Source organism: Cheilinus undulatus, linkage group 4, assembly GCF_018320785.1.
Source record: "Cheilinus undulatus linkage group 4, ASM1832078v1, whole genome shotgun sequence".
Lineage (NCBI taxonomy): Eukaryota > Metazoa > Chordata > Actinopteri > Labriformes > Labridae > Cheilinus > Cheilinus undulatus.
Window position 1 is genome coordinate 41,306,759 of NC_054868.1, and position 144,179 is coordinate 41,450,937.

Consider the following 144,179-nt stretch of genomic DNA (forward strand, 5'->3'; position numbering starts at 1 on the left):
CCATCAGTCAGCTTTTTGTCATTTAATTAAGGATATTTATTTATTCATAATATATATCTCAACTATCTCTATAACTGTTTCTGTCTTTATTAATAGCTCAGTGGGTTGAATGATGAACAATCAACATACACAGAGAAAATTTTACTGTTTGTTTGCAGCCACAGCCCTATTTCTTAAAGCATTGCTGAGCAGGGAAGAGGTCTAAATAAGTGTTATACATATGCTCCTCCCCACCCACATCCTTTTCACAAACAGGCTTGCATGCACATATACATGTATTACTTTTATTGCCCTTGAAATGTGGAAGTCAGATTTTCTTTTTTTGTCTGTGCATTTAAATAAGTTGTTGCTATCAAAGTCACACTGTGGACTTGCAATGCGTCACTTCTTCTTAATGTGGATTTCATGCAGCTCTCTGTGCTTTTTAGTGTATATGCAGTGATGGTAAGTTAGGAAAGGAGGTTTCAAGTGGTAAAATGAATTTTTTCCACTGAAAGAGAGCCATAACCACAGCACAACATTGCTAGTGAAGAAAATCCTCTTCAGCTGTTGTGTCAGTTTCAGTTTCTGCTTCATTATAATGAAATCTCTACCAACCATTAAAAGTAAGAAAGAGAACACTGAGAGGACAGTGTGCAGGTTAACACACGGGCGTTTGGCCCATTAATTATTAGGGTTAATATGATCTCACTTGAACTTGAGAGGGGATGTGTTAGTTAGCTCTTCACAGGTCTTGCAAGTGTGACATAGAGGAAGACAAGCAGAGAAAACCAGAGAGAGAGAGAGACTACATGTGTGTAAATGAAGCTGTTCATCAACATGGAAACGTACCTCTAACAAACTCTGAGTAAGTGTTCAATCCTAATTTTGTATAATCGTATGATGGGGGTAGGGACCTCACCTTTGTAGTTGAACTGTTGATTTAACTGATGAGACGTTTACAGCTGTGGCAGCATCTGTAAATGGCAACTTCACTCGCAGAGATGGAGGTGTTGACCATCATGTTCTCTCTTCTGGTTTTTGCCCTCTTCACACTCACTGGGATGCTTCAGGAGGACCTTGAACATTCAAATGGTAAAACTATAAAACACACCAAACTGGACATTTTTTGAGAACAATATGTTATTCATTGCACATAGATATTTAAACTATCAGAAGTCCACACATTTTCTTATTTTTTCTCGAATAGAGCTAAAGTTTATATCAAGAGAAAAACACAGAAACATCTCAGACATTACCCACTTTTTAATTTATTACGTAAAAAGCAGCTTCATACAACAGTGCTAGAATAAATTCAACCTACAAGCATGCATTTGCAAGTTGAAGGCTTTTATTAAGCAATACGAACAATTTAACGGAAGTAATAGCTATACTATTTGAGCCCTTCAATCAAAGTAATAGCTATACTATTTGAGCCCTTCAATCAATCAGTATCAAAATTTTTAAGCTCTGTAGTAAGTCATACCTTTATAAATACTAAATATTCAGTTCTGTTTAAGACTGTTTTTAGGAAGGCATTTATTTATCACCAGTTTGCTTATTTTGACAAACAAAGTATTACTCCAGAACTTTCCTATAAGGTAGCAGTAATGCCTTATCTGTTTCAGCAAAACTATCACTTTTTTTTGTGATTGGTTAAGAAAAATAACATCTTCTTATAGTAATTCTTGCATTAGGAATAGGGTCAGTGAAAGCCTACAGTGGAATACATTCTAAATGTATTTGAAGAACTTGCTTGTGTCTAAAATCAAGCAAAGGCTTTCACATAAATTTTCTGATATATTACAATTAGGGTTGTCATAAGATAACATTTTTAAATTGCGATTAATCTCCAAATTTCTGTATCTAACTGCAATTAATCACACTCTTTTTAGCACTTTATAAAATTCCACTATTTTTAAAATTTAAACTGTTTTTGTGTTATTTTTAATTTTTTGACTGTCTTTCACAGTGTAATTAACACTGAACTGTCTGTACATTTCTAAGTAAAATTAGACATAAAGGACTAGTGGTGGACTTATTTTACATCACTGTGGCTGCAGGAAAAGGCTGACATGCCTTTACCAACTTGAGCGATTAAAAAAATAGTGGATCAATTGTGGATCTTGATTAATCATTGTCAACTTGATTAATTTTGACAGCCCTTATTTCAATACACGATGTGGTTATAGTACATTAGGCAGACTGCAGATTTAATAATGATCACATAGGTCGAATTAGCAAAAGCAAAAAACACTTCATAAGCACTTCATGATGCTGGATGGTCTTTGAGACAAATATGATAGGTGGTCTAATAAATTTGTTAAGCACTGTATATAACAGGCTTTCTTTGCTCTTATTCTAGTAGCTGCCCTCTCCCATCGTCTGTTTGGGACCTTTTAACAGTTGAAAATGTATTAACAGGCTTTAAGCCTTTCTAGATAGGACATTTGTCAGAGTATGAAATCAGGGAAAGCACCCCTCCCAGAGGACAACAGCCTCAGCACATGGGGCGTGACCATGCTATTAGTGTCCCATCAGTTTCTGTTCCATGAAACCCAATAAATTTCTCCAGTAATCCAGTCATCAAAAACATTAACTTGGAATTAAATAATAAATTTGGATTAAATCTTAATTTGTAGCCACAAAAATATGATTATAACTCAGTTTCCTGTGCCATCATCATTTCTTTTTCATAGAAACCCTTGGAGGGCGTTTTGGCAACTCTAGAAAGACAGAGAGAGAAAAATTTTTGCTATGATTTCACTTTACTTTCTGCAAGAACACCACTAGCTCACCAGAACAGTCCTAATATTAATCCTTGTGAAAACTGTTGCATAGAAGTAATATGAATTTTGAGCATTTCCTTTCAGTTTGTTAACTGATTTGATGATAGTAAACATGTCTTATGTTTTCACTTATGCATTTTCCCCTAATATGATCCTTTTTCTATTGAAGATTGTCTATGTTAGTGGATCAACACCTAAATGAGAAATTGTGAACCAAATTTCCCCAAACCACTTGAATTTATTTAGTGAAAAATGTTGTAGTTTGGATCTTAGAAGGAACAAAAAAGAACTGAACAATAAGACATGTAGAAAAACAAATATGTTTAACACAGGTTATATACAGAAAATTTGACATTGAATTTAATACTATTTAAGACCTTTATCAAGACCCTCTTCGTATATTTTAAGACCCAACTGCATCTTATTTTCTAACCAGTTACATGAACATGTTTTGTGCAAATTATAAGAAAATACGTGACAACACATTGAAGAAAATGTACATAGTAATTGTTATTGTTGAATGCAAATATAAAGGGGCGCACAGATAGCCAAGTGGACCCATGTACGCCGGCAGCCTAGGTTCTAATCGGCTCATGGCCCTTTGCTGCATATCTCTCCCCACTCTCTCCAGTTTCCAGCTCTATACACCATTCTCCTCTGTCGAATAAAGGCACGAAAAGCCCAAAATAAATCTTGAAAAAAGAAAAAAAGAATGCAAATAAAGCTTCCTTTGAGATGCTAGCAGTGATAACATTAGCACTAGGCACAAGCTGCTTTTTGTTATCAGCAAAATCCTGTAAAATCTTAACAAGCATCAGCCACAGCCTTATCTCCAACACCGAGCCCTCCAACCACTTCTCAGAAAACTTGTGTTTATCAGTCAGGTACACACATCACCCCATCACATAGTCAATGTGTTGGCTAGGAGCATAGTGGAGCTTTCAGGCTGCACTCAAAGCTCGGCAGGCTAGAACGTAAAAAAGAGTGAAGACTAGCATTGGATCTCATGGATCAAAATCTTACTAAACATAAAAACTAAAGTGGAAAAACTGGCTTATATACTCTTGTCGAATATAAAATTGAAAACAGCTATAAAATTGCATGTAAGATTTTTTAAAATACTTTTTAACACCCTACAGACAGCCTGTAAAAAGAGCACTATAATGGAAGCCCAACATTCATTGTATTTTACTCATTCTCCCCTGTAAACACTGAAATGTTGATTGTTTTCTAGAGATCAAGAAATTAACCCAAAAACATTGGAAATCATCACAGTTATTATACAAGAGGAAAAGATGAATTAGTCAAAGTAAGAAAACTTAAATGTAAATGTTATCATGGAAAAAGGGCTTCTAAACATAAATATACCACAAACCACATTGTTTTTCCAGGCATGTTTGCAACTCATTGCAAACAGCTCTATGACCCATTTTTGGGCCGCTGACCCACCAGGTGGAAACCACGTGTGACCTTGAACGTTTTGTCTCTTGTTTCTTTTGTATGGGCCTCCAACTGACAGTGGTTTTTATGTAAATAAACGACAAACCTTCTATAAATGTAATAAGATATACCATTCAGATAAATGATCAATTGATATGATATATCAAATCTGTATAAAATTGAGTTAGAGTCCAATTGAAATCTTTTACTGGACTTTTAGTTTAATTAGCATTCTTCTGTGAATTAAACTGTCATTTTGCATTCTAATTAATTCATAAATTACCCAAAACACATCTAATATTTAGTTTAAAGAGACACAACCAGTTAATCAGTTATGCTATTGCTCTGTCTATGTGAGAAAGTCTTGAACATACAGGTGAAAAACCAAAGCAAGTGACCACGTTTTTTTATTCCATTGTCCCACCACAGAGACGAAGACAGCAGCTCAGAGTTTGGAGCAGATCGTCTGATACAGATGAAGTTTATGACTAAGAGTGAAAAACTTCAGAGAACGACGGCTGCCTTGTTCTTCCTGTTCTGTGGCTGATGAGGACGTGGCAGCAGGAGCCTCGTATTAAAGTGTGATTGGTTTCCAGTGCAAAGTCTAAACAGTGACCTCTGAACAGGTGTGTGTGTACTTAGTTATAGGATCCAGTGTTATTTGCTTCCTGGATGAAGCAGGAGTGGCTCAGATGGCACACTGTGAAAAAATCAATAAACAAACGCCTGCATGTACAAACTCTGAGTGCGCCTTGCTCCTGCTTTCTTTCTCTTCTTCAATGTTTTTATATGCTAAGACGCACAGATATCCTTTTTATGCTCCAGGTCTGAAAAAGCTGCTCAACTTTTCATCTGGTAAGTGTCAAAATCAACTTCTCGTGCTGTTTTTGCTGATAATCTGCTCAACAATGACTATTTGGTTTGGCATGGATACCTACAGCTCTGTAAAGCCTTTTTTAAAATCTAGGTCAGAAACAAAAGCTGTGCTGGCAGGATTAGAGTGTGACCTTTATTTATTTTTCAATCAGGAATCGGCATTTGAATAATTTTTCTCAGGTCATGTCACAAGGAGCTCTAGTGAATGAGTGGATCTACAGCAGCAAGATAAAGTGTGAATCAGGCCATCTGAGTCATTCAGTGCAAAGTGACAACGTGGAAACTTGGTGTGGGGCTACATACTCTTTTTTATTGTAATGGTTAACTTTAACTATTAAAGTTAGTTAGAGGGTTAAAGTTTGGTTTAGAGCAGAGATTTGGGGTATTCAGGTAAGGCTAAAAATGGGTTTGACCATGCGACAACTGGATGTAGGAGCACTTTACTTTTTTCACATTTATTGGAGTTTTTTATCATATCCTGATCACTCTCTATGACTGCCATCATACAGTCATGTTTTCACTGTACTCAATGTACACAAATATGTACTGAAAACATCCCCTACTATAACCATGCTCTACATATGCATGGCACAGTTTGCTACAAATTTTGTGCATTTTTTAAATTTTAAATGAAATGTGTAGCTCGTAGCACCAACTCAGTTTTTACTTATTTGCTTTTATGTGAGGTGTATGGAAAGGGGGTAGAGTCGGGGAGAAGGTGGTAGGTACACGAACCTAAATTCCAAAAATGTTGAGACGTTGTGTAAAATGTGAATATAAACAACACCGTTTTCAAATCCTTGTCAACCTATATTCATTTGAATACAACAAAAAAGGTGAGATATTTAGAGTTACCAACAATAATCTCTTATATTCTTTTTAAATATACACTTATTTTCAGTATGGTGCCTGCAAAATGTTACAATAAAAGTTGGGACAGGAGTAAATTTACCACTATGTTATGTCCCCATTTCTTGTCATAACACTCTGTAAGCACCCATCCTTGCTTAATCTTTAGTTTTGTTAAGTTAAGTGAGCTTACGTTTCATCTTGCTCAACAATGCAGGGGTTTCTCCATATTTATGCTTCATAATATTCCATTTATTTGCAATGGAAGGCAGGTCTGAACTGCATGTAGGTCAGTCTAGTACCTCCACTCTTTTACTGTGAAGCCATGCTGCAGTAACTCGTACAGAATGTGGCTTTGTATTGCCTTGCTTAAAAAGCAGGGACATCCCTGAACAAAAACAATGACTGGATGGAAGCATACATTGCTCCAAACCAATTTGTACTTCTTAGTATTAATGATGCCTTCACAGATGTGCCAGTTACCCATGTCATGGGCACAAATACACCCCCACACTATCTATTTAACCCATGTGGACTCTTCAGACCACAGCGCACTTTTCTATGTTGTCAGTCCATCTCATAAGAGCTCAGACCCAGAGAAGACAGCAGCGCTTCTGGATGTTGTTGATATATGGCTTTTGCATTGCACAGTAGAGTCTTCACTTTCAAGATGCAGAAATGTACTGCGTCAACTTACAAGGGTTATAGTGTTCACAAGCCCATGTTGAACTATCCATCACAAATTGACATTGGTTTTTAATGCAGGAACGCCTGTGGGATTGAAGGGTTCGGCGACTGGTTTTTGGCCTTGTCTTTTATGAGCAGAGAATTTCTCCAGATTTTTTTGATGATATTATGAACTGGGGATTGAGAAATCTCTAAATTCTTACAACTGCACATTGAGTAAGGGTCATAAACTGTTGGGCCATTTGCTCACACAATCTTTCACATAGTGGAGAACCTCACCTCATCATTGATTGTGAACTACTGAGCCTGTCAATAGTGCTCTTTTCATTTCGATTGTAACACTGTTACCTGTAACCAGTTAACTCATTTACTTGTGGAATGTTGTGAGTGTTTTGAGAGAATTACACAACTTTCCTATTCTTTTCTTGCTCCTGTTTCATACATTTTTGGAGCAGGTTGCAGGAATCAAATCCAGACAGTGTGAATATAACGAATTCAGTTTATCGGTTTTAAAATGAACAATTTGGCTTTGTGCTGTATTTAACTGAATATAGGTTGAAAAGTGTTTGCAAATCATTGTGTTCTGTTTTATACAATGCCCCAGCTTTATGCATCTGAGATTTGTATAGTGTGTACTAAACATTTCATGCATCCTTGCTTTACTTTTGACAGGAGTATCATCTATTCATCTTGCAAGATTGACAAAACCTACCAAAACTTTCTCTACAATTTTTTACTATTTTATTCCAACTTACAACACTAAAACAAGACATCAGTTACTGCTCAGATGAAGATACCCAGACTTTTTTTTTTTTAATAAAAAATTCTACAACATGTCATTAAACTTAGCAAAGACAATAAGGATGCTCATGAGCATGAGGCATTATAAACTAATAACAGAGGTAATGCCTACCTGTATCAAGGATACAGGGCCCTCTGGTGGAGGAAGTGGACTACTGCACCTCTTGTCATGTGTCTATTACTTGTCTATGTGTCTTTGCACGGTCAAATCCAGTATTTGGATTTGTGTATTTAAGATAGCAGTATAATGGGGTTAAACCCTGACAAAAAGACTTGTCAAGCCTTAAATATTGTCACATTTGATACATGAATACTGCCCTTCTTCTGGGCAACTAATTAGGAGCCTACATCTCTAATCAATTAGGTGTAGCCAAAAAATCCAAATATTTCTCTGAGAAAAATCTGTGGCTTCTAGTTCAGCTCATTAAGCAGCTATTCTCTACATTCATTTCAAGTTCTACATCCCAAAGCCCTGCTGCTCTGGTTGAGTATTCATATACAGTGCCATGAAAAAGTATTTGCCCCGTTTCTGATTCATGATGTTTGTGCATATTAATCACACTTAAATGTTTCAGATCATCAAACCAATTTTCATATTTCACGAAGACAACCCAAGTAAATACAAAATGCAGTGTTTGAATGATTATTTGATTTTTTTAAGGAGGTCAAAAAAAAAACTTCCAAACCTATCTAGGCCCTGTGTGAAAAAGTAATTGCCCCCCTGAACCTTATAACTGGTTTTGCCACCCTTGGCAGCAATAACTTAAATCGAGCATTTGTGAAAACTGTTGATGAGTCTTTCACACTGCTGTGGAGGAATTTTGGCCCACTCTTTTCACAGTACTGTTTTAACTCACCCATATTGGAGGGTTTTCCAGCATGAACTGCCCATTTAAGGTCACACCACAGCATCTCAAGTGGATTTAGGGCCAGACTTTGACTTAGCCACTCCAAAACCTTAATTTTGTTTATTTTGAGCCATTCAGAGGTGGACTTTCTGGTATGTTTCGGGTTGTTGTCCTGCTGCCTAGCCCAAGAGCGCACACCTTCCAAAAAGTTCACTTTTGTCTCATCAGTCCACAGAATATTTCTCCAAAAGTCTTTGGGATCATCAAGATGTTTCCTGGAAAATGTGAGACGAGCCTTTGTGCTCTTTTTTGTCAGCAGTGGTTTTGGCCTTGGAACTCTCCCATGATGCCATTTTTGCCCAGTGTCTTTCTTATGCTTGAGGGATGAACTCTGACCTTACCTGAGGGCAGTGAGGCCTGCAGGTCTTTGGATGTTGTTCTGGGTTCTTTTGTGACCTCCTGGATGAGTCGTCGTTGCACTTTTGGAGTCATTTTGGTTGGCTGACCACTCCTGGGAAGGTTCACCACTGTTCCCAGTTTTTTCCATTTGTGGATAATGGCTCTGACCGTGGTTTGCTGGAGTCCCAAAGCCTTGGAAATGGCTTTGTAACCTTTTCCAGACTGATGGATTTCAATCACTTTGCTTCTCTCTTTTTTTAAATTTCTTTGGATCGTGGTATGACACGTTTCTTTCTGAGATGCTGTAGCCTACTTCACTTTGTCTGACAGATGTAGATACACACAATTCACATAACATATACTGTATAAGATGACCTAATACATTTTGATGACATCAAAGTATACAATATGAACTTCAAAAACTTACCTTTCGGTTGTCTTAATGTATTGCTTGTGTAACACCAAAATATGGTTTTCTAATATTCCTAATATGTGGGATTCTGTGTCAGGTGTTATTTTCTATCTTATTATGATATTGTTACATAATGTAATGGTGTCCTTTGTGTTGGGTAGGTGTGTAGATGGAACTGCCATTCACTGGCTTTGAGCTGACCTTCATCATTGTTGCCTTCGTCATCTTCTCGATCTTCTGCTCGGCTTCAGTTTTTTTCCGACCACAAGAAGAACATCCAGGTACACAATCCTCCTCCACAGTATGACACACAAAGACTTCATAATGTCAGCTTTCCTGATGAGTTTCTGTTCTCTTTCAGAAGAAGCTGTCTGCAAAGTAAAGAAGCCAGTCAAAGTCAAGAAAATTCATCGAAAGCAGAGAGTGATCATTAAGCATGCTGCAGAGAGGCCGAGTTAAACGCCAGCGGAGATTCGTTTAATCTGGTGCCCTGCAGGATCTTTAAATTAACTGTTTAATTCCTACGACTGGCTCCAAAACTACATGAAAGTCACCTATTTCATAGGGTCTTTTCATTGAATAATGTCATTAAGACACACATTAGTCATTTTTCATGATAATAGGACATTAATAAATGTTACCCCCATAAACATGTGGTTTTCCTCTGAGCAGATCAGTACCATCTAACAAAAAACATGGAACTAGTCAACTTATGACTATTAACACAGTTCAGCAGTTGTTAGGTATAAGTGAAGATGTTTAATATATACTAAGTTACACTTCCAAAACACTGCATCCTAAGGTAAATAAGCTGCATTTTAATTGCACAGCATATTTCAGACAGCTCCAGTTACCTTACAGATATTTTCACAATCCATGTGTCCTGTGGAAACATTTTTCTACAGTGGTTTGAAATTTAAATGTATCCTTTAAGCCTATGATAAAGTACCTTAACAGTGCAAGATATCAAAATTCAATTGCTTGATGAGCTGAATATGATTTGAGCTGAATTAGCTCCTGATATCCTAGTATTTCAACAACTTTCTGTACTCTAGCTGAAAGCAAAAACGGTTCATAAAAGGTCCATATACAACTGTAATGCCATTGACAGGTTTGTGAGTGACTCGTTTAAAGTTTTGTGTTCAGAAGTCACTATATTGTTTTGGCAGTAGATCAGTCAGCTCTGTGGTGTTGTTTTAAGCTACATTCCACCTACACACAAGTCCCTTACTACAGCACACCCTGTTTTAGCATCTGTTTGAATTTAAATGGGACCATAACTATAAAATAATCATAGTGCTGTATTTAAGACTGTAAAACAAAGCAATGAGAGCATAGCATAATAAGGAAAGTGTAGGAGATACAAATTAAAGTCAAAAGTAGATCAATCTTTTATTCTTAAAAATTCCCTTACAATCTGACTTGAAATTTGACCCTAGCCAGGAGAAAGAGTTAATGTTTTACGTCAGGAGTGTATAATCCGAAAAATGCAAACGTGCCATAAAGCAACATCTATAAACTGAAGACTACATCAACTTGTTTTATACAATACATGATTCTAAGATATGCAATAAGGCAAGCTCTTACTCTTCAACCCCATCTGCAGTTTTTACAAAGAATCACACCAAAAAAACAAAACATCACATTGAAAAGGTCCCTGGAGAAAGCCTGATTTAAAAAGAAGCCAATGTTTTTTTTCTTTTCTTTGTGTATTTGTTTCCACTGATGTGTGCGACCAGAAAACAACAAACCAAACCTCAGCATGGACGATGGTTTTGTCTGTCCAGAGAAGTCGGTGTGTCTGGGTTAGGGTTTAACAAACCGAGTGACTTTTGGCCCCTGTATCCCCGTTGGGGTGACATCCTGGGGAGGTTAGAGACCGCTCCCTGTTGAGTTTGCCCTTTAACCCCTCAGCCCTCCGTCACTTCACTGCAGTCAGCCGTCTAGTTGCCGACGCGGAGGGGAGGAGCTGCTCCAGAATAAAGACCAAGTTAATCAGCTATCGTGAGATTCTATCTCCATCTTCATCGAGAGCAGCAGAAGAAGGAGAAAAACGCCCGGCTCATTTGTATTGTGTGATCTACACTGATGGTCACTACTGTTTGTGTGTGTATTGGATGTTCACTGCTGTTCATGTGCATATGCATCCATTGGGGTCTCTGTATTCAGCAATTGGAGATAAAGGGTCTTAAGAGTAATTAAGCTCTGGCTGGCTGCGGCCCCCATTAACACAGATGACCTTATGGCATGACAACAGAGCAGCTATCAGAGTAACGATGGGCAACGAACTGACCCATCAGATCACAATCAACACTCGTACACACATACACTGGTCTACACCCAGAAATACAGACTTCACGGCACACAACATCTCACCCAGTCTCTATCACAACACCCTTTTCAATCATTAGGGAATACTACGGTCAAAACAACTCTAATTACATTTTTGTAACACCTTTCAATTGTGCTTTGGTAATAAAAACATTCAGAAGTTAAATTTCTACTCAAAAGTGTCTCACATCACAGAAAACAAAAGCTTTTTAGCCAGAGCACAAAGCAAAGCTTTTAAGTAGAATTAAAAATGACAGAAAAACAAACCAAATCTATTTGCTGCCATGTATGATATTAACAATCAATAAATGGTCTTATATGAATGAAAAGTATGTACAATTATATAATACTACTACATTTAAGGCAGCAACAATGATATTCATCATCAAGTGTTTTGCCATTTACTTAACTCCTAAGTTACTTTATTGTCAGAGAGTGGTAAAAAAGTCAATTTGAATTTTCCAGAGGCAAATGTGACAAATTACTTGTTATCCAACAGGATAAATGCAAAAATACTCTACTAACTATATGGTTCGAAGCATTAGAAGTGTGACTGATGGAAAAGTTAAAGCAAGGCTTGTCATTTTTACAACCTTCTGAGCAAATCCTGCAACTAATAAATCATCACTTATTTTTTCCCTTTAGTTGAACTCTTGATTTCAGTTCTGATACAAAGAAAAGTGATTTAGAATTCACCTTTTAATGAGAAATAAAAACTGATTTGATGAGCAAACACTGCTGAGACAGAAAAAATTATCTAAGACAAGAACAGTCCAGTCAAGAGTAAGAAATCATGTTACCTGTACTACATCACATTGATGCAAAAACATTTCCAAGTTTCTTCAAGGAGTTCTGCGACTCAGAAAGGCCTGAAACATGGTCAAAAAAAATTAGAGGGTTAGAGCCAAAGAAAATTTTTGTCTTTTAAGAATTCTTTTGCCTTTATTACAACAAGATAGCTGAAGAGAGACAGGAAATGGGGAGATAAAGTGGGGAACGACATGCACCAAAAGGCACAGGGATCAGGAATCATTCTTTCAACCAGTGCAGTGAGTACTCTTGCCTTTGAATATGAATGCCTAACTAAGCTAAAACAGCACCTGCTATGGTATTTTTGACAAAGTTTCTGATGGCAAACAAATTAGCCAGTACCTTATTTTAGTTCAAATGAATGCCTACAAGAGACTTTGATTATAAATAACACAAAATCAAAGAAACCTAAGTGCAATGTCTACCGGTTTACAGCCATATTTGCAGGACACTACAGGAATGACATGATCTTGCTTTTTTTTTTTTTTTAAATTTGACTGAATATCTTACACAGGGCCTTTCTGTGTGAAGTTTGCATGTAGTCCCAATACATGCTTGGGTTCTGTGCAGGTAACTGGTGACTCAAAATTGTATGATAATGTGACTGTGACGCCCTCCCCCTGCGGCCCCGAACTGGATAAGCAGGAACCCACTACTCCAAACCACTGTTATAACAATGTGTGAATGACTGCAGAAAACACAAAGGTAGATGTAAGCACAACACCTGACAAAGACAATGTCATTCTTTTCCTCTTAAATTTATGACCTGCCTGTATGTATACCAGTATTTGCCACAGCCGAATATGTGTACAATGAAGTAAGGTTCGGCTGAGTGGAAAAGAAACAGTCATTTTATGGCTCACTGTTCCTCTATCTAACTTTTATCAGAGAGGAAGCTCTTTATCTATGGGTCCTAATCAGGAGATGATGGGGTAGTGGAAGAAGAAAGTGAAAATCCATGAGGGGAGGAGAGGCTGAAGCTTCCTCTTTGGTCATAAAAATCACAGCTACTCAGAGGACCAAAACTATGAAAACAGTTGCAATTATGGCAACAGTTCTGCAGTCCAACTCTGTCCTGAATACCAGACTGCAGGGTTGGTAAGTAAAAAACTGCCTGTTTGCTGTTTGGCAGCAAATTGTCTCCAGTTCTCAATATATGGCCAACACAAATTATTCTAAGGCCAGTTATCCTTTAATTACTCCGCAGTACTTTACGTAAATGCAGCATGGCAGTGACATTTTTGTTCCACTTCCTGGTCCTATTCGTCTACAGGAAAACATGGTAACTGAAACAGGGCATATTATGTTGGAGATAATGATGAGTAATGAATAGCAGTAAATTAGAAAGAGGAAAAGAAAGGTGACTTCAGAGGACATGGACAGTACAGGGTCTGGATCAGTTGAGGCAATGGGTGTTTTCATAACTGTTAAGCCAATGATAAAGAAATTAATAATGAAATGCATGTCTCAAATTTTCAGATGCCAGCATGTATATTTGACTATGGTACTGTTGTCTGCAGTCATTAATCTCACAGCAGAGTACCCACAATATGCCTGTATATGTACTCAGAGACTGGCAGTCACCCTCTGCTACCTAGTGGACGCATCACAGGGTCTACAGTCTGCATTGTTTAGCAAAATGGTTACATTTGTGCACATTAGCTACATGTGTAGGATTCTGTTTACAGCTATATGGACCTATAGCATATGCTACAGCATATCTGAAATCAGGTTTCAGACAGGAAATGAGAGGGAAAGAAAGTGTGGATGACATGAAGCTGAAGGCCAAGGGTGTGACTCAAAGCCAGGGTCAACAGTCAGATTTTAGCCTCTGTGTATATACCACTAGAGCAACTACTGGCAAACACTTTTAAACATTTGATCAATAAGAGCAGAGAAAAATAGAAAAAAATACACAAAATCAAATACATTATTGACCATAAAACCTTTTTAAATTCTTTTTAGACATGATAAGTCATTTAGGATTTTAAAAGATTGTTGAGGAATGTACCAAAAAAACTCAGCCCAGAAAAAAACTGTCAACTCAAACTATGTTAGATATAGTTTGATGATTCTGTCTTGCAGCATGGGATCCTGGGAGTTGTTACCTTCATGGTTAAACGGCTACTTTTGCCAACAAGTACATACCTGATGAAAATCAGTCAAAAATGTGGTCACAGATGAGGTAATTTAAGTTTTCTTTACATGCTCATTTTTAACTGAAGATCAAAAAGTAACCTAAATTACAGTTAATGTGTGCAGAGTTTTTATGCAGATGGGTATTTTACGAAAAGAACTGACACCAATAGAAATCACTGTTTAACGCTTGCATAACGCTTGCATAACACAGCACAGATTGTATGAGCAGAAGCATAAATGGGAAACTTGTGTGGATTTGCTTTTAGCAGTTTTTGTACTAATTGATGCTATGACATCAAGCACACCAACTGAGCCTTACACACATCTTTATTCCCTGACAGAACATTTCATTTTCTCCCCCCCTAAAAAAGTTGGTTATCAGATTAAATGTGCCTTTAGATTGTAAAAACATAAAGGTTAACTTTTGGGATTGAATATTTCAGTGACAATTTCACCAATTTCTGTACACATTTACATCAAATGTATTTTTAGACATTTGAAGTGGAAAGTGGAGCAAGGTTCATGTATGCGGTGCAGCCCTGCCAAAGTGCTGAAGCAAGTTAACCGGAGGTTTCCCTCTGTTTGTGTGTGAGTGTGTATGCCTCTCCTGTAGGGCAGTGTTTGAGCAGGCTGGGTAATCCCTGTAAAGACGTATAATCCCCAGGAAGAGCAAATATTACAACACGCTCTGCTCAGACTCACAAGAAACCTGGTGGGAAGAATTTGGCATGATTCACTTGTTTGTAGTTTGAAAGACAGAAACAGAGATAGAGAAAGAGCAGAGGAGAAACTGGAGCAGCAGTTGGATGCACAAGAAACCAGGTGGCACTGAATGACAATTGAGTAGAAATTAGCATATTCAAATAAGGAAAATAAAAGTTTTTTAAAGACAAAGGCAGCTGATATGCAAAGTGCAGCCTACCACAGAAACAAACTACATACCTCAGCTGTTTGCCGCAGGATAGATGTGTGCGTACTGTTTTGTGTGTTTGTATGTTGCCCAAATCCATGAGGAATCTTTTTCATTTCAAGCAACATTTTTGCAAACATCATAAAGCAATAAAGGCAACATCTCCAAAGACACAGTGACACTGACACACATACCTGCACACAAAACTAAAAAAAAACCCACAGTAACAGACTCCCGTTGCCTTTTTTGTCTAGTTTTCAGGCTGAAAAGTGATGGCAGTCCAGATGCTTGTTCAAAGTCTCTGTGACTATTTTTGAGCCCCCTGGTCCATTAGTATCCTGCTGTTTCTCTAATCCTCATTCACATGTAATGGCTGACATTTCATCTTAATGTGTTAATTCATTAGCTGGGTGCTGAATGGAGAGTCTCAGTCCACAGAGACAGCCATAAGCAGACAAGCTAATGAGTCCCCAACACTTTGCAAAAGCTACCGGCAACTGCGGAGCTAATGCAATGTGAGCTGGGTTACCTGCTGCAAGAAAATCCCCTCTTGTACCACCAGCTGACAGCCTGAAAAGTGGGACTGGCCAGTGCTTGTAATACACTTCTAGAAACTGAGTTCCTTCAAGGACAGTTATTGACATTGCTCTCTGAGATTTCTTTATAAGTCACAAATTGTTAATACCACAAAATCAAGCCACAATTCGTAGATGTTAAAACTTTACAAGGCTGCTGATAAGGGAGAAAAAGGGGAAAAGCTTTCAAGGGCCCAGCTGCTAAAGGGGGGAGGGGTTAATGAGGGCCAGTGATAATCTTGGTAGTCTTAAATGTGAGCAATGCAAAAAATATACACAAGCCTAATGCAGAAAGCCAGAAAATGTGTGTCTGGTAGATTATTTCTTGGTTGTAACAATGCTTCTTGCCAACAAATCATATACTGTTTATTTCTCTTTTTAAATGGTACAACATTTGTAAGGAGCATACATTTGTGGGATGAGCAGCAGAGCTGAGTATGCGGGTTGCACCCATGAAAAATTGGCCAAATCTTCTCTTTCAATGCCAAACAGCTTATTTTGCTGTCGCTTTTGACTCTTGTTTTAGGCTCCCTGTGAACATGGGCCCTGTGAGCATGGGTTCCTCCACATGTTCAGGTTCCATTGCACATGTTGCCAAAACCAGCACAAACAGGTCTGACAGTGAACACAGGCAGTCATGGCAGGCATCCTGGCAGCCCTATAAGACTGGAGATCGGCTGCGTGCAGTCTGTTCCGGACTGTTTGGGAAGAGAGCCATTGACCATATCATCCTGCAAATCTGTAGAAGACACAACGGTTCCTAAGTGCTGACAAGGTGAGGAAACGGTCTTCTTGAGGTGTTGTCTTTTTGGGACGCCAACTTTACAGCCTGTCTTTTTGTTTTAAAACATTCTGGGGTTCCATATTTTTAGAAAATACCTTAAATAGTGATATGATTGAACTAGTCTTGTATGATTCAGAAAAAATGTCCATTATAATGGTTCAACATCAGGGTAATGACACTGTGATGTCAGATGCAATACATTGACAACATTAGGAGAGGAAAAAATGATTTTCTTTCTGTTGTTTTTCATGTTTTGCAAATGTTTTTGTTTACATCATGCCCCTCCTGAATAAGAAATAAGTTTATGAAGCATAAAAATTGAGTTAAAAATAGTCCTCACACCCACATCTCTGTCAAATTGCCTAAAAGTAGCAGAGAAAGTATTCGTTGTTTGTATAAAATAACCTTCTAGAAAAACATACAAGGTTTTGTGACGTGGTTATTCCAATTGTGATAAAGCTAAAAATGTAATTTAGATAGTAACGTTAATTTTTTTCCCAGAAAGACAAGCATTTTGGTCAGCCAGAGATATCTAATTCATGCTATTTGCTTTAAGAAAACTGATGCATCCTTTCAAAGCAAAGCTACATCACATCCACAACCCACAAAAAACACTCCTGCAGACAGACAGTCAGCAGACAGCAACCCAGACAGACGGTCAGACTGCAAAAGTATTGCTGGGTCACTGCATCACTGGATTTCATTCAACTGGGACCCTTGCCCCCAAAATACTTGGTGCAAACACCCCCCCCCAATACTATCCCACCACCCAAAAATCCCAGATGTGTGTCCTCGTCAGTGCGGGGGTAGGTAGGGGACAAATGAGGGAGGAGGGATCTGGCCTCAAGAACCTGCTACTTCAACTGCAGCTTCTTCAATCTCTGCTCTAATCTTTAAAATGATATATCAACTCTGACTGCGTCTTCCGCTCTCTTTGAATATCTCAATCATTTATAGTTACACACATATGCGCGCATATGCATGCATACACATCATGCAGCATGCAGGGCAGTGTGTGTTCAAGGGGCAGTTGGAGGGTAGGGAGGGGGCTTCCTGTCACTTGAATTACCCTCTACATGTGGGGTCAATATGTGCTATGCTTAAGTGTGTGTGTGTGTGAGTGTGTGTCAGGGGTTGAGTTGGGGGGCTGCTGTGGGAGCTGCTTCACCCCCTCTATACCCGCCCCCTCCCTGTAAAAAGCTGTATAAAGCAGATGGGGGGAAAAGCACCTTTGTCACTTTGCTCTCAGACTCAGAGACAATCACACTCTCACTGGACACACAAACACTGTGGACTCACAAATTCCTCTGGGACCTACTGGCTCTCTTGGTAAAAGAGGGACTTCAGTGTACTGGACTCTGCAGTGTTGGTGGGCCTCCTGGACTGAAGCAGAAGAAAAGAAAGAGAGAAATTAACCTCACTGACCATCACTCTCGCCGCAGCTCAGAACCAGTGGGCCTCTCAAGACTTTTGGAAAGTTATCAATAACTGAGCTTTTCAGGAACTAGAAGGTGCTCCAGCCATGAAGCTCTTCAACCTAGTGTACCTGCTGCTGCTCCTCGTAGCAGTTGTTGCACCACTCACCTCCGCCAGACCAGGTAAGAAGAATCAGAAAACTTCACTTTCAACATTTCTAAATAATCTGGCAGGTGTCTGACAACGGCTGTTAAAAAGATAGTCCCGACAACGTTGTGAATCACTGCGCGCATCTGTATGTAAAAGTTACAGTATTTCTAGCTACATTAGCTAGCTAAATATTCGTTTTTTTAAGAGACGTTACCTCGACGTATTTTACGAAAATTTTGCAAAAAGTTAAAATTAGAATCCAAAACGTAAACTCAAAATCCGTTACAGAGTGAGTTAATTAAAATTTTCGTCTTAAATCTGCTGAAAAAATACAGTTAAGCGAAGAAAAAAGAGATGAAACAACGGCCCGTCAATCATCATAAGTTGAGTAGAAAATACCAATCCGCACAGGATATGGTGCTTTCAGAGTTGATGAAAAAGTCTGTGAATCCTAAAATACGGAAAATTTTCGAAAATTCTACCATACTTGTTAAACCGACCCCAAAACCCTGAAGTAAAATAGAGCAATAAAAACGGTACTGTTATATCCTCAATGTGATAATTTTTAAATGTTATTTGGATTTTCGAACTAGTTAACGATAGGAAGGAAAAATTTGCTGTTTTCTTATTTCTCGCAATAGAAAGACTTTTTAAGACTGCCGTACTATCAATAAAGTTTTTATATATTTTTCCTTTTTAAATTTAACAGAGAGATGTAGGTTATTAGCTTGAAATAAGGCGTTTAAGTAGGGTTTTGCTACTGTTCCAATTATGTCCATATGTCCTGAACGCAGCAAAATCCTGAACCGAACTCATATACAGAATTACCCCTTTTCAGGGAACGACAATTATTTTCAAATAATTTAACACTAGTGGTCAAAGACAGCATATTTTTGACACTTTCAAAAATTAAAAAAAGAAAATAAATAATGATTGATTAAATAATAGGAATAAATAAATAACACGGAAAGGCTACCAATGGTGAAAAAGATGAAGAAAATGGAGATACAAGGTTTTGGCCCTTGCGCACCTCTTGAAGTAAACCAGGACACGAACGACAAAACTAAGATAAAATCAAATATTTCGTTTAACTAGCTATAAAAAGTGGACTTTGAGCCTCAACTGCTTCTTGTAGCAGGTGCGCTTTTTGCGCAACTCGGGCTGCTTTTGTAATTCGCTCTTCAGCCTTGTGGTGGAGACAAACAGCAACTGTTAAGCCGAGAGGCTTCAGCTTAGGATGTGACTCAGTTAATGTGATGATGAGGAGGAGAGGATGAGGGCAGGAAAAGTGAGGGAGGGTGCCGACCGCCGCCGGGGATCGCACAGCGGACCCTGGATTGTCCCTTTGTCCCAGGCTGGAAGGCACTCCGGCGCGCTTTTGTTAATCGCGGTGTTAAAACGCCATGCAAATACCCGAGCTTTATTAACATGACATGGAGTTGCAGTGCCAAGTGTAAAAGAAGCCTACCTTCAGGCGTGGGGAGCAGCTTCTTTCAGAGGGAAGGGGAGGAGGGGTGAGGAAGAAGGAGTCATAAAGTCATCTGGCAGTTTATCTCTTCCTGGGCTTGGCTGGTAGTCTGTGAACTGCGGGAGTCAAAGTGGATTTATTAGGGACGTTTTAAAAATAATAATGCGTTAGGCCTGTGTGTCCCACTTTATTAGAAGGGGTCACCCTGCTGTGAGAATATGGGTCCAAACAGTAAAAAGAGACCTTCTATGGCCAGTAGATGATAATTCAGACCTAAATAAGGCCTTTCAAGTTTATACTCACATGTTAAATGGGACTCCTTTGTTTATGTGCTAAAACTCTTCTCCATGTGGGATTGATAATGCCTATGAGGTTACATGCAGAGGTCCACCTGCAGACATAAACTTTGCTTTTACACCTGCAATTACTTTAATAACCAACAGTCATGCATAGACATGCATACAATTCTGCTCATCTGGTGGCTTGTCTTGCATTTTTTTTTACCTTACCCTCCTTTTGTTTTTCAGATTTCCTCAACTTGAGGAGAAAATACCACAGACACCACTGCCCACACAGACGCTGCCTGCCCCTCCACTCCAGAGTACCCTTCCCCTGAGGTGAGACATGCACTCCACATGTTTCGGTGTTACAATGTAAAAGGGGTTATGAGTCAGTTCTGTGCCACATGAGGAGCAAAAGCCAGCAGGTGGCACTTAAGTAGGTGTGCGTGATTAGTGGCAGAGGTGTGTATTCACGCAGAACAGGAGTGTGGACATAAATCTCACTAACGATGAAGAGAAAGGCTTTAGTGCCATGGGGAGAGGGAGAAGGGAGTTTTTCCAGCTTTAATTTTGACTTCTGCACATGGAAACTTTCTTAATTTGTTTTTGTCTCATGCTGAATTCTTTCTAGCGGGATACTAATTGATGATTTTCCATTACAGGTGAGGAAGCAGGAGAATGGGGGTGACCCAAGGAAGGAGAAAACATAAATATGACGCAAATTCAGAGTTTGGCCAACACAAGGGTCCATGGAGTGTGAACTGGAGCAGAACTTTGGGACACCATAAAAATGCCACCAAATGACTTTTTATTTTATGTGGCTTGAAAACAGCTGCAAGAAACTTAATGCATTCCCAACAAAATGGTAAAACAAGAATGTTTTGGCATCCTGGTGTCTACAAGTCTGGGTTTGTTTGCAGTTGTGAGCGCAGACTTCATCTTCCTAACAAAACAAGGAGAGTAAAAAGGGAAAAGGAAAGGAGCTGCAGTATCTTCAGCCATCATCACTTGACTTGAAAGCTACAGACCAAAGAGCTGGATACATCCTCGTGGCTGCAGCTACGATGAACAGCAAAGCATTCCTATAAAGTGTTTATTATGCATGTATGCACTTCAAATGTTTATTGAATTTTAAAACTTTTTAATAAAAGTGTATCATTTCAGTAATTTGTTCCTCTTTTCTATAATAATCAATATACGTACATGCAGCATTAAGGATACATAGATGCTGTTATAATTCAAGGTTTTTAGGCTTAAATTTTGGCTTCTTTTAGTCCAAACAAATACCTTTAAATGTTACGCCTTAAGGCCCCAAATCAAACACAGCTCCCAGTTGAAGCCACATGGGAAAGGAGTCGTAAAAGTGGCGCTCCCCTGTTGAGTTAACGGACGCCAGAACATAAAGAAATCACAATGGGGAGCAAACGCCAAGGGCTCAAATGACCACCTCAATATTTTCTAGATTCCCGTGACTGTTGAAATTTAACACAGCCAGAGAAAGCGAGGCGGGAAAGACATTCACACTGAGCTAGTGTTGACACTAGTAATGTTACTATTGTTTGGGCTTCAGCTATTACATTACACTACACAAAGTTGCACTTTCTTGTGTTTCAGAGCAGTTTTGTCAACCTGAAAGGCATTAACATAAACAAAATTAACAAAAATCTGAAATTATAAAAGATTTATTGCAATCACACCACAAATACACAATCTCAATTATTGAAAAAATAGAAAAAACTACCACTTACACAAAATCAGACACATAAAAAAGCACTTGCAGACATTTTACAGCGTTAATTGATCTCTTTTGTTTACCCTGATAATGCCTCCCTCCTCTTTCACCTCCTCTCTCAGTTCCTCCTTTTAGTGCACATGATCTCCAAAACTATTTTAACCCTTCTGTTTCTCTCACAGTAACACAAACTGCAGCAAACATGGGTCACAGAGGGTCGTAACGCAGTGATAAAAACCCCTCACCTCTGATCTGTGACCCGTGACTCCCTCCTCCTTCTCCTCCTCCTCCTCCCACCTCCCCTCTTTAACTACCCTCCACTTACAGCTCACCTCCTCCTAGGTTATCTCTCCATCCTGTCTTCAAGTTTGAGCACACAGGTGCTAGCCTGTGCAGGGAGTTTCATATGTTTTAGTCTTTTCCTCCAGTGTTTCCTCTAGCTTCAGACCACTCTTCCAAACCCACAGATCGTGTGCATTTCGCCCATGTGGCTGCTGGATCACAGGCTGCAGTAAGAGGAGGAGGGGTTCAGTGCTGAGCGGTGAGGTTAAGCAGCCTTTTGCTCAGTAAAGTGTTGTGCTGTTTCAGGTATTCGATCAAGTCGGCCTGCTTCTCCACAACCTCCTCGAGACTGGTGCACTCCCTGTAACACAAGTATGCAAACACAATGATTCCATCTTTATCTTCAACTGTTCTTTTACAGGATATGGATGGAATATATCTTTCACAAAAATGTCTGTAGTAATTGTATTCCCAAATTGCTATAAGCAGCAACTTTACTCACCACAGTAGAGAGGAATGAAACTTAAAACTACAGGTTTAGTCATAAAATACTAAACACAGAGATGTGTATCATCACTTTTTTTCTGTGATTCTATGCTCAGATATGATTTTATTATGACATCACTGGTTTGTTTTAGGGGGAGAAAAAGGTTGTAATACCCAAATATGCATTTAAACGCATTGTCTCTTACTTTTGTAATACCATGATATAAAACTGCTACCTAAAAGGGCAAAAAATACTGTAATATGATATTCAAGCCATATTGCCAAGGCCTAGTGCATTGTCATCAGGGTACTGTAACTCCTCCTGAGTTGTCCAAGATGTCTTGGTGGCCTGTCTCACTAATCTTCTTCTTGGACGATCACACAGTTTGTGATGATGGTCTGGTCTAGGCAGATTTACACATGTGACATATTCATTCCATTACTTGATGATGAATTTAACTGAACTCCAGGAGAAGTTCAGTGGCTTGGAATGTTTTTTGATCCGTCCAGTGACTTATAACTTTCAATGACCTTTTCTTTAAGTTGCTTGGAGTGTTCTTTTGCCTTCATGGTGTAATGGTAGCCAGGAATACTGATTAACCAGTGACTGATTAACCAGGCACAGGTGTGCTTATACTACAATCGATTGAGATTAGCCACTGCACTCATGTGATCCCCGTTTCACTAATTGTGAGACTACTATCACCGATTGGCTAGACTTCTGTTGAATTAGGTCAGTCACTTTAGAGGGGAAGAATATTTATGCAATCGCTTATTTGACCCTACGTATTTTTATTTAACTGACATTGCTTTGTAGAAATCTGATTCATTTTGACATTAAAGAGTTTGTTTTTTTTTGTTTTTTTTTTTACAAAAAAACAAACTTATATTAGCCATGATTGATTTATAAAATCAATTAAAGGGTAAAACATCCAAGGGGTGAATACTGTTTATAGGCACTGCATGAAAAGGAATGACGGTACAGCTAGTCAAATAAAGGCAGGTTTAAAACCTGTTATTGAACTTGAAAGCACCAAAAGCTATCTGCAAACAATCAGACTTGGACAAATATTTTTTTTGTTGATACACTGAATGTGTAGAGGGTACTGTTACATCTGCATACTTGAGAAGTTGGTATAGATAGAAATGGAATTGAAAGGAGTTAGAGTGACTGTGACATTCCAAGGATTACTTTTTTACAGTTCTCCAATGCTATGACATAAAAATGACTGTGGACAAATCACTCAGATGGTGAAGTATATCTTTTCCTCTTAAAATTTTGAAATATTTAGTTAGTGGTTTGTTATTTCAATTCTATTACCTTTGTGCATAGGAGATAATTACTAAATTGAAATGAATCCCACAAAACAATCAATCATGGACTGAGAGCTAGATTTAATGTCTCCTTAGGTCCTTTTCTACTTTTGTGCTGATGATACCTTTATGTTTTCTTACATTTGTAGAGCTTCCCTTTAAAAGAATGAACATGTAAATAAATATAGCCAGTGCTTTTCTGTGTCTGATTGATACGTGGTACCTGAAGCCGGTCTCAGTCGGCATGCTGGTGACGCTGAAGTTGCGTGAATGCTCTTCTTGGCTCACGTCCGGTGCAGCTCGCTCTCTGTTAAACTGCATCACCTTCACTGCAACCACAGACACAGAAATCAAACCGGCGTTTTATCTCACACATAAAAACACACACGGACATTAGAGCTCAGTGAGAGCTGACCTTCAAACATTAACCACTCAGGTGAGAAACAGCACACATTTGTTTTTTTACTGTTCTCCTGCCCTCTCCCTCTCCTAAACACACACAGGCTGTTATATCCTGCACTTAGCTCTTATGGGCTGCCATATCCTGCACTCAAACCTCTAATTCTCTCACCCTAAACATACACCTTTACAAAGGGGGCGAGGCTAGCGGTAAGGTGTGGCTGTGGAGTGGACAGAAGCCGAGAGAAGAGCAGGAGCTTAATATAAGGGTGATGTTTGGATCAAGATAAGGCCGAGGTGAGTGGGGATAGCTGGGTGAGTGTGTAAGGAAGGGCAGAGGGAGGAGTAGGCCGAGTATTGATAAGACTCGAGTGCCATTAGCCAGAGGAAATTGTCAGGGAGGTTCTAAAGAGTGCTATCTTTACTTTGCTACAGTGCAGCATCTCTGCATCCACACTCACACACAATCTAAAGAAATACTACACATTCCTGCATAATGAGGCCCTAAACCTGTGTGTGTCTGTGGGTTTGTGTGTCTGTGTGTGTTTGTAAATACATCAGGGGTAACCAAGTATGTGAGAAAGAGAGAAAGACATTCCAGAAAGGCAGAGAAATAAAGCTTGTTTGAGAGACAAGGCGGATTAGCTACGTTAGTAAATCTCTGCATGGAGGGAAACATCTTTGCATCAGAAAAATTCCGCTAATTGATTTCCAATAGAATTCTCAAACCCCTGGCATTGTTGATGTTGAAGATAAAAAATATAAAAAGCAATACAAAAGTCACCTAAAATCACAAATAATTTAGACAGACTAACAAGACATTTAAACAGCTGCTTCCTGGCCCTCAGGCTGGGAAGTTTTGTTTGCTTCCAGATTTTAAAAAACATTTTTTGCACATGAAAAAACAAGACACTGGAGAGTTTACTGAAACTATTTTAAGTAAAGGGGACTGCGGACTTTGGTGAAGGGCATGAGCATCGGGTGCCTGAATGTGATGAAGTTTATGTTTAAATCATGCTCCACTTATCCTTACCTTTCTGATGCTCTGTCTTAACACCTTTTTTTTAAATTGGCTGACTTATTCTTCTATTGCTTATTCATCTCCTTTTATTGCTTCTATCTTTGTTTGTTGTCCTTGTATTTATATATATCTATATAGATTTTTCCTACTTTGATTAATCATATCATTTGTCATATCATCATCATCAGCAGCAGCATATTGGTTGTCTTTAATTGCTTTACTAATAAGAAATATATATCATGTACTACTTAAACTGCATTACAAGATCTTGGTGTCATTTCCATTTTTTTAAAGTGTTGGTGGGTTTTTTTGGGCCTATATTTTTGTTGTTGCCTTCTTTTTATTGCCTTTCTATGACCTTCTCTGTTTGGTCAAACTGTTGAAGTGTATTTCATTATTGCATGAGTTACTCTTTTTCTTATTTTTGTTAAAGCACTTTGAAAACATCTGCCTTTAAATGGGCTATATTACAGGTAAGACTTGAAGAACATGCTGGTTTAATAAAGCCTGTTTAAAGTCTGTTTGTAAAGACAAAGTGCCTTTGTTTTGATGATATTTTTCTAGATATCTTTGCAAATGTTACTTAAAGTGATGGCAGCATACTTGCCATCCATCCATCCATCCATCTTCTTTTTCTTAGTTGGGGCTGGGTCACAGTGGCAGCAGGCTTAGCAAGTCACCCCAGACATCACTCTCCCCAGCAACATTTTCCAGCTCTTCCAAAGGGATCCAGGGGCACTCCAAGGCCAGATAAGATAAATAATCCCTCCAGCAAGTCCTGGATTTACGGATACGCCTCCTTGCAGTTGGATGCACCTGGAAGACCTCCAGACGACCAGGAGGCATCCAAATCAGATACCCAAACCAACCCAAGTGGCTCCTTTCTAGATGAAGGAGCAGTGGCTCTATTTCGAGCTCACTCCTGATGTCCGAGCTCCTCACACTATCTCTAAGGCTAAGACCCAGACACCCTTCTAAAGGAATCTCATATTGACCACATTATCCCACGTTCTCATTCTTTTGGTCATTACCCAAAGCTTATGATTGTAGGTGAGGGTTGGAACAACGATCGACTGGAAAATGAAGATTTTCGCCCTCTGGCTTAGCTCCCTGCACAACGTCTGCCGATACGGCACCTTTTTGCCTGTAGCTCTTGCAGTCCATTCTACCCACACTTGTGAACAAGAGCCCGAGACACTTGAACTCCTCTACTTGGGGCAAAGACACCCTCACTACCGGGAGGGAATAATTCACCATTTTCTGGAAGGGAACCGTGGCCTTGGACTTGGAGGTGCTGACCTTCATCCAAACCGCTTTGTACTCAGCTACGAACCACCCCAGTGCATGCTGGAGGTCTCCAGCAACCCGTCTTGGCAAGAAACAAGTGTTTGTAGGCCTATTCTGTTGGGATATTATCAGTGAAAAAAGACTTAAATGCATTTTTGACAGCAATGCATACCCTTTTTCTGTAGAAGTTGGGGACAACTGGTTTAAAACAATGAAAACAACTGACAGTAATTTTGATCATCTTGTTAATTTCAAGGGTTTCAGATATGCTTTGATAAAATTATTTTTGGGGGGGCAATCCATCAGCCTAAGTTTAATGCCATGTAATTTGTGGTTTAGATATTTGTGTTAATGAGCAGTTGAAAAGCTTTATCTAATAAACTGATTAGTAAGTTTGGATAGAACAAGCTCAGCAAAGAGAAATATCATCCTACTTTTTCCACAGGGTGTGCCAACATCAACATGACCTAAAACTTCCTCAAAAGAGCTTTAAAAGCTAATAGGTTAAGTTTTCCCCTTTAAGGTTTTAAGAATTCGTAAAGCCAGACAAGTCAGTGGAGTTGTGTGTATTACAGCAGGGGGTCAAAAATGGACTCCGATACTAGCAAGAGTGGCTGGATGAACTGATGGATGGATGGATGGATGAAGGGAGCAGTGTAAAGGAGGTGATACATTTCACACACTCCAGCCAGAGACTCTCACATGCTCACACGGTCCGACAGACGGTGCTTAGACCTGGCCTGCTCAGATCTGAGAAGCTGAGATCACCCATTAAGAGGTGCACATTTCCAGGTGATAACGGTGAAGCTGCAGAGGTGCTAACAGCTGACAGTAACACACGTGGTGCTCACAAGAGCGCACTGCATGAGGCAAAAAATCAAAGAAGCAGGGGAATGGACCTCAAGAAAGCATACAGACGCAGGATGAAGTTACACAAGATAAGTGACAGAAACAGAGCAAGACCTTTTTGGTTGAAACACAGAAAATAAAGACTTTAAAGTACTGTGCGTGTCTGGGATATACTGGGAAATAAACTCTGGAAGCTGTATATATGGGAAAATGTTCAAAGAAGTGGCGTAAGGAAAAACCTGAACAGTAATGTTCGGTAAAGATGAAAAACCTTCCATAATAAAAGAATAAGGCGGGTTGTCATCCATTATATAAACACATGGTTTGCATTTCCTGAGGAAATATTAAGAGGAAACAAAACTGTTGTGTTGAGCTCTTGCTGGAGAATTTTGGACTTTGTTATCTTAAAAAAGTATTGAACTTTTTCTTGTTCTTAAGTTTTCCTCCAACCCCTAACCACAATGATTAAGGGGACAACAATTCTGTTTCATTTATTTATTTATTTTATAAAAACATACAGATCAGGAAGGGGAGTTCTTTTTCATAATATCTGGCACCTTGATGCGAAATGCTTCATGCCTATGGACTTTGTACAAAGAGTGTGTTATTTTCAAATACAGTTTTGGACGGGTAATCTGATTTAAAAAAAGAAAAGTCTGATACTTTTCTTTGTCTTTATTCAATATATCTACTGGGCTTTAAATGCTTTTATTTATTTTATCTGCATGCCCTTTATGCAATATGAGACCACTTTGCCTTGTATGAGGCAAAATGTTCTAATATAACATCTTATAAATTCCTTGGGTTTTTCATTGATGAGTCTCTGTTTTTAAAGCTTCATACTGAGCAACTTGTAAAGAAGTTAAAGCTGTGGCTGGGTATTTAACTCAGGAGAAGTCTTCATTTTCCTTTACTGCTTAGAAAAAGCTGGTTGCTGCCACTTTTATGCCTCTGAATGATTATGGTGATGTTATATGATATATATATATATATATATATATATATATATATATATATGCATGCATCCTCACAACGCCTTAAATATTTGGATACTGTTTACCACTTGGAACTGAGGCTCATTACCAATCTGGATAACTCATTGAGTTCTGTATGAACGAGCTGGATGGCCTTAATTGATGACAAGCAGACAAAATCTTTTGGCATATCGTTATTTATGAGGCTGTACGTCATCTTTTCCGTCATATTTGTGTGATTTAATTCATGTGAAAAGCACTAGAATCTCTAGTCTTTGCTCTGTGACTCAGTCACAAAATTTACTTTTGCTATCTGTACCCAAATCCATCTTGAAATGGGTAAAAAGAGATATGCTGCATCTGCAACCTGGAAGCTGCAAGAAAAGTTGTTTCTGGATAAGCGAGTCTCTTTAAATCCATTTAAAAGTAAATTAAAGGTGTTGGAGGATGATGCATCAGGCTGTAGCTATTTTGACTTGAAGTGATTTGTGTTTGTAAAAGTTTTTATGTTCTATGTTTTAACTCTGTGATTGTTTCTTGGCCAGGACACTCTTTTAAATAATATTTGTAATATCAATAAAGTTTCCCTGGTTAAATTAATTCAAATAAGTAAAATACAAGTGCTGATCTCTCCTTATTGCTAAAGCAGGGAGGAGTGTTGTTCTTTGGAAGCTTTGGAAACTTCAAAGTTGATGTCAATCAGCTGTCAATATTGGCAAAATCTTTCCTATCTGCCAATACAATTATTGACTTTTTTAAGCTATTATGGTTACCAATATTGTGCCAATAATGCTGTGCATCCCTAAGCTGTTAATGCTGGGTCTTTGTAAATAAAAGAGCCAATACTATGGTCAAGATCTGCTCTTTTTAAAGGAGACGACATTTATTGCCAATTGAGGCTATACAAATAAAGGCTGACTGATTGAATGTGAAGCATATCGTGATTCCCTCATAAAGCTGACTTGACTTGACCTTGTAAGCTGGTTTAACACCATGATTCCACCTTAACTCTTCCCTGTCTTCCGCTACATCAGGTTTGACTCTGACAGGGATGCACTGTAGGTATGTAGGGATGCATGTGTGCCCTGCAGTGCTTACACTAACCTCCGGCCTGGCAGAGCAGAGAGATGTATTCGAAGTTAAGCCTTTGAAGAGCCAATACGTGGCTTTGATGTGTATGTAGCTCTATAGAGGAGAGTGCATTCATGTTAAAATGAGAGAGGCAGAAACATACAGCAACACACACACACTCACAATGAGCATGCACTTCAAAGAGGAACAGAACGAGGCCTTCCTGTATGGCCTTCATAGCTGCAGGCATTATATCTCTCCCTTTCTAAAAAAAGAACTAGTGCTCTCCTCGTGATGCCACCTTGACTCTGCAGCAGTCCCAGTGTGTGAGTGTTTTTAAAAGGTCTGGCGTGGCTCGGTCTGCATCGTGCCTGACTGCACTGATCTGAGCAGGAATGCAGCGAGCGATTACAGATACCCCCCCACACACTCTGGATCACCCTCACTGTAAACACACAGGGACAATGTATGAGTGTGCTTGGGTGGAGTGGGTTGAGGGCTAGCCTTTGGCTAAGCTAAATCCTAATGCCTCTTATCTTCTCTCTTACTTCTCTGGTATCTGCAGCTTCAATCTGTGCCCCTCAGCTGCCAAACACAGCTTTAATATGGATTTCCTTTCATTAATGATTCTCCAAAATCAATATCCTCTGATGGATAATCTTTAACTGCAGTTTTCCTTCACACACAGAGTGCAGACAGTGCTTTTGATTCCACATAATATTCCGGGGAAATTGTTGTTTTTACTGACTATATCATGGCCTTTCAAATTACACCAAACATTACAATTTGTTATTTGTTTCAAAGTAAAATGCTTCTTTTGAGATCAGTCACAGTCTGGTGTCTGTCAAATGCATGCAAGTGGAGCTGGAGAGCCTCTAAATTGCATTAATAGGGGAGGTTTTTATATTCATCTAACATGAATCATTAGGAGTATTTCTGCCATCATTTCATTTCATATCAGAAAACAGCTATTTCGGGAGCTGATGGACTAAAACAGTGGCTTTCAACTAGTCTAGCATTAAGACCTACTTCCACTTTCTTGATAAGAAACTATGACCCAAAAATAGTGCAGTTTGAACCTCAAACGGAGCAAAACTTCCACATAACATAGCAAAACAAATCATCATGTTTAGAAAGTGCCTATAGGCTGTTTGCAATCATATAATCCCAAATGCCAGACGGGGGTCAGGAAGTTAGGGACAGCCAATGAGAATGAATGACAACAGAAGGAAAGTTAGAACTTTACAGCTCTAAATAGATCTCTGCGCTGCAATTATCATCAGAAAAATTCTACATACATTGAACACAATCCCTACACTTAACTAACAGTTCAGCTGATTTACCTGGTGTGGAGGCAATCTAGCTTCATCTATATACATGAAGGGAAACAAGAGTCTTGTGCTGAACCCTTTAAATATATATATATATATATATATATATATATATATAAAACCTCATTTTCTCACAGACATACTTATAATTGAAACACTGATATGGTATCAACCGAAAAAAACCTTGTTGGGTAAGGGACCAATTGATGATGATCCGTTCATGAACGAGCCTGTTCTACTAAACAGATCATTAATGTGAGCCACGGAAGCTAGCTATATGAGTGCCAGTTTCCTTTTCTCCAGCCTTTGTTATTATTTAATCCACATTTAAAAAGCCAAACTGTTACCAAATGAACAGCCATTTGGGGCCAAACAACCAGCTCTGCTGAGTTGAGCCAAATAATCCGGATCTCTTAAATGAGACAGATTTCCTGTCAAAACAAGAGAGGCTGACCAGACATCAGCTTAGGAAAAAACGGCTAAGATCAGAGTTTAATGAATTAAACCGTGGCAAAACTGTACTTAACAAAACTGTAATTAACCAAACTGGACGGCTTTGTGGAAATGGACCATACATAAGCATTGTGTCACACTGTTTGTCCAGGCTTCAGACGGAGTCTCCTTTAATTCACATTGTAAGATACCACCACAGTAACACTGAAACTTTCTGGCCTGAATATTTCACTACTTTTGTGACACAAAAGTAGTTTAAGAAAAAGAATGTTTTTATCTTCACACTTTGAAAAAATAGCATGGTCATAAACAGTTGAGAACCACTGGCTAATGCAGTTAGGTTGCACCTCAAATGGAGGCTATAGTGCTCCTATCATGGATCCCAAGTTAAAGTCAGGTACGTCTTAACCACTGTCTCATCGTGATTTCCTACTTTTTCCACTGTTCTATCTAGTAAAGGCTAAAAGGCAATAAATAACTCTTAAAAACAGTACTTTTATTAACAAATGTATTGATTACATCAATTTAGCCTCTGGTTACAATGGGTTTATGTGTTAAAACTCATTAATAGTCCAAATAAAGAATGCAATGTAACATTTCTTGGTCCTTTTCAAAAACAGATGATAATGACTCATGTGGGTTGGAACTTAATACATTCTAAGGTCTGACAGCCAGCACTTCAGCTGAATTTAATCTTAGGACTGAAGATTTTAACTCTGTTCTCAGCTGTGCAACATGAAATCTGAATTCAAGATGTGAAATAATCCAGCTGTACAACCCTACAACTAAAATGGACAAAATCTTCTTCATAAGTCTAACTGTGTTTGAACTCTTTGCAGTATTTCTACAGTGCAGTAGATACAGTTTGAAACTGGGGAGAAGGATGGGGATTGACATGTGGAGGAAGCTGGATTTGAACCTGAGATGCCCACTTATGTGGGGTTGGCAGACATAACTACAAAGCTACCAGCCCCCCAGTACACCACACTTTTATTTCTTATATTTCTCATGTTCTTCGGGATATATTCTGTAAAACTGCAACTGCAGCACCCACATTTCCTTGAAGGAATAAATAAAGAATTTTACATTGTGATTCTGACCTCCTGGCATCTCAGTGGACACAAATCAGAGAGTTTCACATCAAATACCTTAAACCCTTTTCCAGACAAAAGATCATAACTCAAGATAACAGCTTTATTGTATATCAAACATCCCCTTTAAAAAAATGCCTAAGCATACATGCCAAGATTTAAGAAGTACCCCACTTCTCAAGATCATGATGTTTAGGTGCAGCAAGTGCATTTCTGGAATTCTTAAGTTGTGTTTACTTTCCTGACAAGGATGCCAAACTTTTGGAATAACTGTACTGTGAGGCAGTGCTTTGAGCAAGATGCTTGCAGTTGCATGCTAGAATGGTTGTAAAGACAGTGCCAACATGCTTACATTTAGCTGGTATAATGTAAATGCCATGTTCATTGTCTTAGTTTAGCATTCAGCTTGCTAACCTTTATTATAAGGGGTTATTTAAACTACAAATAGCATAACAGGGATAAGAGTATTTATATGAGTTCCTGGGTGAAGTAAAGTAAAAGACACATCAAGTTTGTATCAGATGGTTGTGCTGGATGAACTGAGGAAAATTCTGAGAGAGCGTAGCAATAGTTTTCCTTGAATATTACATTACAATATTACAAATGTTGACTATAGCCATGTTTACTCAAGCTGGAAATTTCCAGAGAAGCCTCCCTGAAATCCTACTGTGCTCACACACATCTCATCCTGACTGCAGAATTTTGACAGAAGACTGCCTGAAAAAAAGTCCAGATAAAGTTGAAGTTAAATCTGGCTATCTGAATTCACATGTGTAACTGCCACTAAAATTTCAGGACATTTTCTAAAGTTTAGTTGACGTGTGAAAAGGTTCTGTATTGTAGTTTTAGAGGTGAGGTCAGAGGATAACCAAAGTCATTGGGCTTTATTACATAGTTAGATGTCCATATTTGTCCTTCATTAGGGAATATGCATATGCAGAATACTGCACTATAACTGATCCACAGTTGAGGAAATGTTTGACTCTGTACAGACTCAATGAGCACAACTTCGCCATCCAGACGGCAAAGCTGGATCCCTAAAGAGGAAAGATTGTGCATCTACTGCAGCCAACAGGAAGTGGAAACAGAGCTCCACTTTCTAATCACCTGCCCTTTATACAAAGACCTCAGGGACACGTTCTTACTGCTTTACACCATCAAACAAAAGGAATTAACCAGGATGAACAACTAACAGAAGTTTCCATTTCTGCTTTCTGCTTCTGCTGAGCTGTTGTGACCAAAGAAGATCTGCAATCACCCCACCGCCCTCACAAACAGGCAAAATGGTCACAACGTTTTAACCATCTTTTAAAGTTCAACAGATTTTTGATTTCAATCATATGAATACTATTTTCTGTTTTTATTATTATTATTATAAATGTGTAAATTCTTTTGGAAATGAAATTGATGTTTTTCATGCCAATAAAGCCAACTGAAATGAACTGACAGAGAGAGTGAGTGAGTGAGAGAGAGAGAAAGAGAGAGAGAGAGGACAGGGAGCTGAATGGCTGATTGTCATGCTGTTGGGTCTGAAAAGGGCAGGGCAGGTATTGTGATGCGAATGTGCTTAGATAGAGAGTGGGGGTGGTGTGTGTGTGTGTGCGTAATGTAATCTACAGGGTGTGTCTCTTCATACTGATAATACTCGGCCAGGGAAAGGGGTCACTATGGCAGAAGTTTGAGACTATATTAGAAGAAATTAAAATTCCCAACATTAGCCAATTCTTAGAAACATTTATCATTCCTGCTCTCTGCATATAAAATAAGTCATGACCTCTGGAGGCTTACTTGAGTGAGTCAAGTTCAAACTTAGCATCTGGTAAAATACCCTCTTTTTAGAAGAACAAAAGAAAACAGCTTTACCAACATACAAGTGTGAAAGATTCCAGCGCTAACCACCATTTTTGCTGTTTAGTGCCTTGACAGACATTAAATCAGGGAGCCAGAGCTATAGTTATTCAAATTTCAAGTGTCAAAAACTGAAATATCCTATAACAGCTTATGATTCTGAAGAATGTGTAAAAAAAGATAACGGTGGGACAAAACAAATCTGAACAAATATTAGGGATGCACAATATACTTTTGCCGATATCCAATATGCTTATATTTACAAAACTAAATTCAGCTTATTCTGATTTCAATGCTGATGTTTAAATAGAGTTTAGACCTACAACTCTTGTCTTTATACATCATTGAAAGTTAGAGGACAAACAAATTAACACATTTTATTTCTTAAAAACCCACTTTAAAGTGTGAGGAATGATGATGAATAGACTTCAGCTGGTGTGGGTCTGTTGGTCCAGCTTAAAAATCCACAGACTTATTTGTTTATATGGCCAATTTTTACATCTGATACAGTCAGATTTTCACAGCTAAAATATCATTTGCAAATATCAGCAGAATTATATTCAAAGCTGCTGATACCAAATATTCGCTTATTAAGCTAATATGGTGTAAACCTACACCATGCCTATGATATCGTGCATCCCTAATAAATATGGTGATAATTCAGATATATGAAGTGGAAAAGAGATTGAAAAAATCTGAATTTATGTTACTGTTTTTTTTTCACATCCTATATAGTTAACAGTTTTCTAAAGAGTTTTTTCTACAAGCCGGTTAAAACAGCTTTTTTAATTGATATTCTTTTTTTGTCAGATTTTTGTCTTTACTTTAATCTTTTCCTATTATTTTCTTCTCAGTTATTCACATAAAATCTGAACCTTCATATATTTTGATGTTAATTTAAACTAATTGAGTCACACCAAAGAAAGGAAAGTGATGCTTTTATCCCAATTGTAATCACATTTCACGGTTTCAGCCATTCCTGCTGTGGAGGGAGACTTTTTTTAGTTAGATTCTTTGTTTTTTTATGTGAATCTTAATCGGTTCAATGAGCTCATTTTATCTTTAAAGGAATATCATAATCCTTACTTCATCTGTGAGGTTATGTTGTTACTTTTATTCTTATTGCAGTTTATTCTCTATTAAATTTCTCTAGTTGCAACAGACAGAAGGTTGCAGCGGTGCAGTTGGGTTTTGTGGGTTAAGAGAACAGGGTAAGGGTAGGCTTTACTCAGAAAGAAGAAAGCCTATGTGTGAGTGCATGCATTAAAAGTCTGCTGTACAATGCAGAATTAAACCTGAGGTGACTGCATACAAGTCTGCTGCTGTTCAACAAGTTCAGTCTACAATCCTGGAATAAACTGAAACAATTTGATATTTTTATATAAATATTAAATAATCACCTGTGTAATAGATCAGACATGGCACAGCCACCAGGACCTCCAGCCCCAGGATACTGAGCAGCATGTAGGTCTGCACCTCAGAACGTAACCTTGCAGCCAGAACGACCAGCAGCAGAACATTTCCTGCACACACATACAGCATTACTGCCACCTTGTGGACACAATCGACCGCTACATGTGAAAGCAAATGCACTTCCCTGTCATGACAACATGGGTGTGTTTGATTGTACCTGCAGAGTGCACGGTGAGCGGCAGGTGCTTCAGTCCCTGCATCTGTCTGTAGAAGCGCAGGTATCCTCTGCTCCTGGCCCGGCTGTGATGGTGCTGCACGCACGCAGTGAACAACAGCACCAGCGCCCATAATGCCACCTTCCCAAACACGATGACGCTGTCACCTTGGACCTTACCTAAAACACTCGTACACACATCCTCCTCACCGACTTTTAACACACACAGCACCGCCAAACAGACTGACAACACCACATACACAACCTGAAACAAGCAAAGAAAGGGAGACAGGAAGGTTTATGTTAACAGAGACTTTTAACACAGGCTACAGCATGTGTATAAACTACCAAAATTAAAAATACATTTAGAGGGTAGATTGAATATATTATTTCATATTCTTCTTTTATATGTGCCCTATTAAGTATGTTACTCTTGAAGAGAGCTGCCAAACTATGAAAGTGAATACCAGTGAATAAATCTTGCAGTTAGTTGCGCACTGTTACATGAGGTAATTTTAGATCAAAAATATTTCTTTGGAACTTGAACATAAATTAATCACAACCAGTTGCAAAAAAACAGTAAAGATAAACAACAGCGCATATTATTTTTGCCCTACTTGTTCAACTAGTTCCACATCTTAACTGAAACTTACCTACTGTATTGCCAGCCCAAACATACTTCTGCACTCTTGCTACCTTTCTTTGTTAAACTTTCTATTCAGGTTAGTGCTAATTAAAGGAATAATCTCGTTTCTACTGTGTGAGTTAATGCAGTCCATGTACAGTATGTCTGTGTGTGTGCATAACATACGTGAAGGAAAGAAAGCAAGCCGGCATGGTAGGGTGTGGGGACGGTCTGAAACTCTCTCCTGATGGCGGAGTGGAGGGCGTCAGCAGAGATCAGAGGTCCGTCCACCATCGAATCCTCTTCAAGGCTTCGTGTTATATCAGCTGACGGGCCTGCCGGCTACAACAAAGTTATATTTGTTAAATAGACTGTTGATCTTTCAATCAGATCAGGGGTGATTTTAGAATCAAGACATGAAGACATGTTTGCAAGTGTTAAAGAGCGTCTGATATCAGTGAACATGCATGCATAATTATCTAATCAACCAACAATGGGGGTTTTCACTCCAGAAAATATGAACATTTTTCAACATTAAAATTATGACCACACAATTTTGTGGTTCATCATGATTATCACAGCTGCCATCATCGTTTAGCATGTTTACCTTCCTCTAGCAGATCAACTTTACCTGCCAATCCTACACTGATGCAGACAAAAAATATTTATTTCAGTACCTAAGTCCTTGTTTCCTTCTATTTTTTATCACTTAACTACATCTGAAACATCTGAAAATATTTTTAACACAGCTTTGATCTGATAAAACTAGGCCAGTTTCTTTCAAATTCAGGGAGTCACCTCTTTATACATGAGTTTGACATACTACTGATTATTACAATGTTTTATTTGAAAAACTAGCCTGGGAATAAGAAGATATTTATGAAAAAAACGTCATATTTATAAAAAAATCTGCTTGTGTTTTGTCCTTTTTCTATGAGTGCTGAGATACAACTTAAGGGTGCTTTAGCACATCTAAAAGGTTCTTAAATTGCCTATGAATTAGGTAAACATACAATTTGTCTAAAACATAAATATGTTGATAATCTAAAGCTTCATACAAGTACATTAATGTGTATATCAGCAGAAATAATATTTACTAGACATAATTAGGACCATGATATTATCACCTGTTTCTACACAACAACAGCAAGAAAAAAAATCCAAGATACCCAGAACAGAGCAATTTATTATTTGCATATTATATCACAATTGCGAGTACACTCTGACATACTGTCTTCATGGCACCACTGTATTTATCCTATTTACACATGTGTAGGAGTGTAAATGTAATTTATAATGGATAAATTCATCTCTTAATAGCTTATTCAAGCTTGTGCATTAAAGCCACCCTCATCATTAAGATAAGGAAGCATGTATTGTTCAAAAACAAATGTTATCGAAACGTATAAACAAATTTGACGTCCTTATTGTTTGTGGACACGACTAATGACTTACTGTAGCCAATAAACCACTTAGTTGTTGACATTACAATCAAATAAAATCACCTTTTGTCAAATAATGGACTCGAAGGCACTGGTTTAGAGATAAATGCAGCTTTTGTGTGAGGGCTGATATCAGAAAAGGTCACGCTTATCTGATAATCAGTAAAAGATTGTAGCTAAACGAGTGCAGAGCGCTCTCAGTCACTAGCTAACCTAACCGTATTGATAACGGCTTTATTTCAATCCAACGTACAAAGTCGCCGTTGGCATGGCAACCGTAAAACGCTGAATGAGTTGTACGTACTGTGTAAACCGTCCCTTCCTTTGATTCCATGTTATTTGAATGTCCAGTGTTATTCATAAGGAAATGACAGAACAACAACAAACCATCAGCTCACATGATACAAGAGGGGCGGGCAGCAACTGAAATTACTGCTAGTATACTTCCGGGTTCACCGTGTTATTCCTCCGCCGTTCATCGTCAAACATTGGTTCCTAGCAAAACAAATTTGTACGGAAGTACTGAAACTATTATAAAAACATTTTATTTTTTATATTTAATACTACTACTACTACTACTACTACTAAAAATAATAATCTTAAGTAGAAATTATGAAATGAAAAGTCAGAATTATGACTTACTATCTCGTAATTTTCGAATTTTTATCTCATAATTTTGACTTTATCTCAGTTATGATTTACTTTCTTGTAATTTCAATTGAGGGTTTTTTTTCTATTTTAAATTAAGTTGTGGAAATGGGCTTCCATAAATATAGCTGTTACTAGTATCCCATAATTATCAAGGCTATTTGCATGCTGTTCTACAATTTAATAAAATATTTTATACTACTTTGCTATAAGATAGTTTGTGATATTTCATCAGTGACTTTTGTTGCCTCCCCAGCTATAACAGCCTCCAACCTTCTTGGTAGTCTGGAGTGTGTTTGTGGGAATTTGTGTCCATTCATTCTGTTGAGCATTTATGAGGTCAGACACTGATGTTGGCCTCGATAGGACTGAGGTCAGGGCTCTGTGTGGGCCAGTCAGGTTCTTCCATACTGAACTCACTGTCTTTATAGTCCCTGCTTTGTGCACATGGGCACAGTGTACATGCTGGAATAGAAAAGGGCCTTCCCCAAACTGTTGCCATGAATTTGGAAGCATAACTTTGTCCAACATGGCTTGGTGTGCTGAAGCATGTAGCCTGACATTCACCGGAGGTATGGGGCATAGCCCAAACCCTGAAAAACAGCCCCATACCATTATCCCTCCTCCAACAAACTTTGGCACAATACAGTCAGGGAGGCAATGTTCTCCTGGCATTAACTCTGTAAAGTGTCCTTGAATGCTGAGAAAGGTGCTTATAAATAAAAACTATTATTATTCACCAAACTCAGACTCACCCATCTGACTGCATTGGACTAAGCAATGAAAATCCATTCCTTGAAGCTCCTGCCTCACAGTTTTCGTGCTTACATTGATGCCAGTGGAAGTTCAGAACTCTTCAGCTATTGAATAAGCAGAGTTGGTGACTTTTACGCATCATGCACCTTAGCAGTCAATGACTCAGACTCTGTGTTTTTATCTAGCCTTCTACTTAGTGGCTGAGTTGCTGTTGTTCCTAATTGCTTCCACTTTCTAATAGCACTTACACTTGACTGTGGAATAACTGTCAGTGATGAAATTTTATAAACTGTCCTACTACAAAGGTGGCATCTATCAGAGTACCACACTTGAAGTCGCTGAGCTCTTCAGTTTGCAAATAGAGACTGCATGGCTAGATGCTTGATTTTATCCACCTGTGGCAATGGGTCTGATTGAGACATCTGAACTAAATAATTAACAGGTGGGGCCAAACACTTTTGTTCATGTCGTGTAGCTCTACATAGCTGAAAATGGATTTATCACTTCACCTGCCCATGATGTTTTTTAAAGAAAAATATAGTTTAAACTGGACATTGTATGTCTTTGTATGAAGACATACATCTTGGTATAAAGTAAGTAAAGTAGTGAGTCATGAAGAAAGGCTGGATTGGGTTTTGTGGCAGTGTGATTTCTAGAAATCTTCTAGGAAAGGGATTGACATAAAGCTCGATGACCCTGACCTTTGACCTCCAAAACTGAATCAGTTCATTCTTGAATCAGAGGGACAATTGTGCAAAATTTAAAGAAACCCCCCTGGGGTTCTTGAGGTATTGTAATCACAAGACTAGGCCGGACAGATGGACAACCTGAAAACGTAAAACCTCAAGCTTTGGATATCGTTAGCACTGAAGCATAGAAAATAAACAGACCAAACCCCAATTAAAATATTTTATTGATAAACATACACTTGCTATAAAATACAATGAACTGAGCGCCCTATTCCTCTAAGTGATGAAGCCGCTGTCAGGTGTCCAAATAGAGGCAAAGACACACGAAGGAGTGAGACGTTCAGCTCAGACTCTGGGGAGGCAACACTTGTGAAAGAGGCAAACAAGAAGAGATTGGAGGACAACGTGAACCGTCATAATATGGGGACTAATTAACAGGGAAGCAGCAAATCACTTTGTATCATTGGTTTAGCTCGAGGGAAAGGAGTAGAAGACAGAACAGCAGGTGATTAGGAGAGGCTGATCCATTTCAAATGTTTTTTTGCTGGTATGGAACTGTGCTTCAAGTCAAAATCACACGATGCATTCATACCTTAACATGCATGATTTCGTTTACACTCAAACACTCACACAATGTGCTGAGACCCAGAGGTCTGTGTGGGTGTCAAATATTCCTGCACATACTCTAGCCCTCGCATTCATTACATAAGGCACTGATTCGGTCGCAGTCAGTCTATGAGAATAATAAACAATGGCTAAAACATCTTAAAGGGAAAATATTTAAAATCCAAAGAACAAGTAGAGTAATTAAGAACATGCAATCTCATTCCTGTAAAGTATTAAAAAGAAAAAGCTTATGTAAGTTAGCCTGATGCACAAAAAATCCAAAATATCATGATATACAACATACAGGAGGAAAGTTAAAGTTCAGCTGTTACAGAGAACAACCTACATCAAACTCACACTACTCCATCTGAGCAAAACTCACAATAACTTATATGTCTTCTTCTGTCATGCAAAAACTGTAAACACAAAACCCAGAATGAATGATGAGTAAGGCATTTTAATGGTCAAGCTACTTCAGGTTTTCCAACCCAAACCATCACACTCAGAGAGTGGAGTCTCATGATCAGTGCAGAAGCAGGGGTTAATGATCAGGATTTAGAGACTGATGTGTTGATATTTAAGTGTCAAATATTAAGCCGACATTTATTTTAGTGTCTTGACTGTGCTAAGTTTGAATGTGCAAAGGCTTATACAAGCTGATTTCTTGATTACAGCCATGCTACACATATTAAAAGAAGTGTATACATGTGTACAGTTAGTAAGCACACACTGTGCATGTGAAGTTGTGTCAGTTTCAGTCCAGTCGGTCCATTTGCACTCTCAGTCATATCCATAAAGCTGGTTGTGCATTTCAGGAAAAATGTGATGATTCAAAAGCTTCCAAGAAAATCCCAGATTCTTCCAGAGCATTCCAGAATATCCAAAATTTGAGTCAAATTTCCAGGAATCTTCCCCACCAAGTCACCGATGACCAGGACGTGTATTTCCAGTTTAAACGTGGGTCATCATAGTGTGGTGGGCTGACCTCTACCTGCAAAAAGAGACACCAAATATGGAGAAATGTCACTTCTAGGTAAAACAGTGAAGAATAAAATGTTTGTCTCAAAGCATTTATCAAGACTGTAGAAAATAGTGGATGATTTCCTAAGTGACATCAGCTGTTGGCTACTGAAGGCCAGTCTACACCACACTGAAAAAGCTCTCACTCACACTACACTCAACAAAACAAAGAGATGGGTCTGAAAAACAGCTACACCATGACGGTTTGCAGTATGCATAACTCATATCCTTAAAATCCCCGTACAGTGTGTGCCAACAAAGACATGAAATATTCAGACCATTTCTTTTTTCCCTGTTTGTTTCTGTCATAGTATGAAGAAAAAAATCACCATCTTCATGTAATCTGATAAAAATAAAGTTTACTGCAATACAATTGTGTGTTCTTCATTGGTATTTATAACTATCCCTGGAACAAACTGTATGCTAACTTATTACATAATCAGAGTAAATAAATCAAAATTCTTGAAAAAAGTAGAGGGAGGATTAAACAAACGCGACTATTGATAAGGAGGTATGGGAGAATATCTGGATCATGCCAAAAAGACAAAGTCAATCCAGTTTAGATTTATACATAGAGGTCATATATGTATCCATATTGCAGATTTTCTTTCAGTTCATCACTTTCCCTTCTGTATGTCAAATGCAAAAAAAAATAACTTGGTGCTCCACCTCACTGCTTAAGGCCATGTTAAAATCTGCTTAAGTATTGGTCAGAAAAACTTTATGAAATGGATAAAAATATTTCATAAGAACTTAGAAATGGATCCAGTGTCTCTAATTTTGGAGCTTCTGAGTCAGAGGATAAGAACTGAAGCTAATAAAAGATTATATAATCTATAAAATTACATAACGTTCTCACTTTTTCTGCAAGAGAAAATTTAGATTATTTCTTTGGATTAGTGACAAAAAAACCCTCTGTTAAAGGATAAGGTAAAGTCATATTTTAGCTTGTTCCTTTAGAATATATCACAAGTAATATAACTATAATAATAATAATAATTATCAATTTTAATAACAACAAAAATAATCAGAATAAGAATCAGGATAAAAATAAGAATGGGAATAATAATAAGAAAAATGTGACGATCAGTGATCGGTATCTAAACCTGCAACAGTTTAATACTATGCTTAACTATATTCTCTTAAATCTTTTATCTTAGGAATCATAGGTCTACTTTAAGTGTCTGGTTAATCATAAATGCAAACAAAACAAAATTTGTGCTCTTCTCTAAAGGCAGAGATAACAGAAAATAATTTACACGTAACAACTCTGGATGGTCATGAAACAGAGAGGGTCCCTCAATACACACAACTGCATCTGGTTGGATCTAGAATTCACTCTATCAGGTTCTGAGACTAAACATGTGGTTTATGTTGTGCCATCATGGCTGATGTTTGATGGCGTGTGGATGCAGAGGTCTGTGCATGCATTTGGTCATACCCCGAGATGCAATGTAGCACTCGTGACAGCTCAGCAATCCATTTCGAATCCGTACGTCTGTCCCTGCAGTGGCGTCACCCAGCTGCCCTTTACACACTCCACACTGTGACAGACACAAACAACCAACATTAATCACAGAAACAAGACAAGGATAAGAAATCAAACCATGAAGTACGAAGGACAAACACAAACCCATACAACCTTTGGAACTGTATAAATAAGCCAAATATTTTGAGGTAAAATCACACAAAACACAGCTCTTTTATTAGAGGATATTTTGTATATACATTTTGTATTATATTTAGTACTAAAATAACCCAGTACCTTGAAACACTGTATGTGGAAAAACAGCCCCAGCGTATCGATGATCATGGCAGCTCCCTTTCCCAGCGGCTGAGAACAACCAGAGCAGAGTCTCTTCCCACTAACACACCTACACGCAGAGAAAACAAGCAGTGAAGCATCCTGACTCTATTAAACAGTACAGCAGTCTGTACATCCTGTATGTTGGTGCTGGCACCATTACCTGCTGGGTGAGGGAGGCTGGCGTGTTGAAGGCGAGGGCTGCTGTTTGTTTGTTACAGCGTCTTGTGATTCAGATCTGCAAGAAAAAAAAAGTATTCTGTTTGTAACACATTTCGATGAACTGAGACGATTGAATTAGAAATATAGAGTCTGTTAATGTGGAAAAATAACACATGCAGTTTTTAAATGTGAAAAATTAAAGCTGACTGCTTTTGAGGTTAACTAAGATATCAAACACACATTTTCATTGAACAGAGGGATAATTCACAATTCAAATGGTCACCATGTGGACATCAAACACTATTTTAGTGCTCCAGCCATTTGATTTGAATTAAAATCTTGGCATTCAATATGAAAAGGAAATATGGCTAACACATTATTATAAGGAAACAACACATGCTTTAATACTGGTGTAATTACGGTCACTTTTTATGTACACAGGAACATCTTGTTGAAAGAAATTGGTCACAAAATAAAGGCCTAAAGGAAGGTAACCTGTACGACACATGGAGATAAGTCTGATGGGAGAATTGTGAAAGTTTTTTATTATATTGCTGGGGAAAAAAGTATTGGTAGCAGCTGTTGAAGGCTATGTGGGATAAATACCACTAAATATGGCCTTTTTCCCTTGAATTGCCAGGTCACTGTGTATATCTCAGAAAAATATTGTTGACTTATTTGGAGTTAGCATGACATGGATGAATTATACATAATAAGAAATTGGTACAAAGACTTAAAACACCCATCTATTTTCTATAACGCTTACCCCATTGGGGGTCGTGGGGGGGTGGGGCCTATCCCAGCTGTCATTGGGTGAGAGGTGGGGTACACCCTGGACTGGTTGCCAGTCAATTGCAGGGCTGACATATAGAGACAGACAACCAGGCACGCTCACACTCACACCTATGGCCAATTTAGAGTCACCAATTAACCTAATGAGTATGTCTTTAGTGGTGAGAGGAAGCCGGAGTACCTGGAGAAAACCCAGGATGCACAGGGAAAACATGCAAACTCCACACAGAAAGGCCCTGACTGAAACAGTAACTTTCTTGCTGTGAGGCAACAGTGCTAGCTCCTGCACTGCTATGCAGCCCCACAAATACTCAAACAGCAAGAAAAAAAAATATTCCAGAGAAAACTAAATCGGACAAACTCATGCATAGACTTAATGTAAGAAAGGGACAGATTTGACCAACGATAAAGGATCATGTGAAAGTGAAGGAACTTAGGTTGAAAAGAATCCTCTGTAATTAGTGTGCATATTGTGAATCGGGGAATACACCATGAACTGTAAAGGTGCTTCGAGTTGTAAGAAGACTAAAATAAAACTAAGCAAATTTTCCTTGAAAAAGTGGAGAAACTTCACACCTGAAAACTAAAACAACAACAACAACAACAACAACAACATAAACATCTATCGTTACAACAAAAGACGTTTCAGATTATAGCATGGTACTGATCAAACTTTTTTCCTTGGTGTGGCAGCTACATGTTTCCATTAAAGACAACAAAAACTAAGGGTAAAGTAATAATGTCTTGCATATTGTAGCAAAAATACAGCATAAGAGATATCTAAAAGGTGATAGACATTAAATACCTTTTGACAATCTGTGGCTGGTTCAGCTGGGGGTTGCGGTCCAGAGAAGCCGTCTTACACAACTCCTGTTTCTTTGAAGGTTCCTCATCACACGGAGATTCTATAAAAGTACATCACAATAGAAGCTTTTATCACTCTGAGGAACAGAGATGTGGTTATACTGAGATTGGATTAATCTTCTGCGTATCAGAAATAATTTCTATTTTATCTCACCCTGGAAAAAGTGCAGCTTTGAAGCATGCTGATCCTCATTTGCTGTAGGGATTCTTTGGCCGTTAAGCTGGTAGGGAGCTTTACTTTCTTTCTTTTCATTTTCATGAGATGGTAAAGTCGGCCCTGTCTGGTCTGCCTGCTGGTTTAACAAGCCGGTGGGGTTGAGGGGGGTCACCGTCTCCTCAAGGATCTTTCTCTCCTAAACCCAAAATAAAGGTAGAACAAACATGAGTCATCAACAATATATTTGATTTTATGCTTTTCCATGTGTTTGTGTGTGAGGAAGGGTTTTAAGACCTCTTCATTATGCTTTCTCTCCTCTTCCTCCACCTCGATCTGTGCCTTCTCCCACTCCTTCTTCAACTTCTCCTGTTCTTTCTCGTATTGCTCCTGCAGAAGAACACTGCATTTTAAAAACTGCATGTACAACAACACATACATACAAACAAACATAAATATATATATATGGATATACACATCCAGAACATCCTGTTCCCATGTTTTTCTGCCCATCACTAATGGAGTCATGCACATCCACACCATTCCACCAGTGTACCTGTAGGAGGCGCTCCTGCTCCTGCTGCCACCTTTCCAGGCGTTTACGCTCCTCATTGGGGTCCCAGACCCAGTGATTTACACGTTTAGCCAAGTTCAACATGGGGGTCTCAATCTACCCAGACCCCAGCCACAATCGCACACAGACACATGTATACGGACCAAAAGGACAGAAAGAGAGGAAAGGTGAGAGGACAAGTCTGACTACAGCCACTACAGGAGACGAAGGATCAGGACAGGGTCAAATTTAAGGATGAAGGAGAAACAGAGAAACAAGAGCTGTAGCTGCTCAGAGATACTCACAGAGACACTGCTCTCCTCTAGTCCCTCTGTGGTTGAACAAAATCACAAAAACAAATGTAAATCTTCTTAAATAAACAGCAAAATATCTCAACTGTGCTGCTTTCTCTGTCAAGATTGTACCTGTGACAGTGGGAGAATAGTCCTGGATGCTGTTTGGTGATGTTGCTGGCTGAGCCTTTGTTTCCTCCTCTGATCTTGCAGAAAATACTGCTGCACCGTTGACCTGAACATCAACCAAATGAATTAATCATTAGCAATTTTGTCTCTATTTATAAATCATTCTAAAAAATTAACATGCTGCAGTCTACAAATTTTGCTGCCAATTTAGCTTGAATCATGTTAACTTCAATTAAAAAACCAGTTTAAATATTCCCCGCTGTGGTTGATTTTTTTATTTTAGGCAGTTGCTGACTTCAACCCATGCAAATGCAATATTTAAATCAACCTGAGACTAGAAACTCCATTTACATAGGGAGTGAACAGCTGAAACGTATCTTTGTATCATATTTAAAACTGAATAAATAACCATAAAATTATTAGGGGATGTGTTCCTCTTTCTTTCTCTTTCAGATAATAGTTATTACCTTTATTTATACATATACGTACTCAACTAATAGCCTCCTTCCTATCTCTTCTCATCCCTAGCTTCCTCTCCCCCCCTCTGTTACTAAAGGGGATTCTAGAAGCCTATCACTGGTAGTCACCATATTGGAAATGCTATCTCAACCAGAGTTTAAGTTGACCAAACACCAGGCAAAGAGCTGGAGCATATGCAGGTCTTAAGCCTACAGAAAAAATTTGAGACCACATTCCTTTATCATGATAATTACAATCATATTATTCTAACTCTTCTGCTGTGGAAAATCTAAACAAGTTCTTGGAAACATGTTTATTTCTGCTGGTTAGAACTAACCAGAGGTTGCAACTTGGGACTAACCAACCAAACACATAAAGCTGTTACATTACACACCTGTCCGTTGCTTTGAGTGTCTGGGTGAAGAGGCTCCACTACAGTCTGTGTGAGCTCCGTCACAATAGTTGTTGTGATGATGCAGTTACGGCCTCCAATCAGAGAGCTGATGGCAGAGGCTGAAGACGAGGTTGTTTTTTCTGCTTTAGGTGGCGGTGTCTGCTTAGGCGGTGTCTCCTGAGGTGGGGTCTGCATAGGTTGTGTCTGTGGTGGCTCCTTTGGTGGAGCCTGTGGAGTTTGTTTCTGTGGAGGAGTTGTCTGTAGAGGTTGTGTCTGTGATGGCTCCTTCGGTGGAGCCTGTGGAGTTTGTATCTGTGGAGGAGTTGTCTGTAGAGGTTGTGTCTGCGGAGGTGGTGGCTGCTTTGGTGGTGTCTGTGGAGTTTGTGTCTGTGGAGTTTGTGTCTGTGAAGGCGTTTTCTGTGGAGGTGGTGGCTGCTTTGGTGGTGTCTGTGGAGTTTGTGTCTGCTTTGGTGGTGTCTGTGTCTGTAGAGGTGGCGTCTGCTCCACTGCTTCCTGACCGGTCGCAGTCTGCTCGGAGGAAATCTCTCTCTCTGTCTGTTTCTGGGGATCTACTTCCATCTCCTGTGGGGTGGGTGCTGAGGGGGTAGATGGGGTGGTTGCTGATATATCCTCTGTCACCTCTCCGTTCATCCGCACCAGCCCATCCAACTGGGTGAGACACATGCAGAGAAATCAGGGATGCAGGAAAATTTACTGAATTATTTTTCAATTTCACTTAATGTTAAACAATTTTTCCTTCCCTTAAATTTGTAATAACTACAGAACCCACGTATAATTCAAGTTCTCTTTGTTACAACATTGGCTGGAATGACTTTTGTAGGTCCAATGTTTAAGATTTAGAATTTAAGAAACGCAAATTATTAATACTTCAGTAAAGACACACTAGTAACAGAAAAATATGATTAAATAAACCAAAGATTAAAGAAAGAAACATGTAGCTATTCATATATGCAAGTACACATATTTGTATTCATCCAACATAGTAAGATGGTCTAATCTCAAAATCAACATTGAAAATAAATAATAAAATATTTCATTCATTAAATCTTTTGAAGGTTAGCCTTTACGTTTTTTTACTTATAAAAGATATTTGTCTTAAATACCTAATAAATATTTTTATCATTTTAGTTAAAACGGGCAAATCTTATTTGACAACCTCAGGGCAGAAAAGGCCTTGCACCCTCTCAGATCTTCAGTGCACCCCCAAGGGGTCCCAGACCTTAGGTTAGGAACCAATGCTTTAAAGGAACCAAGCATATTAAGGTATACTGACTTTATTAGATTAATTCTACTGTCTGTTATGTGATGTACGAAGAAACCTCTTATCTGACACCTACCCTGCAATGGTTACAGGCAATAAAAGTTGTAACATAGAAATAGTCCGCCTTATTACTGATAGTCTTGTCTGCTTTCTCAGGTCACATGGAGACATTAGTATTCATTCCGCCATGCTTCATAGTCAATCAAAAACTCCTTTAACTGACATAACTATTACTGAGTCCTCACCTTGACAGGTTTGTGTCCAGCCTGTGTGCTCCTGGGCTGACAGTACGGTTTAGCTGCGATCAGGGGGACAGGTCTGGGGGATACAGATGAAGGGGAGGGGAGTGTATGTGCAGGCTGCACTTGTGTATTTTGTGGTGGAGTGTGTATTGTCTGTAGCTTTGCATCCTCAGCAGCTGCTTGTTTCTGATGCGTATTTGGAGATTCTGTGGTTGCCGTTTGAGGTTCATGGAGCTGTAGTGATTTAGGTGGCACAAGTTCTGAGTTTGTGAGTGGGGTGAGGGGGCTGCTAGGTGTCGGGGTGGTGGAGGAAAGAGAATCTGATGTGTCCTGTTGAGCAGTTAAGTCCAGCTTCATCTTGTCAGATTTTGTGTAGCTCTGGTCTGTCATAAGAGCTGGTTCTGATGCTTCTGTCTCAGTAACAGGTAATGTTTTGTGCCCTGGGTCCTGTTTGGGTTTTGATGTGGATCTGGGCAGTTTCAGGCTATCCAGTGTAGCGTCACTGATTGTGAAGCGGAGAGCGTAGCGTTCTAAAACCATGGCGGCCTCCTCTGGGGTTGCTGCATTCCTGTAGGCTTCACACAGCTCTGCCTCTCTCCGCTCTCTAAAAAAGTGAGCAACAAAAACAAAACATTAGTTCCCTTTGTAAATACCTCATGTTACTATACTGTACTATATATTTTTAACCAATACTAAGTCAAAATCTAGATAGTATGAATACATTTTTCCTATGCTAAGGGACATCTGCAACCATGGATTATCATTCTTACTTTTCTTCCACAATCTCTTTGTAGGTCTTGATACTTTTCCTCTTGTTGCTCTCACTCCTTTCATCCTTCAACCTTTTTTCCAACCTCTTCCTCTCCTCTTCTTTCTTGATCAGTTCCTGTGATGCGCTGCGACGGCGATTCTTCCAACGAGCCAAGTCCTGCCACAGGTTCGCATGGGTTAAACAAAGAACCAGTGATTCATGATAGTTTTGCAATAAATAAATTACTGCACATCATATGTTCCTGCTTATTAATAAAGCACCTGTACTTTCAGCTGCCATGTCAGAGGTTTAATCAAGTCTTACATGCATTTACTAAAGACTTAATTTATTTACAATCTATTTGAAGAATAAAGCACAAAATACTGTCAGTGTATAAAATACAATAGGACTCCATTGGTGACAATGACAAGATGACAAGAAGTATAAAATTTAAAATAGAAACATTACAAAAATAAGAGCAAACAAGCACAACATATATAAAAAGGTGTAGTTGAGTATGTTTACTCTGAGATTAGATTAATCCATATATACCTACTTTTATTTTCTTTAAGTGAATCCATATTAATTTATCTTTTATAGATTTTTTATGCCATCCTTTTAATCTATTCAATGGTAATCAATCTGTCTTATACTTTAATGTGTATTGTATTTGAGCTATTCACTAAACAACTTAAAATAAAAGGCTAGATTAAATACTGCAACAGCAGGAGTTAGGAACTTCTGGGTCTGGGACATAAGGTAAATGAGTTCTGGGAATTTAAAAAACTTAGTGATATTATAGCTGAAGAGTGATAAATTTAGTGTAGATGTGCACTTCATCAGCATATATTCTTTAGAGATGTAGCGATTGTAAAAACTGGTCCCGAAACCAGAACCAATGTTAAAATAACGATTAGCCAATAAATATGTTTTTTTCATCACTTCTTTTGGCGTAAAGGCCTTTGCACACGAAAAAGAACGTTGTTCCCTCAAGTTTACACAATGAAACTTTGGTCCGTCAAGTTCAATTTTTTTGCATTTTTTCAAAATAGCCAAAGTCATTTACAAGGGTGACTGATTTATCAGTGCTTCTCAGTGCTTTGTGTCATTACCAGCTAAAAACTTCCCGTAGTATTTTTAAAGTTTCCTATACTTAAATGCCCTGTTTTGCTTAATGATGTTTTTATTGCTCTTCATTAAACCATGTAAAAAACTTTGAATTGCTTCAAGTATGAATGATAATCTTTAAATACACCTGCCACACCTGAACAGACTCTGCATGTATAATGTTATGAATCGCTTACATCTCTCCAGTGGTCCTCCTCTTCCACAAAGTTGTTGTACTGCTCGTGCATGCGCTCATATCGTGATTGGCTCAGAGGTGGTAAATGTCCCCCTTCTTCCTCGTTCAGGATGTCCCCCATGCTAACGCTCCTACGGAGGAAAAAGACAGAAACATCTTTTGGATACTTAGGAATCACTTAATTCAACATGTTGTCCAAGTAAACAGCAATTATTGTTATTAAGTCGCATAAGTTGCGCAAACATTGTCAAAAAAATATTTCAAATACATTCAACGCAAAAGCAAAAAAATCAATGATTTTAACAGGTAAGTCAGAAAATCACCACTATTTTCAAAATGACAGCATGACAAAACCAAAAATGGATTGCTTGTGATATAAACCTTTTTTACAAGATAAAAACACAAAGCAAGGCATACCCATACACAACCAATACATTATCATACTTTTTATTTGATGAAAATGTTCATTTGTATCAGTTGTGTACTGTATGTGTTGCTCCACACAATAACTGAAAGATGTTTCCATAAACTGATCAGAAGGAAAATCTGAGCAAATAAAACCAAATTACTTTGGTCAGGCAAACATTTGACTCAATAACTGCATGTTAGTTAAGTAGTTTTATTTGAGACAACCAGTTCAGACCAAAAGATAAAGAATCACATTTCATGTTAAACAAACAAAAAAAAAAGATAAAAACTGCAAAGCTTGATGTTAGTATGGTGAATGGGCTTCATAATGCACAGCAATGAGCATAATTCAGCAGCGCGATTTATGATCATATTTATGTACTCTAGCCTTCAAATGTAACATTCTCATGCAGAAAGTCATCAGGGTTCATATTGAAACACTTACTCAGTGTCCTCAGACATAAAAGCAACTCGCCGGCTCATCCTAAAACAATAACAGAACAAAGTGAATGAGGAAAAAGCAGGCGAGGAATGAATGGGTTACAGTGTGTTGTGCATTAATGCAAATGTCACACTTTCTTTCTGTGTTTGCTCATCATTCACTTTCACACAGATCTTAAAACATAAGAAAAGTAAATGGATGAAGCTAAGTCTGAGATGGGAAGTCATGCATGCAGAGAGAGTTTGACAGGCATCTCACATCATGGGTGGCAGATCATCATCATCATCCAGCCAGAAAGGTTTTTTTCGCCATTCTTCATTTAAATTGCTCTCTTTCTTCTCCATCTTTTCCTCAACTCTCTCCTCCACTCTCTTCTGCTCCATCTCTGCCTCTGCTTTACAAGCCTGGGGAGCAGCAGCAGCAGGACTGGGTGGAAGAGGGCGCAGGGGAGCACAGAGGGACTCAGAATCCTCTGTGACTGAAGTTTTAAAGTTTGCTCCTTCTTGCTTTCTTTCCTCTTCCAACTGCTTCTCTCTCAGTCCTGCACGCTTTGGGAGAATCTGGGCTTTGGATGATGGAGTCTGAGGTTCTGCTGCCAAGGTAACGATGCTGCTAAAATCCAGTGACAAGGCCAAGATTACCAGCAAATACACATGAAGGGTAAATCAGGACTGAACCACAGAGTACAGGAGACTGCAGCTGAACTGCTCTCTGTTTGGTGTGAAATGATGAACACACCTCAACATTAAATAAGAAAACAATATTCACTATTCAGATCACCTATACTCCAGGAAATATTCTCTAACTTCATGTGTTTTGTTTTATCTTCTTAAGCTGTGGGATCTGAGCATCTCTAAATCCCTTCCTAAATATCATAATGATATAAAGTTCATTCAGAAAGTATTCAGAGCCCTCACTTTTTGCAACTTCTTATGATGCAACCTGATACTAAACTTTGAAAAAAAGAATTCTTCTCATTAATCTACTCAGTACCCCATAACGACAAAGTGAAAACAGAACTGCATATTTTTTTGTAAATATATTGAAAAAAAAAAAAAAAGAAATATCACATTGACAAAAGTATTCTGACCCTTCGCAACAAAACTTAAAATTTAGCTCAGGTGCCTCCCACTTTCCTCTGGATCTTTCCAGAGATGTTTCTACACCTTGACTGGAGTCCACCTGTGGTAAATTAATTGAATGGACATGGTTTGGAAAGGAGCACCACTCTCTATAGAAGACCTCACAGCTGACAAAGCATATCAGAGCAAAAACCAAACCATGATGCCAATGGAACTGCCTGCAGAGCTTAGAGACAGCATTGTTGCAAGGCAAGGATTTTTTTCAGATAAAAAACCCTGTATACTACAATTTATTTCTTCTCCATACATTTTGTAAATATAATAATATTCTGGGAGCAGATGGGAAGCTGTGGAGGGACCAGATGTGGCCTTGTGGTGGTCGTCCTTTAAGCAGCCAGGCTGTAGGCTCCTTTCCCTAATGTTATTCCCCACTCTCTCTTCCCAGCTCCCAACACTATCCACTGCCATATCCTCCAAATAAAGTCATAAAATCCCCCAAATAATTAAAAAAAGAAACAATATTGATATCTTGCACCAGTAGTTCGATAACTGTACAACAAGAGTCAACAATTAAAACTTTTGGGTCAAATTACAGTACAATAACACTATGTGGCATATTTTAGTCTCCACCTCTTCAAAATGATAGTCACAGAAAAACTGTGACATTAATTACAAGTGTACCATTTTGTCACTTTTGAGAATCCTTTTCTTTACGCTGCCACCAATATTGAAGTCTAAGAAATGAGGATGAACAAAAAAAGTGTCATGGTTGAGCTTTGTTTTTGGAGTTGGATTGTTTTTTGTGTTTGAGAAGAGGCTCTTTGTTCAGCTCTCTCACTGCAGGCTGGTTGGGCAGGGCAGTAGCACTGACAGTCTCAGTTGCAGCTCAACAGGCGTCACAGATGCAGTTAATCTTCTGGAAATCAATGGTCTCCTTTTTAACCACCTCAGATGTCAGAATATTGCTTCAGCTTTCTTAGTGGTAACCAGACTCTCCACAACAGTGTGCTTTATTTACTAAGAGATCTCTGTGAATTTTTGATGCCTCTAATACCTTGTCTTGTTTTTTCTTGCAGTGCCTCATACACCGCGTCAATGCTTCTACCTGTCACCAGCCAGCCAACTCCCTTACTTACTTTGTTGCCTTTTGGAAATAAACTACTTTCTCCAACTGCCTTGCCTCGTGCTCTGCTTGTGGGGCCTAGTCAGAAAATCGTCACAAAAAGATCTAAACCGATGTTGGTTTGTTGGTCCAGCATAAAACTACACTGACTTATTACTATATATGGCCAAAATATACAGTCAATATCTGCTGATATTCACAGTCAAAATATCAGTTGTAAATATCAGCAGAAATTTTGATATATGCCACATCATACCGATATCAGGCCAATAATATTGTACATCTCTAAATAGAGATTAAAATCTTATTCACTGCACAGTACATTAAATAAAAATTCAACAGCATGGAATAAATCTCACTTACAATTGAGCAGTTTCCATCAAAAGCATGATATTGATCTAAATAATTAATGTTTTCCCCCTAAAACCACAAAAACATCCCTGGAATTAGGGTAATCAAATAGATTAAATTCAAATCTAAGGACAGAGCAGCAGCTGTTTTATTTCTCTGTGATTCAGCTGTGATTTACTCTTCAGATACAAAGTTAACAGACATCCAATTTCAGTGACAACCAAAAACAAACAAGATCATCCCAAACCAAGCCAGTGTTTAGCCTCAACAGTGAAAAACAAAAGAAGGTTAGGTCAGTCACACCAGGCACAAACTGTTAACCATCATCAAACCGAAGCTTGTACAATTCAACCACAGCAAATCAAAGTTTCACTTCTTTATATACCAAGACACAACTCTAATTACATTAGCCATTAAGCTGCAGGCACTCAAAGATGTCAGCTTTTAACAAAACAACAGTCAAATCCACAGAGACTTAATAATGTTAGCACTGCAGGCTATATATTAAATCATTCATTCACTTTCATCTTTGCCAGTTAAACAGGCCGTGTTAGTTCACCACAACAACATGTCCATGTTTAAACCCAGTTAATACCTTTCTCTAGCCGTCTTCTCTGTGAGTTTAGGTTTGTTTTGAGGAAATGGCTTCATAGCAGACACAGGGGCGACATTATACTTCACTGATCCAGGTACAGGGAGAAACTGATTTGTTCTGGCTGTAGTTGGTTTTTGAGTCAAGCTTGTCCTTCGAGCCATCATGTCATCCTTCTCCAGGTCAGGCACAGGCTCGTTTTCATCATACTCATCATCGTCATTGTCGTATTCACGCTCCCTGAGAGACGTCGCTCTGATTACAGTTGTGTCAGGCTGAGGTTTAGGTGTTTCCATGGGCACTCTGGGTTGCTGTTGCTCAACTCTATGAGAGAAACTCCAATTGTTTAAAGAACCAAACAACAAATCTGAGAAACGTTTCCCACACCGAGCTTGTTAGTGTCTTCTCATGCTGTTTCACACAAATCTGAGCCCACCTAACATTCAATATCTTGCTCCTTGCCGCCAGCACTTCTTTCTTGCTCCGTGGAGCAGCATCAGTGACGGCCTCGCCTTGTTTGCAGCGCTGGGAGGCGGGCAGGGGCAGGAAACGGTTGTAAGTCACTGTGGCAGCGCTTTGTTTATGGAAAACTCCAGTCCTCCTTGCCATCATGTCATCTTTCTGTAGATCAGGGATCCTCTCCTCTTCCTCCTCATCATCATCCTCCTCTGTCCTCTGTTCATACTGAGCCAGTCGTGCATCCAGCTCAGCAGGAGTGTGAAGGGTTTCACATGCATAGGGTTGAAGGTCAACAGAGGAGAGGCTTTGATGTGCATCAGTTCCTTCTACCTGGCTGTGAGAGCATCATATTAAGCATAAACAAGGGGGTCCATTCAACACAAGCTTGTTTAAAAAGCAGGTATGAACATGCAGACAAGCAGGCCACAGATGGCCACTTCAGACGCTCACAAAATATGAGTTCTAGAGAGGGAACTCAGTGACTGATAGAAGGGGTTAGAAAAAACATGCAAAGCAGATGCAAATCTACTGAGAGGAAGAGAAAACTCTGCTATGCCCTCTGCAATGACATTTGAGCTACATTAACCACTTTATCATCTGAATAAAAATGCCACCTACAAGAAAATGTCTAAAAAATGTATTACAGGTAAATAAATAAACTATAGCTTTTGGAAAAGTTGTCATAAAATCAAGTTTTCCATATCACATTTTAAGTTAGATGCCACCTTACTTCAAGCATGTGGTCTAGGGCCCAAAAATGCCAGTTTCCCTTTGTAAGGTCTTATTAATAAAATCCAAAATCAAACAAAAACTATGACTCATCATTCTCTCAGGAGCATATAGCGCTTAGAATCTAATAAATCCTTTTATGATTTTTCATATCCTCCCTCTATATTGCACACAAGCAAGCTATGGGCCAACACTGTATTTCTGCTCAGCAGTTAATGCAAATAAATACATTTGCCAGCTTCCTGCTGTTTTAACAAAACATGTACAGTAAATATGCTGAAAAGGCTGTCTTCTTGTATTGCATGTACACTTTAACAAACGCAGAAAATATGCATTGACTGTGTTTTTACTATAGGTTAAATACAGCTGAACCTGCAGCCTGCTGCACAAGCTCTGTGTAAATTCTATCTTAACTTAAGGTGTAAAGCCCACAATAAACCCTATGTTGAAACTAATGAAGCTATAACATCAGTTATGTCATTATATGGCTCCATGGAGATGTAAAGTTAATTTAAACTAACTAAAATATTGCTGCAGATATGATGTTTTCCCTTCATTTGACCTATCCATGAAAAGCATTTCTAATGCAGTGTTTGTTACATATTTATTTTATTTTATTTAACCTTTATTTAACCAGATAATTCCCATTGAGATCGAGATCTCTTTTACAAGGGTGACCTGGCCAAGAGGTCAGCAGCACACGTCATAATAAATAATACATTTCAGTGTCAGATCGCAACATTAAGTTAAAAACAAACAGTTCTATAGAAAGTGCACAGGTGTTTGCAGATAAAGTGCAATGCTGCCTCTCATATGAGATTGTCTGTGGGGCTGCTACTGTGGACATTTTATTCGCCTTCCTATTTTAAACGATACATGTTAACATCACCTGACAACAGCAGAGAACTGATGGACTAATTCAACTTAGGGGTAGATCAATTATCAGCCTGGCAAATTATTAAGGCAGATATTTGGCATTTAGCCAATTATCGGTATCTCCATTTTATTTTCCTGGTTAACAGCCAAAATCGATTTATTGAAATGTGTGTTACTTTGCATACTGCAAGGTGTGTCTTCCCCTCAGGTTTTGTTTTTATTCTCTACAGTTTAACCTAATGCCCTGCCCACAGCACTATCTGAGTAGCTTACTGTCCCAAAACTACCAGCCAATGAACTCTGAGGCCTGGATGGGTCTGACACTGGTAGTTTATGGTATCACTTCCTACTTCTACAGTGTTGCTCTGTGCTGATTCTCATGTTGACAGAGAATGAGATAGTGCTAAACTATTTGTTTTCCATAATTACATTCTGTTTATCATAACAGATGCATATCTGTTTTCAGTGGCATGCACTACTAATAACCAGTATCAATATCAGCCCTGAAAAAACAATATCAGATTATACTTAATTTAAATTGTAAGTTTTGGTCACTTTGAATCCTTATACAACAGCCAAGACACTATTTAAACTAAAAAAGCCAGAAAAATCCAATTGAGGACTTTGTTTTGATGATGATTATGAGATATGTCTATAGTAGTGAAGAATCTTTCTCAGCTGGTGCAACACCAACCTTTTTTTTAGACAGATCTTGCATTCAAAGTGGGCCAGGCTAAATGTAGGCATAGCTGGTGCAACCCATAAGAAATCAGTATCTGAAAGATTAAATATGTCCTTCAAATACTCCATATGTTTAACGTCTGAAAAGATAGACAGTGTAACAGTTTAGTCCAAAACTGATGCATTTGTGCTAACATGAGCTTAGCTGAATTCTGGACATGCATGAATTTGTACATTTTTTCCTATTAAAACTACAAGCAAACCAGCAAAATGCAAAGTGGTGCACCCAATATATTGTAGTCAGGCCTTAAGTGTGAAATCTTCAAAAATGGCATTCACATGAAATTATTTTGATCATTTATAAAGTAATGGAATGCCTGTTACTTTATAAATGTATTTTCCTTAACTGCAGACCATACTGAAGCCACAGAATCTGATTTCAGAGCTACGTGTATTTGGCTTTGTCCTCATACCTGCCTTCCCGCTCTGAAAGCCGGGAGCCCAGGCCAATGGAAGGCATAGCTACAGTTGCCTTGGAAAGGAGTCGTCTTAGCAACTCCGTCTCCTCCCCTTCACTTGAGGTAGCAGTTTCTATTGGCTGCTCGATCTCAGTCACGCCCCCAAAGGTCACAACTTTGCTGTGACCTCGTGCAGCCTTTGCTGATCCGCTGAAAGGGCTTCCATAATTTTTCTCCAGACAAGCCTGACACACAGGGGCCGGGCTAGCCTCACTGTAGATACAGTTTCACAGATGAAGACATTCACATGTACACGCACATTTAACAGGCAGGAAAAGGTCAGAGGGAAAGAGAGAGGATGGAAAAGAAGTCATGAACAACCAGTGACAAAGGAAGGATGGGGTGGATATGATGAATCAGAGAGGAAGTGTGGACGGACAGAGGAGGACAAAGCGTGGCGTTGTGTGCCTCACTGCCATCAACATTCATACATTCACAACCTACACAACCAAGTTTTTTATCCACTTAAGGTGGCCATACTTTTCTGCTAACGTGTGCTCCTCTGGGATCACAAAAAACTCTTTATCCTATCTATGACATCAGCACAGAGAGAGAAAAACAAAAGCTGAGGCAGCGCTCACAGCCAACAGTCGCCCCTCTTTCACACTCATACACACAACAGCCAGTTCCCTGCTCTGTTTCAATGCCTGTCAAAGAAGACTGAAGAGGCCTAAAGCGCACAATAGTGAGGAGAATAAACAAGCAGATGAGAGCATGGGGAGCAAAAGAGACAAGAAGAGAAACTCAGTCTAAGGAGATGTATAACTGCTAACAAAAGGATACCAGAGGTTAAAAACAGAGATGAAAATGACTGACATGAAGAAGTACATCTCAAAGTTCCTCAAATATGACTGTTTATTTAAAGCATGAACAAGAGTTTGAGGATGGGACTCTAATGCAACCATAAATCTGGCCTAAATAATAATACTTTAAGACTGCAACCTCAACAAATGCCTTTTCTGATCCTGTTTCATTTCTTTCTCAATCAATTAGATTTAATTTTTGTCATCTTGATCAAAAGATTTCCCATTTATGGGTAAACTTAAAAGAAAAAAGTCTCAAACTCTATCACTTAGGAAGCTCACACTAATGTGATGAACATTTTTGCTTCGGTTCAAACGATTATATTAAAAACAGTGCAAACATATTTGTTTTCTATTTATCTAAAACTGGATAAGAATATGGCAACCACTTCCATGTCTTTAAAGTGTAAAAACATCTACAGCCAGGGGCTGGTTAGCTTAGCTTAGCAAAAAGACTGGACACAAGGGAAAGCTGCTTGCTTGACACTAGCTAGAAGCTCCTCCAGACATTTCCCTTTTTAATTTAGCCTGTATAAAGATATATATATATAAAAAAAAATTTGGGAAGATTAAAGTGAAATTTCCTGGATTTTGGTGCCTGGCTGATATAATATTGATATCATACATTTTAAAAACATAAGCGTTAGCAAAGTGATGGATAGTAAATAAAAACAAGACAATACATGAGATGTAGCCCATGACCATAGAGATGCAGAATGTTAGATTTTTTTTTTTTTTACCAATATTCAATACGCTGATATTTCAATATTAATTCAATCTGATACAGATATTGATATCACTACACTTTTTGTCATGAAGAACACCAAGTGTCTCCTGTACCAGAATTGAGCTGTTCCTCTTATTGTCTGTTTTGAAATAGACATAAAAAAAGACAAACAACCGTATGACTCAATGATAAATGGTGTGTTCCTTTCAAATATAGGCCATCATTTCTTTGGGTTGCCTGTGTTTTTACAGTGGGAGTCAAACCAAGATGAGGGCACCTGTAACCTAGGGGTTATGTCTGCACTCCCAACATATGGAGCCCCTGTGCTTGGCATTGGTGGTCTTGGTTCAAATCCTGCCTGGGGCTTTTTTTTCCTGAATGCCATTCCCTACTTCCACTCTTCCCAGTTTTCAGTTCTGTCCACTGTCCTTTACAGTAAAGGCATAAAAGCCATAAAAATGATGATCTAAAAGGTAGAGTGGAGTATGACCATCATTTGCCCCGGTGCGTGGAGTCATGAAGAAGTGGCAAGCATGGGTAGTCAGGAAAATCTGTGGAATATCAATATTGGGAGCCACGCATACGATAATTTTATTGCATAAGTCAGGAGGATGACGTATTGCTAATTACATTCACCCAAAGTACTACAATTTAGTAGTTTTAAGGGGTACTTACATTTTTTAAAGTATATTTTAAAATTTATACTTTTACTTTAAGTTAATAAAGTTTTAACCAGAGTAACTGTACTTTTACTTGAGTACAATGTTCTCGAACTTTTTCTATCTTTGCTGACTGCACAGCAGCACATAGTGAGAGAATGATTCCACATCACATCCATAAACAACAGTTGCCCACAGCAAAAACTGGAGCGTTGATATCTCAGGGTCAAACATTTCAGAGTCGATTTTGGGGAATGTGTAGGCGAAGTTCTCCATCATGCCCTTGGGCAGAGCAATTAGCTGCATTTTAGATGTTTTCAGATGTGTTGTATAAGTTTAGTTGTGTTTAGATCTACTCCTGCTGGAGCACTTTTTCTCATGTTTCTGGTGGGTTGTGGTTTCTTGATGTGAGACACATGCACCATGAGTGAAGTTATCCACTGAGTTAGAGTTTGACTTTAGGGTTTCCTAAAGGAAGTATAGTATTCTTCATCAGTATCCAATACCTTGCTATGAGGCTTTGGTCTTGCAAGAGGAGATCCACCATGCCAGATTTTCAAGAGTTACTGTAACTATATGTAGTGTGGACCAATTGAGACACCTAAGTGTTAGATGTAACCCTTTATCAGTTTAATTAACTCTGTCAATTCTGCTGTGTATGCTACTTTAATATAGTGTGATATTGCCTGAACAACCTGGTTGGAGATCAATTCTCTAGCTGTTCTTGCCTATAAGGAAAGATCATATTATATTGTACAATTCATCAGTAGCTAGTCAGTACTTGAAGTAAACTTTAAATCAAATACTTTTAATGTTTACTTGAAGAGATCCCTCTTCAGGCAACTGCTGTCGATCTGAACATTGTTTACCACAACAAATCATAGTGTTGGGACTTCATCTTTACATGAAACATTTTTACCTATGTTTATTTATGACTATTTCTCAGGGTAACCCTAATATAAAACTTTCCCTAAGAGCAGGCCACTTTTTCAGCAACAGTCTGATTAAAACAATTGTAAGCTGACAAAGAGAAATAATGAAAACTGCAATTAAATCATATATACTTCATCAAGGTTAAAGCCCCTATGAGAAACCTGTATCTCTTTTAGCACCTTTGCTTTGTAAAATGCAAAAAAAAATACCGCTGTGTTTGGTTTATAGCTTTGCCTGACATCTACTTGCAGAAGCAGTTTCAGGCATTATTACTAACTATACTTAAATAGTTAGCTTTTATCTTATTGCCTTGGATGCTTTTATTGGTCAAAAGGCATCATTATCTATTTTAGTCTGTTTTAAAGCCTGCCAACACTTCTCAAAAGGGCTCTTTAACTGCACTATAAAATAAAGTACCAAATGGTAATCCATAAACTTGTACTCTGTTGTTAAGATTTAAAAATATCTGGTAAATCCTGAAGATTAACGACCCTACTCTGCCAGCAGTGACCTGCTTAAGACTGGACCTAAACCTAATAGCACACAAAACAGCTGCACAATCACTGACAAACAAAACACACATTCATTCAGCAGCATTTAAGTGCTTTATAGTGCATGTGTGCTGAGATTGAGTGTGTGTCTGCTGGGCACCTGGGTTCAGTGATCTTGAGCCTCTCCCACTTCTGCATGTCAGACTGGCTCATGGAGGTTGACACAAAGCTCAATGGCCCGTCCTTGTGGGGGAGGGGCCTACTTTGAGCTCGCCTTTGAGCCAGGTCATCTTTCTGCTTATTAGGCATCACATTAACCTTTCCCTCTTCTTCCTCTTCCTCCTCATCCTCCTCTTCCTTTCGGTAAGGGGCAGGGTTAAGGAAGGGGTTGTCTCTGCGTGTAATGATGTCAGGGACTGCTTCCTTCTCACTATCCAATCACATGTCATGACACAGCACACAACACAGTGGGGCAAACACACATCATATCACAAGTGTCACAACACCCAAACATAAAAAGTAGGAAAGTAGAAGGAAAATTTAGATGTGAGTTAGAAAGGATGTGCAAACAGAAAAACACGAACATTCCCCTGGCTAACCTGATCTCCTTCTCCTGCAGGGTTTGCTGTGAGGCTCGCCGTATGCCTTCCCAGCGCTCTCTGTCTTTGCTGCTACACACAGGTGGAGGAACAAACTGATGCACTTTTGGAGCCACGGTGCCACGATTAGCTCTTCTTGTCGCCAGATCATCTTTGTGGACATCAGGAATTTTCCGCACCTGTGCCTCCTCTTCCCCGTCAGAGAAAGAGTCCCACGCAGGTTTCTGTGCACTCAAAAAGTCATTCTCGCACCGAAGGATGATGTTTGGGGATGGTGACCTCACCTCCTGTTCCTCTATTGATGGAGGGCTGGGGTTGGAAGCAGGATAGCAAGGCAAGTTTATTTCACTGATAATAAGAAATCCGTTGTTTGTCATGCGTCCATAAATAGACTTGGCAAGGGCCCATCCGTTAGTGAGAGCGCTCAAACAAACAAACAAAAGCTGTGTGCAGCACTTTCACACAAAATCAAGATGCCATTCCAGGCCAGTGAAACTTCATTCCAAACTTAGGAACCAGCATGTTTGAAATCAAACTCTAAAATCCGTTAGTTAGAGCTGTAAGCAAACAAACACTTATCAACACTGCAAAACTCAACTCTTACAGAGTGTATTTGAGTAATTTCTTGTAGAAGGTATCTTATTACCTTTATCATAAGCCATATTCATCTGAAAAGCCCAGATAAACCTTATTCTTATTTCAGTTTTTTGATGTAAGCTGTCACATCTAATTGGTGTGTTATTCTAAGAAGGTCATTGAGTATTTTTTTTGCACTTGTATCTATTTCAACCTGTTGCAAGCCAGTAAATCTCATTTTTGCCTTTGAAAAAGGTTTTTAGAAATTCACTTGATATCTCTAGTTTTTATTGATTCCAGCCTATGAAATTATACTACTGGTGTCAAAATGCGAGGGGCCTTTAATTATTCTCAAGAAAAAGTCATGCTTAGAAAAGATAAGGAGGACTATAACTTCCTAAATTAAAACCACATGGTTCATACACCTTTTCCAAGGTCAAATTCAAGCATTTTTCATGCACTTTTAAGGTGCATTTTAAAGCTTTTTCAGCACTTTATAGCTGTGTTAAAATACATTACAGGATGTATACCCTAAAAATGATCTTTATGATACTGTGATGGATGTTTATTTCTTGTCAAAATAATAAGAATCAACAGTTACAAGTAATTTAACACTAGGGGGCTGATTTACTAAGAATGAATAACAACGGCTTAAGGTTTCAAGAACTGGCATCATTTGCTCCTAAAATCCATCTGGCTGTCAGGTTAGGTGAAAAGTAAGTCCTGTTCAAAGACAAGCCTGAGGTCCTTGACTTGTGAGGTCCCACTCATCCCAAATAAGTGGGAGGACCTAAAAATGCATTAGTTACACTGGTTTCATTTTTCAATACTTCTCAAGATTGGCTCTCATTGAAGTTTTACAGAATCTTGTCAGGTGCATGTAGCTTGTATTAAGTGTAAAGAGATACTTCTGAAAAGAAACTAGACAAATACACTGGCTGAGATTTGAGTTTTTGCTCTGAATATACCCACTGCTGCGAACAAATCCAAAAGTCAAGCAACAGCACCAGCAAAATTAGACCACCAGGAAGTAGTTCAACAATATAACCCCTTAGTGAACACAACCAAAACCTTCAAACTACAATGGCAGCAGCAGCATTTCTCATGCCTCTCCTTGCTGACCTGCTGTAGCGAACAGAAGCAGGCAGAACTTTGATCCCTGCCTTCTGCAGCTTCTGCAGCCTCCTCTGCTCCAACACTTCTTGTGTCACCTTCTCCTCTTCCTGTTTTTCCTCATTGTTCTCAGGTGCCCAAGTGACAGTCTTGGGGGTTTTATGGTGAGCTCCGGTTCGTTTGCTCTGCTCTGGAGTGGCGTGATTGTGACTAGGAAGTGGTGTGTAACGGCAGGGAAAGATTAGGGATGAGGAAATTTGTGATGTGTGTGATTTACCTTTTCCTTTCTTTCTTGTTGTACCACGTGTATAAAACGTATAATTGCATGTGATATATCGGTCATTACCTCCGCTGTTCTCCCTCCTCGGTATGCTGTTTCCGTCGCGGCGTTGGTATGTAGGAGCAGGCGTTGGCTCGGTTGGGAAGAAACTGGTTGAAGGGAATGGAGCTTCTCGCTTCACTGCTGGCCGTCCGTCTGGCCAACATGTCATCCTTACGCACATCTGGCCTCCTGCTGGGGGCGTCAGCCTCTGAGTCGCTGCCTCGCCCTGGGAGAGAATGGGCAATGGAGCAAAAAAGACAAAAATGAGGAAGCTTAGAAAATATGTCAAGATTGCAATTTAATTAGTTCTAGCATAAGAACCTCTGAAAATGGTATACAATATGCAAAAAAAGAGTAGCTTCATGATGTTTCTCACACCAAGAATTCATGTTTTCTGTGCTATTTAAAATCTTTGTAAGGACAGATTGTGTCCTGCGATTGCATGTTACATATTTTGAAGCATTTAAGACATATGTATACTGTTGTATACTGTAACACCACATGGGGAAACAAGAGTTGAATTTGTGCTGATCTTCCACCACTTTACTAACTGTGAGTGGAAAGAGTTTCATCTTAATCAGAATTTTCTATTTTCAAATCACAATATTGTTCTGTTGGAATTTATACTCCTCATTGACACAAAAATCTGAGTATTAAATATATATTTTTTAAGATTTATTTATTTATTTGTTTTTTGCCTTTATTGTATACATAGGATTGTGGATGAAGCTGGAAACAGAGATGAGAGAATGTGGAATGATATGCGGTGAAAAAAGCCACCGGCCAGAATTGAACCCAGGCCCCCAACATACATGAGGCGTGACCTGACCACTGGGCCATCTGCACCCCAATAGAGGCATTCTTTAAAAGATAGATACAAGCCGACTTACCCTTTTCATTTTGGTTAATATGTGACTGTGATGCAAGTTATAATGACTGGTGACCTTTGCTGTTTGTTGCAATCTGATAGCTTTGTTGGAATTATTGTAAGACTGACTGCAGATAAAAATCAACTCTGTTAAATGAGTCAGATAAAAAAGAAAAATACAAAAATACCATGCAACATAAAATGTTTTTGGAATCTAGTATATCAAATTCCACCTGCAGATAATTGACCACTGTACTCTTGTTATTTCTAAGAAGCAAGGGAAAATGGATCGTGTTGGTTGCAACAATCAGGAATCTTGTCAACAAGCATAGTGCAAATTCTGAGTGTCTGAAAGAGCGACATTACTGCTGGTGAGGAAGAGCTAAGATAAAAGTAAGTAACTTTGTGCTGTGTGCTTTGGGCTGATGATAGCTAAAGCTGCCAGGTGGCTGTTAGCTTATAAGAGTTAATGGAAATCTGTTCAGAGACATTCAGTACAGTTACATACAGTCAAAGGTGGAATAAATACAAGGCTATTGTACTCAAGTAAAGGTACAGTTGTTTTTGTTAAAATTTACTAAAATAAAAGTAAAAGTACTGGTCTATAAATCCACTCAAGTAAAAATGTATTTCAAGTACTCCATACTGAGTAGCTACTGAGGAGAAAATTTGATCTTTCCTTGTTGGCAAGAACAACAAGAGAACAGATCTTCGGCCAGGTTGTTCAAGTAAAGCGGCACCTATGTAATATAGTAAAATACACAGCAATATTGACAATGTTAGTTTAACTCATAGTTAAATTCAAGACTTTAGAAGGGCCAATATTGGTCCACGCATAAAGTTTAACTACACTTTTGAAAGTCTTACATGTTTTACAACATAACAGAGCTGCAGTAACTCTTATAAATTTGTGGTAAGGTGGGTCTCCTCTTGCAAGAACAAAGCAGAGTCAACCTCATCGCAAGGAAATGCGTACTGATGAAGAATACCTACTTTAAGATCTTTAGGAACACCCAAAGACACAGTCGGAAACTCTAACTCAGTGTATAACTTCACTCATCATGCAAATGTGTCGTCCAACAAAAGAACCCCAGCAGGCATCACTGCACAAAAGGCTACATCCAAACACAACTTAACATATAAATACCTCGAAACACCCTGTCCAAAGGAACGAAGGGAAACTCTGCACACACATCCCACCAGATTAGAAAACTCAGTGGGCAGAGCTTAGATTAATTGGCTTTTACAGAGATGAACTAACACTGATGGATCAACACTGTCAAGTAACTTCAATAATAAAGACCATTTCACTCAGAATGGAGTTAAAATTATACTTTGAGAGTTAAAATCAACTCTGAAAAGATTAACACTGAGATACAACACTCCTGTTTTTTCTGTGTACAACAGCTATTTTGGGATGTGATGTGGAATCATTCTCTCTCTCTATGTACAATTGTGTAATAGAGGTGGTGCAAGTACAAGAGTATTGTAATCAATAAAAGTATTGTTACTCTGGTTTAAACTTACTTAAGTAGAAGTAAAAGTACTGATTTTAAAATGTACTCAAAAAATTACAAGTACCAATTACAGCAATTTGATTAAATGTAATTAGTGACTTTCCACCCCTGCAAACAGTAAGAAAGTCAAATTCCTTTAAAACTGGACTTTTAAAATATATATAAACATGGAAGCCCAGCGACCCCTAACGCGATAAGCGGTATGGAAAATGAATGGATGGATGGATGGATGTAAGTTGGAGATCTTTTTTCGAGTGCATGTATACACCTCAGTCTGACTGGACTGGCCAAGGCATTCTGTGTATACTCAGTCTCAATAAGAATCAGGATAAAAATCAGCTTTGCAGGTCATGCAAGGGTAACACAGGAATTTGACTTCCGTTGGCTTTGCTCTCAGTATACAGGAATTAAACATACATATGTACAAGCTCTAATTAGACATCTAAACTGATATACAAGTCTATATGTATTAATGGTATGGTTGCAAGGGATGAAAGGGTGCAGAATAAACATGATCAGAATGATAAGAAACGTAACATATGGCAGTTTTATATGGGATTAGACATTTTACATTTAGACATTGCAAAGGTGAAGATTAGGTGAAGTGTTACTCCATGGTGAGTTTCTTATAGTGCAAGGTCTTTATAAATAAACTACAAGATATTTTTAATTTTAAAAACTGCAAAGGTGCAAATGAGATTAAGGTGGTGTTACCTGATGCTCTGTGACTGTTGAGCATTCATCAGAGTGACTGCCTAAGGGAAAAAACTGACTGCGTCTTCATTGAACAGCAGAAATGCTAAGCATAGCAGGGGTAGTGCTGTTGTCTGCCTTCAGATATCACAATAAGCAGGAGATGAAACATGGTGGTCTCCTCATTTGGACCAAAAGTAGAGCATAGAGTATATATTAAAATCTACAGAATTGTGAAGTTTGTTTATGTTTTCACCATACAGCTAATAAGCTGTGTGCTAACATTTGAGAAAGGTCAACAGAAAGATACACAATGATTTGCTGAAAGAGGGCCTGTTGTCATTTACTGTAGCCATGCTCCTATCAATAAATCTATTATTCTACTGTACTACAGAGACAGTTTGACTTCACTGATCCAGCTATAATTCCAGCTCAGCTTTACAGTGTGTGTAACATACTGATGGTTTCTTTACACCAGTTTTGCTTTTTAAGTTGATTATCAGGCTGTTTAAATGAAATAATGTAAAAACACAATCCAAATTGTTGCTGGCCAGATAATTCTATGAGCAGTCATTGGCGATTATTATCCCCTTTCTTTTTTAAAACTGCCATCAAGATAGCTGTCCATAAGTGTATGATACATTCCGCAAACAGAAGACGGATTGTATCGCCTTTCAATCTTTCCTGGCTGGTGATAAATATCAATGTGCGAGGCGGCACACTTTCTCTGTGACCTCCAGGGAATGCTGTAATGCAATCTATTCCCAGCCTTGGAACAGTGTTTTTCTTGTCACCCCATGGCACACATTTTACTGTCAACATGAAAGACACAAACAGGATGCCTGTGATCCTCCCCTCTAACACACACTCACACGGGAAAAGCAGGATGTTGACCTCAGCCTGTGTTTCCCAGGTCCAGTCTTTAGTGATTGCTACTTAGATGAACAGCTGCTGCATCTGGGACACACAAACACACACACACAGACACACACAGTGGCTGCATGGTTCAACTGTTGTCCACCACCCGTCTGACTGGCCATAACAAACCAAGGTTAAAAGCCCTACATTTGGAGAGCAGCAATCAGACCATTAATAGATGAGTGGTTTTGTATTGCTGTTTTTAAGCCACAGCTCACAATATAGGTTGAACACAAATTTTTCTTGTTGTTGAAGAAAAACATATCAACTTCAGAGCTTCCCACAGGATGAGACTGTATTTGTGTGGTAGGGGCATTGGTGGAGTCATCCTATCAGGCTCATTTCATTTATTTTTTGTGTTTCTGCTTTTTTGAGCGTATCCATCAGATGTATGTTGTATAAAGATGCTTAGATATCATCATACGCCTCTTGAAATATTTCACTTGATATTTCATAATCATCGCTGTTGATCTGTGCGTTACTGTTCATGACATAACATATTGCAACCATTACAGGAGTACAGAATGTCTTAGTTCAAGCAGGCCAGGGAATCAAACACTGCCATATAATTGAGATCAGCTGATCTCACGCAAGCCCTCTTCAGCTGACAGCCAGCTGATTCACTCTAAGCACGCTACAGGCTAATTGCACACATGCTGCCATATTAAAACTCCTGCAGCTTGGCTATACTTTGTTGCTCCATCTGCAGCCTGCTTTTTGCAACCCTCCTCCACCCCAGCGCCTCCTTTAGTCTGCTTCTGACTTAATCAGTGTCATTCTGTTGCCATCGATGCCTGCTCTGCTCTGGGTTTTTAACTGCTTCTCTCCCTGCCTCAGACTTTTCTCGTAGGAACAGGAAAGACCTGCTTGATGCTTTCCATGTAGGCTCATTGAAGGGCAGGGGGATCCAGGACAGCCACACCGCCAAATATAAAATAACAGCAAGAAGTGCAAATTAATAACAGCTATAAAGAAAAATATTCATGACTGCAAATCATGTGTTTCTTGACAAGGTGGTCCTGACTAAAAAAATGTTGAAACAACACTGTAGAAGGCAGATCATTTTCTTAGCTAGTGCATTTATGTACAGATGGCCAACTCTCTTGTGCATTGTCGTATATATTAATTAAAAAACAAGCAAAAAATAAATATATTCAGGTTGCCCTCCTAGGTATCATCTATGTGTGGGAAACACTGCACTTATCTGTTTATACATAAAATATGGGGTAACTTACCCTAATATCAGAAAATATAAGCAAGGCTTGTTTTAGGTCACATTCACATATAAACAATCCACGGAAAGCTGAGTCATTTCTGTTTTCAAGAGTTTTGTTTTCAGACAAATTTTTGTGGCAAACATTATATACAGGGATCCACATAAACCACTAGAAACATGGTTTACATGCCAGGCCAGTTGTTGGCAGTGTAACTTTGTAATGACCACCCATGCATGTGCACATATGCTTCTTTCTACTGAATTGTGAGGTACAAATGTATACAAAACTGCTTAAGCATGAGCATTTGTATGGACAGACAATGAAATTCCAAGTGACCCTATACTACAAAGCAAGTGTATTTTGAAAAAATGTCAACTGGTAGGAAGCTGCTCAAGTAGAACTCAGGAATCCACCAGAGTTGTAATCCACCTACTGACCGTTCACATGGCTATAGACCTTTGCAGACACGTCACTGTTATTATGTCACTCATGACGGTGGACAGCGTTAAGTTCAGGTTTTAACATTAGGTGACTATACATTTTAGTCAACAGTTACATTCTAGGTGTATTTGGGAGGCAGAAAAACTATATAAGAGAAATTAATGAAATGGAACTTGTCGATATCACACAAATGTCAGTGACTCTGTCAAATGAAATGATTCACCTTGAGGGCACACACAACTAGAGAAACTTGTGAAAGGCTGATTGATGAAGGCATTTCTCCATACAGCAGTCTTAAGCAAACAAAGCTCTGATGCCTACCTAGCAAATTTACTTAAATGCCAAAATATGTTTATCAGATGGCACAGAAAAGAATTCCCCAGCCCTTGTGTTTTGAATATATCACTTGGTGGGAAAGTCACCTGTAAACAGGGTCATATTTAAAACCTCAATACTGACATTTGCACGCCCATTCAGTGCTTCTGTTGTATATGAGATGTTGCCATGGAAAATGTTGTCTTATGCTTCTTAAATGATTTTCAGGCATCTGATACCGACATTTCAAGCTCTAACCTCTGTGTACAAAATGTGCACAACACAGATCACTGCAGGGAATTTGACATCAGAAGTAATTTATATGTGCTAGCATCCACTGAGTAGCATGCCCCTTTTGCGAGGACAGGGGCAGATGGAACAGCCTGCGTGAAGTCAGATTTAAAAGGTCTTGAACTGTACTGGGCACGTGCAAAAAGTCTCCAATTTTGGAGGGAAGTATGTCTGCCTACTTACATGGCAAGGAATACAATATTTCTTTCAACAAAGCAAAAAAAATGTAACCATTTTTGGCTGAAATTGTTATCATGTAAACATGGCTAAAAAGTTATTTATTTCACCTCTAGTGTCACTGACTTTTACCCACCATCACTGTTGCCCCGATTCACCACATCAGGAGAGGGGCTGTGCTGTGATCGGGATCCAAAGGAGTCCAAACTGTTGAAAAAGATTGTATATTTTTAAACACATTTGGGAAATTAGCTTCAAAGCAAAGATAGTTCATAATCTGTAGTAGTTTTCTTTGCTGTTAAAAATGTAGGAAACATCCCACAGTAGTATTCAACTTCTCATCAGTGATCTCAGATTTCCTGTGTGAGTGATTTAGGTTTGCATGTGTGCTAACAGATGTCTCTCACCTGTCTAGGGAGTTGTCTCGGGTGTGCCGTGGTGGAGAAAGAGACTCGCTCCTCTCAGAGTCCCAACAGTCGTAGCCGCTGTCTCTAACGCTGCGTTTCTGTGGACTGTCTCCGTCTTCACTCTCCTACAACACAAACAAAACAAAGTCTATAGAGTCCCAATAATGCATGAAGAATCTTGCTCAAAAGACAGTGCACGGATAGAGACATGGGTTGTTAAATAATGGGAAGAATTTGTCTCATTATCTTTCATTTTAGTATAGTTTTCGTGTCTAAAATATGCAGCCCTAATGTCATATCCTGTTTTTCTTTTCCGTCTCTCCCTGAAGTGGGAGTGGCTGGATTGTAACAAAAACAAAACAGTGTTTGTCTCCTGTCTCGCATGTCTCCCCCTGCACCCCAACAAAGACAGGAAACTAACAAATCCATCCCCCGCACCTCCTCCATGCCTCTATCTGTCTTTCTTTCTGTCTCCCTCTCCTCCCCCTCCCTGATCCATCCTCTCCTCTGTGTTTTCACTCACCACCTTCATTTGAGCGAGAAGCCCTTCAAACTCCTTGAGGTTGAGAGTAGGACCGCTGTAGGAGGCGCAGCCGCTGGCAGCTTTCCCGAGCCAGAACACTGTGTTCAGCACCTAAGAGACATGCACATGAAAGGTTAGGTTATTAATGCTAAACACACTGATGTAGAAGATAAAAGCAACAAAACAATGCAATGTCAATGGATACGAACATTTTTGAGTTTGCGGTTGCAGTCTGAGTCCCTGAGATTAGCTCGTATGGAAGTGTCTTGTAAGTCTCCGGGGTCAAACAGCTGTGAGCCCCTCAGGCCCAACTCCTCACAGCCCCGCAGGAAGACTGACAGGTTGTCCTAAAAATGACAGCAGGGGACCACAGACGGTCAGTTTATCACTTTGACAAACAGGCTGCTTTACTCTAGAGAGTGTCTTCTTACCAGCCCAGCGATGGGGGTGGGCAGTCTGTTGATCTTCTTGACCAGCCCTGGTTTGATTGCACTCAGCAGCCTGCAGGGAGGAGGGGGAGAGGCCGAGATTTATTGAGTCTTAAAGGAGTTTATGTACGTTGTTGCCACTTCAGTCATCAAAAAGAGGGTGGGAGGGATGTCAGAAGCTTACTCGCATAACAGAATGCCGTTCTCCAATCCGCTGCGGAAGTCCTTCTCTCCGAAGCTCTTCCCTGTGACAGCCTGGGGGAGGAGGACACAGAGAGACAGATGTTAAGGAGATGGAATGGAAGTATGCCTGAAAATAATTATTACTTTCAGTGATTTACTTGGAGTTTATTTATGATCAGTCGCTTAATCCTTTTTAGGTTCTAATAGCCCAAAACATAACATAATTAGTTTAAGATGGACATAAAACCAAAAAGAATCACATTTTAATACTGAAAAGTGTAAGTAGAAAAGGTTTTCTTATATAAATGATTTAACTTTTTAGAAAAGGTACATATCATTCGTTTTAATTCTTTTGAACAAATTGATCAAATACCCTCCCATTAAGACCTAATACCATTTAATCTGAATGTTGTTGGAAAAGCCCCCAAAAACTTGAGGCTATTTTGACCATTTATCAAAATCTTTGTTTCACAGCCTTGCAAGCAGCTAAAGACGAGTCAAAAAACACTTGCAGGCTTATAGTATAACTGTAAATCAATGGATTTGCCCTAAGTTCATTCATATTTTTTTAAAAACAATTAGCAAACAATGTGAAAAGGATTAACTTTTCCATATGGAGACTTAACAGGCTAAAACCGAGACATTTTTTAAATTCATATGCTTTCCACACATGTATTTTGGAGAATTATGTTGCAGTTAATTGGTTATGTGTCGAAAAACGGCAAGATAATCCAAATCCTATAAGCAAATTGCCTCATCATTTAATCCGGTCTTAAATTAGCATCTGGTCTAAATGGGATAGATGTAGGGATGCACAGATACTGATACCAGTATTGGATATCGGTGCCGATACCAGGCCTAAGTACTTGTACTCGTACTCATAAAACATAGCAGATACTATACTCCGTATAGTCCGTGGGCCAGACCCCAAAAATTTCAAATATCAGGTACCACTCAAGGTGGCAAAGATTTTTCTGAGTGGTAGCTGAGTCACAGTCATTCTAATATGAGTATGTAGTCAAAATTGGAGCCATGTTTGCAGATTGGTGATAATTTAACATAAATGAGGATGAGAAAAGAAGAGGAGACTGAATACTTTGCACTGATAAATTGTCAAGAGGAGGGATGAAGACCATTAGATGCAGATAAAATTAACTTAAAAATAACTTTAAGAACAGTTGTGGTTTTATTGATACTCATATTTGTACTCAATATTGGTGAGTACTCACAAGTAAGTACTCATCCTTGTAGAATGTTCTGGAAAAATGAGGTATCACTGCATCCCTAGTTAGATGGTGTGCTGGTTTTTCTTTGTTGGTAGAACAGGTGCCCATGTACTGACTACAATCCTTGTTGCACTGGTAGCAGGACTGACTCCTGGTTGTGTTGCTATGTGATCATAACTAGGAGTCCTGATCAGTCCTTCATACATTTCCTATCTCTCTAAAGCAGTCAAACACAGGCAAAGCCACATCATAATAATATGAATTTCAAAGGATCACATGAAATTTGATTTAACCTGAAAAAAATAAATATGATCTCTTTATAAGCAGTGAAGGTTTGGGGATGACTTTGACTTCAGTGATCATCATCACTGACACATACTTTATGCTGATGACATTATTCAGCTCTATCACTGTGGCCAACGGTTTTACAACAGTTCAGGTCCTTATTCAGACTTACTATACCAGCACACTTCACTGATATCAGCCCTTAAGTACACAAGATACACAACAAAATGTACAAAGCTGTTTTCAACCATGCACTCCTGGAAATTTCAGACAGCTTGCCCCTGAAATCCTCCTGGGTTGAGTTCAAATATGTCCCTCTCAGCGGGATTTCTTTCCCCTCTCTCAGATTGGCGAAACAGGGGGTGGGGTGAGGGGGAATATCAGGAAGCAAGACGAAACGTATAAAAGGAGCACCAAGATGTTTGGAGGAGCAACAGAGTTCAATGCTTTAGCTGTTTTAAACTAACATTAATGCTACATTTGACTGGATGTATTCACATTATAAAGGAATGAGCAGAGACGATGATACTGCAGAAACTTTATTATGTGCAAAAAAATCAAATCAGATGACTCATGTTCCAGTCGCTGAATATAAACTTAACGACATCCTACTTAATAATATGACACACCACTGACTGTTTCATATATCCATGGCATGAGAAATACATCCATCTGGGCGATACCCCATACATGGTGTTTAGAAGGGGCAGAGTCTTTGAAAAAAAAAAAAACTCAGAGGATGATTTGACTTCAATATGGTCCAATCAGAGCAACAAAACATGAGATGTAGCAGGCTGGAGGATTAAACTACTGCACTTTTTGTGAACTCGACAAGCAGCCATTATTGTTGTTTCTTATCAGTGAAGTCAGTTGGCGATCAAACTCTTGCCAAAGTTGGTAAGAAAAGAGCAAAAACATCTTTTCCACCAAGAAATCCTTTCAGCTGGGTTCTTTGCTCAACTTTTAATGCAGAAATGTTGTCCAGTTCTGATGACAACAACAAAAGAGCTGCATTCATGCTAATCTCTTCATTGGTTTCCATTGTTAAGAGGCTTGCAGTACACCTCTTTTCACTCAAATGACACTGATTGATCTGTTTACTTTCTCTCCTGGAAAAAACATTTCATCTTGAACCTTTGCAAGATGGATCTGCCTGAGGATAGACATGGCATGTGGCTAATCCACTGGCTTTGCAAGGTTACCCACTCATTCCTATTGAATATTTCATTATGTGCTCTGCTCAAACATCAGCTCACTCTGACGTAATGGGTTATTCGATGACTGATAAGAAAATTTTGGAGAAATCTGAAGAGGAAAACTCAGATCACCCTGAAAAATTTCAGGCCACATTGAGGATAACTAATGTTGCTGTGATCTTGTTCTTTGATACTTTGCTTATGGACATCAACAAGTCTGATTTGATTTGAAACTATATTTCTGTATTTAGAAAATTATTCAATCCTGACATACATCTACACAAAATTTTACTCGAAACAGCATCCATTTTTGTCAGTGCTACTGTATTAAATCATTAGTTGCATCCCTAAAAACCTACAGTAACTGCCATTATTGGATTAACATGGTGTTCATCAGTGCTTGATCTAAATTTTGGCTCTCTTGTGTCCCTAACAGAGGAACCTGCTGCCCCAGCACCCCTCCCCCAACATTTTGCTCCAGTAGAAACCAAATTAGATTGATGCCAGGCCAGTGTAACGCTGCTCTGTGTCCTCATTTTCCAAAAAATGCACCCTCGCGCACGTCCCTGATTTAGGAGAACGCAATCATAGTCTGATTAAACAACAAATATAACCTCAATCCTCTAACCTGGACTCCAATGAGCAGTCTATCCTGAGCAGGCAGGAGAGGAGGAGGAGGGAATCAGGAGGCCTGTACCACTACAACAACCCACATACACACACTGCATACTGGAGATGTTGTGTAACCAGCAGCCAAAGAAGAATAGGAAAAGCAGAGAGGTTCCACTGTTCAGACTTCTAATCCAGATTAGCACAGATTACAGTTAGCACCCAAACTGTCAACCGCAGGCACACACTCTCTCTGTCTGGCCTTTTCATGTTTAGTCCTATACATCAATAAAACACACATGCATACACACACTTCCTTTGTGCAAACTTGTCACTTTTGATCTGAAACTGGTATCAAACACTGAAACTACAATTAGTTTTTTTGCTATAAAAAATTAAAACTAACTCAGGGTCATTAGAGTGAAACATTATTAAAAGGAAGTAAGAAATCCCAAAAGGCCTTTGAGAGGTCTCCCCTCTGAAAATAACTAGTTATTCTGAGCAGCAATGTAGGTTACATGAAAAGAAGAATTATAATGTAGAGTTGTATATCTACAAGACACAAAAAGTGGCAGACTGGCCACCTAGAATTTGGACAAATGGCAGAAGAGTCCCCCAGCTATAGTCTGTTTGGGATGTTTGGAATGGCTCAACCTTTTGCTGACAAAAATAATCATAAAACATACATAAAAATGTTTATAATACATATCATCTTATTTTTTAAATTAAATAAGGCTGATGAAACCAAAAACGTACACATATATTCATGCCGTAGTATATTTGTTTCTGATTTTAAAATAAAGACAGTTATTTGGCTTTTGTTTTGAAATACAATAATCAAATTGATACAAGCTGGTGTTCATTTTGATGGTTGAAAACAGATGAGCAAAAGCTTAAAACGATTGTTTTATATCTAAAAAATCAAACTGACTAGAAGATGGACATGATCAAAGTAGAAATGCATGATATAATTTGCAAGATATCAGTAATGGCAGATAATAACTAAATTCAACATGAGTTACAGCTATCAACAGATACAGATATGTCTGCCACTATTTACAGCTGGTAAATAAGCCATATATTGACAGAACATACAAATAGGTTTGCACAGTTTAAAGCCAAATCATCAGCCTACTATTTCTTATTTCCAAAATTTAATTTTTCAATCCAAAAACCATTGATATTTTTTATTTTGAAAATGCATCCAAAAGAAATTTATAAGTTTGCTGCTCCAAACACAGAAAAGCTATTAAGTCTCAAAGTCTATTTTGAGTCTGTTTTGATTTCTTAAACACAGGGTTGGGTTGCAAATCCCAGGGCCCCTTTTCCTTCAATCCAAGTCCATCACTGGACACTAGGCATTTCAATAAGATCCCAAATGTGTCACAAGTATATGATAAATTGTGGAGATGAAAACAGCTTGCTCCAAAGAGATGGTGTATTTTAATTTGTTTTGATTTAGGAAAGACTGAAAAATGGAGGATGAATGTCCTTAGCTAACCTGACAGGCCAGATATATTTCACATTCATCTGGGAAAGCTCCCATACAAAGTGCTTCATGACTGACTTACAATACATCTAAAATCCACTGGCAACTTTCATAAACTCATGCAGAAGCAGGTTAGGAGAAGAGCAGAAACATCTTCCTCATCTCATTCTACTTAGATCATGCTGATTGGTCAGGTCTGTCCTCAGATCAGGCACAAATGTTTCAGATTGGAGCTTTGCAGGATGGATTTGCCTGATGACAGACATGGAATCTGGCCAATCCATCTGCTTTGCAAGGGTAGTCCTTGGTCTTTCTCTGGTAATCTGAGTAATCTGTGATAACATGTTTGAGTCATGCTGCTTTATTACATCTGTCTTTGAACACTCTTTCCTCCTGGTGATAATTATGATTTTTTTTCCTCTTTTTTTATGTACAGTATTCACATGTACCACATGTATGACAGGAATACACACACCATCGCACACGTTCAAACACACAGTGCATCTGCAGCTAAAAAACCAGCCTATTGTTTTTTTGTTATATAAGTGATGGCCAGATGTTTCCCATTGGCATCTTTTGCTTTTTTCTTGTCTTTCATCAATCTGTTCACAGACATGCACATGCAGACACAAATGTGCACAAACAGCACATGCATGCTGGCGTATGTTGTGTTTATTAAGGTTTGTCTTCAGGTCTTTGAAAGATTTACAGCGTGGTCATACATAATTCACTGACTAAGGAGAGAGCAGTCTGAGTGAGAGCAGGACGGCTGTGTGTTTGTGTAGGCTGGGATGTGTGTGTGGGATCCAGGACACAGACACACAGTGGGCAGCTTTTGGGGGTGGTTAACTACTGGTTACGTGTGCAATGTTGAAACCGAAGCAGCAATTAGACATAGTGACAGAAGTGAGAGTGCAGGTTTCGGTTTAACATCCAGACACAGGACAAAAAGTCTGTCATAATTGTGTTAAAAGAGAGACAGAGAGAATGTGCATGTGCTAAGTGAGCATTAATGTCTGCTACAAAAACTAAGCCAGGGGCCTTGGGGGTATTTCAGCGCCAGCAACAGTAATTCGAGCCTCCCTGGCTGCCTCTCAGTCCTCATGGTGGGTTGCCCGCCTCAGTGTGAGTGAATGGCAGCAGCAGATCTCCATTTAAACCCTGAGGTGAGACTGTGTGTAGGGGGGTCGCAGAAGAGAAGCTCAGGAAGTAGGCCAAAGACCACTTCAGTTTTATTTTAACTACTGTGAGAATATGGACAGAATTACAGGATTAAATAGTCTGAAATTCATGGAAGAGGAACATATGCGGTACATAAAGAGTGTGGTCTTATTTCTAATAAGCACCTCATGTGGTGTTGTGCAGTAAAGCCGCAGGATTTTACTGGCCAGGATTAAAATAGGATGATAATAAGAAGCTTTACAGTCATTTTTCCTCTTTGTATGCTGGGACTTATTCCTGAAGGTTCAAACTAGAGTGCTGAAGGTTTATGCGGCTGCAAATAGGCATGGGAAAATTTAAATGTCTGGTCAGTTATTCTGGAAAACAATGTTTTCCTCTTGGTATTCTGATAATCATAATATTCTTGTTGTAAAGATTTATTTGAATGCTTTCATGCTTTTATTGAGTAGACACGTCAGCAGGAAACAGAGGAGAGAAAGTGATGTCTTTTGTGACCTCCTGATGAGTCGTCGATGCTCTTGGAGTAAATTTTGGAGGCTTTCAGGAAGGTTTACCACTGTTCTAGGTTTTCTCCATTTCTGGTTAATGGCTCTCACTGCGCTTTTCTGGAATTTCAAAGCCTTATAAATGGCTTTGTGACACTTTCCAGACTGATAGATGTCAGTGACTTTGTTTCTCATCTGTTCTTGAATTTCTTCAGAGCATGCTGCTAAGATCTTCTAGCCTGCTTTCCTTTGTTTGACAAGTTCTTTTTAAGTAATTTCTTGATTCAAGAGGGTTGGCAGTAATCAGGCCTGAATGTGGCTAGTAAAATTGGGGAGTGGGGGCATATTTTTCACAAAGGGCCAGGTAGGTCTGGATGGCTTTTTTCATTAATAAATGAAATTATAATTTAAAAACTGCATTTTGTATTTACTCAGGTTATCTTGTCTAGTACTAATGATGTGAAGCATTTCAGTGTGACAAATACGCAATAAATAAATAAATGAATGAATAAAGTGTCTCCAGTAAAGCCAGCTGAAGGAGATGTGGAGGGTTAGCGCACCAGTGTGATAAACACATCCTTGAGAAAGACTGGTGTTATAATTTGTGGTGTTGCAGAAGCATTAGCCTTGTTATAATGCTATCATGAGCTGCAGGCACTCTGCACTCTAATGGTCATGTGACCTACAGAGAGGAGGTAAGCAGAAAAAATAACCCAGAGAAGAGGAGAGAAACAAGCAAAGATGGAGACATAATCCAGATTGAGGAAGAGTTTAATCTGGATCAGAGTTATTATCCAGAGAGACTCGAGACTACACAACATCAGACTCTTCAGCTGTTGACGATTGCTTCTTCAAGTGGTTCCAACATTCACACCAGGCTAAATGAGTATATGTCACATATAATCACATGAATATGAATCAAAGAGGGGGTGAAACATTTTGGATTATTATTTTGATATAAATTACTTTAGTATTTCTCATTGAAGTTACAATATACCATTATATCTAGCCATCAAACTATTATGTGATTTATCCATGGAGGATGTTTGAGTTATGTTATATCTCTATTTAGATATTCACATATGATAAAATAATCCTTGTTGCTGCATCACAAGACAGCAAGGAGGCGAACACAAGTCAGATTCAAAATAGAATGGATAATTAAAGATGAAGAGTCATAAAATAAAATAAAATGAAATGAAATGAAATAAAATAAAATAAAATAAAATAAAATAAAATAAAATAAAATAAAATAAAATAGTTATAATGCAGAATAAAGTGTTGGTTAAGTCCAAATAAGACATTCCGTGGAGTAAATGGCAAACAACAATGGCAAGTGATGATATGAAGTGGCATGGTGTTATATCAAGAAAGAGCAGTGTAACAGTGTAACCACTGAAGGGTTTTGATGAATCAAGAAAGATGTTAGATATGAAGTATAATCTAAAGTGCAAGAAAATGCAAGTAAAATAATACAATAACATTAAGGTTAATACAGTATTTTGGGACTTAAGTAAGTGTAGTATATCATGAAGTAATTATAGGCACAGAGTCAGTATGAAGTAAAAAAAAAAAAATCCAATGAATCAGACCGTCATGAGGTCATGCAAATGAGAGTGTTTGGCTGAAAAGGTGCTGACAAGGGATGGGTGGGTGGTGGGTGATGAGTGCAATGACAGACTGTATCTTCTAGTGCTGCTTCCAACCAGATGGAAGTGTTCAGTTTTACACCTGGGTGGTATGATGCAATGGCTAAATGAGCTGCCTATCTGCCATGGCTCCTTGTGGAGAGTGTAATAGGGATTATCTAAGATGTATGTATGTATGTATGTATGTATGTATGTATGTATGTATGTATGTATGTATGTGTAGGGGCTGCTCAGTAATGGCAAAAATCAGAGTCACAATTATTTTGATTGATATTGAAATCACAATTATCAAACACAATCAAGGATGCACAAATGCATCATCGTAATCAGCTGACATCGGCCCTGTTAACAAAATTGACCATTGGCCAAATTTTTTTTTTAAAGGTTTATTTGGGCATTTTTGTGCCTGTCTTTGATAGAGAAGGATAGTGGATAGAGTCGGAAACAGGGATGAGAGCGGGGGAAAGACATGCGGTAAAGGGCGTCAGACCAGATTTGAACCCGGGCCGTCTGTGTACATGGGGTGCGCCTTACCACTTGGCCACCTGTGCCCCATTGGCCAACTTATGCGGCATTAACAGATATTAGTTGTCAGTGCTTATCTGTTGTGTTCAATCAGTTTTACACTGGAATATGGTACAGTATGTCCAGCAGCTCAATCCAACAAGATATTTTACAGGGCAGAAAAAGTGACCTGATGACAAACGAATGATTAAATGTGAGACAAAATGTTACATACTAGAAGTGTTACACCAAAAGAATCATTATCAAAAACACCAGTACCTGTAGTGGTATTGGCTAAATTGTCATTTTAAACACCAGTATCCGTATCGGCCCTAAATTTAAAATCAGTGCATCTCTAAATTAAAACCAAAGTGGTCATGAATGACAGCAGTAGCTCAGTCTGGAAGGAATTGTGCTGGAAGGAATTGGGCTAGAATCGGAGGGTCACCAGTTCGAGTCCTGGTTGGACTTTGACCTGGTAACCTGGTAGAAGTGCAAGTGCCTTGAGCAAGGCACTGAACCCCCAACAGCTGGGTGGAAAGAGAATCTTAATTGCCCAAAACTTACACAATGATTATGAATAAAATAAGAGTGAGTGCATTCAACATCACACTAAGTCCTGCAGATGCATGATTTACACACTAGACTGCAATCTGTTTGTATAAACTGGCAAATGAATCTCTGAAGGAGTTTTTAAAAAAGGTTGGTTACAGATAAGGACAACTTCAAGGTAACAGAATACAACTAAGAGCTAAGAACCCTTCAATATGCTTTTCTTTAATATGTCTGCCATATTCATTAATAGCAGATGTTTAATAAGATATGATGGAGTAGCCACCACTTATCTCTTGTACCTAAAGTATTCTGTCATTTTCATCTAACTCTGACAAGAGAGAGGAATAATAACATTTTATATCAGCTGAAGCTACCTCAGTTGTTTACAAGAATATTTCGCCGGCTTACAGATAAATGTAGTAGACAGTTGTGACTGTATCAACCTCAATCAGACAGGATTGAATTTTTTCATAAGAGGAGGGGCACCAGACACATCTGCCATGGGAAAAAACAGCTTACAGATTTGTCTGGTTCCCACACTATATTTAAGTACAAAGAGTGGAAAATGAGGTGAACTATTTAACTCAATATTAGTCTGATTGCAACAACGTTTAAGTGTACTTTTTATCCTGCAGTGTAGTTAAGAGCACATGGTTCAATGTTCAAGTCACACAAAATATTCACTATTATTACAAAGCTGTCCACAAATGTGTGCAGCCTTACAGAATATGCAACATGATCTTTTTGTCTGCAGCAGTGAGCAGCTTTGCAAAAACTTTACATAGTCACTGAGGCATGATGGACATCTCTGCCAAAAGCGAGTGTAAGTCATCATTATTTCACATTCTTTCATACAGTATTTGATGCATGGAAAACAAATGAATCCTTGCTTTCACACTCTCTCTCTCCTGTGCAGACACAGCTGGCTGTCTGGGACCATTGGAGTTAATCTGCCCAGGACAGCTGTGACATCTGGTGCACGCACACACAAAAAACACACACACTTGTTAAGTCAGACGTATACTTTCATTATTCCCACTGTGACAGATCTTAACTCCTGTTACGCAGCGTACGTGGGTGACAGCAGAGGTTAAACGCTTCCACTAAAGTTAACTTTGTTTCCTCTAAGCCTGTACAACTTTAACCTACTCAGTGCCACAACTAGCAGGCTTAAAGCACCTCCTACAGTGTGCAGCAGCTTTGAGACTGTCTAATCCTGCCTTGTCTCGTCTATAAACAGATAGAAAGGTTCTCTTTGTGGCAGTCTAATTTCCTGCCTAGGTCATGTGGTGATATATAGCCCAGTGCTCTACTGCCCTCCCTGGAAACAGTGACACCTGAGAGCCTTTCCATGTTATGTTCCCATAGTGACCAATGTCACCCAACCGGGGCGTGTCTGAGGAGTTTGTGAGCAGATTCATGCATAGCTGATTGGCATGTGTGTGTGTGTGTGTGTGTGTGGGCACACGTTTTGCATACTCTTACAGACAAGGCAAACATACGCACAGACAGAAAATGCAGCATGGAGCATGGGGTCAAGGTGCCAAGGGTTAAACCTGAATCATCCCCACCTGTGAGAGGGTGTAAATACACCACTAGGAATAGAGTGAGTCTGACTGGTCTGAAAATAACTGGAGAATTAGGAGGCTGGAAGACGACAAAGTAAGAACAACATTTAGCAAGGAGCCTGCAAGAGGGATTAAAAGTGAGAGGCCAGCATTACCTTAACTGTTTATGCTCAAAACAAAGTGTGTGAGAGGAATAAAGTCCTGAATACCATATGAATTTAAGTTAAAAAGGTGTGTTAAGCAACTAGTTTAGCAGGAAACAGTTTGAATATTAAATTAATGCAAATGACAGGAGTGTTAATAAATGTGGCTGTTCAACAAGAATTTTCTTTCCCTAAAATGAAGACCCAAGCTCTTTTTTTCATTAGTGGATTATAACAATAACATCAATTAGAATATGTAAAATTATTTGGAATTCGCAATATCACACAAAAAGTAGGGATGTTGTACTGAACATCAAATCGACTGTGATTAGGGATGAGCAATGGTACCATTACATCTGATATCTACCATACTGCATTACAACATAGATTTTGTTGCTTCATTTGCTGCTTCATTGCTTCATTGTCCTGCCACCCTGACGTGATCCCATGCTACTCCAAATAAAAGGCACAAACAACATTATGGAACTTGTATCTTTTTGAAACATATCTTGAATCACTTACGTCACCCACTGCCTTAAACAAACTTTTTTGGCCTTTTTAAAGGTATTGATTCAGGCACTGTTTAGGCACTAGCACAGTTTAAAGTACAGATTTAGCACCAGTATTGGGAAAAACTCAAACAATGCCCAACTCTAACTGTGACTCATTGATAGGCACAAGGTTGCTGATCTCCGATCCATCCATCTATCTATCCATTTTCTGATGCTTATCCAGGGCCAGCTTGCATGGTGGCAGACACCACGTCAGCTGACCCAGACCTCCCTCTCTCCAGTGATGTTATAGCACATCCTTGGCTATCCAGAGTTTTTACCGGACCAAAAAGGATATATCTTGTAGTCCTGGGTCTACCCTGGAGCTCCCCCCAGCTGGGTATGCCCGGAAAAGCTCGAAAGAAAGACGACCAGGAAGCATCCCAATCAGGTAGTTTAACTACTTCAACTAGCTTCTTTCGACCACCCTCTAGATATCAAAGCTTTTCATATCATCTCTAATGCCTAGTTTATACTTCTGTGTCTAGTTTTAGCTTCACAGAAGTGGGCTACTTTGTCGTGAGCACTACATACTTGAACGCTGGTATGTCTGCATTGCTCTGCAATGCCCTGCCAAAATGCTACTAGGCAGTGCAACTTTTTATGCCAGTTTCTGGTCCTGTCCCAACATTACCTGCTAGTTAGTTTGTACAGGAAGCCACAGCAAATGAAATCGAGCATAATGTGGTGGAGTTTGAGTTGAAAAACATTGAGCAGCCGTTGATTATACTGCAGTTGTTGCAAAGAAGAAGAAAAGACAGGTAACATTAGAGAAGACGGAAATCATGATTGCTGAATTAGCTGAGGGGGACATTTTTGCACTTGTTTGCCCACTGAGAGAGAGAGACAGCAGAGGGAATTCACATTGGATGTCAGCAAGTAGATTTGTCTAGCTGTTTCATCATTTGTAACCATTTATCTCACTTCAGAGTGCATTTGCTTGATTGGAGACAATGCCAGGTCGGCAGTCACCCAGAACTACCCAGCAAACTAATCACAGCGCTTGCGGTCTGCACCGTTTTGTAGCAATGTTACATTAGGAGGAGGTTCATGTCACAGAGCTACAGTGTAAGCTATGGTGTAGATTCACTACCATAGCATAAATCAGGTTAAAGGCTGAGTCCAGCCACCCTTTGGAGGAAAGTCATTTCAACTGCTTGTATACGCAATCTCATTCTTTGAGTGTCTACCCAAAGCTCATGAACATAGGTCAGGGGTGGAATGTAGATCGACTGGTAAATTGAAAGCTTTGCTTTTCGGCTCAGTTACCCATTTCCCAACACCTGCAACACTGCAGATGCTACACCAATCTCTATTCTACCTTCACTCTTGAACAAGACCCAGAGACGCTTGAACTCCTTCTCTTGAGGCAGGGACTTGCCTTCCCAGAGGGAGCAATTCAACACTGCAGGCCTGGAGGTGAAGATGTCACAGCAGTGCTGATAATCAGGACAACACCTCAACTTTGAGTGTGATATTGCTGTCGTACAACAGTTCAACTTTCAAATAGCATAAAAAAAGGGAAATGTTAGAAAGAAACATTCACCAACAACACTGGATTGCACAGCTATACGTACGTTCAAATGAGCCCTTGATAAATGTAAATCTAATAAAAACTGAGTTTACTGACTAAAGATTAAAGTATTGCACCAGATGGGAGAGTTCCAACAAAAGCAGAAGTTACAAATTTAATCTTACACCTGGCTTGAAGTAGGTGTAAAGTCCTCCATACAATAAGGTTGTCATGGTTTATCTTTTTGAATTGTAGGTTAACTTTGAGGATGAGGAAAAGCAGAGGGTTTTTACCAGCTGTTTGGAGTCAGCAACCTCAGAAGTTTATGGTGACTTTGGTCTGTACTCTAGCTTTTGTTTTCCATAAGCAGAGATAACATCATCCGCCCAAAATAAAGTACTGTTAAGTAATCTTGTGTTTTAGTTGAAGATTTCACCACTCGATGCCATTGTTATCTAAAACTAGCTGTAGATTAAGGATGAAGACTTCAGTTAGTACCTTATAATAATGCTTTTTCTATTTTTACATTTTTGTTGATTGATGTCAGACAACTGGAGTTCCTGTCAGTCTTCAGTCTGTTTGGGAGCAATTAGGCATGAGAGACAGAGCAGTAACAAACACTGCATTAATAAAAATGCTTTCACTTATGGGTCACATGAGGTATAAACATAATTTCTGCAGCAATAGTTTGGTTAGTTTGGATATATTGTACTAGTTAAGATGAACCTCACATCTCCTTGGTGCGACCAAACAAGGACACGGCTTAAGTAACATTATTTTCAATGTAGGGATTTTATATAACCCAAACATCAGACAGAATTTACAGAGAGCTAGTGTGACAGGCCACAGATTATTATCTACCCCTTAGCTTCACTGACACTGAAGTCGGAGCAAGAAACTAAAAGATTCTACTGCGTTGTTCCACTGGTCCATTAATTTGTTTTAGAATTTATCTCTATGTTTTCATATATCATTCATCAGAAAAACTATGGACTGTTGTATGATTTCGATGTCTTAGTTTGACATCAACTGTCTGCTAAAATGATAAGTGACCACTTATATAGTACCTCACTGAGGTAGGGTGATGCATATAGCGAAAAGTCTCAGTGATGATCTAGTGAATATAAGCTCTCACTGAATGCCTCTGGTTCAGCAACATTACTCGGCTGGAACTAACTGGCATAATGATGAATAAATTGTGTAGACTGATTTATGATTGGGTTTTTTATTGCTATGAAGGGAAAAATGCATCCTAAATAAGATAAAATAAAATAGGAAAATAGATTTTGTAATATTTTACTCTGGGTTTTGTGTCAGCAAATGTAATCCGTTGCAAGTGATATTCAGTTATCAGACATTTTCTGGTTGCAATCCATAGTCCAGTAGTATTCAGAGTAGTAATGGCCAGGCTGTCTGAAGTGGGATTTGGTTGCATGAGGAAATGGGGTCAATGTGGAAAGCAAACATCTGAGTGCATTTTCCGTATTTTTGTTTCAGAACCCTACAGCTATTGTCAGCTTAGCTCAAGCTAAATATATCTTTTAAGAAAAAAAAATCTGCATATATCAAATTAATTTTTAATCTTTCCTTCTAACTTCTACAGCATTCTAATGTCTCAAGTTCCCGTTCGGACGCTAAACAATGACTAGAACATGGAAGTTGAAGTTTTGGCCCATATATCTTTCTTTTGTCTGTTTGCTGTATTTTGTTTCAGAGGTTTGTAATAATATGCTTCAAGCCCCAAAACCATGCTACTGAATAGCATGTTCTGACCAATACTGAACTTAAGTATCAGATTCTCACCAGTTTTACCTATTTATAGAGGTCATAAAAGGTTATATATTTCTTTAAGATGTCTCATACAAAATCTTATCGATGATATCATTCTTTTAATTTTAATGTGTAAAATCGTTCCACTTTATTTTGGGGGGTTTTGACTCATAAGGCACAAGGATTAAGACAATTAAAATCTGAACATTTTGTTCACTGAAGGGATAACCATGGAAGTTTGGTGGGAAATTATCTGCACACTCGTATCCCTAAAGCCACAGAAATGGGTCATTACTCTTCACAGAAATAGATATTTAATAAAGGCTTATCCTTTTGATTTGTCTTGAACTGTATGTGGGACACTGACAGATCCTAACTGGGTGGAGGGGAGATGAATGATCTACTTTTGTGGCCTCTGACAGTCTGAAAGTAATCATGCAGGAAAGATGTCGCCCATGGAGAACCATTTCAATTTGCTACATTCAGACAGACAAATAGAACGACTGGCAGACAGATAGAAACTAGAAACGTGTTTGGGGGAACAATCAAAGGGATTATGTTTGATGAAATACAATGCTTTGGCAATTTTAAAATACAACAGCTTTACAGGGAATCTTACTTAAACTTCCTCAGCTCACATTGAGCTGTGTCCAATTTACGTCATTTAACTGGCAACCCTTGTGTGCTGATCCCCAGATTGGAAACTACTGGGCCTGTACTTCTAAAATCTGATTGAGCCCATGCTTTGTTTGATAAGAAAAATACTAGGAGCCCATTGAAATACAGGGCGTTGTAAGCTTTACGACTCCTTGGTAAAAAAATGCTCACTGACCTTCTATAATCAATCTTAAGTCATTTTAGAGGGTGTATTGTTATGTTTGTATTGTTTGAGCCTGTTTGAAGTCATCCTTGTTCTTTAAAGAGATCCTATCATACAAATAATAGGCACATCATACTGATAGCTTATCAGGTGTTAGCTGTAATGTTAACCCGCATAGCTGTCAAATATGGTAGCCCTAAGCAGACAAATATGCATGCAGTTTATTTCAATAATCCGTTCTGTGATGAGTAGCAAATTCCTGTTTTTTCCTTGGATCTCGACTTAATTATCTTGGATAATAAAACTGTTTTCCCACATCACAAGAAATTAAATTCTCAAGATCTTAAGAACATGTTCTGTGTTGTTTTGCATCAAACACAGAGTCAAATTCCTTTTATGTGAAAATGCACATGGCAATAAAACTAGACTCTTGTTCGGACATTAACCTATTATCATGGAAACAAAAAACTCTGTGCCTCCTAGAGTGGTGGTGGGCCCTGGGGCTATTGCAGGTGGGCCACAGGAATTATCATAAAATATTTAATAACATGTCAAAATAATTGTATACGTCCAAGAACTAACATAACACAGCCACAAGATGTAACCTACACACCAGAATCATCGGTGTTAATTCCATTCCCATAGTGTTAAATATAATCCTCCTGAGTTCATATAATTCTCATAGGTTCTGTGTTACATTTACACTTTTGAAAGTGTTAGTATTTTTATTCTCTTATGGTGTTCATTTTTAACACTCAGCGATATTGACAACATTGTGCTAGTTTCTGCATGTTAATTGAATGTTAAATTGAGTATTTGCAGCATTTATTACCACATTGCAATGCCTTTTCATTTTCATTTGACTTTACCACATCATGTTGATCCCCTGTGAGAAGATAAGGTCTCCTCAGGCATGAATAAAGTAGAAAGACAAACTTAAAGCCAGATTATGCTCTTCTTAAAGAATCAGATGTGAAATCACCAACCCAGTGGATAACTTCACTCATGGTGCAAAAGCATCTTGCATCAAAAAATACAACAATACTCCAGAGACATGAGCTAAGGAATCCCAACGGTGATCACAGTACAACAGGCAACATCCTAACACATGTAAACACATTTAAACAAATCTGATACACATGTAAAAACTCCTCCTGAGGGCATGATGGGAAAACTACACCCAGATATCCCCCAGGTTTGAACTGGCAGTGGGCTGAGCTAAGATCAATTGCTACAGAGTTTAATTAACACTGATGGATCAACACTATCAAACAACTCTAACACTGAGGGTTGTTTAACTCAGAATGGAGCTATTATCACACTTTGGGAGTTAAAATCCAAAATGTTAAACACTGGGATATCAACACTCCATTTTTTTCTGTGTATGTGTCACAATTTGAACATTTATTTTGTCTGATGTACAGAGTGGGTGTCATGGTTTGACTGATGCTGAATTAACTATTGAAGCTCCATTTAACACGCTACTATGCTGCATTACTGTCACTAGAAAGGGTTTATGGAGTCATAGTGTACATAATAAGAGATTAGTATCAGAAAATAAATCAAAGATGACTTTGCAGGTGCCTGTTTAAATAAAATAAATACTGGTGGCTTGCTGATTGTACTTAATGACTACACCAACACTTTCTTTTAAAACAGTGGTTCCTCTTCTTACTTGGGGGTCACAAGAGTGTGCCTAGAAAGAAAGTTATTGCAAAAACAATGATGTGCAGAAGCCCTACGCTGACACAAATCCAAACTTTTTATTTTGCTCAGTTGTTCTGTAATAACAAGTACATTTCAGTCTTTTTCTCAAGATTTCAACCAATTCATCTCATTTTCTAGGGTAATAAAGCTGATTTTTCTAAGCTGATTAGACAATTTCTCTAGAAAATGCAAACATTTTCATGCTATCATAAGAAAGGGGAGTAAAATATGCTTTTTCAAACATGTTTGCATTGTCCAGTGTCTTTGTTCAGTCGTATTTTATTCCATCATAGTCCAAACTTCAGCATTTTTCAATAAAAACATTTGAGCGTTCTAATTTTCTTATGTTATGGTTGAATGAAGGTTTTTGTGGTCCCAAGAAGATTTTTAAGTCTTGAAATGGGCCTTAGCACACTGACGATGAGAAAGAGAGCTCTAAGCCTTGATCCAGGGAAAACAACAGGGAAAACTGAGTATGATGTATGGCCATATAGGGCTTCCATAGCTCAGTTAAATCTATCTACCCATGTTTTTTGTTAATCTTCAGTTTGACAGTAACTGTCCTGTTTCTGGGACAAACTGCACAGATTGTAAGAGTGAGAAAACACAGCCTGGGAATAAACTGTGAGCCAAACCGTTCACATCTGAGATGGTTTTTGTTGTGCATCCAATCCTTTCTACCCCAAATCTGAGAGTGTGGCTGGCAGGTAGCTGGGCTAAAGTCAGGACAAGCACTGCGATGACAGGACCAAAAAATAGGTCATAATGCAGCTCTCCGCGGGCGGATAGTGATTCACCACTCAGGCTTATGGAGAGAGGCGTTTTTAGCTGGCCAGATGATGGTGGAAGCGATGCAGAAAACCTCCAACGATAATCTCATCCGATGCGATCAAGTGCTGGTACAGTGCAGCATCTCGTGCGTGACTACTGGCCGGGTTTCACATAACCATGGTAACCGGGGTCCTCTCGCGCCTGAAATTAGGGGGCGTTCCTGCTGCTAGCAAGTAGAAAACGGGCTCTTCAAACGGTTGACAAACGGTCAACAAACGGTAAACAAACGGCCACTCTGAGGAACTCTTTCATGTTTGTCGCAGTTTTCCAACTTATTCAGAGTTAAATGTTTAATACAGAGCTGGGTTGCGTGTTAAATGTCACTAAGAGCCACACATGGGTAAAAGTTAACTCAAACGTTCACAGCAGCAGTTGTCCCACAGGGTAACGTGATACTGCATCATGCCCACAACAGGTGACGGTGCACCGGTGCTGTAGTGCTACTTATTTATACCCACGGTCACTCTGTGGCTGTATGACAGTATGGCCCATTTCTGTGCTGCAGCAGCAGGCCCATGAGCCTCTCTCTGGACGGTCAACTTACCTCTATCCATTTCTGTGCCTCCTGACAGGCTGGTTCGGGATGGTTCGGCTCCAACCGCTCCGACTCGTCCCGCGTTGGGGCATTTGGGACATCTCGACCTGCAACGGGGCTTGCCATCTCCGTGGTCGGCCGTTCAACGAGGACCAGGGAGTCTGTGGGACGGTGATGATACGGTGATAAGATGTGAGGTGGTGCTCCCCTCCCCGCTCTGACAGTCCGTTATATCCTCCTCGTTAGCTATCAGTAACTCCAGTCTCATTCAGTCGGTCGCGTCGCCTCCTCGTGCTCCCCGCGAGCCCTCCTCGAGCTGTGACACGGTGATGGAGAAAAAAACACGTCTCTCGCGACCCCGACGCTGCAACACGAGCCAGGCGCTAAAAATAACAGGTCTTGTACGCCGCTGAAACTGCGCGAGGCTGACGCTGCTGTCCTCAGCCACCGCAGCTGCCGCGCAATTTAGGAAGCGTGAACGCGCAGGCAGGAATCTATGCGGGGGAGGTCTAGAGAGATAGAAAGAGATAGAAGAGAGAGAGAGAGAGAGAGGTGGGGGCTTTCAATGGATGTCCCGTTATTTCACAGTTCGCTGGCTAATTGATGAGATTTGCCTCAGGCTTACCTGAACTAAAAGGAGTACGATGAGCTACATGTCAATAGGTTATTTTTACGCAGTATGGGTCAATGAAATAGCCTGCAGTGTTAGATACAGCCTACATTTAACTCAAGGACTGAATAATTGGCAATAAGCAGTTTAAAAGGCCCTGCGAGGCGTTCTAGTTGGTTATGAAACATTCTAAAATTACCAGATACTGCTACATGAAATACAAAAGCAAACAAGACCATCAGCAAAAACATTTACAGTTTCTATTTAGTAAATTTAATGTCTGAAGCTGCCACCTGGTCTGTGTCAAGAGGAACATTAGCAGCATACTGTCTAAGTTTGTGTACATTTACTTTTACTGTTAAAAGAATGTAGGTTTTTTGTAACAACACACTTCTACACATAAAAGGCACAATTAGCTAAGACATAAGAGGTACCACTTTGTCCATTAGGGGGCACCAAAATCAATACACAATCAAAGTTAACAGGTGCTTTAAAATCTTTCAAAATATGTAATTGTAAATGTAAATGTAGCAATTATAAACTATTTTTTAAAAACTTCATCATAAATTGTTTATCGTTAATTATGGTATCTTGTAAACCAACTTATAAACTGACTCATGTAAGTAGAACCCCATGGCTATCAGCCCTAACCATAAAACTAACCCTAAGTTTTGTACCACACATCAAAAGTCACTTTATCTTCACCAAATATCAGATTTCCCTACTAATCAAGAGCTCCATGGTCACCAAAGCTGATTTTTTCATAACCATTGCATATTAGCATAAAGATATGCTTTACTTTAGCAAAATTAAATGTTTATAATGGCTATTCTAATGTTTTTGTGAAGGGACTTAGTGCCAAAATTAAAGTCACAATACTTACCTGAAGTCCATTTTATGCTAAAATGGTGAAAAATGTTGAATTTAGTTGTGTTCCATTCAGTGTGGTCAGAATTCATAATCATTAATTACAAGGGTGAAAAATGTGACTAAAAATGTGTGTTTATTAATTGCACCCTGATACCATCATAGGTGGCTAAAGTAGCTTTGAAACTTCAATTGGAACACATGCATACATTCTCTGTGCTCTTATTTTTTTAAATATAATTTTATGGATAAAATCCATATTCAAGGACAATATGTCCGTAGTCTCTTGTTTCAAAAGCTTGTAGAGAGTTTTGAGAAACATGTCCTTTCTGATTGTTTTATCACTACTGTCTTTAAATCAACCAGTTACACAATCTTTCTGAAATTATCAACACATGCGATTAATAGCAATTAAGTATTTACAAAGCCTATAATTAACTTGATCAATTTTAACTCAACTGAAAGCACTGGATTCATTCAATCCCACTAAAAAGATGGCATGATAAACTTGAGGTAGGGTTTAATAGGCAATATGTGCTACTATACAGGCCTGTTAGCCATTTTGGCTGTTGCGTGAGCTCCTTATGTAATAGACTTAAAGACAACATGGCATTTATTCAAACCTCTGTTGGATAAATGCTAAATCTCTCTTACTCTAGGCATTTGTTAATCTTCAAATAATTCCCTTTAGTAAATCAGCCAATAAAACATCTGAAACGTTCATGTTTTTCTAAATTTATCAAATACTAACCCTCTCAAAAAAGGCTAAACTTCTCTAATTGACCTCACTGTCCCATAAAAGCTATAACCCTGTCTTCATGTTCAATGTCTCAAACTAAAAAGAAAGCCTCTCTGAGTTTTCCTTTTCAGTGGTTGTTAACAATTGTTACACAGCACAAAATCAATAGCCTATCAACTCTCACAAACAGTATTTTATTTACAAACCAAAGAATGGCCTCAGTGATGTAAGTAATCAATGAGTTTGATAAGAGGTGTGTGCACAGTGGGGTTGTTACTCTTGCCCTTTATTACTGGATGCAAACGTGACCTGAATAACCTTTGTTTTTACTGTTATGTTTCTCTACCTGAATACTTGAATAGGGAGGTCAAGTCCAAGCCAGAAAAGGAGAAAAAACTTCCACCAGTAGAAATGTTGTCCTTCCTGTTCCTATGGCTAAGGAATTCAGTAAACATTTCTGCCTCCTAAAGTGGCTCAGAGCTTCACAGTTTATCCACAAAGCATTTTTTTCACAATAGAAAGTCTTTCTTTGGTAAATATATTGTATGTCATACTGTTACACTGAGAAAAAAAGCTCTTGTGTCGGTATCCACAGTGACAATGTATCAGCTCTTCAGCCATCCTCCTCCTGTTTCAGCCCTTTAAAGCTGAACTGAAGCCAAGAACAGTGAGGATGAGCCTCAAGCTGTGAGAGCCTTAAGACATTAACCACTTCACCACCTCATGTGACAAAAGTAAGAATGGGTGTCGGCTAAAATGTTGACTGCTGACGGGGGAGTCCAAAAAAGGCTATTGATTACCTGGGTGTTTGAGCAAGAGGCTGAAAAGTTTTTTTCTACACTAAGTAACTTTAAAAACTCACATTGTAAAATTTGCTAGAATTGTCACGAGATGTACTCAGATGCTTCAAACAACTTCTCAGACACACAATATACCTTTGTTCTGCATGACTGATTGTGCCTTTTCTCAACCACAGACCAATTCATGAGAGTTGTACTCACAAGTGTATAAACTGGGTAGGCGAGTGAAATATTGGGATGGGATAAATTGTTGAGTAAAAACGTGTAGGCGCGTACAGCTCTTCAGGAGGAATGGCAGGCAATCCCACAGAGACAGATTAATGGCCTCATAACATCTATTCCTCGGAGAGTGGCCGATTTGGTGTGAGCAAATGGAGGTTATACCAGATGTTGAAATTTGGACTTGTAAGAATGGGTGGTACTGTCAACTTTTTATTGTGTGATTGAATAAACTGTTTCCTTGATTCCTGATTTTTGTATGTCTCCCACAAGATGTGTGCAATAAGAATAACTATAATTGGAAATATAGTTCATGAATTACAAGTAATATATTCATGAATTTCAATGTGCATTTTTAAAGTTACTTAATGTAGTTTCTTGATCAATTTCATAACTGTTTCAGCCAATTTTATTAGCGTATGTCATACAAAGTCATGACTAAAGTCAATTCACTGCAAGAAATAAACATAATCTTGCTTTTTCAGAATCTTTAACCAAAGGACCTTTAGATTTTTGGCTTAAAAAAATCCCTATAGCAATTATTCAATCTCATCTGTATTGTTATTCCAGGATATCTACACCTTTCTCCCCATGGTTACAAATTATTCAGTTATTTTCTTGATAAATAAATATCAACAAGAAAACTAGTTAAGTATTGTTAATCCAGGATAAGCCAGGAAATCAAGAAAAATTACTTGTCCCAGGAAAACAGAGTAAGATAAACCATAGATTTATATCCGCTTAGGTCCTCCATAGTAGATTAAAGCCATAATTTAGTATTCATGTTGAAGATCACATGGTATATACAAAAGCAGGCTCCCATCTAACCTGTTGCAAGTGCAATGACAGGAGACGTGGGGAAGTTTAATGGTTGCTTTATTGAATTCCAACAGCTGCATCACCAGTAGAACTACAGCAACATATTTGCAAAGTGCAGAAAGGTAAACAATTGGTGCACAGCATAGACATACAGTACAATCACCCTGCACTGCACAACGACAACAACCCAGCACAGAGGAGCACTTTATTTTTATGGTCCCTCTTTTTGAGTGCTTTTGACTACTAAGGAACTGTAGATGGTTAACTAAAAGCCATTTTCAAATAAAGTGCAAACACGTTTTTATTAGTCAATTAATCAAAAATAAAACAAACACTATCCTATTCAAAATTCTCAAACAAAACTAGTTTTTCAGAGAAATGGCAGATTGAAGCAAGAGAACACCACTCAAATTTCGAACAATGGTTAAATTATTCCTACGGATACATTTGGGCTGTTCTGAGGAATGTCAGATCTTTATAAACCCAATCACACAGCAACTAAAGGCATTTCAGGGGCCCTTTTCTCAAATCTTCTATTCCTCTATTGGCACAAAAGGTTCTAAGAAACTTTTCTGAGTTTAAATCAAATGCACAGAGAACTGCAAACTAAAAAATAAAAAAGACAAATGCAGTAGTACACACATGCACACAAGCCGTAGTGAGATCTGGCCCTGTGTTTTACAATTTTCACTGCTGAACGATGACACATAAAAGGTTTGGACAAGCATGTATCGGTTTGTGTCAGCAGAACAAAAAGGCTTTGATGGTGCGGTCGTGTTTGTGTGTACATGTGCTAAAGAATGCTTTGTTCAGGAGATGAGAGTACAGTGTGTGGAAACAGCATGTGCTTTATAGTGCATAGTGTGTGCAGATGTGTTTTCTCACAGGTCATTATGGATGCTTACTGATTGTGTTTGTAATGTAAATGCTCCAGGACATTTTGGTTTACAGTTTGTTCTTGTTTCTTCTACTGAATATCTAACTTTGACAAAGTGCCACAGCAGAGAAACGGACCTCGCCTTGCTCTCTCTCCATGAATCCACGGCACACTTTGGCGGCATCCTGGATAACATGCATTGAAAGAAATGGGGAAAAAGGACAAGTAGATGAGTTTTCTTTCATTTGGATGTGCTTCAACTTAAAATGATTAAACCTGCACAAATGGAAAATAGTTCCTTTTAACTACTTATCAGAGGCTTTTAGCCACAGATGAGGGACTGTCTTCACTTGGGCACTTATTTTCATACTCCCCGGAAAGGCTCTGAAAAGTTAGCTGAATAACCACGTCCTAATATGAGGGGTTTTCTTAACCTAAGACATTTTTCTCTGAATTTTAAAGATTGTTTCAAGTAAGTAAAGTCAGTCTCAAAATTGATATTAACAGTAGTGATCTAATACAATAAGATCCAATGAAACCTCAGAGGATTTTTACTGTTGCAATTTTATCACTAATACATATAGAGCCCTCTTGTGGTAGTTATGAGCCACTATGCAAAGGCTCCAAGCACAGACATGGCCATTCCAGTAATGCTGGCTACACACTAGACAACTTTCAAATCTTAACCACTTTTAAAATTGAGATAGACCCCAGACAATCCTCTGAACACATATTAGACAATCCAGCCAGAGCACTGAGGTCACACAGTTGCCGTCTGACCACAACTTCACATCGGTTACACACATTACAACAAGATCTTACCGAAACTCGTGCTCAAACAGGATTTCAGAAGAAAAACAAATATGAGGATGTCCTCAGCTGGCTGTCCCAGCATATCTTCTGCTTTTCAGTAAACAAACAAGAAAACTAGGAAAAAAATATGGGTGAAATCCTGGCTGAAGAGACCACACAAAGCTGTCTATACTGTGAGTTGTAAAAGAATCCAGCTGGTGACATTAGCTGGTCAGCTCACTCTCACTGGATTATTGCAGGTATTACTTCGGAAGCAGCCCAAGGTTTGTTATCTGGGTCAGGTAGACTCCAACTTGGCTGGAAGCAGTAAAATGTTCATACTGACAACACACAAAAAAATTTGTTGCAACAAGCCTCAGATTAGGTCATGCCACCCTGACTGCCAGGGGGTAATTCAGGCCTAAAATCAGGCTTTAAATCACTAGTGTGTAACATTAGTGTGTAACCAGCACATGTCTCAAAGCAGATGAAAAATTAAGAATAAACGTACTTTTTAAAGTCCACTTTTTCATGACATATATTTTGTTGACCTTTATGTTATTCATCACATAGAAAGAAAAAATTGAATTACGGAGCTTATTCTGTAAGAACGACAAAAATCCATAACTCCCTTGCCATAACCACCCAGAACAATATGAAATAGACACTTAAAACTTTTTATTTAAACAGTTGCTTTTGACCCTCACCCAACCCTTTTTTTTAATGCTTGAACTTCATGTTTTTAAACTTTTAAAAGCTAGTTTTAATTGTTGTTTGAGCCTTGCCAAAGAATAATTTCTGACACTTCTTAGACAGACACTCTTCTTCAATCTTTTCCATAATTTTCACATTAAATAGTTGGCCAGTTTAGAATTCAAACTAGTGTAGACACCTCAGGCCACTGGGTTTGTTAAATGATGGCTCTGGTTCCTGAGTAACAGATTTGGCAGATATGCCAAAGTAAGTTACTGAGACAAAGGTAACACCAAAAAAACTGCCGTTGTCTTTGCATCATACTACAGTTGAGATAAGGTTTAAATCAGCTATCATTCTCTTATAGAAAGGGCAGATCATGCAGGTGTAACAAAATGTGCACATATTACAACAATGATTGATGGTTGATTCCCAACTAAAGTAACATTCACATTTTTTATGTAAATATATCATTTACATTACTTAGTATTCTAAGTTTGCCAGCATTCTTTGCAGTCATAAGTCTTCATAAATTCTTTGGAGATTTGTTAGCATGCATTAGCCAAGTTCATTGATTGAACCAAGACTTGCAGGATCTGCCACTCCCTATTCTGATAAGACAGTATGACTCATCATAGATCTTGTTCAAGATGGGTTGTCTTGCAAAGATTTTTCAAATTTCCAAAAAACATAAGATTGTTAAATTTATGTACCGTTACAAATGAGTCATCTTTGGTTGCCCCATGCTTCACTGGTCCATTCATTTTCCCATCTTAAAGTCAAACAACAAACAGACAGTTAGGAATAAACTGGTTAAAAACATAAAGTTATCTGCATTGTAAGATGGCAGACTTACCAAATTCATAGAGCTGTCCATTCACATTGGCAAAGGTAATAAAATGGAAGTTGACTTTATCGGCTTCTGGCTGTACATGTTGAGATGTGAGGATTTAATTGTCAGTAAGTATTATGGTACAGAAAAGCTGGAGCCCTACAAGCACTGCAGAGTAATGTGTTAGACTGAACAACTCATTTGTTGATAATGTGTTCAGGTTTCTTACCCTACATTGGCCTTGCTGTGCAACCTCGTTGTGAGCATCACGGATTGCCTGGAGAGAAAAATGTCAGAAAATGTTCATCTAATGCTCTTTAAAGATAGTTCTTCTCAAACTAATTTTATGCTTTCAAGCACACAGAGAGGCTTTGTTCCAGACATGTAAATAAGAAGAGTATCACATAATCGAAAGGTTTCATAGACAAAGTAATTTATTCTTCACAGTCCATAATGTTTTACACCAACTGTTAAGGGGCCCTTACAAGCAATAATGATTTATTGGTGTCTGGCGCCCCCAAGTGGGTAGAATTGATCATGACACTAACATTGTAAGTGCTGGAAGTCTTCCTTCAGAGTTTGATTCAGGTTTATTTTTTTTTTTGTATTATTATTATTTTTTTAAAATATGCATTATTTATTTCTTTAATATTATTTGACAAGTTATAAAATCAGGGTATAGGATGTCTAATATTGTACCAAAAGCTTACACATGAAAAGGAACACTAAAATAAAAACACTTGAAAACACTGAAATGTAACTAATGTAATAAATCAAAATCAATTCTAACCATTTTTTATTAACTAAGAAACAAATCAGCATGTGGAGTATGTGTGTAACTTTACCTGGTTCTTCTCCAGATGCTTGGCACGGTCATCAGGAGACATGTTTGCAGTCTCATCAAGGAACTTTTTCAGTATAGAGCTGTTATCTGGAACACCAAAATGAGAAATAAAGATTTTGTTTACATAGTAAAATTAGTCAAGATGCATCTCTCGAGTAACTGGATCACCAACTAGAGGGGAACAATAAAAAAAAGGCCCGTTTATGCTGCTCCTAAACATTTTTCAGAAATACTTTTACATAATTCTATCTCATTTTTTACCTTAATGCAGTATTGTGTTTAAGTTGATGAATAGTTTGTTTTAACAGTATTTATAACTGTATTATTATGCATTTCACAATAGTAAAAATGCAAATTTTCCATGTACTCACCAAAGCTCTGTTTGCTTTTGTTGTTAGCCACAGCATGCAGCAGAGCGATGGTGCCACAGGAGTTGGATCCTGTCTGCTTCAGGAAATAAACCTCATTGTCTTCTGCAACTTTGTCTGCCTGCTGCTGTCTGAAAGACTCATGCTGCACACAGTCAGACACACAGATTGGTCATTGTCCTCTGCCCATTAAATCACAGCCATTGCAGATAATTATGCCACTTGAAATGGGCACATAAATATTAATAATGTCCTATGACAATGCAGTTATAAAAGTGAAACCCACAAAGGTCAACTTTAGCTCCTCCAACACTAACATTTTATGTTTTCAAAGTACTTTATGTATCTTCTTTTTAATCAGACAAAAGCAACCATTTGAAGAAATCAGCTAGCTAAATCCCTAGGAATCATGGATAGACAGTTCACAAAATTTTCCTCACATTTTATTCACCAGGCACTGGAATAAATGAAAATTAATAATTTAAATGACTGCAAATTGGAGGCAAAGTACATTTTGGCTGATACATTTGAAGCTAAAGGTCTGTTGAATAACCATTTTGTTGAAAAAAATATCTGCTGATTCATTTCCTCACTACCATAGCAGGCTCACCGTGTTCTTCCCATCACATTACAGCATCATGCCCTCCCTGCCCCTCGAAATCACCCCACCCCAGACAGTCTGTACCATCCCTTCCAGGAAGTAGCCACCGTCACCACCCCGTGATTACCTGTTGTGTCAATGGGAAGAGCAGCATCAAGGCACAGCATGGTGTCGGGACGTTGGAGAGTTGCTCACCCTCCAGCCCCACCACATCCACGAAGCGCCAGCCTTCGCCCACGCCAAGGGAGCTCATTAGCTGAAACACACAACCAAGAAAAATAAATAGATAAAAATAATATAGTTTTAACAGTTATAGTATAGGATGTTACATATCCCATTGACAAAGTACTCCTCCTAAGGGTTTTCGAAGATGCTGCGATGTATTGGTCCAGCCCGACCACACCCTTTAGCCTAGACACTGGGCACAATGATGGAAGGATGCTGACGCTCGTTCAAATGAGATAAACGCTTCTGCCGCTTTTAACAAGATCACCTTTATATTTTAACTGCCATTTCTAAAAATTAACCGTAAACAAATCATTATACCATACAAAGTGACGTCGTAGATGCAACGTGGTGGCCTGGTTGCGTTTTAACTGTCGTCTGAGTAACGTCTGAAGCAGCTAGCTTACTGTTAAAACTTACCTGACGGTTGAAGCAAACAGTTAGCAAAGTGCCGCCATTTTTCACCGTCTAACGTTTACTACCCACCTTGTTCAGCATCTGAAACAACACAAACAAACACCAAATGTTGGTTTGCTGTCCTGGAAAATATGACATTACTCGAGAGTTGAGAGGGTATAGCTGCTGTTCTACCTCGGGGTTAATCTCCATCGCGGTCCACTCCATTTTGGCAACGTTTCGGCGTGACTCCACAAGTTAGACGATATCTCCTCTTCGGATTTTGCAGCTGTCAGTTGAAGTTACAGAGCGCACCCGCACTTTATGCTGTCGGTCATACCACTTGTACCGGCAGACTGGGGGGGGTTTGCTTCCGACCAAACTACCGGTGTTGCGCACATTTAACCTGCATTTTAAATTAAAAAAAAATCCCAACATCGACTCAAATATTTCTTCGCTCACGTTAAGCCATGCAATGAAGTCTTGGAAAAGTCATATATCAATTTTCAAATTATCATTTTACATAAATCCTAACGATAATTAGGGACCATTCAGGTCAAACCACTTCTTTCTAGAAAAATGTATGACGTAGTTATCACTCCATATCAACAAAGAATTTGGTGTTTGACTTTTGGGTTGTTTAAAACGACATAAATTCTTTATATTTTTTCTTAGATGAATAACTAAACCGAGTTAAGGAGACTCTGTAGCTCAGGCAGAGATGATGAAGCAAAAAATAAAAATTAAAACGCTTTTAATACGAGTTTTTAGAAAGACCATGCGTCCATGAGACTGAAGCTTTCGGCTATTGGCAGTTTTGGGAGTGAGTAGAGAACACATATAACCAGTCAGTTTATGTAAAAAAGGGAAATATGAACCAATTCTCCATCCTTCTGTTGTATAAGTTAGAAAAAATCTCACAGAAGACACAATGGTTTGTGCAGACACCCAAACCAGAGGGGGGCAGTTGATCTAGTGATTAGGTCATGCCCCATGCATGCGGACAGCGAGGGATCAAGTCTGGCCTTTGGCTCTGTTCCTGCATGTCTTTTCCCTCTCATCCCCCTTTCAGCTCTATCCACTGTCCTCCCCTCTAAACAAAGGCCTTAAAAGCCCAAAGTATATCTTACAAAAAAAAGAGAGAAACCTAAACCAGAGGCGGAATGCAGGGGAGCATGGTACACACTGAGTCCAAAATAATCAGAAATGAAGAGATTTTTTTACTCAACATCCTGAGCTGCTGTTGTCAATTTTGGCTTCTGATTTAGCACTAACTTACGTTTTCTTTTCACTGTTGTTCTCTGAGGATCAAATCAGTAAAACAGGATGTGATGGGAGGACAGCAAAAGCAGAATATCTGTGGCTTCCTTGAAAACAAACACTCACATCTGACCAGAGTGGTTGGATATGAGCAGAGGTATGGTTATAGTTAATGACAAAAACCTTTTCAGAAGTCCAAATACTGCTTTCTCGTTGAACCAGAGATGATTGATCTAACTCATTGTCTAATTTGTTTTACAGATTCTCAAAGTTTCTGCAATGCATCCATGGCTACCTAGACAAGAATGAGCACTTATGGCAAACCAGATCAGTCAGGATGGACAGCTGAGTAGGACAAGCTGCTGCAAAGTTCTCATCTGTTTGACTCAACTTTGCAACTGTGTATCTTATCAGTAATCTGTATCAGTGTCCAGTAACATAAGCAATAGATTACCTCATCTGACTGCAACCTTCAGTATTAAAGATCATATCTTCTTCTGCTAGCAGTTTAAGATTCAAATGCTCTGAAGCTAAGATTACAAAAAACACCTGCCTGTGCTGGGTACCACACCAGCAAGTTATAGAGCCAACATCACTGGTTTGAATCCCCGGAAATGGGCCGTCCACAGTTCTGATGTGCTGGATAACAGTTGCCTCATTTTGGAGCTGAAAAGTGTGCCAAACTATTATGTTCTGATAAAATCATTTATCTATGCTACTTTCTAAACAGTTTTACCACTTTCCACCCATTTTTGCCACTCCTTTTTTCTGCTATTAACCTATTTTTGCTGCTTTTCCCCCATTTTGGCACCTCTTTTTCCACTTTTAACCCATTTTGTGCCCTTTTGTCTATTTAACCCATTTGTGCCTCCTTTCACCCATTTTGGAGCTTTTTGCCCGTTAGCGTCTCATTTTACATTTTTTTTTACCCAACGTCGTGGCTTTTTGCCCATTTTGTCACTTTCAACCCACTTGCGCTCCTTTCCACTCGTTTTTGCCTCTTCTCTTCTCCTTTATTTTCTTGCACCCTGTTGTGCATATCATAGCCTAGCTCTGAAGTCTGACATTACGTGCCTGTGATTTAGTGTGCCCATCCACACTGTTAACATTACCAATAAAAAGGGAATTCGTAGTAAAGGGGTTTACATTTTTATAAAGCCTATATTGTACCAAAGCATTAATAAATAAATGAAAAAATATTTTTTGCTTTAATGAGAGTGGTTATTATTGAGGTTAAAAATAAAATATGGTTATAACAGCTTAACTTTAAAATGGGCCATGATTTTGCTGACCCTCCTGGGCCTCCAATTGGGCTGGGCCCCAGAAAGCTTTCCCCTTTATCCCCCTTATGGCTGGCCTTGGCTGTGTACATGTTATAGGTCACAATAAAGAAGAAAAAAGTTCTGTAGCGATACATCATGGCATTATAGGGGTGTAGACTTTCTAGAGCCACAGTATATACAAACAGAAAATCAAGGAATGCTGTTATGAAAGTTGGGTTTTGGTTTTATTTAGAACTTAATACTATCACATGAACTCCCCCTCAAGTCAAGTGGTATTAAGAACAAAAAAACATTAAGAACAAACAAAGAAACATTAAAAAGCACAAAAATAGTTTGGTTCAGTCCCAAGAAGAGAGGTATAAAAAGAGAACAAAAACTAGAGCTGATCTTAGCACTGTGAATGCCTGTTTAACAAGTCAGTAACTAATGGAAAAGTACACCTGATCTGAAGGAACAAACTAACTTATGGTGGTGCATTAGCTGCAAATAAAATAACAGAAATAAACTAGGGGTGATCACATCTTTCTAAGGCCTGATTTGTGCTCAGGGTTGCACTGAAGATCCACTTAGGTGGACACAATTAAAGCAGGCAAAAATCTAACTATGCATACAAACGATACATAATTGTGATTGGAAAATGCACAACAGTATGTTAATAATACAACAACTAAAGATACAGTAACACTTTTTAAAAAGGCTATTTTGCATGGATAAGAATGGGGTGTACCTTGCGACTCTGGCTTAATCTTTGGTGTGCTTTGGGCAAAAAAGTAGGATAACCACAGATGCACAGATTGGAGCAGATGCAAAAAAGAGCTTAAGATCCCAAGAGAACAAGTGCTATGAAGCAGTTACACAATAGCTTCTTTGCTACTTTATCACCCACTGCTGGACTCTCTTTTTTCTCAGCTGGGGGGAAGTGTAAGTGTATAGTTTTTTTCCCTATATAATTTTGGTACTGAGGGATGTAATTATTAAAGTTCTTTTATCATTAAAGCACATGGCATTGAAACAATGAATGAATCATGAAAATTGTAACAACCTTAGAGTGATTAGTTACACTTAGCAAAATTACAGCTCACTTGCGTGGTCTGTTTTCATGTGCCTTTTCAATCTATCACTACGGCTGAAAGACTTGCCACATGTTTGGCATGTAAACAGCTTTTCACCTGTGTGAATTAGTATGTGCCTTCTCAGGCCTGTCACCTTAGAGAAGCTTTTTTTACAGGTTCAGTAGGAGTAAGGCCTCTACCCTGTGTGTGTTCTCATGTGGACCCTCAAGAGTTTGAAAGTGCGACAGATTTGCCATATGTCGCACATAGACAGCTCTTAACCTGTGTGATTTACAGTGTGCTCATTAAAATCTGATTGAGAAGGGAAGGTTTTTCCAAAGATCCTGCAGGATAAAGGACTCTTATCTGTGTGTGTTTTCATGTGATTTCAAGCTACTTTTACGTCCGAAAGATTTGCAACATGTGCCACATGTAAACGGCTTTTCACCTGTGTGAATTAAAATGTGTCTATTCAGATCTGATAGCCAAGCAAAGCTTTTTCCACAGGTTTTGCATAAAGGCCTCTCACCTGTGTGTGCTCTCATGTGAGTGTTAAAGCCATTTTTGAAACTGAAAGATTTACCACGTTCTGCACACAAATGGCCTTTCACCAGTGTGAGTTTGAATGTGCTCCTTCAAGTTTATTGGGCGAAAGAAGCCTTTTCCACAGGTGTTACAGGAGTAAGGCCTCTCATCTGTGTGTGCTCTCATGTGAGCATTGAAGCTATTTTTGAAACTGAGAGATTTGCCACATTTTTTGCACACAAATGGTCTCTCACCTGTGTGTGTTATCATGTGCTTTTTCAAGTCACTTTTATATCGGTAAGATTTGCCACATGCGTCACATGGCCATTTACCTGTTTGAATTTGAACACGCATGTCCAAATCTGCCCCGTTACTGAGGCTTTTTCCACTGAAGCTGCAGGAGGAAGCCTCCTCACTTGTGCAGGTCTTTGTGTGGGCTTTGAAGTCACAGTTATCTCTGAAATCTTTTTTACAGGTTTTGAAAGAAAATGGCTTCTGCCCTGTGTGGATTTGCATATGGCGTTTAAATAAATGATTATACCTGAAACTGCTTCCACATAATTGACAGGAAAATGGCTTCTCACCTGTGTGTGTCCTCATGTGGACTTTCAGTGCATAGCCATCTCTGACATCTTTTCCACATGTTTTACAATATGGCCTTTGACCTGTATGACTCTTTCTATGAAGTATCAATAATGACTTGAAATAGAACATTTTCCCACAAGTCTCACAAGTAGGTGTTTCTTTACCAGTGCTGACATGCTCATGTGTCTGTAATGATAACTTATCCGTAACAGCTTTGAAGGACTTTTGACCTTGCAGGGAATTACAGCCGGTGTCTGATGTTTCAGAGTTGTGCCTTCGTCTTTAGAGAAGATTTTGCCCTTGTTTTGGTACTGAGTTTCTAGCTGTTTTAGAGTCCCTGTGCTTGCTTACTTTAGGGTCTTGATTCACAACATCATGGGAGTTGTGAGGAAGGAGCTGGTGCTCATTTTGTAGTTCTGGTTCTCCGTGGTCACAACCCTCATTAGTAGAAGTCAGTGGGAATGTGTCAGTCTCCTGCTTCAGTAGCAGCTGCTGACTGCTGCAGGGTTCTCCCCAATCCTCTGCAAGCTGTGGAGGCTCTTGCTCCTCTTGGTCTGGGCTGCAGTTCATCTCCTGCTTACAGACCTGCTTGTCAGCCAGAGCCTCCTCTTTCTTACACAAATGATGCTGTGGCACATCTGGAGAAATACAAAAAATGGCATTAGAAGGTTCTGGTTTGACCTACAAGGACAAAGAGACCCATGACAGCTCATGTTTTGAATGAGGAATGGCTTAAAAGTCATGATTTTCAAATAAACTGAGATCAGCATTAGACAAAAATAACATAAGTCTCTGTGACACACTGGGGTAAATACATTGTTTTTGTTGATTTCAACAAGTAGTTTAAAGGTATATTTCTAAAGTTGGGTTATAAGGTACTTGGCAATAGTAAAGGCACTAGCCTCCAGACAATGAACCTCAGCGTTAGTTCATGCTGGACATGGTATTCATAGGCGCAGCCGTGATCAGCTGATGACCAGCAGATCCCAATTGTCACCTCCTAGCTCCCATAGCCAATCACCACTCTTTCTCTCAACACAGCATTGTATCTAAATATGACATACTTCTCACTTATCCCCATTTGCATTAATGCTGATGCACCATGCTGTTGCTGCTGGCAACGCTTAACCTCCTCCAGCCCTGGCCTTCTCCTTTATAGCATAAAGCTTGTTGCGCCCTCATAATGACATTTATGCTACTATGTATTTATTGCTATTGAACTAATCTTATTGTATTCAGTATGCATTGCCATGAATGCATCTATCCATATTGGGGGTTCTAGCTATGCACACCCAGAAAAGTCAAAGCATGCTACTTCACTAACCCAAAAAGCATCTTTTGAGCAGAGCCTTCTCTTCCAAGTACAACTGTATATCTATTTTGCAATGAAATGGTAAAATGTATGACGAGTGTGTGCTTGGCTAAATTTCAGTCTGTGTTGGCCCTTTAAGAAAAGCATTTGCTCTATGTAATTTAACGAGTGTTCAGTGAGAATGGGCCAAAACACAATGTTGACTCAACTCAAATGTACACTACATCATAACTTTCGGAGTGTTTTATTTTCCCCCAGAAAGCCTATGTGTTGGGCACTATTTTGCAATATGATTTTAGGCCAAGTGTTCTTCTGCATCAGCGTATCGTCATCTCCTGATCAGCTGTTTGCAATGCACATTGAAATCTCTGACGGCTAGTGCCACCAAAATTATATGACCCAGATTGCAAAGTACCCAAATATTCCTTCAATAAGCCAGTAAGAATGAACAAATTCTAAAATGTCACAACAAAGAGACACTTGTGCACACATACACACCTAAGAAACATGCACACACACCCTTGTCACTGTTCATGCATGTGCCAGTCTCCTGCTTCAGTACAAACTGCTCTCCCTCCTGACGGCAGCAGGGTTCCTCCTTTTCCTCTGTAAGCTGTGGAGGCTCTGGCTCCTCTTGGTCTGGCCCAGAGTTCTTCTCCTGTTTACAGACCCGCTGATCAGCAAAAGCCTTCTCTTCCTTAAAGACATGTTGCTGTGGCACATCTGGAGGAACACAAAACAAATGCTATAAGAAAGTTCTGATTTATCCTCAAAGGACAAAGAGACCATAAGTTTAAAATGAGGAAGAGCTTCAAAGACAGGAATTTCAAATAAACTCAAATTAGCAATAATCCAAAAACAACAAGCTTCTATTTTAAAGGTAAATTTCTGTATTTTTTAAGTTGGATTGTATTGGGTACTTGGCAATAGTAAAGGCATTAGCCTCCAGAGAATGAAGTTCATCAGCATCAGTTCATGTAGGACACGGTATTCATAAGCCTAGCTTTGATCAGCTGACTGCCAGCTGATCCCAACTGCATTAATGCTGATGCACCACACTGCTGCTGCTGCTGGCAACACTTAACCTCCTCCACCCCAGCCTCCTCCTTCATAGCATAAAGCTTGTTGCACCCTCATATTGAGATTCATGCTATTATGTGGTCATTGCTTTTGAACTAATCTTATTGTATTCAGTATGTATTGTCATTGATATATCTCTTCATATAGGGGGTTCCAGCTATGCATCCCCTGGAAAGTCAAATTATACTGCTTGACAAACCCAGGGAGCATCTTTGATCAGGGCCTTCTGCGTGTAGTAAAACTGTATATCTATTTTGCAATGAAATGGTTAAATGTATGATGAGAGTGTGCTAACTGAATTTCAGTCTGCGTTGGCTCTTTAGGGAAAGCATCAGCATGGAATCAGATGGGCACAGTTGCTCTATGTAATTTAACCAGTGTGCAGTTAAAATGTGCCAGAACACAACACTGGCTCAAAAGTACACAACATCCAAAATTTCCAAGTGTTTTATTTTCCCCCAGAAAGCCTCTGTGTTTAGCACCATTTTGCGATGCAACTTTTGGCCATGTGTTCTTCTGAATCAGTGTATCCTCATCTCCTGATCAGCTGTTTACAACGCACACTTAAGTCTCTGAAGGTTAATGCCACCATAGTTGCCAAATACCTTATGCAACCCAACTTCAAAAATACTAAAATATCCTTTTAATAAAGCAATAAAATTTCCCAGATTCTCTGAAATGTCACAACAAATAGACACACATGTATTTGCCAAAGAAACATGCACACACAGACCTTTGTCACTGTTCAAGCATGTGCCAGTCTCCTGCTTTAGTACGGGCTGCTCTACCTCCTGGCAGCTGCAGGGTTCCTCCTGATCCTCTGTAAGCTGTGGAGGCTTTGGTCCTTCCTGGTCTAGACTGGAGCTCCTCTCCTGGTAACAGATATGTGGGTCAGCCAGAAACTCCTCTTTCTTACACAGAAATTGCTGTGGCACATCTGGAGAATCAGAAAACAAAAGGAACACACTACTAGTGACTTTCCTCCAAGGATAAAGGAGCCTAAAGCCTGAACAAAAGTTTTACATGAGGAGGAGCTGCCACGTCAGGCACTTCAAATAAAGTGACATGAGCAATAATCCCATATGCACAAGGTAGTTGAGGTGTGACAGACTTTCTCAATGTCTCTGCTGAAATATCTCTTGTTGTTTTAGTAAACAGAAAAACTGACTGACAACTAAGACTTCAAGCAGCTGTAGCTGCAGTCAAAATATGCTCCTCCAGTGTGTTCATTTTTGAAAGCAAGAATTTAAACAATAAATGCCCGTCTAATCCTAATTGATGATTTACACCAAGGCTGAAGAACATGTTATTTTACAATCATGACTGCTAAGAATGCATGAGCAGTATTCACACTGCAGGATGTGATTTCAGCCATGTGACTTGAGGCATGTGAGGCTACAACTATTGTGCTGTTGGAAACTAAAAAACATTTTTTTTTTAATACAGTGACTAATAACATCAAAATCCTCTCGAAGGTTCCAACAGACTTTTAAAAATCAGATTTACTTTTTGTGTCAGTCTCCTGTTTCAGTATGAGCTGCTCTCCCTCCTGACGGCTGCAGGGTTCCTCCTGATCCTCTGTAATCTGTGGAGGCTCTTGGTCTGGACCAGAGTTCCTCTCCAGGTTACAGACCTGCTGATCCAACACTACCTCCTCTTCCTGACACACAGGTTGCTGTGGCTCGTCTGGAGGAACACAAAACAAAAAGCATTAGAAAGCACCTATGTGACCTGTAAGGACAAAGAGACTGTAACAGCTTCAGTTTTACATTAGGAAGGGCTGTCGAATTAGGAACTTCATATGAATTGACATATCTAATAATCCCCAAAACACCAGGTAGTTGCTCTGTGACTGCTGAACACATTCTTATTGTTGTTTCAATTCAAACAAAAAAGGTGACATATTACTACAGACAACTAATACTGCTATTCTGGATTTATGACCAGGAAATCCATAGTTTGATCTTACACAGTGCTGTTATTCTGCTTATTTTCTCTCTTTATGCATCCCCTTCTTCTCTGCTTTATGTTCCTCTTCTTTCTCCCTGAATCCTGTTTTTTGTACCCCGCTCTTCTCCCTCTTCCGCATCCTCTTCTTCTCTTTCTCTGCACCTCCCTCTTTTCTTCTCACTGCATTTCTTTCTCTCTTTCAGCATCTTCCTCTTCTCTTTCCTTAATTCTCCCTCCCCTCTTCCTGAATCTTGCCCACTTCTCTCTTTCTACATATCCCTGTTTTCAGGGATACACAAAATTATCGGCATGATAATGGTATGAAAATTTCTGCCGATATTTATAGCAAATATATCGGCCATACAAATTGGCAGTATATATAAGATATACTGGCCTTTAATGTTGGTAAAAATGTACCATCAGGTATAGCTGGTTTCCTAGGGCTTCACACACTCAAGGAGGCCCACTGTGAGATTTTGACAAAGGCTCTAAACTTAAACAACTCCCAGACTGTCTACTTCTCTGGTTCTCAGAGCGCCACTTGGCTCTCTGCATCTTCCTCTTCTCTTACTTATAAGATCAAATCTTTGAAATCTTGTTCTCTTTAATCCTGCATCTCTCACATCTCTTTCCCTTAATCTACTTCTTCTCCTTTCCTGAATCTCCCTCTTCTCTCCTTCTGCATCTCCCTTTTCTTATATTTATTTATCTCCCTCTTTTCCTTTAAAACCTTACCACATCTTCACCAGATGGCTGTTCAACATGAGTCTGGTTCTGCTCTTGGTTTCTGCCAGTTAAAAAGGTTTTCCTTACCTTGCCATAAAATTAATGTTTGACTAGGCCTGCTCTCTCTCCAAAGTGCTTGAGACAACATTGGCTATGACTTGGTGCTATACCAACAAAGATTGATTGATACACATGAAAAACACACTTTCTGTGTCAGTCTCTGTCTCAGTTTCTCATGATTAAAATCTAGTTTTGAACAGTGTCAGTAATCTGGTCATATACTCAGACGCTCACGCCACCTGACATTTTTAAGGTTTGAGATACCAAAAATATGAAATTCATCATATTATTCAAATATACTGAAAATGTATCCAAAGTATGTTAGAACAAATCGATACATGCACTGAACAGATTTTTTTTTGAAAGGCAAAAAAAAAAGATTCAGACATTTAAGCACAGGTGTCAAACTCAAGGCCCGGGGGCCAAATCTGGCCTGTAGAACAGTTAAATCCGACCCGCAAGATGATCTCCTATTTCTGTTATAACTGGCCCATCAGTACGAGGTCTGCAGATTTCCTCAAGTATAAAAATGTTAACTTATCCTTGATGATTTAAGATATCCTTGTTAAGTCACAAAATCTGAAAAAGTAAGGAGTATATTTAGATAAGAAGTCAGGAATGTGGAAAAATAAATTAATTTGTGTTTTAATTTCACATTTTCAATTTAGCATCTCACAATTAGGACTCAAACTTAGGAGTCTAACTTTTAATTTCATACTTTGAGCATTTCAACTCATAATTTTGACATATTTTGAGCTATAAGTTTCTTAATTCTTTTTTAAAGTAATATTTTGACTAATAATTTTGTATTTAATCTCATATTTTCAACTCCAAACTTTAACTTCATAACCCCATAGTTTGACCTTTTAGATTCACAATTTAAAATTTTGAATCATATTTTGACTTTTAATTTCATGATTACAAATTTTATTCCATATTTTGACCTTTTAAATTTAAATTTTGACTTCTTTGTAATATATTTACCTTTAAAAAACATTCTTTTTCAATTTCAATTTCATGTTTTGGCCTTTTTGAACTAATAAATTTACTTTTCTCAGATTGTGAGCCTTTAAACTTATCTTTTTAACTATTTTTTTTCCTGTTGATACTTTACTACCGGTGAAACAAGGTTGACAGTTTATGTTTTAAAAGGTGAGCCTGTTAAGCCCTCAGGTTAGTCCTGAATCCAGAATCCGGCACCTGGAGTGATTGAGTTTGACACCCCTGCATTAAAATATGTCATCGAAATAAGTTCACTTTGGTGTACATCTTTTTCACAAGGGTTCCCCTCACATCAAGTCGTTATACTGAGACAATCGAGACCAAAACAATCCAAACATCATCTTTGATATTAAAGTTTGTTTGTCGCTCACATATCCTGTCTTAGTACAGGTGAGGATTCCAGGCGATATCTAGAAGTCTACGCCGACGCTCGAGCTCGTTCTCGTACTCGATGACAGTTCTCCTAAAAGCAACAAAAATGTCTTCAGCAGCTGCCGTGAGTCGCTCTCGGATTAAGTCTCTCAAAATTTCAACCGAACACATTTTAAGAGAAAAACACAAACTCGGTGATCCACAGCTACTCTCCACAGCTCCACCTGCACACGCGCACAGCGGTCTGCAAACAACGCACTGGTGCATTTCCGCCACCTACTGGTATGGAGTGTGAGTCTAAAGATTTAATGCTGCAGTACCTTTTGAATAAAAAATATTCTCAATCAGTTCTGTTTACCTACAATAATGAAATTAAATTCTATAACACTTGTTTTTCAGAGTTTTTCCTATGAAACTACACAAATGCAGTTTCAAGCTTCCTGTAACTTAAAATGTAACTATCTCTATGGTCTATTGAAGGCTTAATTGTTTTCAACCAAAGCTTTTGACTGTGTGTTATAAATCCTTGATTAAATGAATTAACGGCAGCCAACTATCTACTGTATACTCTTGGAAAAAAAATAGTAGAAAACAACTACAGTAATGGTTGAGTAAGAGGAAGACACTGAGCTCCCTTAGGGTATAAAATGTAGAGTAAATGTAAGTGCACAGCCTAGTTGTAAATTCAACACATTAACTTATTCAAAATAGATTTGAATCTGAGCAGCCTTTGGCTGTCTACAGCTGCAGACTGTTATTTCACTACATATATGGTTTCTTCTTGTGAGATATCAGCTTAATTGAATGCCTCCTGCTTTCCCAGGTTTTGTTCTTGTTAGTATATCAACACCAGACGCCATGACACTGAATGCTCATGTTGGTTCATGCCCCTGTCTGTGAGAATACAGTGCTTAACAAATTTATTAGGCCACCCTAACCCTAACCAAAGTAAGGTTTATGCCACAGCTGCCCTAAATTAACAGCATTGGTAATTACCAAAATCATTTTTAATGTTTCTGCAGTGGTTAATACACCAATATGTAGAAGCTCTTTAACTGAAATGGTATTTTTAATGCTAAAATATAATTATCATTGTTATCCATGAATTTTCAAATTTACTGATTTACAAAAAAACCTGAAAAAATAGTAAAGCACATTAATATTTCTTGGTTAATATGTCAAATTAAAGTTATTTACTTACATTTCTCAACAGAAAAATGAGTTTTTGTGGTTGAATGTTGTGCTTGATTCATTTCTGACTTCTCAGAGAAGCCCAGTGAGCCGGCTCAAATTTGGATTTGAATTCGGTTTGAAATCCCTCATTCCTGTTCAAAATGGTAAAACGTGGAGAGCTCACTGAAAATGAAAGAGTCTGCATTAAAGCACTTCATGATGCTGTATGGTCTTTGAGACGAATATGACAGGTGGTCTAATAAATTTGTTAAGCACTGTATGTCTGTGCAATCAGAGTCTTAGGCTACATTCACCCTGCAGTTAAAAGTGACCTGAATCAGACTTTTTGCTCATATGTGACTCAGATTTGTTTTTTTCTGACAGTGTAACAGCACAAGTCCCATTGAATCTGACTTTTTGAATCAGAGTCAGATCACTTTCATATGTGGTTCTGGATCAGATATATATATGATCTTTTGGAATTTGACTGCAGTGTGAATAGCCAAACAAAAAAAAAAATCTGATCTGAGAAAAGATCAGAATGGAGCATTAAGGCCTGCAGTGTGGATGTAGCCTTAGTATGCTCCTCTGTCTCCTTAGCAGCTAACCATCATGGACTGTCCTGCACAGGTCCTATACTCTCAGTATGAGCCACAACCATCAGGTTGACATTACAGAGTCTCAAATAAGAAAACACATAGGCTATATGAAAACTCATTTATTCCCATTTTAATAAATCTCCTGAACCTGAGCTAAAAGACAGGGGGGTACTATGAGGGGTAGTTGTCGTATAAGTATTTATGTTTTGTAACTGTCTACGAATTTACCGGATTATATTGTAGCATTTTGGGGGATATGTGGGCAGAGTTTTCCCAGCGTGCTCTTGGGCATTGTGCTTTGGGACTAAAAGTCAGAGGTAACTGTTTAAATGTGTTCTGTTATGGCCTGTTATGCAGTGATCTCTATAATGATTCTTTTACATATTCCTGGTAGAGTGGTGATGCTTTTGTGGTAAAATACTTTTGCACCACAAGTGAAGCTATTTACTCAGTCACCGTCATCTTGATTGTGGTTATGGATGTTTATCGAACATGAACAGTAAACTGGCCTTGATTTAAGAGTACCTTGAGTAGTAAATAATCTTAAATCTTCTCCTTCACTAGTACAACAATGTAATTGTGACCAGTAATGGCAGCATCTGATTTAGCTATCAAGGGTCAAAAAAATATTAGTGGCACATCAACAGCTTTGTCCAAGGGTGAGTGCTGGCCCTGGCCAGGGCACCTCTACTTGGCTCTGCTTCCCTCAATCGTCTTTCTAGACCTGGTGTTTCATACTCATTTTGGGTCAGAGCCAGACTTTCTCCAATGAGACATCCTATAGAGGCTACCTGGGGTTTGCATACAGAGCCAAAGAGGGGATGCTGCTTGGATTGCGATGGTCATGTGGTAGGGTGGTGAGATAGAGGATGTAGCCATGCTGGCATGGTGGATGGTGGGATCTAGAATGGAAGGGGGTGGCTCTTGGAGAGGAGTCTACATTTAACAATCCTGATCACATACCTGCTTTTTGTCACCCATCAGTCTGCACGGTTGAGTTGTGGGAGCAGATAAGGAGGGAATTATTGGGTTTAGGGATTCCTTTATTGAGTGCTTATCCTTTTATGTTTATTTCAAACTAAAAAGTTGTTGCAACTAGAACAACTTTGCAGATAAATTTAGCTTTACAGTCTGTGTTCATCTAAATGCACTTTGCTCATTACACAATTTTGAGGGTTTTTTTTTAGACATATGTACATGTGATCTCTTTAAACAGGATAAGACCATGTTTCCGACTTCTTATAAACCTTTTAAATGCCCACTGATGTTGCATTTCATCTGCAATATGCATCATTTATTCCTCCAGAGCAGACTCTGGAATACATTTCAAACAGAAGTGAAGAAAAGCACTCCCAACAGGTATCAATATAAACATACCTGCAGGGTGAAGTCAGTGGCTGTGAGAGAAAGAAAGGGTTGGAGGGGCCATAGGTCAGTGTGATATTAGTCGGTGGTGACTCAGTCTTTCGTCCATGTGTCCGACCCTTGTTTGTTAATAAAATATTTGTGAGTGGTTTAAAAGCAGAGAGGGAAAATTGTAGCTCTAGTCAGAAGAAGATTCTATGCAGGAAAGAGAGGACAGAATTTCCAGAATTTTTTGTTCTTATTTTCTGACTACAGATTTGACAAAAATTCTGATTTATTGGGATGTTTGGCTCAGAGGATAAACAGCTGCATCCTGGAGATAAAAACCATCAGACTTGCACCTATGATTAAAATCTTATCCGTCAAATCTGTCCCACAGAGAAGAGGAAACTCGATTGCTATCATTTTTTTCTGCAGCAGAGACTTTTTCCATCTTCAAGGTCATGAAAATCAGTTTGTCATCCATGGACAGCTGAATACATTCTACTTGTCGGAGATCATTCTTCATCTCTTGATTGTCTAAAAGGAACTGCTGGGCTTTGTTTTTGAACTCCTCTTTTGCAAAGCAGCATGCCGATCCCTGCGCAGTCTGCAGAGGTGAAAGGTGTACCTCCTTTACCTGAAGGATGGGGATGGAGCATGGCGGTGTACTTCATCCTCTTTGTGTCACTCAGCATGCTGTTAGCTCTGTTTCTGCGCTTCCTGCTCCAACAATCGCATCGCTACAGATACAGGAGGTGACAATTTACAACATCTGAGATATTTTTTGAACTCTGCTATATTCTAAAGACTGCATCATAGCCTGATGTTTGAAAAGTTTGATCTCTGTAAACAAGTGCTGCCACAGAAGCAAGACTGCAAGCTGTATCTACAGCTGGTTTTTGTGTATGAGCACTTTGAATGTCTCCTGAACCCAGTTTTGAAACATATCAGCTGCTTTGATGTACATGTCTGAGATTTACTGAAGTAAAAGATATATCTCATGTATTTACACCAACCTGGAAACCTGCAGTGTTACAGAAGCAGGTTAACATATCAAAAATGTACTGTAAATGTGCCTAACTAAAAGAATAAATCTACTCAGCAGTTTAAAAATAATGTCTTGTCATATATCTGTAACAAATTACCATTTGGTGTTTGAACAACTACATATGTAAAAGTATAGATATGGGTTATGCTTGGCTAAGTTGGTGTTTATGGTGGTGTTATTTATAGGAATCTTATAAGCAAAGGATGACCCTCACCTGTAACTTGCCATGGTTTTGTTCAGTTGGTTCCATGACACCTCAAGGCTGAAAAGGGGTCTCCACCAACATCCCAGAGCCACTTCCCTCAATATTAGCTTTAAATGCACATGATAATATGGCCATACTGATGCAAACCTGGTCAAATAAAGGCAAAATTAAACACAATTATAATGATTATTTGTACTCAATAATTTCTAAAAACATAATTAAAAACAAAAACATAAATGCTATTGCAGGGGTTTCAATTGCATTTCACCACCTTCACCACTAGATGGTATTGTTTCTTCAGCTGACATTAAGATAGCTTGTTTGTGAGCTGACAACAACCCCAGGAAAAAGATGTGCTGTGAAACACACTACAGCAGTGGTTCTCAGGTGATGTGGCAACAAGGCACACGAGTGTGCCTTAAGGCAAGTCTAGGTGTGCCGTGGGAATTTGTACAATACGTTATTACTACAACTTTATGGCAAGTACTGTAACCAGGCCTGCCCCCAGATCTGGCTGGACCCCTGAAAACCCCCAGAGAATGGGACCTCCCCAGTTGGGATCTATTGATGATATCAGTGCATGTGTGTTGGATCAGTAGCACTGGTGCTAGCATCCTGGCAGTTACCTCATTAAGAGCTGAAAAGCATAGTAAGCCATTACTGGGTTGAAATTGGTGTTGAAATTATTAATTCATGCTATTTTTAACCAAGTTAAACAGTTTTTCTACCCATTGTTGCCACTTCTCTTGACATATTAAACTATTTTGCTGCTTTTTTATTTTTTTTTTTTAGCATTTTTGCCACTTCTTATTACGACTTCTGACCCATTTTTGCCACTTTTTGGAACTTTTTGCCAGATTTAACCTGTTTTTGCTACCTTTTTGCAACTTTTTGCACAATTTTGCTATCGTTTGGCCATTTTTTACAGCCCCCTTAATCACTTTTAACCCCTTTTATCACCTTTTAGCAACTTTCATCCTTTTTTGCCATTTTTCTGCCACTTATGATCTATTTTGCCACATTTTTTGACACTTTCAACCCATTTATGCCACATTTTTGCCAATATTTGCCCTGGTTTGACCACTTTTTTGCCCAATTTTGCTCTTTTTTTTAATCACTAACCCATTTTACCACCTTTTAACAACATTTAACCCTTTAGACCACTTGTAACCCATTTTTGCTACTAATTTGACACTTTCAACAAGTTTTTGCTAATTTCAACCCATTGTTTGGCCATTTTTTAAACAATTTTAGCCTATTTCTGTCTATTTTTTGCCACTTTTTGCCCACTTTTGCCTTTTTTATCATCACTTTTAACCCATTTCTGACACCTTTTGCCCACTTTTGCCATCTCTATGATACCCCAGTTGGCTGGGCCCCAGAAATCTCTTCCCTTTATCTTCCCTTATTGGCAACCTTGACTACAACATTATTTAAAAAGTCTATTTTGTATCCATTTAAATATGGTGTGCCTTGAGATTTTGGCTAAACCTTAGGTGCACCTTGGGCAAAAAAAGGTTGCAAACCACTGCTCTACAGGGTTAAGAATTAAAGGAATGTCAATAGAAATAGGAATACTTCTAAAAGCTTCAAATGTACAGAAAGTATTTAAGGGATAAAGCATGTAGACTGGTTTCAGTGTGAAGCTTGATGTACGAGGAACTGATCATGTGATATGAAGAACATGGACTGAAATGGAAAGCCTAGTAAACCATATCAAAATAAAAAAGTATGAGGCACTGGTTGCCTAAAATCACTGTTACTGGGGCTGTGACAGCAGAGATGATAGTTTGACACCTGAGTGGGCGAGAGAAAGAATAGATTTTATCTCTCTCTCTGACTACAGGCATTTATACCCCAAAAGCTTAAGCACTGCTGCCTTGTAATAAGTAATTTAATGTTTGGATGATGGCTGCTGGATTATTGCTAAAATCATAACCAGTTATTTCCATCAATAATGAGATCATGATTATTAAACTTCATTACTCACTGAGTTTACAACATCTAAACTATCGACAAGCTTTAACCAGCGTAACATTTTGAAAATCAAGTAAAATAGGAAAAAAAAAAGTGAAAAAAACAAACATCCAAAAATCATGTTTTATAATATCACTTGTATGATAATGGTTTAACTTTGATTAGCTTGTTTTCATGATCTTGGGATGCAAAAATTCAGAGTGAAATTGAACCCAGTAATCGCCCAGCACTAGTTTGGATGTACTGGGTGAGTGTGAGTGATTATGTAATACAAAAAAAAGCACATCTGTGTTTTAAGGGTGCAGTTTTAAGTTAAAAATGAACATACATGCTCTATTTGCAGCAGTTTTGTGGGCTTTTTTAAAATTCAGAGATTTAAAAGGTATGTGTTTTTGTTACAGTTGAGAAAAAAATATCTCTCTTTCCTTATCTCCCTCTTTGTTAAGTCTCTCTGTCACGAATTGATCTGCAGCTCTGAGTCCACTCTACTTGGTGATATATTAACATTGCCTGAAGATGCCATACATGCCAATGGCAACCAAATGAATGGCCTTCATAGCAGACTTGATACTCATCAAATCCAATTTCTCCGATAAGGTTCCTCATTCAGTGTTCAGTGAGTGAGTGTTTGTGTCAGACTCCTCCTGACCTCTGTTAGGCTCCAGCCTAGTCTTATTCTCTGAGTTTCTATCGTAGATATTCTCCAGTATTATCTCTCTTATTATTTATAACCATTACTTTGACACTGAGTTTGATAAACATAGTCTCTAATTACACAATGAAGATGAAAATGTTCAAGTAGAAGTTGTGCATTTAGAAATTTGCACGAGAAAAGTTCACATATATTACCAACATATTAACACCAGTAAAAAATGAATGCTACAGATTATACAGGATGGAAAAATTCATTAAATGCACATTTACAATAGGATTATGTTTATGCAATATTTTGCATCACTTTGATAAGGGGGGGGGGGGTTATTGACATACTTATTGACATACTATAATCTACATGCTGCAGCATACTGTAGGTCAATAGCACATTATAAAACTGCTGATTGCATCGTCACTAATCAGTGTAATTAAGCAGTCACAAAAGTAACAAATATAGTAGAGATGCATGATCACACTGTGTAAATCAGGGTCAATGCTGATGTTTAAAAAGAGAATTCAGCCAACTGGAGATACTTTTTCAGTACTTCTTTTGGTGACTTTCAATTTTCCAACATTTTCTGATGTTTGATGATTAAAAAGATCACAGTTTGTCCGACATGTGACTTCTTCTGCCCAGAAAAAAAAACTCCTCTTTGATTCAGCTGTTAGACATCAGCATTAAATTAATACGACACAACAGATAAACATCTGTCACTGGCATCTGTTCATGCCACATTATTTGCTGATTGGCGATGTCTGTCAACAGGGTCAACATCAGCTGACTCTGATATCAGACCATTGATGACATGGTTTCATCAGTACAAGATCAGCGTGACAGACTAAATATAAATTTAACTGCTAGTTGCTTTCTGGTACGGTATTTGTGTATAAAAGAATATAGATAAAAAAACATCTTAATATATACGACAATGTTGTGTTTGTATTTGGTTTTACCATTATGAAAAGTAGCTTTTATCTTTTATAATGATATATTCATTGAGATACTTTAAAAGATTAGCTCGAGACCTGGAGAATGATCTATGCATATTGTCTTTAACTTGTGGGTGTGAGCGTAGTGTAAACAGACTCTCCTTTGTCAGCTCATTGTTAGCTTGACCTTAAAACTGCTCTAATCAATATTTTAATATTAACAAGGAGTCAAATGACTATGTGTTATGTATAGGTTATCATGAAACCACAGATAACCATTGTTCTATGTGCTGTTTTGGAAACTAGCCCTTTATATGTTGTATAAAGACTAAAGAGGCCTCTCTAATCTGTGTCTTTTCCAGCCGCAGGATGAGGCTTTTCAGCAAAAAAAGATTTGATAAACCTACTTTAAGCTCTCTGCCCAGCACCAAACAACTAAGAAGAAAACCTTGCATGTGAAGTTGGTGTCTTGCACCATGTAATTCATGTAATTGGCATAAAAATTCATCTCTATGGCCGAGCAGTTAGAGTGCACAGTGTACAGACTGTACAGAGGCTGTAGTCCTGCATGCAGACACCCTGAGTTTAAACCTAGCCTGCAACTCACTTACATATGTTATAATTACAGCCAGGAGCCAAGCTTTTAAGTTAGTGTATGTAGTTTATAGAGACTGTTCATCCGACACTAACGTCACCAAATCCCTACAGCAGTCGATAAATTTAAATGCTCTGACATTAATAGTAAAAACCTGGTTTCTGTTGCGGTTGAAAGAGTGTGGTTAGGAAATGGTTAGATGGCATGTCGACCTGTATTTTCCTGTCTAGACTGTACATTTGCCCTTCTACTGTGTTCTGTTTCATTTTTATGATACCTTTTCTTTACATTTTATTTATTTTGAAGCCCTTTGTGATCTTGATCTGTGAAAGGTGCTACACCAAACAAAATCATTTTTTCTGTACATTTTCCCTGAGTACTCAATTCAGTTTAGCTCAGTTCAATTTAACTGGTATAGCACATTTCATATAGATGTAAACTCAATGTGCTTTACAGAATGCACACCAGAGAAATAATAAACAAATGACTTCATAAATAAATGCAAATAAATGCACAAAATACAGAGATCCCACACTCTTTCACCCCCTTCAACTCTTCCTAGCACACACACAGTCATGCAAATACACTAAACTAAGTCAAACACCCAAAGGCACGAGAGTAGAGGATGTTTTCAGACCGGACTTAAAAGAGCTTAACCACCATAAGAGGGGATAAAGGGGAGAGCAAAGTGGGGCCCAGACAAATTGGGGGCCCATGGGACTCAGAAAAATCATGGTCTATTGTGAAGTTAAGCTGTGATAACAATATATAATTTATGACTTTAATGAGACCTTATTAAAGCAACAAAAAGGATGTATTTATGCTGTGGTATAATAATATAAGGTTTTTTTAAATTGAACAATTTTCCTTAAAACAAAATTAAGTTTTTGTTGGTAATGTTGGCAATGTGGATGGGCATACTGAATTAAATGTTTAGTAAAGTAATATCAGACCACAGAGCTAAGCCATGATGTGCATGAATGCCAGAATGCCAGGAAATAAAGTACAGAGAAAAACAAGAGGGGAAAAAGTTTGCAAAAAACGGGTAGACAGCAACAAAATTGGATTCAAAGTGGCAAAAAGTGGCACAAACAGGTTCATAGTAGCAAACAAGAGGGAAAAATTGGCCAAAAGCCACAAAATGGGTAAAACATGGAAAAAAGAAGAAGCAAAAAATTGGCGAATAGCTGCAAAAAAGAGTTAAAATGGGTGAAAGGTTGAAAAGCAACACAACTGAGATAACAGTGGCAAAAATGAGTGGAGAAACAAAGTGGTAAAATGGGTGAAAAGCAAAATAGATGGATAAAAAGTGGCAAAAATGGGTTAGAGGTGGCAAAAAAAGAGGCGAAAAGTGGAAAAAAGTTGCCAAATATGGGCAAAAAGCTGCAAAAATGAACAAAAAAGTTTCGATAAAAACGGGCAAAAGCAGCGAAAACTGATCGAAATTGGCAACAAGTGGTACAAATGGTTTAAAAGTGGCAAAAATGGGCCAAGAGGTCCATCAAATATCTTGAAGCCCCTACATTGTGTAAAATGTCAGATTTTACTCACTTGTGGAAGTCTCTAGTTGAGTGACTGAAAGGATGAAACCTGTTGTTACCTGATCAGACAATGAAAGATACAAATAAGCCTCTATCGGTGCCGTAATTGACTCAAAATCAGCTTCCTGCCACCAGAAACACCATTTCCCAGAGTGCTACAGGAGGAGCGGGGCTTCGCCAGCTCGTGCGTGCGCTCTGGGGTGTGGCTCACACACGCGCGCCCGTATTCTCTCACGCGCACATCGGAGAGTATTTCCGAGTGGGTTTTGTGCCGCTTGTCCTTCTTCTCTTCCTCTCTCCTCTCGCTACCGGGTCTGCTCACCGAGCTCCATCTGATAGCTGCTTCTCTACGGTAAGTCTCACTGAATTTAAAGTTTGAACTTTTAGAAACATGCTAAACATCACCAGCCAGGTGAGAGAGAACATACGGGGTCTACCTGAGGACAAAAAGGAGACAGACATGTCTGCTACGGCGAAGTTTGACAGCTACCTGTCAAAAGCTAGACTGGAGGGTAGATAGAGTGAGGCACAGAGTGAAAACTTGACGGAGCATGTTTGTTGCAGAGTTTTAAAGTAAAACATCTGGTTTTTACTGTTTTTTTCTTCTTAACAGACTTTGTTTCCACCACTGCAAAACCTCCGAGACTGTCAAAATGGTGAGTACATTTTATTTCGTCATATTTTCAACGTAGTGAAACACGTCGACTAAACTTTATTAATCCATAGAAAGATGGGTAAATACATATGGTCAATGAAGTCCGTTATTTATGCAAATGTGTGAGTCACTAACCCTCTGAACTTAAAGACAACGCCCACATTTTTGCACATTATGTAACTTTAAATGTAAAAGCAACCTGGCTTTAATACATTTAACTCTTTACTTCATGTTGCTTTTAAACCAAGATTCAGGTGTATCCTTCATTAAAGCCCCAAATTTCCATAAGACTTAAATTTCCTGTAGTTACAGCAGAACATCTGTTTGAGATAATACAAACTGTTTGCTCAGCAAACTTGAACATACAGTTCAATGAGCACATGATGCTATTGTAATGTACAGTTTAAGGTAGAAAAACACTCATAAGGAAGCTTCAAAGTTTCTTGTATGTTATTTCATGTGTACATGAGAGTTTGCATCGGGGCTGTAAAGAAGTTTAGTCTGGGGAAGTTAGGGAAGTTTAGAGTATGAGTCATGCAGGCTCTGGTCCATTCGGGTGGGTCTCTCCTGTCTCTCCTCCTCTATGTGTGTGTGTTTATTACACTCTCATATCCACGTCTAGCCTGGAGTTTAGGGCCGCCCTCCCTCTCTTAAAGGGGAATCAATTCTCTTCCTCTCTGTCAGGGTGGAGCCATAAAAAAGTGATTTTATTTATGGTGATGATTAGTTTATTCTAGGGCCGTAAACTCAACTTCTCTTTTAGAATTACTGATTAAAAGTTTTCCTCTAAATAAAGGAGTATGAGCTGAGGAGGACGGTGATAAAATAGTTGCTTGATTGTATTATTTCTGTTAGGCAGTGAAAAAACTAAAACAAGTAATTAGGTTATTGTTCCAACATGTCAAAGCGTCTGTTTCTCGAAAGCTTGATGAAGCAGATTCCTCTGTGTCATAGCTGGAAACGTGGTCCAACAACTATTAAAAACACATGAAGAAACACCCTCGCATTGAATGATGGGAACTGTATTTTATTTATGGTCAATCCAGTGTTAAATAAATGACTTTTAAAAAATCCTAGCAAATACAATAATTACTGCAGTTATTGTAAATCAAATTGAATTCATAAAATTTTATCTTCTATGCTCAGTTTTCCTAAAAATGACGCTCCACTGGGGCATTAGATATGGCCGTCCTATTCCATTGCTAATTTTGGAAGCTATTTTTAATTTTAACTTTAGTTTTTGTCCCTTGTTAAAATGTTATTTAGTTTTAGTCACATTTAATTGTTTCTACTCTGTCTATTTTTAGTCTAGTTTTGGTTGACAAAAACTCCAAAACGTTTTAGTCTATAAAAGTCCATGCATTTAAGTCTTTCTTTTTTGTCAAAACATCAAAGTCTTTGTCTGAATCTAGTGCCAGGTTATACCTGGGGTCTCTGTGCTCTCTACAGCTGAGAGGCAGAGGAGCTTTAGATACATTGTGTGTGTGTGTGCGTTTTTTTTTTTTAAGATTTATTTTGGGCATTTTTGTGCCTTTATTAGATAGAGGAGGACAGTGGATAGATTCGGAAACAGGGGTGGGAGTGGGGAGAGACATGGGGCAAAGGGCCACAGGCCAGATTCGAACCCGGGCCGCCCGCATACATGGTGCACACCCTGAATCACTCGACCACCTGTGTGCCCCATGATACGTTGTGTTTTGACAAATTTGCCCACAGAAATATTGTTCTGTATTCTGAATGTCAGACGAATTCTAAATAAAATTTGAGTCTTGTCTTAGTCTCCTTGACAAAAATTAAACTTAGATTTTGTGTTGAATTTTAGTCATCAAAGATCCATTTTTTAAGCTAGTCTTAGTCTTATCTTTGTCTTGCAGAAAAGGTTGTCAATGAACATTTTTAGTCCTAGTTGTAGTCTATAGTTATGGCAGCTGAGCTGCAAGCATGAAGGCTTTCTGTTGCTGAGGTAGTGTTTCACAACCTTTATCCCAGCGTGCCGGAGTACAGGATGATATCGGCAGCAAGGAGCTGCAAAAAAATATATCACACCTCAATCAGTGCATTTGTTGGAGGAATGTAGTAGAGGATGTTCCTCTCACAGGTGCAGGCATTGACTGGATACAATTCTTTAAAAATAACATTAGCACATATACTTAAATGGCTTTGAATTTGTTGCCCCACCCAAATATTGTTAATGTGGGAATCCCTGATGTTAATATTAAGTAGAAACTGTTCACAATGGAAATGTTCATAAACAAACATTAAAGATGAAAACATGAGGCAGCCAATAAAAAATATAAATGCTATCAAGATGAGTGAGAATGTTACAAAAGGAGTCTCCATGTTTCTTTCTATTTATGACTTTATTGTCCCTTGACTCCAAGTGCTGCGCACATTAAGATGCCGGGTAGTACCACATAAATGGACTGCAGGTAGAAGTTTTCAGTCCTCTGTACAACCTTCATGGCAGTCTGCACCAGACAGGCAAGTTTAGTATAAACAGAACAGAGAGTTTACCGTACCAGGCTGACATCTTGAACCTGATTATGCTCTACAGAACAGCCTGACAAAACAAAAACAGGATCCTCTCATCAACACCAAACACCCTGTTCATCCAGATTCAGTACTTTTGCTAAAACTATGCCCACTAATAAAGCCGTTTGATTATGTGAGGAGGCTGACTGATGCTCCAAAAAGAACCAAGTTTCTATCAGGATAAAAATGTTTTTTTCATTTTTTATTTAATCAGAAAAAATCATTGAACTGTTAAAACCAGAGTTTTTGTTAGAGCTGACTAATTATTGACCTGGTCATTTATAAAGTATTTGGCCAATTATATAGGCCTATATATAGACATTTTATTTTATAGATTGCCAATAAAATAAACATAATCAAAAGTGTGCTTTTTTGGCTGCAAAGTGTGTCTTTCCCTCTGCCTTAGTTTTTGTTCTCCACAGTCTAACCTTATGTATTGACACAGCGGGCAGTGGGTGTCACTTCCTGTTTACTGATACTACAGCTGTGCAGCATTTCTCAACAGAGCTACTGCAAAATTGCTCATTTTACTTTATTTTTCTGTTCATTAAAATGTATTTTTGTCAAATGAAGTACATTTGTTTGTCAACTATTGGTTATTGGACTCATGAAACATTAAAAATCTATATTTGCACCCGTCCTGAAAAACCAGTCATAGCCAACCCATGGGTTATGTACAGCATGATGTAATAGATAATTTTAAAGAATTATATAATTGTCTTGAGGATAAAAGTTCAAAATACTTCAACAGCTCACCTTGGGACATGTTTGCTTAAAATTATTTACCTTTTTTGTTTTAAACGCAGTAAATAAGAAGTTACTGATCCGCTTGAGGGGATGTACACTGGAGTTCTTAGTGACAGAATGCCATAAAAAGATTTACAGTCATTCAAATGCACTTAAACTTTTCTTTTTTTTATTTTTATCAGGAAGATCAAACATAGTCCAGCAGTAAAAGTACAAAAATCCCTACACAACAGAAACACAATGGATACAGTACGATACAAACATTACTCATAGATGCAACAGAAGCTTTCAAACCTGCCATTTTTCTCCCTTTCATTTAACTAAAGTATGAAAATCTGAACCGAAGATGTCACCCTTTCTCATTTATCAGACTTATAATCTTTTCAGTAGTCCAGTATTAAAAGCAATCCATCAAATGTAGTCAGAGCAAGTCTTGTCTCTGTGAAGAAATGTATCTGACGCATTTTGACTCTTGTCTCTCTTGCACCTTAGAGAAAAACTAATAGAAAAACTAAGTCTCTCTTCAGTTTAAATTTCATGAACAGCTTTTAACCAGTCTTCAAGTGTTCGAGCATCGAGTTGTAACAACTTCCTGAGCTTTCTTTCTTCCCACACATAATATTCTCATCAGATATTTGTCTGCTGTAGCCCACATTCTCTGAACATCTGGTGGAATCAAAATTTGAATTACATTTTCTAAACACGTAGGTACTTCATGCCAGTACTAGGATTTAAGTTGTGGCCAGTTTGGGCAGTTTTCGCTATTAATCTATAATTGTAATTTTTGGACTTTTAGTCATGTAAGCATGCATCCCACTTTGCCTATCTTCCCTTTAGTCATTCAGTGCATTTTAACAAAATAGCACATGCTCCATGTTGTGTATGTTATATACAATGTGTGTCTTTAGGGACAAGGTTGGGTTCTCTTTAAGCAGTCAGCTTCTTGTAATTGCCCTCTTGCTTGAGAATGTGTAGTGTCTGATATCCATCTCTTTGGAATGTTTGCTAATCAGAGAGGAAAGTGAACCCAGTATCCCTGGACATGTTTGTTACACTTATAAAAGTCGAAATATTATGCATCTTAAAGTTTTAACCTTATCTACTCTTAAAACTATATGTACCCCTTCCTGCTCTTTAGTTACCAGACACAAAACATCTACTACTTAAAGCTCGAGTATGTAACATTCGATGAGAACTGTGTAGAATCAACGACTCCCCCTCCCTGTTCTTCTCCCTGTTTGAGCTCCGTAGCTCCGCCCCTCTTCTCACATACCTCCTTGCGAATGTGCATGTCTGCTGAATACTGACAGTGGCAAAGCTCTTGTAGAGTGATTTCGCTCTGCTTTTCCACTGAAATCAATGGCCGAATCACGGGCAAGGAAACGCTTTGTCTCAGCATGAACAAATTCTACGTAGGACTGAATACCGCTGATAACTCCGCCATTGTATCAACTTCTCACTGAGCTGAGGGGCGGAAGTGCACCTACTACAGCAGCCAATAGGAACGCTCCCTCTGACCCGAGCCGTGATTGGCTGTGAGTGCTAGCCTCCTCATTGGCTGGAGCATCGTCCCTTGCTGGTTTTCCTTCAGTGAGAGTGCAGCGCGAGGAGGTGTTGCAGAAGTCAATCAATCATTCAACTTTTATTGGTAGAGCCCTTTACAACACATAAAGTGACCAAAGTGCTTTCCAATAAAATCAAAACAGTAGGAATACTAAAACAATATAAAAAAATATAAAACCAATAAAAACTACAATAAAACAAATACAAGTTAAGTGTGTTATTCTGTTAGATGGCTTCAATAAAAAGGCCCTGACGGGTTGTGTTGTTTTTGTGGGCATACAATACTAAAAATAAATCATCTACTACAGCTTTAAAGTCCCTGTAAAGGGATGAAAAAATCTTTATTTTAGGTTTGTTGTATGACAGGCCACTGTGGTATTAACCACCAGGCCAAATTTCAGTCATGAAAAGCATCTGTTAGTTTATAAAACTACTAAGCTTCAAAATCATGAAATTTGAAGCAGCAAAATCTACACTTGGATGGTGTGGGTGTGTTGGTTGAATGAGCTGAAGCCATGCCCACTCACTAGAAATAAGATCTCTCAGATTGAAAAAAAAAAAAAAAAAAAAAAAGCTACTGATCAGAGCACAGCTGCCTGGTTCCATGCCAGAGCAGAGAGACAGAAGTTATAGGGTTAAATTTACTGTTTTCTGTCACAAATCTGTCTGTTGTGATATGTTTAATGACCCATAGGCCCCTGCAGCTGATAGATTTGGGAAATTTACTTCACAATGAACAAAAACGCAGCATGTAGCTGGCTGTTGGTTTCAGATAAAGGCAGTAATATCAACGACAGACTATTGAGATAAACAGTATTTTAGGTTCCTTGTAATGGCTTCAGAGGGTGTGGCTTTAGACTTCTACATTTGTACCTACAGTCATGACTGGAAAAAATGCTGAAGTTACAGAGTGTTCCCCCAATAAACCAAATAATAATTCCAACTTCATAATTTAGTATGGCAATAAGACAGTAATAGTTCAGTTAGCTGTTATACTTTACAACTTGATAAGGAACTTCTCCTTTTACAACTGTAACTAAATCGATAAAACAGCGCTCCATGGCTACATATGTGCCGATAAGACCAGTATGGTGCCATTGTCTGCTCTGAAGCAGAGATAGCAGCTGTGACAATCCGTGTTTACACATGGTGGGTCAACATACCACCATCACAAGCCCCCGCCTCAGGTCATGTCTGAACTTGCTCCAAACTTATCACTCGCCGTAAGAGCTAAACGTTCCCCCAACATTCCAGTGGACATGATCTGAATTGTGGCGTGTTGTTCTCCAAACATCTTCCCGCCTGAGCCGGAGCATCTGCACTCTTATTAGATTGTGTTTAGCTTGTGGTACAGAGTGTGTTTATGAAAACCGAAAACCTGTGAACATTTTGGCGTCCCTTTCTGCTGAGTGAAGGAGAGAGACAGAATCGTGGTTGTCCGGGGTTGTTCGGTCAGCCCACTTTTTTTTCCATCGGATATTCAGGGTTCAGAATTCCAGAGACATTCCCGTGGTTTTCCACTGTAAACATCTCTTTCCATGAAATAAGAAGCAGCCACTTGGCTGGTTCATGATGGATCATCAGTTTTAGGGAGCGTCTGGAGTCAGTGTGGCATTGTTACAGAACGAAAAGACACTTTAAAAGAAAATAAATCTGAAGTTGAAGTCTTTTTTCTAATGTCTGTGTTCTTCCTGGATTCACTGAGCCCTTTTTACCATCTTAGGATGCCTATACATTTTCACTTCTTCTATTATATTTGAACAGCTTAACCAATATGAGACAAAGGTTCAGGCTAAAAATGCTCAAACATGTTGTGGGACCATGCTTGTTATACAACAGAACTTTATAAACTTAGGGTTTTAATGTGAGAGCTCTTTTGCTTGTCTGCATGTGTTTTTTCTGCAGCTGTAAGTCATTAAGTTCATTTAAGCATCTAGGACAGAAAGTATTTGGTGTCTGCAAACACATAAAACATCTAAATCCCGTGTTTAATGTGTCAGTAAGCCTGAATTACTGTGTCATTTCATTAAAGGCTATAAAGATAAATCTGATTCACATGGACAATATGATGTACATATTTCTATTTCTGCAGGACACTGTACATCGATTAAGTGTGTGTTCTGACATGATATAAAGAGGTTAAGTCTATGATAATAATATGCATTAAAGGAATCTGAACTCAGACATATATTATGCCTGAAATTGTAAATTAATTAAGTGTGTCTGTGATGTTATACTGATAGAAAGTCGTAGAAAGAACAACTTCTTCTTCTGAAGTGCAGCTAGTTCTGGTACAAATATAACATGTGTAAAAAACAGCAATGCATGATATTGGATTTTTGCCAACATCAGATACAGCTGATAGCAATACTGATGTTCACATTTTTATGTAAGGAGCAGTTAGCCCCTCCTGACTTAGGGTTTACCTCTTCGTCTTACTGTGATAGAAATATACAGAAAAAAACAACATTTCAGTCTAGAATAATGGATAAATTACTGAAATAAAAACCTAATGCACTACCTTATAAGGTGGTGAAATCTGTGTATCTGCCAGAACCAGTAATAGAATAAGTTTTTATCTGCTGATAACAATATTTCATTAGTTCAAACATTATCCATATTGCTTATTTTGTTGGGGTTACAGGAGGCTGTTCATCAGTCAATCACAGGGCTGACATAGAGACAAACAACCAGACCCAATTATATTCACATCTACAGACTGTTAAGAGCAGTAAGCTTTTTCTGTGAGAGAAAGTTGAAGTATCCAGAGAGAACCCGTGCATGCACAGGGAGAACATGCAAACTCCACTGAGAAAGGCCCTGTCCGACTGGGATTCCGACCAAGACCCTTCTTTCTATGAGGTGACAGCACTAACCACCTAACCACTGTGCACCCCAGTATTTGATTTAATTTAATTTAATTATGTATTATTTGTAAAGGGGCCATGTTCAATATTTGCACACTGCCTACATGTGTATCCCCTGTGAATAATGTTTCCACGCTTACAGTAACCTCCCCAAATTTCAGGTTAAAGACATTTTGCACTGTCTGTGACTTGAAAATAGGAGCAGGCCATATTGAGATTTAATCCTATTACTTATTAATTGTCCTGCCCTACTGGGTATAGTTTTGGGTTTGCTTTAATTAGCAAGAGTTGAAATTCCTTTTTTGCTAGATTGGGGGGTTTTTGGCGATGGGCAAGGGTTGAAGAAACCACTCTATCTTCTTATGTTATTTAGTGCATTTATTTGTTAATTTGATTAAAAAACATGCTGTTAATGATCTTTGTTATAAAAATATATTTTAGTGTTTTAAGTTTTGTGTTTGTTTATATATCCTGATGTGCATCTATGTATTTTCTGGTCAATAGAGCTTTAAACGTTCTCAACTTTCAGTAAAGAAGTCCAGGATTTCTGCAGTAGTCTAAGCTGCAACGCACCAATAAATATAAACAAACTAGACTAACCGGGGCGCACCGGTAGTCAAGTGGTCAAGGCGCGCACCATGTACGCAGGCGACCCGGGTTCAAAACCAGCCCGTGGCACTATTTCCTGCATGTCTCTCCCTGCTCTCTTCCCTGTTTCTAACTCTATCCACTGTCCTCTCTCTCCAATAAAGGCATGAAAAAGCCAAAAAATAAATCTTAAAAAAAAAAAAAAAAAACTAGACTAACCGTTCTCTCTGTCTCTGTCATGTTGCAGGCACACAGAGGAACTGTGAAACCCAGTGCAAATTTCAATGCCAGCACAGATGCTGAGGTCCTGCAAAAGGCCATGAAGGGGCTCGGTAAGATGTTAATGTGTATTTACACTGACTCTCTGAGTACTATGTGATGTGTTGAAGGTGTGTCATTCAGTACTACAACCCCAGCGGACCAATAAGACCATGTTTGATGGGGAGTCCCGCTCTGATAAATTGTTGTAGTAACTTCGCTGTCTGTGAGGAGCTCCACCCAGACAGCAGTGAGTCATAAACCCACGAGGAGCAGAGAGGAAACTTGAGTCACAGGGAGCTAACTCATCAGCTGACCTCGACTGTAGGCTGTAATTTGTGGTTAGCAAAAATTAAAACCAACAGTGCACGCAGGCAGAGCATGCAAAACAAACGCTACCAGCTTGATTGAGTAACCAAGGTGTTTGTTGCTATAGGGACCGATGAGGACGCCATCTTACAGCTGTTGACGGCTCGCAGCAACGCCCAGAGGCAGGAGATCAAGACCATGTACAAAACCCTGTTTGGAAAGGTAAGATTACCTCAGCAGCTGTTTAACACAAGACTACACTCACAACAAGAGCTCTGACTCACTGTACAAAGGCCTCAGCATGATTTAAACCAACCTTAGAGTATCCGTCAACATTTTTGAGGTTTTAACACCTTTTGATACCATGTGCTTTTAAACTATACAACCCCTGTTACTTTAAATGAACCATGTGTTAATACCACCACTAGGGGGCTCTTCATCAAAATAATAACAAAGATAATGTGTATAGATATCATGCTCACCTTTATATTTACTTTGTTCCATGAATACATTTCACATAATAAAGGCTAAAAGCTATTAAAAACAATCCAGGTGGGCCACTTTTCCACTTTTCCTTTTTTCCGTCATGATATTTAATTCACCCATGAAACAAAAACAGTAGTTTACAGGTGTGGTTTTATGGAGTGCTGTTTTTTTAAACAGAGTTTTCAAGGCAAACAAATTTGCTTCTCTATTCAACTTGGAAATGTCTAGTGGGGCCACTATGTTTCAGGGTGAGGATGTAGGGTGGTAGAGTTGGTCATTATGGGGGTGCTTGGTTGACAGACCACACAGCTTATAGCAGAGAATAGTCTTAGTCCATCCCTGTAAACAGGAATGTGAAACAGCAACAGAACAGCAGCTTCCAGTTACAGTTTATAGTTCCTTATGTAGCAGTCTTTGACAAGACAAGAAATGTTAAATATATGAAAATTAAGAATTTCTCTGGCTTTGAAAACTTTTGGAAATATCAAAGTAAATGTTAGTTCTCAGCTAAAATATATGAATATAGGAGCGATCATTTTTTTGATTGATGTAAACATTTCAGTGCAAAAATACTACACATCGTAGCAGTAATGATATTCTATGTTTTGCAGCCTCATGCTACAGTAAAAAAAAAACATTCTTATTGTCATTAATCTATACTCATTACCCCAAAATGACAAAGTGAAAACAGGTTTTTTGAATTTTTTGGCAAATTAAGAAATAAAAAAACTGAAATATCACATTGACAGAAGTATTCAGACACTTCTCTATAGAAGGCCCCACAGCTGACATTTAACAACAAAAACACATGAAAGCCCAATTGGAGCTCAATAACTCCATGTGAAAGCCAAGAGCCTTTTTATTCATTTTTGCACTGAGGAGAGGCTTCTGTCTTCCCACTTTGCCATAAAGCCCAGATTGTTTGAGGGCTAAAGTGATGGTTGTCCTTCAAGGATTTTGTCCCATCTCCATACAGAACGGCTGGAGCTCAGTCAGAATGACCATCAGGTTCTTTGTCACCTCTTTTACTAAGGCCCTCTTCCAGCAATTAACCAGTTTGGCCAGGTGACCAACTCTTGGAGGAGGCCTAGTTGGGCCAGACTTCTTCCATTTCAGAGTTACAGAGGCCACTGATCTCTTGGGAACTTTCGTTGTAGCAGATTTGTTTTCTAGCCTTCTCCAGATCTGTGCCTGTCAACAATCCTGTCTCTGAGCTCTGCAGGCAGTTCCTTTGAGCTCATGGTTTAGTTTTTGCTCTGATATGGATTGTCAGCTGTAAGACCTTATATTAAGAGGTGTGTGCCTTTCCAAATCATATCCAATCAATTTACTTTACCACAGGTGGACTCCAGTCAAGGTGTAGAAACATCTCAGCAACAATCAAGAGAAATGGCTCCTGAGTTACATTTCAAGTACTTTTGCAAAGGGTCTGAGTACTAAAATAAATGTGATATTTCAGTTTTTTTATTTTTAAAATTTGCAAAAATGTCAAAATCTGTTTTCACTTCATCATGATTGGGCACTGAGTGTAGGTAATGACAATAACAATGATTTTTTTTCAACTGTTGCATGAGACTTCAACATCACAAAATAGTGACAGGGCTTTGAATACTTTCTGCATACACTCTAAAGTGCTGCTGACATGAATGTGGTATTGATTTCTATCTGACAGCATAGTTAGGTGTTGTTCATTTAACCATATGAAGCATCAGTGAACTAAGACACCAAATGCTGACATTTAAAATGTTTAGACAGCCTCCAAAAGCACATAAAGACATACATGATATTAAAAAAAGAACAGATGGTTGCTGTTTTAGCGCAGTTGGTAGAGCAGGCCCCCTCTAACCAGAGCTCTCATCCCCTGGCATCCTCTGTGTCTTTTTAGCTATCAATTAAGCAAAAAGGCCAGAAACATTAAAGTGAGCCTGGAGGAGCAATGATTCAGAAGTTATGTGTGCAAAAAAACTTATGGTTTGAAGCATACCAAGCAATTTAAACCCAATGACCACACTCTCTGCATCTCAGCTCTAACATGGCATGGTCAAACGTTACAGTCAGTCCAGTACAAATCATCAGCAGAAAATTAAAATATGTGACATGACAGGATCACTTATAAACCATGCAAAAATGATCCAGCCACATACAACAACCGCAAAATCTGTCACTGAAAAGCATATAGGATAAAGTACAGTATGTATCTTCTTGACAGGACCTGGTAGATGACCTGAAGGGGGAGCTTGGTGGTAAATTTGAGACCCTGATCGTAGCCCTGATGACCCCACCCATCCTTTATGATGTGACATCACTCCGCAACGCTATCAAGGTAGGCGCTGTGGTTGCAAATATGAGAAGAATGAAGAGTTGCGTGTATTTTAGGTGGAGAGTTTATACATGATTAGCTGGAAATTAAAATCATTAAACATTTAACACTTTGACCTGTAGGGAGCAGGAACAGATGAGAAGGTGCTGATTGAGATCCTCGCCTCCAGAACACCTCAGCAGGTGAAGGATATCATCGCTGCTTATAGGCAAGGTAACACAAACAAAAACACACATCCCATGAAAGTCTTCGGCAAGATTAATCTAAAAAACATGTTGTACTAATGCTGTGTTTACATGCATTTTAATTCAGCGTGGGAAACGTTAGTGAGTAGTATAGTGTATATCCTCAAGATGGCAGTGTTTCATTGTGATGCTGTAAACTCCTCCAAAATCAATTGGTAGATTTTTCCTGACACCCCAACAGTTAAAGCAGATATTCAAGAAATAAGTGCTTCACATAAAGACAAAAGTGTAAAGAAAGCAAACAAAGTTTTGTGTGTTTTTCAGAGTATGACGACAACCTGGAGGAGGACGTAGCCGGTGATACCTCAGGCCACTTCAAGAGACTTCTGGTTATTCTGCTGCAGGTAAAACTCCTCTCCTCTCTTTTCTTAACATGATTCCTCTCTTCTGTCTTTCTCTAATGGAGATTTATTTCTCTCCTCAGGCCAACAGGCAGACAGGGATCCAGCATGGAAACATCGAGAGCGATGCTCAGGTGAGTCAGCTGTTTATCTCTCTAATGTTTCTGCTCCTCATCATCAATGCAGTTTTTGTGTTTTCCTCTGCAATGTGTGACTGTCACATGTTTGTGGTGAGGAGCTAAACTCCGGCCTTTAAAGCCTGCTTGTGTCTTTTAGAGGAGGTTGTTTAGGCATCTGATTTGTGATGGTGTTATGGTGCCATCTAGTGGAGGAAGTAGGTAAAATCAATTATAATAGTAAACTGTGGTCAGTGGTTGCTTCAGGAAAAAAGTCCATTTTTGAGAGCATAAGACAACAAATAAGTAAAGTTCATTTCAATAGATCAGTGATTTTCAAACATTTTCTTGTCCAAGACACATCTAAGATCAAACCAAATCTCAAGGCACACCATCTCCATATTTATGCAGTATCTCTGCTTTAACATGTCTTTATTTGTGTCTTTATTGAATGTATAGTTGTTGTAGTAATGCATGGTCGTTCATATTCACAGCATAGACCTAGATGTCCCGGGCCTTAACCATTTGGGAACAACTGAAGTACACAAATGCACGCTAAAATGTATATTTTTGCAGCAAATATTTCAGCTTTATCTGCCGAAGTGACAGTTGTTGGTTAATGCAATCTGCATTAGAAAATCCAAAACTTTTCACCTGTTAATCAGTTAACACTAAATTCTCCAAAACATGGAAATTTAGAAAATACTACAGAAAAATTTAAGCTCTCTAAGAGAATATCCAATTCTTTGCTTCTTCACGATAATTCATTTTCGAAACATTGGTTATCTTAATCAGTGATAGGATCAAAAAAATACCCATGCAAACACATGTAAAAGTGTCTGTAAAGTCAAAGTAATAACACATGATAGTACAAAATCCCAAGACACCTAGACTTTCCTCAAGGCCCACCAGTGTACCTCGCCACACCATTTGAGAACCTCTGCATTAGATGATACAACTGCATAAAGAACACAGTTAAATTTTCCAAGATAGGTATTTAAAGGACAAGAACTTTTGCTCACCTGGAGAGGTGAATATGAGAGAAGCTGACCATCAAAACACTCCAGCAAACTTCTTCAGCACAATTCAAAGATTTGTGTTGTTGCTTCAATCCTTTGTATCACTCAGACAGGTTGATTAATTAAAGTTAACAACATGATGAAGGTCTGAGTATAAAAATGTAGGCTTCCATACCAGTCATGTGACTAAAAGCCTTTAACAGCTATATGTTATAACTTTAATATAATGTGTTTAAGAATGCATTGTTCATACTAAATACAGTACCTCAGCTGAGAAAACGCACCTTAACATTTGAAGTTGTCTGAGAGCCCCTTTAAGAGTCTTTGTTTTTTCCATGTGTGATGTAAACCTTGTATCTCTATAATCCTAGGCCCTCTTCAAGGCCGGAGAGGAGAAATTCGGCACTGACGAGCAATCCTTTGTCACCATCCTCGGAAACCGGAGTCCAGAACATCTCAGGAAAGGTTTGTCTTCAGAATTGAAGAGTGGCATAAACTTTTGCACGTTTTCACCAGTTAGCCAGACTAACTCTGAACGTTTTATTCTGCAGTATTTGATGCTTACATGAAGATGTCCGGATACGAGATGGAGGAGAGCATCAGCAGAGAAACTTCTGGAGGCCTGAAAGATCTGCTTCTTGCTGTTGGTATGAAACGACTCCAGACTTTTTCTGTTAACGGCCTCTGTATTAATTCTTCATCACTGACATATTTGCAATCCTTTCTTGTCTTTTCTTTCTTCCTTTTAAAGTGAAGTGCGCCAGAAGTGTTCCAGCCTATTTTGCTGAGACTCTTTACTATGCAATGAAGGTAAGACAACAATGTTCATTTTATGTCATTTTAACCATTGAAACTGTAGATTATCTATAGATTTACTCCTCAATAAGATATAAGCGGTTGTATTATATGATTATATGTAAATGTACCCCCTCTACTGATGTCATGACATGAGAAATGAGCTTAAGAGATGAGAATCCATGGCCAGGGTGGTCTAGCACTTACGGACAGAGGCTGTAGTCCTTGAAGTGGCCAGCCAAGGTTTGAGTCAGAACTGTGGCTCCTTTCAATTCAATCCAATTCAAAAAACTTTATTAACCCTTCAAGGGACAGTTGGCTCTGAGCTGCTTGTTTATAAGAACATAGATAAAACTATAGAAACCCATTTCCACCACTAAAAAAAGAAAAATGTAGAAGTTAGGCAATTAAAAAAACAGCCAAAATTAAAGTCAAAATTATGAGAGTCAGAATATGGACATATCTCATAATTTTCAACTTTTTATTTCATAATTTTGGCTTTTTTCTCATGATTTTTAAATTTTTATCTCTTTTTTTGACTTATGTCATCATTTCCACTTTTATCTCATAATTATGATTGATGATTATTTTATTAAGAATTGCCATACTTTCACATTTTTCTTTCTTTCTTTTTTTATTAATTAATTAATTAAATTTTTTTTTTAAGATTTATTTTTGGGCTTTTTCGTGTCTTTATTAGAGATAGGAGGACAGTGGATAGATGCAGGGAGAGACATGCAGGAAATGGTGCCACAGGTCGGATTCAAACCCGGGCCGCCTGTGTACATGGTGCGCACCCTAACCACTCGACTACCGGCACCCAACATTTTTCTTTTTTTATTTGGTGGAAATGGGCTTTCATATAAAACACTGTAACGGAGTAAGCAAAAATACAAAACAAGACCTAAAAACAAATGCTGGTTTACACTAGGCTGATTTCTTTTCATATTTCCTGTCTCTCTTCAGATTTACTTTCAAAATAAAGGCAAAAAACCTAAAAAAACCAATCTAAACAGTAGACAGCTGTATCACACTTGTTTATCACATTGTTATTTGCCTTGATGCAGATTAACTGCTTTGATATTTTACTTTTCAATAGTTGTTTCAGTATCATGCTGCATAGCCCTCATGCTTGTGTCTCTTTCAGGGTGTAGGGACTGATGACAACACTCTGATCAGAGTGATGGTGACTCGCAGTGAGGTGGACATGTTGGATATCAGAACTGAGTTTAGGAGAATGTTTGCCTGCTCCCTGCATTCGATGATCAAGGTACGCACACAAAACTCACAACTTACTATACTGTAAACACAAAAATGACCTGAGTCTTTCACCCTTTTTATAATCATTTGTGTGTTTTTCTGTTACAGGGAGATACCGGCGGCGACTACAGAAAGGCTTTACTGTTGCTCTGTGGTGGAGATGATGCGTAACCATGGTGACAAGAACTACACCTGAAACAACATCTGAAGTGCCTCTTTTATTAAACTGTCTCGTTTGACGGTCGGCTTCATCAGGGCTTTTTAAACTATGACTCCAAAAAGTGTCTTTGAAAGGTAGCTAACGTTAATTCATGTCCATTTTATTGCAGCTTTTGGCTGACTAATATTTTCAATATGACTCATATCATTCATGTATAATGCTAAAGAATCACAACACAAATGTTTTGTTTGCACTTTGCATGGCAGAAACAATGCATGCAATAATAAATATTTCAGATGATGAAGTACAAGTTTTCATGTCTTGACTTTATCTCTGCACTTGTCATGTTCTGCAGGAAACTGAAACACCTACCTGTTAGAATCTGGATAACATGCACTGACCACTTAGAGCCACTAGAGGGAGATAGAGCAGCTGCAATACAGATCAGTGGAGCGGTCATAATTTTATTTAAGATCACTGTCATTAATTTACAGTTTAATAGAATCTCTGGTTAAGATTAAACATTTTTATGCTGTGATTATGGTATCCCTACCTACCTAATAAAGCAGACAAGGAATTATGGACTATTTCAACATTAATTAAAAGAATACACAACCAATGATGTAAGTGAAATGAACTTCATAGGAGTACTCAAGAGTGCTGGAATCAGAGTAGAAGTCTACTCGTGTTGTGTGTTGAGATTTCAGTGACCTTGTCTGGGCCAGTTGGATGTCCCGCTCAATGAAAACCAGCATAAGATCACAGATCACAGTCTTCACCTCATCTGTTCCTGATCTGGGTCTTGATCAGCCTCAGTATTGAGAACGACTCTGCTGGAGCCTGGTCACTGATAATGTGGTGTACAGTATCTTGAGCTTGGTCAGGGTAAGGAAGAACACTTCTTACATTTTTTCCCATGAGCAGATACCCTGGAGGGGTTTCATCATGTTTTTATTACCCTGGACAGCATCCTGGAGCGCACTTTGTCACATATTGTCCAATGGCAGGGCATCCATTGTGGGAGCGTCATTAGGGCATTGGGGGAAGAGACCCCCAGTGCTTTAGTTATTTTTCAGTTGTAGTAATAACATGGGGTTGTTTAATTCTCACATGACACCTGGACTTGCCCCCAGTGTGCAGCAGCACACCATTTTGGAGCCGCTGCTCTAAACCATCAGTTCCTAACCTGGGATCCTTGCCTCCTTATGTTGGGTGTGGGACCCTGTCTGCTCTGACATTGTCACAATTAGATGTACACCTATCTTTTCTATACCCTGATTAGAAACAATGTACAACAGCATATAAGGGCCACCCTAAAAAGGTAAAAAAATAAAGAGTATCTGTTAATTTTTTATAAACAAAATTGTAATTGATAAAAAAAATGTTAGAGATAATTAAGTTGTATATTTATGAGAAACTAAACTTCATATTTTAGAGTTAAAAAAGTCATATATTTAAGTGAAAAAATAAATCCAAAGTTTAAAAAGTCATAGGTTTTGATGTTGTAGTCTCAAAATGTAATTTTGTGAAAATCATAGACCTTGGAAATCAAACTGAAGACAGCAGTTTACATCAATGTCTCTTCCAAGTCCAGATGTTAACAACAATGTGATGACCCTGGGTTAAAATCACGGGAATTATCTTATTGATCAGTCCCAGTAAGAAGCACTATTTGATTACTCTCTTAACTGCAAGACTTGTACAAGGACACAGTTTCATCTGGTATCATATATTTGGGGCCGAACAAGACCAAGACCGCTCTCCAGTACAACAACATGACAGGTACGGTAAAGTTCCATTGGGTTATTCAAAGTAAAAGTCCAATCAGTCTGGTTTTGTGGTGAGACGACTCACATTTTCATACACTTTTAAACCGAAGTGTTTCTGAGATACAGTAGCTCTTTGGTTGTTGCAGTAACATGCATCATCTTTACTCAAATTAATAAATGATTTTAAAAAACATAAGTTTGTAAGAGACATTAACTCATAAGCTATCTTCATTTCCATCTACATCTTCTCTGCCCAAAAAAAGCTGTTGTGAATTTCCACCAGATGCCTGGTGGAAAATAACCTCAAAAGACATCACATTCTATTCTTGTATTTAGTGACCCCCAGTCTTTGGAAATTCAACGTTATTTCAATGTTGATCATAGCGAGCACTTTCAATGTGTTTTTCAATGTCTGACATCAATGTTGATTTCAATCTTCAGCCTGACAGTATCCCAATGTTGATTCAATGACTTTTTGCTATCTGGGTCGTCATAAGCACAGCTGTGATCAGCTATTAGCCAGCTGTTCCCAGTTATCGCCTCCCAGCTCCCACAGCCAATCACGACTCTTTCTCTCCGCACAGTGATGTATTCAAATATGACTTCCTTCTAGCTAATTCCTGCTTGCATTAATGCTGATGCACTATGCTGCTGCTACTGGAAAAGCTTCCCCTCCTCCACCCCAGCCTCCTCATTTATAACATAAAGCTTGTTGCACCCTCATATTGAGATTCATGCTACTATGGATTAATTACTTTTGAACTAACTTTATTGTATTTTATTGAATTGTTATAAATGCATCAATCGAAATGAGGGTTTATGTCCTCCCTGGAAAGTCGAATCATGCTGCTTGACTAACCCAGGGAGCATCTTTAGAGCATAGCCTTCACTGCTGAGTAGAACTGTATATCCATTTTGCAATAAAATGGTTAAATGTATGACGAGAGAGGTCCTGACTGAAATAATTTCAACATCCGAACCAAATAATAGCTTCACAAAATTTCAGCTGATTGAAGAATTGTGAATTTCACTATGATGTAGCATGAAACAATATGTTAAATCTTGACATCTTTAACTTAATAACATCATAGAAGCAACAAAAGTAACAGCAGAAGTATCAAGCTTAATAGCAAATACACTGGCTTTGTCATAAGGACTAAAGATGAAAGAGATTAAGTACTACATTCAAAATTTTCTTTGCTATAATTTTCATTTGACTGTAAAATTAAATGGAAAGTGAAGTAGTGGAATATGATGATAAAAAGGCATAAACTGTGGAGTGAAATGTGCTTTTTAGAGTGCTTTAAAGCAGACAAAGCACTGCATGTGTATAATTTTACTTTATGACCTCCCACCATTGTTTGTCAGTCATATAAATGTCTTTTACAACAGTGATGACGGCTTCTGTACCTCCATAAACCGCTGTTTTCTTTTCCTTAACGGGTCAGTTCAATCATTTCTTAGCATTGCAATCACATAAATCTCTCAGTGAACACATTTTCATGTTTGAACGAGATACCAGAGAATAAATCCTTACATTTTGTTTTGAGTGAACGTCTTCTTTAATATCCAAAGGGAAACACCACAAATCAAACTTTTCCATACTGCTGGATGCTCATCAAATAAAAAACAGCATTACTAACTGCTGACTGGCTGTCTTAAAGGAAGATGTTTTTCTCTCTCTATTTTATTGTGTCGGGTTAAAGGAGGGGTCATCCCAGGTTCCTCTTACTTTTTCATTGTTTTCATGGGAGCGGTTGCCGTTGATTGTTGCCACAGAAACGAGCAGCCAATAACACGGTCCGAACAGCAGGGTGTGGGGTCAGGCCACCTCGAGCCACAGGAAGAACAATGCCTCCAGCTCCTCCCACTGCGCTGCCTTGCATGTTTTTGGGTGTCTGTGGGTGGGCATGTGTCCGCTCGACTTTGTGGGTCACATCTGAAGTACTTAGTGGAGCGTGGAGTCGTGTTTTGATGTTTTTCTTTTTTGTGTGTACCCCTCCTGACATCCAACCCTCCTCCTATTCTTCGTCACTGACTGAGCCTCACTGCAGATCAAGTTCAAGTTGATGGAGAAGTTTGTTTTGAAGCGCAGACACAAAACCATTGTAACCAAGCAGAAAGTTATCAACAGTATAAAAAGTATGACTGATAAAACAATGACTCCTTTTCTTCTGTCTTTTTTTAATCTTGACTTATTTGAATATTAAAGTGCATTCAGAAAGTATTCAGACCACCTTCCCTTTTTCAGTTTTGTTATCTTACAGCCTGATGCTACAGTCATTAAAATTCATTTTTTCTCTCAGTCAGTAAGGAAGGCCTCACAGCTGATGATGCATATCAGAGCAAAACCAAGCTATGGAGTCAAAGGAACTGTCTGCAGAGCTCAGAGACAGGAATGGTGACTAGCACAGATTTGGGGACGGCTTCACAAAAATCTGCTGCACTGAAATTTTTCAAGAGCAAAGTGGACTTTTCCAGAGATACTGTGTGGAGATGGTCCAGAAGGACAACCATCACTGCAGCACTCCACTGATATGGGCTTGTGGCAGAGTGGCCTCTCATCAGCGCAAAATACAGCAGAGTTTGCAAAAAAAGCACCTGATGGACTCTGGTCTAATGAAGCCAAGACTGAAATGTTTGGCTTCAATTCCAAACATTATGTCAGGAGGAAAGCAGGTACCTCTCATTACCTGCCCAATACCATCCCAACAGTGAAGCATGGTGGTGGCAGCATCATGCTGTGGGGGTGTTTTTCAGCTGAGACGGGTCAGGGTTGAGGGAAAGCTGAATGGAGCAAAGTAAAGACATATCCTCAATGAAAACATGTTCTTTAGGACGTCAGACTGGGCCAAAGGTCACCTGGGGACAACACTGTAAATGTCCTAGAGTGACCCAGCCAGAGCCCTGACTTGAACTCTACTGAACATCCACTGAATTTGGCTGTGCGCCGAGGGTCCTCAACCTGACTGAGCTTGAGAGGATTTGCAAAATTGAAAAAGTGAAGGGAATCTGAGTACTTTCTGAATGCATGTATGTCTATGTTCCTGCATTTTTTTTCTCCTCTGCTTGAGAACCCTCTTTAAAGTCCTCTTCAGAAAAGTTTTGCACCTTAGGTGCTCTCTAACAGGGGCGTAACTAGGGATTTTGGACCCCCAGAAAGAATATTATACAGGGCCCACCTTAACCGGCTAGCCAAGCAACAAATGTTGCATCACTTTTCAAGTTTTCATGCATTTTAATGTAATTTTGAACCATGATTTCCTCATTTATGAGCAGTATTTTACTATAGTTAAACTAAATGTACCAGTTCTTTTTTTGTTCTATTTGACACAAATTTCAGTCTGTTGACTGATTCATTTAGTCGCTTTTGATTCAATAAAGACTCCAATTACTACGGGCCCGGGTAATCTGACCCCCCCCCCCGCTACACCCATGCTCTCTAAAGTACTAGTGAATGTTTTAAGGTGGGAGAAACTCACTAAAGATTTATGAATCTCCCACAGCCTTGTTATTCTTAACAGTTTAATGTTCTGTGTTTTAGTGGCATTGATTTATCTACAGTTTTCCCATGTTTCATGGGTAAATGTCAAGTAGTTCACAACTGTAGACAAAAGCAACAAAGGTGTAACGAGAAACATGACTCAAAGATCAAGAATTACGAGAGCAGCTCAGGCTTACTCAATAGTATCAGGAACAGAGGCCAAAAAGTAGGCATGACTGTTACAGAGCATGAAAGATCATCAGGCTGAGAATGAATGCAAAGTGGGCTGGTGTTCACTCTGCAGGAGGAAAGTGGAGAGGTGTGTGAGTGGGCAGGAAAAATCAGGTGATGGAGAACGGCGGGAACGGGAGTTTCTACGGGGCAGGAGGGAGTGGCGGGATCAAAAAAGTTCACACATGTCAAGAATACAAAGACACCAATAAATGTGAGAACTAGGAGTTCCCTCGAAATAATTAAAGCGAAGATAAAAAATGGAAAAGATAGAACAGGTAAACAGGAGTCACACAGGAAACCTCTATCAGAGGAAAAATTAAAGCTTCACGGAGCTGCTTAAAGCGGCTTTAACATTCTTGTTTAAGAAAATGTTTGTTTTTTTTGGATATCCATGATACTAGTTTCTTAGGAATTGTACGACAGAGAGGTTATCATGGGTAAATAAACAGATCAAACATCGATAAAGCAGGAATGTTGTGAGGAGGTGGAGCCAGGCTTGCAGAGCTTATGACCCTAATGTTTCTCAAAAGCCCTGAACTTTTATTCTGGTAAAAGTGTGTGTTGCTGCAGAGTGTAATAATAGATAAATACTGAAAGTAATGGATAATAATAAACAAAAGAATATCATTTAAAACTGTTCTTCATTTAATCACCTCGTGGATTTTCATAAACAAATCAATGTGAAACCAAAGGTTTTGCTTTTTACTATTGCACTC

The 144,179-nt window shown here is 38.7% G+C and overlaps 6 protein-coding genes and 1 long non-coding RNA gene across 10 annotated transcripts; 3 read left to right on the forward strand and 4 right to left on the reverse strand.

Moving 5' to 3' along the window:
• Positions 1-732: 732 nt before the first annotated feature.
• LOC121509119 lies at positions 733-4,929 on the forward strand. The gene is made up of 3 exons (XR_005991848.1): positions 733-847; positions 945-1,074; positions 4,638-4,929. It is a non-coding gene; the product is annotated as an uncharacterized LOC121509119 (long non-coding RNA).
• Positions 4,930-18,151: 13,222 nt separating this feature from the next.
• Positions 18,152-20,279, forward strand: apela (apelin receptor early endogenous ligand). The gene is made up of 2 exons (XM_041784243.1): positions 18,152-18,238; positions 20,190-20,279. The coding sequence occupies exons 1-2, from the start codon at positions 18,152-18,154 to the stop codon at positions 20,277-20,279; spliced, it is 177 nt and encodes a 58-aa protein (XP_041640177.1).
• A 1,331-nt stretch (positions 20,280-21,610) lies between these two features.
• tmem192 (transmembrane protein 192) lies at positions 21,611-38,198 on the reverse strand. The gene is made up of 6 exons (XM_041784434.1): positions 38,081-38,198; positions 36,521-36,676; positions 35,713-35,974; positions 35,483-35,605; positions 23,982-24,087; positions 21,611-22,319 (listed from the first exon to the last, which is right to left on the reverse strand). Exons 1-6 carry the CDS (start codon positions 38,135-38,137, stop codon positions 22,205-22,207), a joined length of 819 nt encoding a protein of 272 aa, XP_041640368.1. The 5' UTR covers positions 38,138-38,198; the 3' UTR covers positions 21,611-22,204.
• A 1,883-nt stretch (positions 38,199-40,081) lies between these two features.
• Positions 40,082-91,185, reverse strand: LOC121508445 (LIM and calponin homology domains-containing protein 1-like). 3 transcript variants are annotated; one of them, XM_041785308.1, is made up of 30 exons: positions 90,767-91,185; positions 72,141-72,211; positions 71,960-72,029; positions 71,738-71,875; positions 71,529-71,639; positions 71,006-71,130; positions 70,735-70,805; positions 64,186-64,387; positions 63,849-64,049; positions 62,151-62,459; positions 61,712-61,981; positions 57,894-58,151; positions 55,112-55,468; positions 54,679-54,999; positions 51,786-52,136; positions 51,531-51,569; positions 50,679-50,808; positions 49,394-49,551; positions 48,627-49,227; positions 47,100-47,768; positions 46,250-46,352; positions 46,130-46,155; positions 45,828-45,941; positions 45,569-45,661; positions 45,272-45,470; positions 45,059-45,158; positions 43,463-43,537; positions 43,261-43,369; positions 42,937-43,039; positions 40,082-41,466 (listed from the first exon to the last, which is right to left on the reverse strand). In XM_041785308.1, exons 1-30 carry the CDS (start codon positions 90,881-90,883, stop codon positions 41,441-41,443), a joined length of 5,517 nt encoding a protein of 1,838 aa, XP_041641242.1. In that variant the 5' UTR covers positions 90,884-91,185; the 3' UTR covers positions 40,082-41,440. The 3 variants fall into 3 exon arrangements, with proteins under 3 accessions (XP_041641242.1, XP_041641241.1, XP_041641243.1); XM_041785307.1 differs by having other exon boundaries at positions 51,786-52,139; XM_041785309.1 differs by lacking the exon at positions 45,828-45,941 and having other exon boundaries at positions 51,786-52,139.
• Positions 91,186-94,851: 3,666 nt separating this feature from the next.
• Positions 94,852-100,771, reverse strand: uchl1 (ubiquitin carboxyl-terminal esterase L1 (ubiquitin thiolesterase)). The gene is made up of 9 exons (XM_041784257.1): positions 100,635-100,771; positions 100,530-100,541; positions 99,946-100,074; positions 99,221-99,362; positions 98,851-98,936; positions 98,235-98,282; positions 98,030-98,099; positions 97,887-97,945; positions 94,852-95,873 (listed from the first exon to the last, which is right to left on the reverse strand). Exons 1-9 carry the CDS (start codon positions 100,665-100,667, stop codon positions 95,790-95,792), a joined length of 663 nt encoding a protein of 220 aa, XP_041640191.1. The 5' UTR covers positions 100,668-100,771; the 3' UTR covers positions 94,852-95,789.
• A 2,429-nt stretch (positions 100,772-103,200) lies between these two features.
• On the reverse strand, positions 103,201-115,460 carry LOC121507771 (mediator of RNA polymerase II transcription subunit 15-like). The gene is made up of 5 exons (XM_041784111.1): positions 115,394-115,460; positions 109,043-109,222; positions 108,270-108,473; positions 106,955-107,179; positions 103,201-105,782 (listed from the first exon to the last, which is right to left on the reverse strand). Exons 1-5 carry the CDS (start codon positions 115,458-115,460, stop codon positions 105,427-105,429), a joined length of 1,032 nt encoding a protein of 343 aa, XP_041640045.1. The 3' UTR covers positions 103,201-105,426.
• A 6,467-nt stretch (positions 115,461-121,927) lies between these two features.
• anxa5b (annexin A5b) lies at positions 121,928-138,280 on the forward strand. 2 transcript variants are annotated; one of them, XM_041786158.1, is made up of 13 exons: positions 121,928-122,067; positions 122,329-122,371; positions 130,915-130,999; positions 131,362-131,456; positions 133,930-134,043; positions 134,163-134,253; positions 134,550-134,629; positions 134,710-134,760; positions 136,133-136,226; positions 136,313-136,408; positions 136,513-136,571; positions 137,704-137,826; positions 137,925-138,280. In XM_041786158.1, exons 2-13 carry the CDS (start codon positions 122,369-122,371, stop codon positions 137,985-137,987), a joined length of 954 nt encoding a protein of 317 aa, XP_041642092.1. In that variant the 5' UTR covers positions 121,928-122,067; positions 122,329-122,368; the 3' UTR covers positions 137,988-138,280. The 2 variants fall into 2 exon arrangements, with proteins under 2 accessions (XP_041642092.1, XP_041642089.1); XM_041786155.1 differs by lacking the exons at positions 121,928-122,067; positions 122,329-122,371 and having other exon boundaries at positions 130,906-130,999.
• The last annotated feature ends 5,899 nt before the right edge of the window (positions 138,281-144,179 follow it).

Excerpts from the sequence above, each read along its gene's own strand:
- uchl1 (XM_041784257.1), bottom strand. The coding sequence starts at position 100,667 with ATGGAGTGGACCGCGATGGAGATTAACCCCGAG. Across the intron at positions 99,363-99,945 it reads TCTTCCCATTGACACAACAG|CATGAGTCTTTCAGACAGCA; the intron begins GTAATCACGGGG and ends GACTGTGTGCAG. Across the intron at positions 98,937-99,220 it reads CAAAAGCAAACAGAGCTTTG|ATAACAGCTCTATACTGAAA; the intron begins GTGAGTACATGG and ends TTGGTGTTCCAG.
- tmem192 (XM_041784434.1), bottom strand. The coding sequence starts at position 38,137 with ATGAATAACACTGGACATTCAAATAACATGGAATCAAAGGAAGGGACG. Across the intron at positions 36,677-38,080 it reads AGGAAGGGACGGTTTACACA|CCGGCAGGCCCGTCAGCTGA; the intron begins GTACGTACAACT and ends ACTTTGTTGTAG. Across the intron at positions 35,606-35,712 it reads GCTCACCGTGCACTCTGCAG|GAAATGTTCTGCTGCTGGTC; the intron begins GTACAATCAAAC and ends ATGTGTGTGCAG.
- anxa5b (XM_041786155.1), top strand. The coding sequence starts at position 130,906 with ATGTTGCAGGCACACAGAGGAACTGTGAAACCCAGTGCAAATTTCAAT. Across the intron at positions 134,630-134,709 it reads TTCTGGTTATTCTGCTGCAG|GCCAACAGGCAGACAGGGAT; the intron begins GTAAAACTCCTC and ends TTCTCTCCTCAG. Across the intron at positions 137,827-137,924 it reads CCCTGCATTCGATGATCAAG|GGAGATACCGGCGGCGACTA; the intron begins GTACGCACACAA and ends TTTCTGTTACAG.
- LOC121508445 (XM_041785307.1), bottom strand. The coding sequence starts at position 90,883 with ATGGCAAGCCCCGTTGCAGGTCGAGATGTCCCAAATGCCCCAACGCGG. Across the intron at positions 55,469-57,893 it reads CTTTCAGAGCGGGAAGGCAG|CCAGGTAGAAGGAACTGATG; the intron begins GTATGAGGACAA and ends ATGCTCTCACAG. Across the intron at positions 43,040-43,260 it reads TCCACATACAGTGTTTCAAG|TGTGGAGTGTGTAAAGGGCA; the intron begins GTACTGGGTTAT and ends TGTCTGTCACAG.
- LOC121507771 (XM_041784111.1), bottom strand. The coding sequence starts at position 115,460 with ATGCTGAGTGACACAAAGAGGATGAAGTACACCGCCATGCTCCATCCC. Across the intron at positions 109,223-115,393 it reads CCATCCTTCAGGTAAAGGAG|ACGAGCCACAGCAACCTGTG; the intron begins GTACACCTTTCA and ends GTGTTCCTCCAG. Across the intron at positions 105,783-106,954 it reads TGTGTGTGCATGTTTCTTAG|ATGTGCCACAGCATCATTTG; the intron begins GTGTGTATGTGT and ends GTATTTCTCCAG.
- apela (XM_041784243.1), top strand. The coding sequence starts at position 18,152 with ATGAAGCTCTTCAACCTAGTGTACCTGCTGCTGCTCCTCGTAGCAGTT. Across the intron at positions 18,239-20,189 it reads CCAGACCAGGTAAGAAGAAT|GATTTCCTCAACTTGAGGAG; the intron begins CAGAAAACTTCA and ends TTTTGTTTTTCA.